Below are 132299 nucleotides of genomic sequence, written 5' to 3' on the forward strand. Positions count from 1 at the left end.
GAGATGGTGCTCTTCTGTTCCCTTATAACATGTCATGTATGTAATCTAGTCTCGGAAAAGACCTGTAGCTGTGTAATTCTTAGCAGATTTTGTTAGTTTTAGGATATACATTCTTTCATTAAATTAGATGTATTTGTCTTTACTACAGAACATATTAAGTTTACTACATTGTAGGAATTTTGAGTTCAGCACTCGACATCAATTTTTGATGATTACTGCAGACTGGAAAGATATGTAATAGGAAGGAAATTCTGCTCTTACATGTCCTCTATGTAAGACCAGAGAATAGAAAGGGCCGTCACAATTCTCCAGGTTTAATTCCCGACTTTTTTTCCATTCCTCCTCATGTTTCTTCCATGTTAATTTACGTAAAGGCATTGGGTTACACAATCTCATTGCCCTCTATTATGAATGGCATATTCTGTGAAAGATTGTCTGTCAAATCAATCCTCTTGTGTGTATCTCTTTACTTATGCTAATTGGATTAATTACATTGATGAATAAGATTTGGGTACTTAATTAGGCCATGTCATTGTGATGTGTAGCATATATGTAGCCTTTAAAACTGTTAAAAAAATTTTATATATTAAAATGTGGGATTATTTCTCCTAAATCTTTTTTCTTAAGAAAATTATATACTTTGATACTTGTGTGTTCATCAGTTTTAGTTCAATTCTGTAGGGCATTTTTAATTTCCTATTGATGTTTTAGAGTATCGATAGTCCCCGATTATTAATCTCCTAAGTGGCTTTATCTTGATGCTGTCTTATTTATGTATTGATATATGCTTAAATTCTCACTGGGCAGCTGTGTCCTATTTGGGTTATAAATCTTAAGCCATGTACATATAACATGCTACATTTTTTAAGTTTTTGTGAGCTGATGTGTAGCAAGATCTTTGTTCAGTGTGACCGTTAGTTTTAGTTGGGGTACTTCAGAAATGATTTAGAATATTCCTAGAAAAATTATTCTTAAGAACGAACTTAACTTGTCATATCATGTTGTTGTCAGATAAACTGCCATGTGTTAAATGTAAAACTTTTTATTGCAAATTTAGAGTGATGGAGCAGCGGCAGGAGCCTCATCAGCAAATTACTATGGGCCAACCTCTGTATCATAAAGGTAGGGATCTGAAGAAAGAGCGTCACATTTTAAATTTAGAGCTTGAGCTTTTGCCCTTACGCCTTTTAGTTTTTGTAATATGATCACTATTGAGCATTATCTTCATTGCCTAAGTTTGCTTCATATGCCAGTTTTTAAAATATATTATTGTTGGAGGCTCCTTACTTCCATAAGCTAATGCTTTTAAGTTCTCGTTGATTACTGAGAAGTGAAGCATGGATGAATTTTTGTGCTTAGTCTTTAAGCTAATTCAGATTCTCCCTTCCACAGGAAGCAGCATATTCCTATTCTATTGCTTAAAATATTGTGGTCATTATAGCAATAATTATAACAACAGACATCAGATTTATTATATATTATTTAGTTTGTTGATTGAAAGAAAGCAATTGGGTATAATGCACTTGTTTGGTATTTGATCTAATCTTTGGAACAAAGAGGTTTTGGGTTTATTGGCAAGGAAATTTTCTTTGTATGGATTTTCCAGGAAATTGGGCTTTAGTTGGAGAGACTGTGGGTAGTTTTCAAAAGGTAGAAGGAATGAAATTGTTTTTAAGTGGCAAGGTGGGCCGAAGTTAAATATTTTCAAGTGTCCCCTATATAGTAAGAGAATCTTAGGAATTACAAAAGGGATTTATTAAGTGTTTATGGTTGCAAGATGAAGGTATTCATTGCAAATCAGAGCCTAAATTTTATATTTGTTTTAACCCTCTTGAGTTTAGTAGGTTGGGGGGAAAGACATAGTGTAGAAGTCTGCTGGATATGATTTTTAACTCACGAAAATCCTACAGTATGGGAAGTCTTATTTGGATACAATACATAGAAACCAGATAGTGTCATAAAATCAACTTGAACAACATGTGTTATACACAATTATTTTATATTTCTTTGGAAATCATACACTTATATGTAAAGTACATTATAAACAGGTCAAGAAAAACAATTTTGACAAGCTTTGTTATTTCTATACCCGTCTGATGTTCATATTGCCTCCTCCAGAATATCGGTTTATTGATACTTACCCTTAAGATTAAAAAAAATCCCATTTTCTTTTCTATCAATAGACACATGCCTCTAGTGAAGTAATGAGACACAGTAGTGGTTAATGAAAAGAAGAATTTTCATATTGCTGAATCCCACATATTGATTTAGATGAAATATAAGATAAATTAAATTCTTGACTCAACTGGTCTAGATTAGTAGTAACAAATTATCTTTTAATTATGCGACAACAGATTATTTTTCCTAAATACCTATAGCCCAGTAATCTCAATAAGAAAACCAGGATTCTTGTAGATATTGTTCAGCGAACACCAACATGGTATTCTATTGAGCTGTCCCTTAAACTCCTAATATCATGAACCTTAACCTTTATGGCTTTTATAAGATATGGATCCAATCCTTTGTGAGTTTCTGGGACCAAATATTTAATTAGATATGACATTGTATTTTTGGACAAAGGACAGTTTGGAATTCAAATCCTACAGAAAATTAGAGACTGTTTCTAATGGTCATAGTCTGTCTAATAAATACTAATCCATTCTTGCCGTACAAAGAAATCTATTTTCTGATCAAATGTTTACAAACATTTCTAGAGAAGTGAAAAAATTGTGTCAGACTATCTTTAAATAATGTTTGCTCTGAAGAAAGGCAGAAAGAGATCAAATCATCTCATGCTCCCAAAGCTACTACTAATAGGAAAAGCATTTTAGCTATGATATCTGTAATTGAAAGATTTTTCAGCAGTTTAAAAGTTGAACCTTTTAAATATTGTAAAACTACATCTAAATGTCATGAAATAGACCTTACTACTTGGGGCATTTCAATACAAAAAGTCTTGAAATACATCTAATCCCAGATTTTTTGGAACAGAATACAGAATTGAAATTGAAATGGATTTTTTTTATATGAAAGGACAACATAAAAGAAATTAGTATCATAACTAGTGCTAGTCATTGATATAATTTTAGATTGGTCCTGTTAGAAATAAACATACCAGTACCTTTATAACAGTAGACTGTCTTTTAGAATCTATAAAAGAGAGAGTAGCCTGGTTTTGAGAATGCAATGGATATACCAGGTAGTTAGGTGAAGCAGAGATGGGTTTGGATGAATCCCCTTAGAAATTGGTTTCCTGAGCAAGTCGTTATAAATGCTAACCTTCATGGGCATTCAGAACTGGGCTATTAACCAATTTGATGTTTGAAGGAACCCTGAACTTCCTTCACACTTAAATCATGGCAAATGATGGGAATACATGAAGATCTAGATTTGTCCAGTATGGAACAGGACATCCACCTTCTGTGATAGGGATTCAGAACAACAAAACTCCATCTTTATTCTGTGGTGTTACAAAACCTAATTACATTTTGGTGACCCCACCATTTTGAAATTTCTAGACATACTGACAGATGTATCAACCATTTGTTTGAAAGAACTTGACTCTTGTGGCCTAGCTGAATTTTTCATTTATGTCAAGAACTTTTGTAATCTGCAAAATGACACAACCAATCAGCTTTAGCCAAAACATTATCTACATTAAAGGTTAAGAGAATCTAATTATAGGAAACCCCATTCACAAATGAAAGAGGTTGCTTAAGAGGACTTACTTTAGCAATGGGGTGTATATTAGGATCCAGACTACGAACTTGGTTTTTTGCATAGCAATCTAGTTTCATAAAATAGCAACTATGAATGTGGGAATACAAGGATTAGCAGACGAGGAATTTAAAGTAATTAAAAAATCTGAGGCTTTGCCAGAGGTTCTTGAGTGTGTAAGGTGCATCAAACATTCGTAACCCCTACTGAATGGAACCCTTTTACCACTACACTCTACCTAGGAAGTCAGGTTAGGGTTAGCAGCCGGGCAGGTTAGGTCAGATTTTCCGCATACAAGTGAAGACTTACTGGCATTCGCAGATTAAACAGTGTAGTGAGATTTGAAGCCTAATGCTATCAAAACTTGGCTGGTCAAGTTTCTTGTAGAGAATACTTACTTACTTACTTTAATGGCTGCTTTTCCGGTCCCATACAGCAGGGGAACCCCACTCTCTACGGGGCCTCCACTATCGTTTTACCTTATTCATTCAGAGTATTTAACGTTTCATGTCTCGTATTCTTCATTTACTGTTAAATCATCATTGTCAAAAGATTCATAAGTATTTTGGACGCCCGGTTCTGATAACTTGGTGGGTTATTGTACATATTTTAAATTCAATAGTGCTGGCATGTCATATTTGTCATAATTTTTGCTAAAAGAAACTATGTTAGTCTTGTCAGAATTATTCCCTGAACTGATCGCAAGTTTCATTAGCATTTGAACCAAAAAACACTTTCCCTATGAATAACAGTGAGGCAATCACACTCCTCAAGGCAATATGCTATCTCTTCCCTGTGCAGTATTGCTATCAAAACCAGAGTAAGAGATGTTAAAATGCAATGAAAATCTGAAAGGTGTATGTTGAATCAAAGCCACAGAAAATGATATAACAGGGCTGACGCTTTGCTTTTTACCATTAACTGCTAGTGTCTCATCACTTACAGAGGATTGTGTATTAGGAAAGAAAATTGGAAATTATTTTACATTTCCAGGGGTAAATGTTGATAAATAGCTTCTGGAGAAGAAGCAATTTAAAAACAGGGGAGGTTAATAGAAATAAGTTTATATATTTATAAAGTACATAAAAACTAGTAACACATCTTATGGATCTCAATTTGTAAAGAATATGCAATAGTGACAAATTAGAAAATTTATTATGTTGCAACTTTATTCTCTAATCTTGAGCCAAGCTTTTTCTTAATGTAATTTCATAAATTGGTTGAACTGTGTAGTTTTGATGACTAATAATTCAGCGACTTCTAGTTCTATTCACTTTATTGTATGTGGTAGTGGTTTTTCATATTGTGGATGTATTTTGATGATTTTGCAAGTAGGAGAGGATTATCTCTCTCTCTTTCTCTCTCTCTCTCTCTCTCTCCTTTTTTTATGATTTTAGTTTCTGGTTAATAATATTCTAATTTACCTTTTGTCGTCAGATGCCAAAAACAAAATGTACTTCTGAAGCACAAAATACACCGTGGGCAGCCAAGAAGAAGAACAGCCGCCAACCCTCCATACCATTACGCAGAACGACCAACCACAAACTGGCAAATGACAAAAAGCTACCCGAGAAAGGTAAGGAGAGCGATATGATATTTAATATGGAGGTTTTGTTTGTCAGATTATTAACAGCATGTCTGGATTGTTAGGGTGTTGGAGAAAGTTACAGGAGTCTAGTGAAGGAATAAATTGACTTAGCCCTGTATGCGTTCATTATGAAAACTTGTTCTCTTGTCTCCGTACTCCTCCTTGCAGGTGTGGTTCAAGCACAAAGTCAGGCTGAAGGTATGTTATCAATATAATGCCTGTAATCGTTTTTGTATGTGTTGAATGACACCGTCACAACTGGTACGTAATTAAATGTCCATGGTGCGTCTCTTAGTTAACCCAGCTGTCAATAGTTTTGTTTCAGGTGTTCTTGATTGCTTTGTTTGCCTAACATATGAAAGCAGGTTTGGACTGTGTGTTGCGTTGCATGGAAAATAACTGGTTTTGATATATTAGAATTTGAAAGGTTATTGAAATTTAAAAATAAAACAATTTAGTTTTTGCTTCCCAGAAAACTTTCATTAATTACAATAGATTTGTCATATTAATGTGGTAATGCTAGGCAATAGATATTTTTCATGTTTCCAATTGATTTGAACTGATTACAGTTTCACTTAGGACATATGATTAATGATGGTTTATTCTTTATATTGTCTATATTTATGAGTGGTGTTAAAGTAAAGGTAAATAAGTAATCCATGGTAGTTTGACAAAACTGAAAATGAAGAGTAGTTTTCATTAGTTACCAGTTAGGAAGTGGATGTGACGCTAAAGGGTTGTAATATTTTCCCTTATATGGTTTTCATAAACGTAATTCCTCCTGACAGTGATATAGCAACTTCTACGTGCAGGGCTTATATCTGGAGAGAGGAGGGTACACCTCGCACAGTATGCTATAGGTGTTAGTTAAGGGTCTTTACAGCGTTCCTTCGGCCTGTAGGTGCAATCACTTTTTAGCCTTTACTAGATCTGTTCCCATTTCTTTTTTTCCATTTTGCTATCTAAAGTCATGAATTTTACTTCATGGTGCAATGCAGTATTTTCCCCATTGCTTCTAGAACTGCTGGTCTCTTGGTATTACAGCGCCAGGCTATAAGGGTCAGAATGAATGGATCCAAATCCAGATGTTAGAAGTAGAAATAAAAATGTTTGCAGTTGCACTTTGAACATTGGATTTTTTACTGTAATGATTTCCAAGATTTTTTTTAGTGTTAATTTTTCCTCGTGTACTAGGGTATCTCAGAATGTACCCTCTTAAGAACAGCCACGCAAAATATTCAAGATAAATAAAAGTTTACAGCTATTGTGAATGAAAATTTCAAGTTGATAGAATTTTCAATATTAATGGTGAAACATATTGATATAATTACCATGGGAAGTACATTATAACTTGTGATCTTAATCAAGGTTTGGTTTTATGTATTTGTAAAATAGTTAATACATTTGAAACTGTTAATAATGCTGCTGATTTTATATGTCGGGTAACATTCCTTGAAATTTTAGTTCCATAGAATACAGGTAGAATTATGAGGTTTTTTTTTACTTGGAATTTTAAGCTTAACAGCTTCAGAAATGGCTGTTTTCAACTGAAATTATTTAGGAAGAATCAAGTACTCCATATCTGGTAAAGTACTATATTTCATGGATGTCTGTATTAACTTCCTGTAAATGTCACTTAAGTTAACAGTAAATGAATATTGAACATTTCAGAGTAATATCTAACTGGAGAAGTATTTGTGAAAAATTGTCAATTACAGTATTGAGTTCTGAAAAAAAGTTTCCTTAACGTGGAGTTGAGCAATTATAATTCATTAAGAATTTCATATATAATATTGTTTACAGAAATTTTAATAAGAGCTGAGAAGACATGTTTGATTACAACACATTTTTCTATCTTATGTTCATAATGTAATATTACATTATATTGGGGCATTATGGCAAGGATGGGCCCTTGAATATTTATTTTCTTCACTATTTTATTCATTCCTTTACGTGAAAGCTCTCTTTGCAACTTATTTCTTAATTTTTAAAGGAAGTCATGATGGTTCTTCTCAGTAATTTTTTTTTTTTTTTCTGAATTGGGGACTTGCAGTGGTGGTTTTAAACATGGTTGTTGGTTAATGACACCAAAACAATTTCAGATATTGGAATACAATTTTGTATGATAAAAAAAGCAAGACAACTCATTAAAGAGTTGTCTTGCTTTTCTAATTTCTGTAGGCTAAATAATTTTTTTTTTCAAAAGTATATCCTTCTTTTGCTTATGTTCTGTTTATTGGATCAGATTTGTATGGAAATTTTTTATTATTATTTTTTCACAGTAAACCCATTACTTGAAAGACTGAAATATTTAATTAGTATATTTCCCAAGAAACCCATAACAAGAAGTACTTTACCAGTTCAATGTTTCCAAAGGAAAAAGAAGGCTACTTGCAGTGGGAGATTGCCTTGTCATGCATGGAAGCTCTCTTGATTTCCTCATGTAACCTATCTTTGTGTTTCTGTAGGAGCATAGGGTTCTCCAGACTTTTGTGGCTTAAACTTTTTGTTGCATTCCCTTTCTATATTTTGATTTCTTTTGCTCCCTTTCATTTTATTTTATTTTTTTTATTAACTAGTAAATCAATTTTAGTTGGTATTAGTGATAACTTTTTGCTGGTAGCACAGTCTTTGTCCACAATGCCAAAAATATCAAAAGAACAAGTGTGTGTGTTTTTGCGAGGAGGGGACATTATCCAAGAAGAATTCAGGATGATCTTATCAACAGTTAGGGCCAGTTTGTTATTTGATGGGTTGTTGCCAATTTTCCAATGTTGTTTTGGTAATCATTGGATAGGTTTTTTTTGCAGGGTGGTTAGGTTTTGCTAATGCTGTATAATTTTTTATTTTAGGGTTATTGTGTAGTTTTGTTTGAAAAGTCTTATTCTTTATCATTATTCTTTTATTTTTGGCAACCAAAAAATTAATGCTATATTTTTCTTATGCCTTGTAAATCAAAGCCCCTTTTATTAAGGAATCATTTCATTGAAGACTTAATTTTTGTATATTAAGAACCAAGTGTGCCTGGAAAGAACTGGGTCACTCTACTTTTAAGAACCCAAGACTCCATTTTCAGGACCTGAGTTCCTGCAGTACATGGGAAAACAAGTCTGTTTCAGTATTAGGTAGATGAAGTATTCCAGGACCTTTCCATTAAGCCATTCAGGTACCGTATATTCCAACGGTCAAAACTTAATTCAAAATTATGTTTATCGCTAGGCTAGCCTCAGCCTTAGTGTGATAACCACTTACATACATGAAAAGATTCAAATTACGAATTAAATGGATAATGTAGGAAATAAAACCATTCTTACCTTGTATATAATGCATATTTGGCATAGCTATCTTCATGTTTAATAGTCTATTCGTGGAATAATTCCATATCAATGAAATCAACTTTTCAAACTTAGTCAAAACATCTTGTAATAAAAGTTTACTAATAGCTATTAGTATAAACGATTATCACTTCTGTGTGTAAGTGTTTGTTCGTTCATTTTTTACAGTGTAATTGGCAATGAAACAATAATGGGTTTCCATTTAGTCCATGTTTAAAAAAGACATGGTATAGAATTACCTTTATTTCATTTATTTTGAACTTCTAAGGATCATCATCATTATCCAGGACAATTATGGCATGCCATTCCTCTCTATTTCTGGCTTTCTGCCTCCTTATTTAAAGGTTGTGTTGTAGGTGGAAATATATGATACCATAGTTTCTGTTCTCCTTTTTCTTCAAGGATTTGAGTAGCTCCAGTTATATGCAGACACACTCCTTTTCTAATGATTTGGTGTACTAATGCCAAAAAGTTGAACTTTTTACTGGACTGCTTTTTTTTTGAAGTTTTTGTAAGAAATTGAATTTCATTGACTTTTCATATTTTTTGGCTTCCATAAACTACTCAGTGATTCAGATGCCATGGAAATCAGGAGGGCTTTGTCTTTTTTTCTGAGATCAGAGAGAGTCTTGATGTTTTCAAGTGAGCATCCCTCTTTTGCCCAAGTTCCAGGATCAAAACTCTACTAATTGACATTTGCCACTCTTGAAAAGAACCCATGGCTGACTAGGAGTATGTCTTGTTCTCTAATGCCTTTAAAAAAAAGTGTTAATTGCAGTTTTAGCTACTGTAACAAGCATCTATATCACCAGTCAAGACATATTATGTTTCTTAATCAGTCCGACCTATAACAGTACGATAATGCAGTAACCGGAAATGTTACATATTGCTTTGGGGATTATCTTTGAATTGACAACATATGTACCATTTGGATAAGTTTTCATCAGACTGTGACAAGCAAAACGAAAGTTAATTTTTTGGTAGCCCTATCTGGATTCCCTTCCCCTTACACCTTCGATAACAAGGATAACAAAAATCAGTCTGCTACGAGTATTTAATTTTCTTGATCACATTAGAAAATTCTGCATAAGGCACATGAAACTTAAGAACAAGCAATTTTCTCAGAGATGTGGGTAATAGGGCCCAGGGATAAGGAAAGAGCCCACAGTAAATGGCTGCGAGTGCATATGATTTTTTAGACTGCTGCATGTGCATAGTAATGCCGGACTGCTGTTCTCTTTAAACAGGGACTGAACTGTATAGGGTTGTTTGTGGCATGTGAAAGGGACTATTAAGTGATGGTGTTTGAGTGGAAACAAATGTATTCTTATTTTCACTGATGGTTACTGGATGAAAGGCCAAAAAAATAAGCTTGAATATGAAATAGATTGGTCTTGTATCTTAGAAACAATAACCCCTGATATAGAGAACAGTGGCAAATATGTACTATTTTCTTTTAATTTACTCTGTGTACTTAAGAAATTATAGCATACAAGTCAGCTATATATATATCAGCATGGGTAGATGGAAATGTAGCCTTCACCATAGTTTGCCAAACAAATGTAAATGTATTCCTTATATTCTTTCTATACCTTATCATAACTGCTGGAAGTTGGCACAAATATTTCCAGTCAAGTTTAGATTTGTGAGCTTATTCTACTAATTTATCAAAGCATAATATGAATTAATAGAATGATAGTAAAAATGAAGTTTACACAATACCAAAAAACTGAAGTATTGGTATCGGTTGATACAAGAAATGTAAACACTGACATCATTTGTGTTGAGCTTGTAGTTATAACTTATGCATTGGCATATTGTTAGCCCATTTGGTATATGCTACAACCTGTGCATTAGCATCCTGAGGGCTCATATGTTTTGATACATCATTACCAAGTGGTATCTGGCAATAAAAAAGTACGAAGGTATGTCATATGTGTAATTTCAGGATAGATTTTTATCTGTAAATTTACATGAATACAGGGATTATGAGTAATGGCACCCTTTAGCTTAGTGTCAGTAGTTTTGCTGATGGCCCCCTGTGGCTATTTATATTAAAGAAACAATTGTTGGTGAACACTAAAAGTAAAATAAAGTTATCAATATAACTAGGATAATGCTGAAGATTTTTATCAACTAATTTAAATACTGTACAGTAATCTGTTGTTGCTTGTGTTTGTGTTATAGCTCTACAATATGTATTATCTTACATGGAAGATGTTCTGGTTAATGTCTAACTTTATTGTAGGTTAAGTGGATTGTTCTTTTACGTTTTTGCCATTGGTTACGGCATCAGGTAGTCTATACATAATAGTTTTCACTTGTATACTATATGTTTGGGTATCAGGGAGGTGACATAAACACTAATTTATAGTAATCAAATTTAATCAAACCATTTTACTAGCATGTAGTCTCTTACATAATACCTTTTAACGTGGCTTGACACCAGTGCTGTTATAAAAAACCAATCTTGATACCACCGCATCAATTGATAATTCTTGGATTCACCCAGTTCACTTGTAATTATACAGGGAGACAATTTTACTAAAGTAACATGACATATGGAGTTGGTATATATATCCATTTTAGAATTTTAGAATGATTGGAGTATTGTCTATTGCTATATGTTACATAGTAATGGGATTCATTGTCTGAATACTGTTAAGAATGAAATGTTCTCTTTCCACACAGTAATGTCACTGAAAAATTGAGGCTTTTTTTTTCGGATATTGAGTGGGTAATTTAATATTTTTATGTGATGAACTTTCAGTATTTAGGTAGCATGAGAATTTGACACTGATATGGTCTGTGACAATTCTGTTTTATTGTGGGGTTGTGTATTTGGTCTGTCATTTGTTAGTTATATTTGTACTGATATTAAAAGTTTACTATTAGGATTAGCATTTATCGTTAATTGTACAGAGGGGAGAATTTTTTGTTTTGTGTTGAAGAGTAATTTCAGAAAAATTTTAAACAAATTAACATAGCTTAGGATTTGGTACTGGGAATGTGGCTTGGCTTATTTTATTTAACTAATAAAACTACATTTTTATTATAAAAATGTACCGTATCGTAAGTCGTTTTTTTCTGTAGTATGTGAATGAATGAAAGTACTCTACCATACAGTATGTTATTATTGAAGGCAAACTTTATAGAACAAATTTTAGAGTTTTAAACAAGGTGGGTTGCATTTATGTACAAAAAAAAGTGCTGTTGTAATCACATTTACGTGCTTGTGTGACTTTAAAGTGCTTCATTCCTCCATTATATGTACTGATTCAAATTATATTCCTAACTTACTGTGCCATTGTTGATGTTCAACAGCCATCTGTGATGAAAATGTCAAAATAACCAGTATGATTGACCACCATTGTACCAGCAATGTGTTTGTTAGTGTTGCTTGTTTTTTTCTTATCTTAAGGGGAGGTATACTTTTGCTCAGGGATTGTCATTATTACCCAGTGTTTATCATGGTGGTGTGTTTTCCGCTCCATTCTTTGACAGCTCTGTTGTGATTACGTCATCATTTAGATCGCTGGTTGTAAGGAGGCATGGGATCACAATGGATGGAGAGGTTAGTTGCATGTCTTGCAATTGCTTACTCATGCTTCTTTAAATGTCCTTTTCTTGTTTATGTAATGTAATTTGGGATAATTTTTTGCTTGGATACTGTAAATGCACTAAGTGTGTTTGGGTGGATTAGTGAGGCAGCGCTCCGTATGAAAATTGCTATGTTTCCCAGCACCGAAGACGCTCGTGTGGACACGCCACAATTTTTTCAATAAGAAAGGTTAAAGATAAATATAAAATAAAGTCTCGGCATTTTCACCTACCTTTTCAAAATGTTAATTTTGGTTTAGAAACACTTGGATCTTCAGGACCTTAAAGACCATGTGTAGTCTACCTTTTTTCCTTCGCAAATACATAGAATTCAGGACTCGGCAAGGGTTACACCTAAAATTTATACGTAGTTTACGGTAGGTACCAATGCTGGAGCTGCACTTTTGTTACGATACTCGAAAGTTCCACAATTTATTCTCTAACAATGAGTGTTTTATACCTTCACTGGAATATTTGCATCACTAAATGATTATAACAGTAATAATATCCATGTTTGGAATAAAAAGCATGATATTTATATAATTGGTGACACCATTACCAATAGTATGTAATACACACCCTGTTAGACCATAATAATTACAGCTTAATTAAGTTTTTAGCTTATTCATTTAAAAATACTGTGCTATATTTTGATATATATTTAACTGTTGGCATATTAATTGTAGTGAATTTAAAGGTTTTCAGTTCATTGATTTTATAAACCATTGCTTTTGTTTTTCCTAACTCGTTGACTTTAATTTTTCAAAATATTTTCTAAGATTAAACTCTTAGTGAGTGGAAGAACATTTAGCAAGTACATTTTGTCAGAAAATGCATTGGTAAACATTTTCTCAACTGCCTTTGAGTTAAGCTAAAACTTGTGCTTTATCTTTAGATTTTTATGGTAATTGATGTAGGCTTGAAACCTTTTAACAAATCCCCTTTTTTTTTCATGGATATTCATCCATGGTGTTAGTGTTTTTCCTACTTTTATTAAAAGTATGAGAGCAGTATGTATAAGGAGTGGCTACTTCTCTCATTGCTTGTAGAACACTCGATATGTGGTGAGAGCTGCTCTGTGACAATTTAATTCTTTACCTCATGTCTGGAAGACAAAATGGAGATTAAATCTTTCCAGATCCTCCCTTTATTCTTATGGTTAAATTTTTGAATTTTTACACCTAAAAATCATTGTTTAATTTTCTTTAGAAATTATTTTATTAAATTTCAAAACTTTGAAAATGCTTTGGAGTTTGCACAGGGCCTCAGTGATAGGATAATCATTCTATTTTAATTGTGTTACTAAACTATTTCCTTTCCTTGAAAATGAATTTGAAATAATGCAAGTACAGTAATTGGTTTTCTATCTTTAAGGAATATTTTTATTTCTTTATTACATTCGAGTGGAATATTTCAATATTAAACTGAGGCAATAATTGAATCTATCAGATAGATCAGCTGACAATCTATTGTTTATAAAAACTGCGCTCACCCATATAACTTCAGTTGCCTGTATACTGATGCATTAAATGATTTTTAACTGGTATTTCATATTTTGTACTGTGGTATTTATTATTTAGTCTATAGTATATACAATATTATAAACCTCAAGGAGAGGTTGTTCAGAGTACTGTGTACCATAGGTTACGTTCCTTTAGGTTGAATAATTTTATGGAAAAGTAACTCTCAACCAAGGGGAGGACCACTGGTTTCTTTGGTATATTGTCTTTAATGCCGTTGAAGATATCTTCCCCACTTGATAGATGGATGTGAATGTTTGTTCTTGAGTAGTTTTATGAAAGCCAATGCGGGATTACCAATAGTTCATCATGTAACATACATTACTGTAATTTCTAATAATATAATTGAATGCAAAGTACAATTCAGTAGAAGTTATGGGGAGTTTGTATGAAGCAGTTATGATTTGAATGTTTTTTGGTTTTCTATTCAGTTTTGCTTTCAGACGAAAGTAGTGAATGCTAGCAACGCCAATTAATGGTTAGGAATTTCAGTAATTATAGTTTATCTATTTTTTTTATTTCGAATTATTGATGTAAGAGTGATGATGCTTTTGGTGTTGTTTTTATTATTTTATTGCTATCTGTAGTAGAGGATTAGTACAATTACTTCTCTGTGGTTTTATGGGTAGTTAAATTGGTAAAATAACAGAAATAGATAGAAAGTTACAGGTATGAAAGCTTTGAAGATTGATGGTGCCCTTGTGAAAATAAAACCCTATAGGAAAGGAAGATAATTCCAGAATCCTAGTTTGTGAACGAAGAGATGTGACTCAAACCGTGAAAGTGTATCTAGTAATATGTGGTGTTAGCTCAGTACTCTTGTACTGGACAGTAAATATATGCAACTGACCGTTACAAAAAAAAAAAAAAAAAGGAAAACTACTAACATTTAGTGGTCAAAAAGATATCGCCTTTAGCATTACTTCAGGTGCTGTATTGGGAACAGTTAGAATAATAGATTTGTAATGATTTGTGGTATTGTTACGGAAAGTGATGCAGTTCTTTACTATTTTAAAGCTATGATTGGGATTAGTGCATTTTTTTCCTAGGGACCAATGGTAGTGATACATTACCAATTAATTGATGAATTTTAATTTACCTTTTGGCTAAAGAAACTCATAATTTGGAAAACTTGTGTATTAAAACTGCAGGAGTGAGAGGTGTGGTTCTGTTTCTCCCCTCATTTAAGACAAAAACGTGGCAATAATTATTGTTACAATAGTTTTTTTTTGTCTTGATATAATTTGCAAAAATCACTTGTCTTCAGATCTATATATTTTGAATAACCCTAGGATTTCTCAACTCTGTAGTTGCTTAATCAAAATGATTCTTAATAAACCATTTGAGATTCTTGGCAATCCCAAAATGTTTTTTATTCCGTAACCGAAATACAAACCACGCTATTTACATAGGGTATTACTTTCGGCGTAGTTGAAATGACGAGCCATTAGATTTTTAACGAGGGTTAACTACCCTCTCGCTGGTTAGTGAGGGGGTAGGGGAGGGTTAGCTAGCTACTCCTCCCCCCTCACACACCGGTGAACTGATTCACTTCACTTTTGGCTCGGGTGATGATCAGACCTGTCTGTCTCACCCTCGCATTTTTGACAGCCTTAATTTGTTTGCTTTTTCTCACAGCTTGTGTGCTTGGAAGTTGGCCTCTCTCCATCATGCGGAAGTGCCCTGGACTTCCCGACCGCCCTAGTGGAACGTTCATGTCGGCGGTCGAGACCGACCCTCACTCCTTATGTCCAGACTGCCGAGGTCAACGGTGTGATAGGGATAAAACTTGTAATGAGTGCAGGGAGTGGTCTACCTCCCAGTGGGAGAGGTTTTCCCGGCGTCGTAAGAAGAAGTCTAAGCGTGACCTTTCTCCTTCAAGGGCTGCCTTGAAAAAGGAAGGTTCCAAAGACTCTTCTTCCGTTGCCCGAAGCTCCCACTCGATCGGTCTCTCGCGAGGGGCCGTCGAGTGGTAGCGTAGGCCTTTATGTTGACCAACCTCGGGGTTCGGGAGAGGGAGTTGCCTCCCATAGCGAAGCAGCTCCTCCTCCTCCACCACCTCCGGGGGAGGATATTGATGTTGATGACTCTGTTTCTAACAATTATCTTATGCAGCTTTGGGCTTCCTTGGGGCTTAAGGGCTCGCCCTCCAGGGAAGCCCTGTTTGACCTGATCCAGTTGGGTGCAGCTGTCAAACAGTTGCCGGTAATAGCAGAGGTTGATCCTCTGTCTATTGTCGACGTTGTTGTGGCAGAGGCTTCCGACGGGTCGGGCCAAACCCCTGCTGTTGTTGCGGATGTTGCTGAAGGCTCAGTTCCCCCCTCCGAACATCCTTCGAGGGAGGAGCTGGGTCCAACGGTCTCTCCTGCGGGTGATTTTCCCCCTCGGGGGAGTTCACTGACGGAGACTCCTCTTCGGAGGACTGAGGATGGTGTTGCTGCCCCTCGAGGTCGTCTTTGCCGTAAGGCTCGCCCTCCTCTTCGCCTTAAGGCTCGCCCTCCTCTTAGCCGCCGTAGACGCCTTCCTTCCCCTTATAAGGGCGTTAGGAGGCGCCTCTTCGGTTTTTCGCCTTCGACGTCCCCTGCAGAGGAGCCCCCTCGACGTGAGCAGACCGTTGCAGCTGCATCGCTAGACCTCTCAGCTGATTGTTTGCGATCTCCCACGCCTGCCAGACCTGCTAGCCTTCCTTCTCCGTTCGCGGATGCAGATGGAGCAGACCGTTGCAGCTGCATCGCTAGACCTCTCAGCTGATCGTTCGTGATCTCCCACGCCTCCCAGACCTGCTAGCCTTCCTTGTCCGTTCGCGGACGCAGATGGGCAGTGGGCGCCAACGCACCCTGTTTTCCAATGGGCACCGGTCCCTTCTGGGCATAAGGGCTTATCTCCCAATGAGAGTAAGTCCCTTAAGCGGCAGGTGTTACCTGCGCGCCCACGTTCTCCTGCGAGCAAGCGCTCTCTTGCTGTGGACCCTTTGGACTCACGCATTCTCCTACAGCCACGTCTTCTCGCCGTAGATCTCTTGCTCGCCTGCGCGCCAGTGCTCACCTGCGCGTCAGCGCTCTCCTGCTCGTCAGGGATCTCCTGTGCACCAGCTCTCTCCTGCTCGCCAGCGCACATCTGCGCGCCCACGTACTCCTGAGCGCCCACGATCGCCTGCTCGCCAGCGCACATCTGCGCGTCCTGGTCCTGATGCGAGCCAACGTTCGTCCGCGCGCCCATGATCTCCTGATCTGGGTGCCGGCAAGGAGGCAGTTCCTTTGCCCCCTCGCCGTCGATCTCCTGCGCGCCCGCAGACCCCGCCCACGCGCCAGCCTTTGCCTGTGCGCCATCGCGCGCTCTCTCCTGTGTGCTCTTCTAGACCTGTTCGAGTCTATGCGCGCCTGCGCACCCACGAGAAGTCTCCGGTGCAAGCCCGCGAGCGTTCGCCTTTACGCGCCACTTTACTTTCGGGTCCTGCGTCCCAGCTGATAGCTCCTGACCACGCCACTACGCGCCAGCGATCTCCCGCACGCCCGCTCGATCTTTCGCCTGCGCGCAAGCGTTCTCCAACGCGCCTGCGCGCCCACGTGTCAGATCGCCGAAGGTCTCCTACGCGCCCACGTGCTAACTCGCCTGTGCGCAGTCGATCACCTTCTCGCCCTACGCGCCATCGCTCCCCTGCGCGCCATCGGCAACAAACTCCTCCCACCTCCTCGCGTACAACAGAGGAGGTACTGTACTTCGAGATCATGGGGGAGTCTTGTTTAGCTCTTCCTCTCCACCATTCTGTGGGAGAGCTCTCCAGGGGAATTTCTCTTGAGAAACTCTCCGCCCGGCAGGTGACATTCTCGGCTACAGAGATCTTGAGCCAGGAGAAAGTCGCAAAGTGTGCCATGCAGGCCACTTCGTGGCTGGATGTCTGGTTGGGGTCTCTGGGCATCCTGTTGTGATCCAAGGACTTGTCCAAGGAGAGCACCAGGAAGGCCATGGAGACTTTTCTCCTCTCGGGCATGCGCACCATCGAGTTTCTAGCTCACCAAGTTTCGAACTTGTGGGCAAACTCGATCTTGAAGCCTCGTGATGCGGTGACCGAGAGGTTCCATGCGAAGGTCTCAGCCGTGGATGTCTGCAAGCTCAGACACTCTTCCATCATTGGAAAGAGCCTGTTTGAGCCCAAGGATGTGGAACGGACAGCTGAGAGGTGGAGGAAATCGAATCACGATTCTCTCCTCCAAAGGGCTCTTACATCCAGACCCTACAAGCCTCGTCAGTCTAGGACATCGAAACCGGCTCCAGCAGCAAAGGCAAAGGTGTCCAAACAGCAGCCCTTTCCTGTCAAGGACAGGAAGGGTGGGAAGTCCTCCAAGGAAGGCAAGAATCCTAGAGGGAGCGGCCGAGGCCGCAAACACTAGGATTGGCAATCCCCCTGCGTGTCCACCAGTGGGGGGATGCCTGCAGAGTTGCGCGTTCAGGGGGCAGCAACTCGGGGCCGATTCCTGGACGATCTCTGTGATCAGCCAAGGATATCGCGTCCCGTTCATGACATCTCTTCCTCCCCTGACAGCGAATCCAGTGTCGTTGAGCTCCTATGCCATGGGATTGGCAAAGGGGCTAGCCCTTCGGGCAGAAGTCGAGACCATGCTCAAGAAGGATGCTCTCCAAGAGGTCGTCGACGGCTCACCAGGCTTCTTCAGTCGACTCTTTCATGTAAAGAAGACGTCTGGAGGCTGGAGACCCGTCATCGACCTCTCAGCCCTGAACAAGTTTGTCAAACAAACTCCGTTCAGTATGGAGACAGCAGAGACAGTCAGACTTGCAGTGAGACTGCAAGACTTCATGTGCACACTGGATCTAAAGAACGCGTACTTCCAGATCCCAATGCATCCATCTTCCAGGAAGTACATGAGATTCAGCCTAGACAACAAGATCTACCAGTTCAAGGTGCTGTGTTTCGGTCTCTCCACAGCACCAGAGGTGTTCACCAGAGTGTTCACCCTGATATCTTCGTGGGCACACAGGATCGGCATCCGTCTCCTTCGCTATCTGGACGACTGGCTGATCCTGGCAGACTCGGAGTCGACCCTTCTTCGACACCAAGACAAGCTTCTGGGACTTTGCCAAGATATAGGGATCATGGTAAATCTCGAGAAGTCTTCTCTGCTTCCATCTTAACGACTGGTATATCTAGGCATGATATTGGACACCAATCTCCACAAAGCCTTTCCATCAGACGACAGGATAGCAAGGCTGAGGAGGGTCGCAGAGCCTTTCCTCAGACGGGAAGAGCTTCCAGCCCAATCTAGGTTACGTCTTCTAGTCACCTGTCCTCCCTGGCCAGTCTAGTTCCAAACGGCCGCCTCAGGATGAGATCCCTGCAATGGCGGCTCAAGTCCCGGTGGAATCAAGGCTACGATTCCCCATACATTCTGGTCCCTATGGGGCCTGCGGAACGGACGGACCTTCAGTGGTGGTTGACCGACGGAAACCTTCGAAAGGGAGTGGATCTTCTCGTCCTCCCCCCGGATTTGATGCTGTTCTCGGACACGTCAAAAGAAGGGTGGGGGGCCCACGTTCTGAACCACAGGATCTCAGGCCGGTGGTCAGAATCAGAAAAGTACCTCCACATCAATCAGCTAGAAATGAAGGCCGTATATCTGGCCCTTCAACAGTTCCAACAGACCCTGGCGGGTCACTCTGTGGTGGTGATGAGCGACAACACCACAGTAGTGGCTTATATCAACAAGCAGGGAGGTACCTTTTCACAACAGCTATCCCATCTTGCTGTAGAGATTCTGAGATGGGCCGAAGTCCACTCTATACCATTATCAGCTCGCTTCATTCCGGGCAAAATGAATGTGCTTGCCGACAGTCTGAGCAGAGCATCGCAGATAGTGAGTACCGAGTGGTCTTTGGATCCTCTAGTAGCCAACAAAGTCCTGACTTTGTGGGGTTCCCCGACAGTGGACTTGTTCGCGGCAGCTTGAATGCTCCCCAGTCCCGGACCCCAAGGCACTCTGGCAAGATGCCTTCCAACAATGGTGAGGCAACATCGACGTCTATGCCTTCCCACCGTTCTGTCTGATGAGAAGGGTGCTCAACAAGACCAGACAATCGGTCAACCTGTCGATGACCTTGATAGCTCCGCTATGGCCATCATGCAGAGTGGTTCCTGGACCTTCTGCAGCTCCTGACGGAACTCCCGAGAGAACTCCCCCACGACACGAGCTACTCAGGCAACCACACTGCAACATCTTCCACAAAGCCATAGCTTCGCTTCGGCTTCACGCCTGGAGACTATCCAGCGTCTCCTCACAGAGAGAGGCTTTTCGCAACAAGTTGCGAAGAGGATGTCTCGACACCTGCGAAAGTCATCTGCAGGGGTCTACCAGGCGAAGTGGAGCGTCTTTTGTGGTTGGTGTCGTGGGAGGGGTATCTCTCCCCTCGATGCCACTATTCCAGCAGATGGCGGAGTTTCTTGTATATTTGCGGGAGGAAATGCGCCTTTCGGTCTCGGCGGTGAAAGGCTATCGCTCAGCCTTCAGGCTGAAAGGATTGGACATTTCTTCCTCGCTGGAACTTTCCTTGCTCATACGAAGCTACGAACTTACCTGCCCTCAGTCGGAAGTGAGACCTCCTCCATGGAACGTGGTTCGGGTTCTCAGGGCTCTTAAGAGACCTCCGTTCGAACCATTACGCCAGGCTTCTGATCGTCACCTGACTTGGAAGACGGTGTTCCTGCTCGCTCTGGCTTCAGCCCTAGCATGTCGGTGAACTTCATGGTCTCTCGTACGACGTCGCCCACTCAAGGGGATGGGGGGAGGTAACGTTCAGGTTCGTCCCAGAGTTTGTTGCTAAGACTCAAAATCCTGGAGTTGCGGACCCACGGTTCGACTCCTTCAGGGTTTCGAGTCTTCGTTCTGTAACAGATGACCCAGACCATCTCCTACTATGCCCAGTAAGGAGTCTGAGGCGTTATCTTAAAAAAATTGCTGCAGTCCGTCTTCGCGTGCAAGCCCTGTTTGTGAGCACGTGAAGGACGAAGAGGAGGGTCACCAAGAATACCATCTCAGCTTGGATTCGAAGGGTCATCCATCATGCCCTGAATCTAGACCCTCCTCCGTTACGTTGCCCTAGAGCACACGATGTCAGAGGCATCGCAACGTCCCTGGCATTCAAGAAAATTAATTGGTGACGCAGGTGCTACAAGCTGGGGTCTGGAAGCGTCAAACGACCTTCACAGCCCACTACCTGCAGGACGTGACCCACAGGAGCCTCGATACATTCTCTATCGGCCCTGTGGTGGCGGAACAACAGCTGGTCTAACCTCAGGCTCCTTAATGGACAGGTAGCAGAAGGTTGTGGGCATTGTTACCCGGTTTTAGACTGCATGAATGAAAAAGTATGTCTGGCCCTTACTCTTTTCTTCATCCTCCCCTCTCTTGGGGAAAGCAGCATCCTGGGTTCTCTGCATAGCTGACCTCAAACCACTGCAGGTAAACCATGCTTCCTTGTGTTCCTAGTACAGGTATTAATATAATACTGTTGCGTCCCCCATACCCTGACAAGGTGGTATTGGGAACGTCCTAACCTAGATTTCTATCTAAAGGACTTCAGGTCAACTTCCTAGGACGAGTCACACTTCTTTCCTTCACACACAAGCTTATGAAGGCCGCACGTCGAGCAAGGAATTTGCGAGGTGAAGGGACTCCTTTTCTCGAGTGCTGCTCACTCGGATTCTGAGTCCCCGTTCAAAGCCAAAGCCAGTAAGGCTTGGGACTTTCCACCCTACCCAAGGGTTAAGTCACCCCATGTAAATAGCGTGGTTTGTATTTCGGTTACGGAACAAATGACAAATTCGGAGATAATTTGTATTTTTCCTAACCATACAAACCTTAGCTATTTACACATATTTGCCCACCAGCCCTGTCCCCCAAGGCAAGTCCTACCTCTAAGCGAAGTGAATCAGTTCACCGGTGTGTGAGGGGGGAGAGGTAGCAAGCTACCCCTCCCCTACCCCCTCGCTAACTAGCGAGAGGGTAGTTAACCCTCGTTAAAAATCTAATGGCTCGTCATTTCAGCTACGCCGTAATACCCCATGTAAATAGCTAAGGTTTGTATGGTTAGGAAAAATACCAATTATCTCCGATTTTTTTTTTTTTTTTTTTTTTTTTTGTCAAATGCACAGATGATGATGTTGACATATTTCTTTTCTTGCTCAGTGTAAAAGTAAATCTGCAACCTTAGAAAAGCTAAATTTAGCAGGCTTTGTGGCCCCTTTAGGAAAAACTTGCTAGTATGAAGAAAAAATTGAAAGTCAAGAATAGACGTAGAAATAACAAAGAAACAACAAAGTAAGATAGATGAAAGTTTAAGAAATAGCAAAAAAAAAAAAAAATTAAATTAGGATAGATAATTATTTGAAATAACAGATACTAGACAAAACATGAAATAAGTCTTATTATAATTCTAGTCTTGGCACTAAGATGATTATTCTTGTAAAATGATTTGTATATATTGTGTATAAAACTTACAAAAAGTAACACATTAGGCAGTGGAAAATGAAAAGTTTTTTTTATATATATCTATATACTTTATCTCTGTTGCATAGCCTTTTTACTTTTACTGCTAATGTATTCAATTTGATCTTTTATTGATTGGCTATCCAACTTTTTTTTACAGATATTGGTTTTTGTTCCAAGGAAAATTTGTCTTCATCTTGATTTCTTAATTTGGAAACCTTCCTATATATTGTTGAAACTGATATTGAGTGATGATTTGTCAAGTTTTGATTTATATACAAAGTAATTCAGCTTAATTCTCTAAAATTTTATATGCTTTTTGTTGATTTACCCATGGAAGTGTATATGATCACAGCCCTTAAAGTATTCAAGTGATGGCTTCAAACAATTGAAAAGGTAAAAGTTGGGAAGCTGGGTTTTGGATTTTTATTTTATTCCTGGTAGAATTTGTTTGTCAAGGAACTACTAACTTGTGACTTGTGTGTCATGTACTGTATTAGATTTTAGATTGTTAGTTGGTCATCTTTGCTTTATAAGATAGTGCAAAAGGTAGATGAATTTTATTTTTTTTATTTTTGAAACTTTGTTTTATTTAAAACTTTGTTTTATTTAAAACAACTTTCATGAAGCTTGGAGGTAATGCTGAACTATTTCTTGAATCAATTGTCAGTTGTAGTTTTTGGGGTGTCAGTAATACTGTACTTGCACATTTACCATTTTGATATTCTCAATGTAAAATTCTTGATTTTTGCGAGAAAAGCAAGCACTGGTCGGACTTTGTTGTATAAAATAGGATACGGTTTTTGTGAATTTTTTAAATGTTACTCTTGTCTTGCTAGTAGATTGTTGGTGCCTTACTCTGATGTAAGAAAAGAATTGCCCAAGTGTTTAGAATAAAGAGGGACAGTTAATTTTCAGTAATTAGTAGACATTGTCCATCATTTTATAGATAATTTTGTGGATGATGAAATTGAAAGTTAGCATAATATTATTCATTAGATTGCATATCTTATTACAATCTGGATTTGCAAGAAAGGTAATTCTGAGAACAAGATGTAACTGCCTTTTATCCTGACACCAATTTTGTGTTTGGATATTAAAAAGGAAGGAACAGATTTATGCGTAAAGCTGGGGTATGGACACGTAATTGGCACTGTAGGGGACTAATGCCGTCTTTCTAATGTCCCGGACAGAACTCTGTGGAATAAACATCATTGTGTCAGTTAAATTGCGCTTTTAGTGACCCCATGTAGGCCATTTGAATACTGTATTCCATTTCTCATTTTATTTGAAACTGCTTTATGTTGTATTTTCCTGTGTAGAGCTAGCATTGTAATTCCTTAACATAGGTAAAATGAAGATATTTCTGTTTTAAAGCAATATTTGATTAGTCTACATGTGGCTACTCTAAGAACATTCTATCTGTTACTGATGTCTACTCCACTAAGTTCTGTCCGGGAACGTACCTTGTGGTCCACTGTAGGTACTGTAGTACTAAAAGTTATATACAGTTCCTTCACCCTCTAACTGTAGCTATTTTTATTCTATTCCCACCTCCTTTCCAAACTGTTATAATTTCTACTTTGTAATGCAAATTTTTCCCTTGGGGGTCCCCAGAGCTGTGCCACATGACGCAAATTCTATTCATATTTTATGGATTGTGTCCTAAGATATATTATTCTTATTTAGGGTTGTTGTGGCTTGATTGGTAACGTCTGTCTGGTGTTTGCCAGACGGGGGTTCGAGTCCCGCTCAGACTCGTTAGTGCCATTAGTGTCTGCAATCTTACCATCTTTGTGAGCTAAGGTTGGGGTGTTTGGGGGAGCCTATAGGTCTATCTGCTGAGTAATCAGCAGCCACTGCCTGGCCCTCCCTGGTCCTAGCTTGGGTGGAGAGGGGGCTTGGGCACTGATCATATGATATATGGTCAGTCTCCAGGACATTGTCCTGCTTGATAGGGCAATGTCACTGTCTCTTGCCTCTGCCATTCATGAGCGACCTTTAAACCTTTGATTGAATCTATGAACAAGCCATTTCTGTTTTAAATATGTATTTTAGCAAGAGTCCTTTGTCTTAAGAATTCACCCATAGCACTGTATTGTTATTTTCATAGCTTGGCCATATTTTTTCTTTTTCTGGGCAAAATAAAGTTAAACATTAAAAAAAAAATTTAGCGAAGTACTTTTTGCTGGTTTTCTCTGTACCGGTTGAAGTGTTACAAAATTTAATCAAGCCATACATTTTCTCATGTAAGATATGTGGGGAGGTATGGGTAGGCTACTTACTCTGCAATTATAGTCTAAGCAAAAATTTTACAGTGGAATTTGTAGACATCAATGAGTGACTTTCAAAACATAGGCTTGTAACCTTATGTTATTGTTATTAATAATTATTTGGGTGTGTGAAAAGGTTAGTCTGACTGATACTTGTAGCATCCATGGAACTCTTCTGAAAAGGTAGGGGCATAATGTTGAGGCCCATTGGTATTATCCAACCTGTGATTAAGGTCAGGACTTAGTAATGTGTTAACCTTAATTTTTTCTCAATTTTAAAACCCTGTAATTTTTGTACTGCACTGCTAGTGGTCTGGCTATGGTTACAGTATTAACATTTTTGAAGCTTTATATTAACTCAGTTTACTTCTGACATTGAATTATTTTTGTTCTTATTGATTATTCTATTTGCATGCTTAAGTCTGATATCTGTGTGTTTGTAAAGTATGTTTTTTTTTTCTTTAAATTTCCAGCGAATTTCCCTTGGCCATGAGCATTGAGGGTATTTAAAGTTTCGGTCTTTGGTCTTCTCTATCCTTTATGGGAATTTGATGGAACTTGCATTATGTGAAATCTAGCTTTTGTGAGCCATACAGTACATAAAATCAGTCATTTGGCAGAAAAAGAAGATTCCTTTTTCTTAATGAAACATTGTGATAGTATGAAATCACAGGAAATTAAGCGTTTTGCTCAACGACTTTCAACTGACCTTTAGAGAAAGGAATTCCATGATGAATTTTTTCAAGTGTTACACCGTCAGAAAAAATTACTTGCGTAGACATCTTTGGATTGCATAAAGAATTTTATTAAGCTGAAGTCACTACTGTGCTTTTGACTCTTACATTATTTCATTTAAATACAGTAATCAAACAACCTTATGGGTGTTTGTAGGCGATGGGCATTTTATTACTTATACCATATTGTTATTTACTTTGATTAAGTTCAGCTCTTTTTGGATTTTTACTTATTTATTTTAGTTCTAGGTTTCAATCTCTTGAAGACCTTCATTACTCCATTTTGTCAGTCTTTTATGTTTTTTTGATTTTAAATGCTGAATTGATAAGGATATTTTAAGGTGACAGCATAACAGTAGATGGATTGGGACCTTTCATTTAATGTGTGTACATCTGCTCGCAGATAATTCCTACATCCCAATGAGGTATAGTGGATTGATGCAAGCAGAGAGACGTCCTTCCAGTTTAAGCAGTGTAACCAATAAACGGCTGCGTAAGCAAATTGTCTTTGAGGTTTGTATGTTATGTTTTGTTTTATGCACAGTTTTCCTAAGTTTAGAGCGGGCTTTTTATGTCTTGTGTTATGCACTATGTAACTGCTTATTTTGTTTAAATTTTCTAATCACAGTTAGTGAGATCTTGAAAGTGGGACCTAAAGCAGTCACAGGTATGTTCCAAGTACTCTGCCTTTATATTTTTAGTACTGGTAATATGGTACTTATTAGTGACACTTCCACAAAGTAAAGTAAGTATTGTAAGGTATTACTAGTTGAGGTCTGCAAAGTCTATATCATAATCTTTATTAGTAATGATATTTTGGATGATTAAGAAGTGAAATATGTTTTGGTCAATATGTATCCATGGTAAGTTTATGATGAATAGTGAAATATCTCGAGACACACACTTATGTACTAACTGCTTATAAAGGTTATTTGAATTTTTTCAAACCTTAAATCTCTTTTCCATGGAGGAAGGTTGAAGAATTATTAGCTTATGAAAAGCAATGTAAAAACAACTCGTAGTATCCACTGGCATTATCCGTTTTGATATAATGTTTCCCCATTGAGGCATAACTGTAGTAGGGTTGGTTGAGGTATTATGTATGAGTCAAGAATGATATTAGAAAGCAGCAAATTTAAGGATATTCATAATTTGTTATACTCTTCATGTATACATTTTTTCAATTGCTTAACTAATTAATACAGTTTTATAATGTAAAAGTACATTTCTGGAGTTCAAAATGGTCTAATTATTGGGAAGGGAATGTCACAAGTCTTATACTTTATAAGTTTAACCATCCTCTTGACGTATTTTGTTTCAAAAGTAGCTAGAAATTATTTAATGTTTTTGCATTTACAATATACAATGATATTGGAGTTGAATTCAGTTATATGATAGTTTTACGTAGACAGCTAATGAAAAATCATAACTATCAAAATTTAGGATAGTGAATTTTCTGTCAAATTAAGAAAATAAGAATACATTTGATTAGGTGAATTAGATATCTACAATTTTGCGTGATTTTTATTCCTGAAATTACTGTATATTGAAGGGGGGTTGAAAAATCAGACCTTTATAGTTAAAACTTTGGATCATATTGGGAGGCTATTGAAAATTTCTCGGGTTTAAGCAAGTATAGTATGATATGATAACTAGAAAAACTTAACCCATTGTGCTAATATGATGCCTTTATCCCATACAGTCTACTATTCATATAATGAATAATTTATATTATTTGATTAGAGCATTTATGCAAGAAGGATTTTTCCTAACAACGTATAACATTATTACAGGTGTTGTGTGGCATCCCATCAGTCTGAAGTACCTTTGCTTTTTTTTTCTCTCTCTCCTACCCATTTGATTTCTTTCCACTCGGCTGTCCAGCTTAACCTTTTCTTGCTTCAACTTTTATCTCCTTTGTAAGACTTCCTACTGGTATTTTTTTTTATTATAAGAAGCTATAAATGTGACTTGCTCATGTCTTTCAAGTACAGTATAATACTGTACCAAAATATTTCCTGGATTAGGGCCTTTTTGTTATGGTATGGATAAGTTAATGGTGCTAATAACATTGAGCTTGGGTCTGCAGAAGGAATCGGAAATGAAACTTCTTGGGTCATTTAGGAGAGAGAATTTTAAATGAACATGGTTAACTTAGTTATTAAGTAAGTATCGTATCTCGATATGCTGTAATGGAATTGAGACATTATTGAAGTATTGTATCTTGTTACTGTATACTGGAATGTAATTAGATCTATAATCTGGAACTCCTTAGGGAAATAAACTAGAATTTAATTACTTGAATGTACAATATGCTATTAATAATTTTATACAAATCTAAAGTTGGATGTGATCTAGAAGGATTTTTGTTATGCTTTAGCGTAGTGTTGTGATAGTGAGCTTGGCAGTGAAAGTTTTTTGTATCTATAATGATATAGAGATAAACCAATCTAAATAATTATGATAGATAATTTATATTTGTGTACTGTAGGTTAAGAAGTAATAAAATGGCTAAATTGTTCTAATTACAAAAATAAAAGGCCACTTTGTACCAGGGGGGGGGTATACAACTTTGAATGGTTGCATGGTGGCATTATTGCAATCTTCATTGATATTAGGTAATGTAGAGGATATTGATTTTGGTTTCACCTTTATAGTATTTCTTTACTTTTAAAATTCCTTTTCCCTATCCTTCTGACTTTTAACTATTTTTCCACCAATGCATAGATGTGTTGAGATTAGTTTTGTGTTTTTGCTTATATTTGACATTTGTTCCTATGTATATAAAACTTTCCTCCTTTTTAGATAGGGATATATTTGTAGTGGCAATGGAATGGCCATTTAATCGTCAAGAAGGTAATTTTGAAACGACAGGTGACGCGAGGTGAAACCCCTCCCGCCCACCTGTTGTAGAATAGAAACTTTTGGTTTTGGCTGCAAGTGGGCACAGATGTACCATTGCGCTCTCTCAATTGAGATACTACAGCTAGATAGTTATTGAGTGTCTTTTCATTTGCCAGACAGTACTACATTGGATTTCTCTCTCTGGTTAGGGCTCATTTTGTCTTTGTTTGCACATACACCGAGTAGTGTGTCCTATTCTTTTCACATTCTCCTGTCCTCATACACCTAACAACACTGAGGTTACCAACAATTCTTTTTCGTTCAAGGGGTTAACTACTGCACTGTAATTGTTCAGTGGCTACTTTCCTCTTGGTAAGGGTAGAAAAGACTAAAGCTATGATAAGCAGCTCTTCTATGAGGAGGACACTCCAAAATCAAACCATTGTTCTTTGGTCTTTGGTAGTGCCATAGCCTCTGTACCATGGTCTTCCATTGTCTTAGAGTTCTCTTGCTTGAGGGTACATTCGCTAGGCTATTTTTCCCTGTTGCAGACCTTGGGCTTATAGCATCTTGCTTTTCCAATAAGGGTTATAACTTAGCTTGTACATACATACATATACCAAGGCACTTCCCCCAATTTTGAGGGGTAGCCGACATCAAACAAATTAAACAGAAAAGGGGACACTCCTCTCTGCGTTCCTCCCAGCCTGACAAGGGACTCAACCGAGTTCGGCTGGTAATAATTCGTTTGTGATAAAGCATTGTTTTTCTTGTTTTTATTTCATGAGCGCTCCTGCGTGTAAGCAAAAGTTCACCAAAAAGTAAGCATGTGATGATGTGAACTTTGTTCCTATTAGAATAGAAACCTGTAAAACCCTGTGTTGTGTATCTTTATGAAGGGGTGACTGTAAGCAGCCTTGAGTTATTCTTGCTCTTCTGATCAGTGTTACTCGTCTTGCTTTGTTGGTGCCTCGGGCGGAGGTTATACATTTCGGATTGAGTGTTACTTTACCTGCATGCCCGATAATGTAAATTCTTTGTCTGGTGGGTACTCCTAGTGCAGTTTTTTTCCAGAAGGTAATCCCTATGTAGTGCAGCGTGTGTTCCCAGTATAGTGGTTTGTGTTGCGGTACAGGAAGCTCTTGTAGCTTCCTCCTCGGAGGGACCATGACTTGTCTGTGAAGGCATAATGATTTGGATATTTTCTCCCTCTTTTACACCATTCGTTGCATATTTCTTCCTTGAGAAGATGTGAAAAATAAACTGTAGTCACGTGACGGCTTTTCGTTAAAAGTTTCTTAAGATGAAGTAATCGTTCTCCTTTGGGAAGAAGTGATTATACTTGCCTGTTAACTGGTACCTTCAGGGTCAGTTAAGTGAGCCTGAGCCGGTGTTATAATTACCATTGTGGCATGGGGCACTGGGAGCAGATTAGCAGCCCTACTTCCTGTTAAGACCAAACAGGAGCAATGGAGCCTAGTGGAGGTTGGGAATGAATATGCTAGCCATTCTCATTCATATTGAAATATGCAGAATTGTTTCTTACCCTGGTGTGGGCTCTTTGCCGTATGGAACTTGCCCATGGACCTGTACCTTCAGGGTCATGTAGTAATTGTGAGCCTAATGTTACAGCGTCTGCAGTTTTGAGAGTTGTAGCGAGATGCTCTAACCAAACCATACGGTAGGCTAGTAGGGATGTCATTCACTCTAACCCCTCCATTCAGATTTTGAGCTCGCACATCAGCCTGCACCTTCGCGATCTTTAGCGATCGGGATTCTGGTGTTACTGCCACTGTTGTTTCATCAGTTGGAGGTGATCTCCATCACCGTATGGTAGACTGATAGGGGTATCTTTTATACTACTCCTCTTGCCTTTGGGGAGCATAGCCAATGGAGGGCACAAGTCAACTGATAACTGTAGGGCTGGTTAACGATTGTGAGCTATGGGTAACAGTGACCGCTGTTCACCGTTGAGATGCTACAGAGTTTTCTCATTGACTGGTACCTTTTGAGGATGTTCAGCAAGGTGAGACCGGTGCAGGAGTAACTGCTGTTTACACCGATATCAGTCCAGGAAGGTCAGTCGTAACAAGTCCCATAGGTGTTAACAGCTCGCCTCTTTCGGGGTAGGTGGGCGGCTGGTACCGAGACCAGGATAGCTTGACTACCCCAATAGCCAGGCTGGCCAATATTGCAAGGCCCTGTGACTACTGCATATAGCAGCTCTGGTTGGCTGGCTTGACTAGCCTGGTAGCCAATCTGACAAGAGATCCACAGCCCTATGCTGGGGCCTTATTGGTTGGTTGTGTATACTTTCCATTGGACTAATGTTAAAGGAGCTTCGGTGCTATCTTTTACCTTTTATACCTGGTCGGATAAGAGCTGCACCCTTCACTTATGGATACTTGGTATCTTGAGTTAAGAAGATGGCACCTCTCGAGGATTTTGCTCGCTTGCTAGCCGTCACCGGCCATGAATCAGTGGTTAAGGACACCTCCATGATCAAGAGAAGGAAGGTTACATGGTACCTCTTTTCTTTCACTAAGTACTTCTGTAATTTCAAAAGAGAAGAAACCACTACTCGGTACCAATTCTGCCCACTGGCACACTTTGGACTTGGCTGAGCCGGTCAGTGACTGGTCCCACCTTTGGGCTTCCGTGCTGAGCCAATCACAGATTACTTGTTCACCAGAGAAAAGGTACACAGTTCTGCTCTTACTCTGGCACCAGGAATTGTTTCCTAGACATGGAATAAAGTGATTCATGCACCAATTCACTGCCTCCAGTTTATAAGAACCAAGTCCATTCGGATATGAGAGTTCGTATTTTGTGGCGATGAAACAAACCCAGAACAGATTCACTAGCACATAATTTCTGGCCTTGAGGTACCTTCAACTAATTAAATGGTCAAGCATGATAGCACCTTTTGGGCATACACAGTTGCTCTAAGGAGAGGATAGGTGCTGGATGTCTTGTCTACCTTCATAAGGGTGATACTGAGGTAGTGCTGGGAGTGGATGCTGTGTATCAATACTCCATTCATGGTTCAGTAGCCTTCAAGGGCTCGGGTCTTTTAAGACAGACCACAGCCAGCCTTGCCAATTGGTTTGAGAAATATCCTGGCCTTCTCCAAATCCCAGCAATGACCACCAGCAATTTCATACTCCAGAAAGGGTTGGACCCTTCTCTACCTACTGTTGCCCCTCCCAGTCTCAGTCCAGGAAAGGTGTTGGGAGAAAGGAGGGGGGGATGTATGTCTCCCTACTATCAGTAGAGGGATACTTTTCCTTGAGTTGGATGTGAGTGAACACTTAATTTTATTGGCCAGATGATGGTGAGCGTGCCATGAATAGGGGGAGTGTCTTTGCCCCGAAGATCTGCTCTCCATTAATAGGAGGGAGTAACGGAACTCTCCCTCTTAGCGATTCCTTTGGATTTCGTCTTGTGGAGTTTGAACCTGGTGTGAAAACTACCGCTTTCGCACCAGTTGCAAATGCCGGTCCCACACTCACTAATGACCAGCTCCATAGGCTAGGTAAGGGTAGAGTATATGCTTCCCTTATAGCTACCCTCTTCCTCTGTGAGGGAGTGACCACGTTCACTGGACTGTGAGCCCAGTATGGACAATACCTGTAACATACTGGTAGCAGGTAAGTCTCTCCAGGGATTGAGTACTCGCACCATCCAGGTAGCGGAACGTGTTCGTCCACCTTTGTGGTCCCTTCTGTGCGACACACTGGTGTGGCCCTAAGTCTAGTAGTGTCTTTTTTGCTAGCTGTAGGGTAGATCACGAGAAATTCTTTCACAATGAGGAATGTAGAGAAAGTCTCTCCAGCCAGAGCACGTTTCAGCTGATCTGAGTGTTTTGCTTGCCTCTACCAAAGATGCACCTCAGTAGAGTTTGGATCCCTTTTTCTTGAGGGAACAATCTGTGAGCAATGTCCAAGGAGGAGCTTCAAGCTGTCTTGCCTGTCATGGGGTGGAATAAGTCCTCATCCACTGGGCAGTGGTGCACATGCTTACTGCTAATGTGAGGAGAGCATCATAGGCATCATTTCCTCAACATTATCTCTCTTGTGTACATCAGCAAGAGAGTAGGAGAGTTTCAGGCTTTTTGTTAAGTCAAGATTGTCACCTTTGTCATCTCGGACTGAGGAAGACCTAATACCAGTCAGTGTTCGGAATCATGTCAATCCCATATCTCCGTGTAAGTTGACGTGAAGTTGAGTTGCCCGTTGTCACGGTGGGGCACTGCAGTGCCATTTGAGGAAGATTTGGCCCACGTGTGAGTGTCACTGCCTTCTCATTAGCCCCAGCGGGAACAAGAAGGAAATCCCAGGACACTGTTTCTACTGGCTTGGTGAGGTTGTTTGCTTGCAGATGTGACTTTGGTCATTGTGTACCTTTGCCGTCTTGTGTAAGAACTAGCTCGCCTAGCCTTGTGAGTAGCTGTCTGGTTTACTTGTTGGCGTACCTAGGGGTGAAGCTGTCATACGACCTTTGCCTCTTTTTATCATACAGACATTACCCACAGACCCTTGGACCCCTGTTCCTAGGGTCCTGAGGGGCTGCTCAATAGTTGTGTAGCACTCCCAACTCCCTCATTTAAATTAGTATGCATCCTGTCTAAGGTAATGAGTTCGACGTAAGTCTCGAGAAGTGGGGTAAATGGTTCTGGGGGACTTCCTCCCATCAATAAGTTTCTCCCTATTTTAAAGGAAGAAAGGTTTGCATATGCTTGGTAATAAATAACAAATATTAAAAGTAATTTGTATTTTACCTACCTATACAAACCTGATTCCTTTGAATTGGATTTCCTATCACAAATACCCTTCCCAGTCATAAGCCCAAGGGTAAAAGTGGCTGCTCTGTGACAAGTAGGTGTGCGGTGCTTCCCCTTTGCGCCACCTTTCATTAACTATCTATTCAGTGATTCAATAGCCTTTCCAGTGCTACTAAAGATATTTCCCTATTTTAAAGGTCTTGGGGATTGTATAGCTAGGAAAAGTAAAAGTTATTTTAAATTTTGTTATATTTCAGTGACAGGCTGAAAGCAGTGTTTTCAAGAATACTTATACATCATATCCTTCAGTGTTGTTACGGGCTGCATTGTACCTTTTATATGTGGATATGTATATCTCAAGTAACAGTTAGCTGCTGCTTGTTACAATATTATTTTTATTGCTACGCTACTAGCAATAACCCTAGTTGGAAAGACAGATTGCTACAAGCCCAAGAGCTCCATTAGGGAAAGCAGCCAAGTGGGTAAAGGAAATAGCAAATAAACTTCTGTATATATGAGTAATAAATAAAAATATATAAAATATTTTAAGATTAGTAACATTAAAACAGATCAGTCTTATATAAACTATAGAACAAGGCTTATGTTAACCTGTTCAACTAAATAGAATTTAACAAAAAGTTTGAACTAAAGTTCCACCGATTCCACTGCCAGATTGGGATCCTTCCCCAATTTGGTCACAGTTGTGAAAACACAATAAAATACTGTACAATAATTTGTCTTATGATGGAGAAGGCATAACTGTTAGAATTAACTGCATGCTCAGTACTGAATGATGGTAGCAGAGATTAATGTCCAGATCAGAAATATGGAATTTAATGGACTGTAAGTTTCTATCCAATAAATTGAGATAAGAGTTGACAGCTGAACACCAGACAGAAGAACATTACTCAAGGCTAGGTAGAATGAAAATTGAAACATTTATTGAGGTTAGACTGGTTACTAAAAACCCGAGACTTCTCAGTAACCCCACTTTTTTTTTTGTGATATTGAACAAGAAACTTGACAATGTGCTTTGCAAAAGTAAATGCAATCAAGAATCACACCTAAATTTTTTTGAATAAATAGTATATAGTTAAGGATTGTCAATGCCAATATCTGGGATCTGAATGTTGAGGAGCCAATGCCCTTGACCTACTTACAGTCATACTTTTAGTTATGTAAGGGTTTAACTTCATGCCCTATAATTTGCACCATGAACTAATTCTAGCTAGGTCTCTATTAAGGGAATCACCAACCATAAATCTACATTCATGAGTTGGAACTGATGTAAAAACAATAGTATCATCTGTGTTTGCAACAAGGCTGTTTTTTTAGATCAAACCACGTGTATGAAACAAAAATAATGGGCCGAGAACTACAATATCACCCGCGTTTTTCATTTCTTTGCTTAATCTTGTGTAAACAAAGGTTTTACCATTGAGTTAGTGGTATTCCTCTTAGATATTTTGTATAAGTATGGTATTCCTCTTAGATATTTTGTATAAGGTCCATACTTCAAACCTTTTTTGTATTTATTGTCATGAATAGTGTTGATGCAAGAAGTATAACTTGGTATACTTAGATTTGTATCGAGGTGTGGGATTGTTGTTTAGTCAACTGCAATTAGTACAAATAAAAAAAAAGATACAGCTTCTCAGCGTGGACAGAATATTCCAGGCTAAAAATACTGTAGGCTTGATTTCCAGTAGTGTTACTCCATATTCTAATTTCATTTGAGGAAGTTGTATGTGGAAATAATGAAAGCTAACAACTAATGAATTGTCACTTAAGAGTCATTTCTTTGCTTGAGTATCTGAGTCAAATAATCTTGCCTTTGAAAGAAGATTAAAAAAAAAATCACTGACTGTAGAAACATCCTTTTAGGTGCAGTACTATTATCATAACCCTTTCTCCGAAATAGGGGTTCTGGAAGCTGGAAGACATTGCGATGAAGAAATTACATCTTTTAGCAAAGTTGGCTTAGAAGTCTTTGCCTTTCATAATGCAATACCATAGAAGACAGAATTGCCTAATTGTACAATTCAGTCTCGTCAGGATAGAAACTTGAAGTTTTGGTAGTACATGTGCATCTTTTATGTTTCAATGGATCACAACTTATGGAATTATTTTCATTTTATGAAGATATTAAGTTTGTCTATTAACTTCTCTAGTAAGTATTTTCTTACTTTTTATGTACGGAAATTTTCCCCTTGTTAATTCCTTTTGTGCTAGCTTTATGGACTGCAGAATTTTAACCATATGGGTTAGTGATGTGTGTTGGTAAATAACAGAGCATGTAAATTTATTCTGAAGTTTGTGGTTGGTTGTTATTAGTCTTATCAGAAGATTTAAGGCATACCTAAAACCAAGTTTTATAAGGTATGGTGTAAATTGGCTAAAACACGTTTGATTTTCTAGGGAAGGAATTTATAGCTTTTAGTTCCTCGGTGATTCTAAGTTTTCTTCTAATCAGTCGGTAAATTATCTAGTAATTCTCCTAAGGATCTGGGAGGAAGCTAGGAGGAAAGTTAATGGCAGTCCAGATCAGTTAAAGGCACCAATACTGTAACAGTTGGCATATTGAGTACATTACTGAGAATGCAAATAATCTAGTTACCTCTTAAACAGTAAGGGGAGCAATGCATTAAGGGAAGTATGAATAGAGATTGCAGTGACAGGAAAAGCGAACTATATTTTTTGAGTACTGTTCATTCAAGTTAGTGTCAGATTCTCCTTTGTGAAAAACTTTCATTGAAAAGACATCTGATGCCATTGACATGCTGCAGTTTAAGTTGCTAAACATGTATTGACTAACAGGTGGAGAAGTGTCTGAGATAGAAATATCAAATTGATCTTTGCATAAAGATTTTTTTTTTTTAAATACAGGCAAGATTCCCTCATGTTTCTTTTTACTCTATAAGTCTTTGTGATAGTCCTTCACTTCAAGATTAATTACATTAGTAAAGGCATGTTGAAGATTATTATTATGTCTGCTGAATAATTTGTTGTTATGAGTTTAACACAGGCAGGTACCGATGAATAATTGTAAAACGTAATAAGTTAGTGGTGTTGTTTATGGATATGTATCCAACTTTCAGATGATTTTTGTATTCGATACTCAATCATTTCCTGTACACATTTGTATGACAAGCTGTGTGAACATATATGATTGTCTTCAGGTGTCTAAAAGAGGTTGATCCTTTAGTAGTCTTGGTCTCTTTGTAACAGTTAACAGTCTTTAAGCATTTTTCGTGTCAACATGCAGAATAACCTTTAAAATTCTTTTGCCTTATTTTCACTCTGCTTAACCAGTAATTAATTTGTAACCTGAAAATATCCCTTTTTGGCATTTAACTTACAAGTGTCATTGTTTGCTGATACTGTATTCTAACAGCTAAAAAATTCACTGTATGCTAGATATGTATTGGAATTATGAAAGTTGCCTTTTTTTTTTTCTTTTTCATTATTTGAAGTTCATCTTCAAGAGTTGATTTGTTTTAGTGAAAGGTAATGTATGCATTTTCGCAGTCATAATATCCAGCAATGATTATGTCCATAATTATTGATAACTTTATACTAATCATTTTCAGCCCAGTAGCTCAATAAGCTATTGAAAAACTTTCCTTTCTATGAAATTGAAATGAAGTTCAGTTTGGCTTAACCTATTAATCTTACAATTTTATTTCCATATAAAGGCTGCCATATATTTATATATTAATTATTTTTATGGGGTTACTAAGGTATCTATAACATTCACGAGTTGAATTCATCTTTACAGATTGGGAGTTCCTCTATGCATAATGTTTCATATATTATTCGCTACAGATGGATAGTCTCTCTTTACTTATATTTATCATTGATAGGCTACATAGATTGAGATAAAGAAAGCATAAGCCAGTTTTTTTTTTTTTCAATCATAACATATTGCTTGAGTAATCTTACAAAAGAAATTCTGGTACTATCCAAGATGCTGTATAGCAAAACACGGATGGAAATTCCTAAATCCATTCTATATAGGTAAGCGAGAAATTAATGTGTTATTCATTTGGAAATATGACAGATGGGATTATAATTGATATGCAATCAGGGAAATCAGAAGGAAAAAAATAGATTTTTTTTCTATGAGTTTATTTGCATTGGTTATGTTAGTATATGTAATAGATTTAGCTCCATGGGATAGTTATCAAGATATGATGTAAATAAGGAGTTATTTAGAGAATATCACTAAAAATTTGTTTTTAATATATATATATATATATATATATATATATATATATATATATATATATATATATATATATATATATATACATACACATACATACATACATACACACACACACACGTACGTACATATATATACATACCAAGGTACTTCCCGCAATTTTTTTTGGGGAGTAGCCAACATCAAACTCGCCATTTTTTATGTTTTGGTGTAAATGATCTATTATATTTGAACCTGGAGGCATTTGCAAGGGGTGGGATAAGAATTTCGTTTGGCTGTGGGAGGGAAGGTGGATAGTAAGTTCGTTTGTGCACCTTTTTAAGCTACTTTCTTAATTTTCTTCTCCCACTTAGTTATTTACTTTGGTATTATTTAGTTTGCCGCATATAAGTGAGGTTACGGATGGGGAATTTACAGATTAGGGGAGTGGCCTTTATTTCTACTCTTCAGTATCAGAAATGGATCTGGGTTGAACACCAACCTAAAGCAATTATAGTGTAATCTGTAGAGTAATGATTTCTCCAGAGAAATTTCATATTTAGAAGGAAAGTACACAAATGGGTAGGAAAACAGGAGGTAGATTTTAAGGTTTTGTTTTGTGGGTTATAAGATGGTTAAAAACCTTCTTGAATAAGCAAAGCATATCCTTGATACTTTACCTTGATAAAGATTTTGTCTCCTTCACACAAGTTTAGATTGATGAGCTGTTTGACATAGTGTAACCAGGGGACATGAATGGCTTTCTAGGGTTAAAACATCAAGTGTAAATTGCATAAGATATGCATTTTTGTTTACCAAAACACACACAAAATGCAAGTACACAAGTTGATGAAATGTATTTGCTGAAGGTTTTATTTGTGTGGCAACAAATTGCTGTATTATTAAATTCTCAATATCCAAGTAGGATTTATAATTGTTCTATAACATGCATCCATTTAATCTCATTTGGAGCTGATTTTACCCAACAAACTAACATGTAGCTTTACCTTTATATTACACCAAATTCAAGTTGATAGAATGAAGAACTTCCAGTGTTTATACTGATAGATTTTTTTGTCTTTACTATAAGCAAAGAATTCTATTTGTGCATTTTATATTTATTCTAATTAAATTTCTTTTACATAGAATTTTCTGGGACTGTTCTTTTTAAAAGTATTCTCTTTCCAGATTGGTGAGACTATACATTCTGGTCCAACACATCTAGTACAGAAAGATATCAAGAATGAAAAAGTAGGACCTGCAAGTAATTGTGTCCTCCCAGGTGACACTCTGGAAAGTGCTTGTGCCCTTCCCGAAAGCAATTGCCCAGCAGACATTCCCTCCACACGCTGCTCCTCCTCTCGGTTGTCGTCAACACCTGTTTACCGTAAAGGCTCGGTTCCTCGCAAGCCATCATCATCAGTGGGTGCTGCGGCTTTGCCTCGTTTGTCGCAGTCTAAATGTAAAGTTGGTGACACCGTTGAACCTAAAGCACCTCTGCTCACAGTCCAAGTACCTGAAGCTGTTGTGCCCAAAGCTAAAGTGTTTATTCATGATGCTCTGGCTGTTCCTCAAGCTTCAGTAAGTGAAGCTACTATTCCTGATGTCACAGTTAGTGAAGCTGCTCTGCCAGAAGTAACGTTGGATGAGGCTGCTTTACCCGATGTTCCTGTAACCAAAGCTGTCTCTAAAGCAACTTTTTTTAATGTAGCCACAAAAGTCAAGCAAGAAAAAGAAACACCATGTGCTTTTAAACCATTTATTAAACAAGAACCGCCTAATTTTGTCGAGTCTGTTATAGATGATTATTCGTTAGATGTGACTCTCTCTCCTGTAGTTGATCCAATTCAGGTGAAAAAAGAAAACATAGAAATGGTTAGACTTATTCAAGAAGTAGACAGTAGAATTGACTCCTTTTGTCACAAGAGGAGCAGTCGAACCTCCAAACGATTTGGTAGCTCAGAAATTGAAGAAATAGAAATCAAAACTGAACAAATGTCTAGAGCTAAACGGTGTACCAGAACTCGCAAAAGTAGTTGTCGCTCTGACAAATCTGAGTCTGAAACTTCAGATTCACGCAGTGTACTTGAAGATCCATTGTGTCTTGATATGGTTGATAAAACTGCAAAGCGTGGTAAGCCTAAAAATGGAGAACCTATTTTAGAGGAAGCAGCAGCTCACACAAATAAGTACAATGGTGATGTTAGTGTGGACTTAGTTAATGGAGCTCATAAAGTTAAAGGTCGAAGAGTTAGTCGGGCTAATAGTGACGAATCTGATTTGAGCTCTTGTTCGAAAACTAATGGTAATGTAGATCATAACAATGATAAAATTGACTTTAGTCTCCTCCTAGAAATATCGGAAGCAGACAGAGAAAAGTTTGAAACTAAGAAGGCAAAAATTAGAAGAAAAACAGCTGATTGGTTATTAATATCAGAAACTGAGCAGTATTATAATGAAAAGGAGGAAATAATGAGAAATAAGAATAAGCCCGATTCCGAGAGTGATAGTGACGAAAGTGACAGCGACTCTAAAAGTGACTGTTCTGATGATAATGAAAATGAAGATGCAAATCCGCCCAGGGGAAGGGGAAAGGGTAAGAGAAAACAGTCTGGCTGTGCAGGTGATGATGACCCTAAAGTTAGTGCAAAGAGGATAAAGGAAGATTTAGATTCTAGTAATGTCCGAGGGCGGCCTATTGGGAGTAGAACTCGAAAAACACGTTATGATTTAACAATGTTGAATGATGACGAAGATGACGATGATGAAAACTTCTTTGGTTTTCCTGTTAGTACAACTATTCCACCGTCAACCGAGAGCTGCTCCTTAACTAGTAGCTCCCTATGTCAATCAAGGAGCAAAGGGAAAGGAACAACAAAGGGCCCGGCAGAATCATCATCATCTAGCGGAAAGGCAGGAAAAAAACGTCTTTCAGATGCAGAGAGGTTTCTTAGGGATAATAGAGAGTATTATCATTTTCAAGAAACCAAGGAAAGATTGAGGAGGTCAACATCATCGTCATCTGGTGATAAAGAAAAAGTAGGTAATGGTGATGACACGAGTTGCCACGTAGAAAAGCGTTCGGAAAAGAAGGAGGAATCAAAAGTGAAAGAGACCAGTGTGGTGTCAAGGAAACGGCCTTCTCTTGACATGGCAAGGAGAGTGACTCGAAGAACAGGAGGAAGTTTAGATTTGGAATGTGAAGGGGATGTGAAAGGTGATAAGAAAGTTGTAATTAAAGAGGAAAAAGATTTAAAGATGGAGGGAAGAAATGCTACCAGAAGTGAGAGAAGAGATGGTTATAGGTTTGAGAGAAGGGTTGAAGTTAAAGCTGAAAGAATTGATGAACCAAGAAAAGAAGGGATGAGGTCTGAAAGGAGATGTGAAAAAATTTATTCGTGTTGTGATAAAAAGGATGCAACAAAAGTAGAAAAATGTGATAAGGAGAAATTGAAGGATGAGAAGGAAAAACTAAAAGAAAATAAGAAATCCAAAGAGGTGGTAATTGAAAAAGGTGTCAAAGAAGATCATAAAGGAAAAGTAGATGATAAAAAAGAAAAAGTAATTGATAGAAAAGAGAAAACTGATGACAAAAAGGAAAGGGTAGAAGATAAAAAGGAAAAAATAGAAGATAAAAAGGAAAAGGTTTTAGATAAAAAAGAAAAGGTAGTGGAAAAAACTGAAAAAGTAGAGGATAAAAGGGGAAAAGTGGAGGACAAAAGAGATAAAGTGGAGGACAAAAGAGATAAAGTGGAGGACAAAAGAGATAAAGTGGAGGACAAAAAAGATAAAGTGGAGGACAAAAAAGATAAAGTGGAGGACAAAAAAGATAAAGTAGAGGACAAAAGAGATAAAGTGGAGGATAAAAGAGATAAAGTGGAGGACAAAAGAGATAAAGTGGAGGACAAAAGAGATAAAGTGGAGGATAGAAAAGATAAAGTGGAGGATAGAAAAGATAAAGTAGAGGATAAAAAAGATAAAGTGGAGGACAAAAAAGATAAAGTGGACAACAAAAAGGAAAAAGTGGAGGACAAAAAGGAAAAAGTGGAGGACAAAAAGGAAAAGGTAGAGGACAAAACAGGAAAAGTAGATGGTAAAAAGGAAAATGTGGAGGACAAAAAAGAAAAAGTAGGGGACAAAAAAGAAAAAGTGGATGAGAAAAAGGAAAAAGTTGAGGGTAAAAAAGATAAAATAGACAGTAATAAAAAAATAGAAGATAAAATAGAGAAAGTTGAAGACAAAAGAGAAAAGCTGAAAGACAAAAAAGAAAGTGAAGAAAACGTGATAAGAGATGAGAGAAAAAAGGAAGTCACAGAGGAGGAAAAAGTTGAGGATGTTAATAAGAAAAAGGAATTAAAAGATGAAAATAAAAATGGATTAAAGGATAAAGAAATTGGTGAATTGCTAGACCAGAAACTGAGTGTGAAAAGTGATACTCAAATACTGAGGCGTGGGGTTGGGGTTGGGAAGTGCATTGTAAAAACTGAAAAAGACAGTATAAAAACTAGTGAAATTAGTGATAGTTTTGAATCCAGTTTAAACAATAAAGTGAAAAGTGATGATATAGAAAGTAGAGAGAAATTAGAAGTTAGGGAAAAGGTTACTAATGCAGGGTATGGTAATACTTTAGATGAACTCTATTTTTCTTTTGAAGGTGTACCTGAGAATGAGTGTTGGTATCAGACTTATCAGAGGTTTATTGATGGTATAGCTGTAAATGAGTTTGTTTATGATGAAGATCCTTTAAAGTTTATATTACCTTACGAAATGCCAAAGGAATATATACGAGACTTTATAAGCCTGAAAAAAGGGTTATTTTGTAAGAAAAAGAATGATCTCGCTGACCTCGTGAGAAAATCTCCGCGGTGTCATGCCTCTACCCTTGCGCTGTTTTCAGACATTATTCCTACTAGAAGAGGCAAGGGGTCAAAAGGCGTGAAATCTGTTCCTGTGAAAGTAGAAGAAATTTCTTCGGATGGCACAAGTACTCCGGGAGCAGACTCTATAAGAATGCCACCTCATGAGTGCTTTGAGTCTGTTGAAGAGTTAGCCATCCTTGCTTTGCACTTGGATCATGTCATTAAGACTGAGCTAGATGGGGAAGAGGCTTCCTTGTGTATTCCAGTGCTTAAGGACATGAAAGATACTGACGAAACAGACTTGCGAAAGACTCCACCAAAAAAGAGGGGGAAAAAGAGGCGGTTATTAGCCAGTTCAAAATCTAGTAAAGGTGTAGAAAATGTTGTGAAAGAGATGAAAATGTTTGAGAGTCCATTTGCTCATGAGGTAGACCCAGCTTTTATTGCAGGGTTAAGTGATGATGTTAGAGACTTGGTTCCTGAAAACATTCTATCTCGGGCAGCAGTGGAAGTCATAGAAGATTCCAACCAGTGTCTGTGTAACGATCGTCCCTCTTGTGAAGACTTCTCTAGTGCAGATGAAAATACTGAGGCTAGTTCTGAATGTGTATCTTTGTGTGATTCAGAAACTATTGATAGTTCTACTGCGAGTGAACCTAAACCAGTGCGTAGTAATAAGAAACGAAGAAAGAATTTGACTGGTTGGCCGAAGGCACAAAAAAAGAAGAAAGCTGTTGCCTCTCATACCTCTGACGATAATGATAGTGCGTTTGGGTATGATGATAGTGAACCAAAGAGAAGAGGGTGCAGAATAAAACAAGATTTCTGTTTCCTAGAGCAAACTACAGCTCAGAAACTTGCTGCCTTGGCTGCTAATGATCGAAGAGCCTCCCCGCGAAAAAAGGCTTCAGTGTTGTATATGGACACTTGGCCTGTTAGATTTCGAACACAAAAATAATGCTTAATTTACTGGTGAAAGTGCGTTGAGTGGTTTGCGTGTTGAAATGAAAGTGTTTATATATATTTATTTTGAAAAGATATGGTATGCTTGATAATTCTTTTTTTGATAAAAGGTCAAACCAGGGAGTCTCAGGACAGCTCTTCTTTAGAAGAATGACTAAAGTATTGTACAATATAAGTACAGCTTTTCATTCTATATATATATATATATATATATGCAGGTTAATGTAAGAATTATTGAAAAAGTTTATAAAACATACAGTATATTTTCAAAGTGCATTTTTTTAATGTATCATTTCCTTATGCAAAATCTTCTGTAGTGAACTTATTAGTTTGACTAATTTATTTTTTATGTAAATGCAGGGTCCGTTTTATTTTTCTCTACATTTTATAAATTATTCGGTAGAATTATCCCGTCTGTTATAAATTCATGATGATCTTTACAAGATTTATTTAATACAATCCACTCCCCAATTTAGGTCCAAAATATTTTTTTCTTTACTTGAAAAAATTTGTATGTTTGCCTTTATAGCTTGGAATGATTGTGTATTTAAGTGAGAAATTCTCACTGAACTTGTAGATTTAATATTGTATCAAAGGTTTATTTAATTTTTCATATGACAGACAGCATTTTTTCTAATGTCTGTTTTGTAGAGTGATCCTGGTAACGTATGTGGAAATATACATTTTGTAAATAAATCTTCTACTCAGAGTAATGGCCAATGATTCATAAATGTGAAATAAAGAAATGTTTGTATATACAACATTAATTTTCCTATACATCATATGTAAAGCTAAAATTAATAATTTCAATGAGTCCTCTCCAATATTTATATGCTTCAAATGTAAGTTTCTCAATAGATTTTTTTTTTTTAAGTTTCATACTAGCCCATCCAGATTTTGTACGTTTATTATATTTTGCCATTTATTTATTAATCTAGTCTGTTTCTGTTGCTCTCTGTAACAGCTCTTGAAATCATGAAACTTTGAATCAACATGTGTTATCAATCTATAAAAATTAGATTGTGTAAAACTGTCATGTGTGGTATAAAGCAAGACCTCTTGTGTGTATATTTGATTTACAGATGCAGAAATTGAAATTGCAAATTAATTTATGAAAAGGGCTATATAGACCAGCCCTGGGGCTTACGAGTGCCAAGATGTAACAAGGAAATCCAAGCCTTTACACTAAGAAGTTAAAATTAGAAGGGGATGGACAGGAAGAAATGAAGCAGAAGGTAGTAAAGAAAATGCTGCAAAGACCCTAAGTAATGCTTACATTACAGTGTGAGGTGGACTGTGATGGCATTATGTACCTTGCTATGAGGAAAATATTGAGGAATTTCTTGGTTTTTCAGATCATGTGATACTCTTTCTTGAGATGAGGATACAAAGAAAAAGCCTTTTAAGTCAGAAGCAGTTTCAGAGGCAGAGGAATCTTTTCTTGGCTACAACATTCTTGATGGTTTGGTGGTTGGGATGACTGTGCTTTGTAAGAAGGCAACTTTCCAGGTCAAAATGGTTAAGATGGGTGTTCAGTCTTGGAGGAATTTATTGCTGAGGGGGACTACAGCCTCCTGAGAGCCAAGGATGATGCCAGGACTGAAAAAGATTCTTTTACAGAGAAGTGGAAACAAGTCTTTTGCCACCAATTGGCAGCAAGCAGCATTCAAGGCATCCTACTGAGACTTGAACCTCAGAGGGCTCAATTGCAGCCCTCCTAGTCTGCCATCATTCTCCCTCAGGAAAGTGGAAGGTGGCAACAACAACCTTTTCAGGCGGACATGCCGGGTCTTTTGGTATTCCTTAAGAGGAAGGGAAAAGTAAGGATTAAGCCTAGGCGAGGCCAAGGTTCTCATCTTTTTAGCAAAGGCACGAATCCCAAAGAATAAATATCTTCAGGTTATGGTCACCTCTGTCGCCTTAGGCGGGGCCGGCCGACTAATGCCCTTTATTAAGAATAGGACTTTGACATTCATACCACTTAATAAGGTAACTTAGGACATCAAAATTCATAGGATTTTTCCCTCTAACCCTGGTTTTGTGACGTCAGGGCGTTTTATCTTGAAAATGAGTGTTTTTCAAATTCTATCTCTTCCCTTGATACTTAATATTAAGACCTGGGATTAATGCCCTATATAGACCTGATGTAGAGCACCAATCAAATAGTTTTTTTAAGTAATTTTTTTTTTTTTTTTTGTTGGTAGATATGAATTTTTTCATTATGGTGAAAAAGTTAACGCTATAATTTGGGGAGGGGGGGGGGCTTAATTTGATTGTTTTATAATGTCTTTCTAAGTTATATACCAAATTTCAATGCTGTATCTTTAAAACTAAGAGGGAGAAGATAGAATTTGAAGGTCAATAAGTACTGTATAGTTTTGAGATATCAGCATTTAAACTTTTTCTTTGTATGTTTACAAAGACAATATTAATAAATCATGGTTTTTGCTGATGTTACACCCCCTTTGACCCACACAGTTGTTCTAGGAAGTATGGACTCGATGCCTTGTGCTTTCCAATCTGACCCAGAACCTTCAAATTTGGATCATCCCATATCTATAGAAGTTTTATGAACTACCATCATTAATTGAGTGTCTGTTAAAGATATTTTTCCAATAGACAATACTAGTCAGTGTGAAAGGAATGGATGGCTTTCCTTAAGGACAGAACTTGTTGCCAGGTAACCCTGGACATCTGGGCTTCACTTCTCGTCCTCCTCTTAAAGGATAGGAAGGCTAAGCCATCAATATTTTTGACATACAAATCTGTTTTGACAGAGCCTCTCATAAAGGCTTTTGATAAAGATTTAGATTTGAACTGTATCCACAAAATTACTTGCTACTTTGCTTAACAATAGCTGTTTTTACCAGTTAACTAATCTTGTGTACTGGGCGGTCAATCAAGAGGGCTTGATTTCTCAACCAAATTGGAAAACTTGTCCTAAAAGAGCAGTTATATCCGCTTTAAGTTCATGAGCAACTAGGATAACTGGTAGCATTCTGCAGGGAGCAGTGGTTTCTCACCCTCACTCCTGATACTGACTTTGGGTCTTCTCTTTCTGCCTAAAAATGAAAAGCCCATTCAAATGCCAGGTCTTCTCTTTCTGGCCAAAAACAAAACCTATTCAGAAGCTGGAACCTCTTAATTTCGGCATTACAGCCTCATGGTAACTTAATCCCATTTGCAGTGTTCTACCTAATGGGAAAGTAGCTTTTCAGGATATCCAGGCCAACCAGCCCTTTTTCTAAAGATGCTATTCTTTGCCTCATTCGCCCTCCTTAAAAAGGCCAATCCACATTCCATTCCTAAAATGCTCGATAAAAATCACCATTTTCATTCTACTAATACAGGCTGCAGTTTCAAGATATTCAGAGCTTTAATGGTTATTGAGGGATCCTCCACCGGGTTCCTTGGCAGAGGTGACATAAAGAATGCATAACTTACTCAACAAATTTCCTCACCTAAAGGACTAACATAATAATTAAACAAGTTTTCCTCCGTTCGCTTCAAGTCATTAACCTACATAGAGATGAAAACTGCCAATAGCAGCAGGTATCAAAAGAATTACATCAACATATGAAACAATGAACATGGTGGTTATTACCTGCATTCGGGTCTGGTTAATGAGAGTACTCCCAGGTCCACTGCTTGGAGGATACAGATACAAGCCGACACGATCCACTTAAACCTTTACAATGAAGAGAATAACTGATGTCGTGACAAAGGGTTCGGTGTCCCGTAAGAGCAGGGATTAGATTAATTGCTGTGCTGCAACAATAGTTCCTAAGGAAAAAGTACCCTGATACCTATGGGTACAGTAACAGTTTTAAATAGTGATCGGCCTCTTTCAGACCCTTGCACTAAGAACCCCCTGATCACTGAATTGCTTCTTGCAAGATGGTAAAGCCACGAACATTGTACTCGAGGGAGTGTTCCTGGTGGCGCTTCACTTGAGGATTTATAAGGCCACAATAGTTTCCCACAACCCTTTTTGGAGCGACAACAGATTAGCATCATTAGGTCTAAAATGAGCTCTTCTCTTCAGATATTTCCTGAGTGCTCGTATGGGACAGAGTAACATTCCGATCATCAGTTACCTTCTTGAGACGAGATCGTGAAAGTTAAATCTGGTGTCCTTGGTAGCCAGGTTTTGGGTTTTAGCCCCAAACTAGGGATCAAAAGGATAATTCTCTCCACTCCTTGAAATGTTAAATAAGATGAGCCAAGCAACTCACTTGGCCAAGGCTAAGAGAAGGAGGAAGAGAGTTTTTCTTTAGATCTCTGTTCAGGCTTTTATGTAAAGGTTTGTAAGGAGCCATCTTGAGGAACCACCTTAACCACATTCCAAGACGGTGGTTAAGTTCCCAAGGAGGGCAGGTATGTTCATAGTAGTTTTGCAGTTGGTCTTGAAAAGCCTCTCTTTCAGAGATGCTGGATAGCCTCCAGCCGAGAAGACATAGGCAGTGGACCGCCTTGCGAAACTTTCGGACGTGCAGTTAACGCAGTAGGTCTGGCCATTCAGGAGGTTCTCTTGGAACTTTCACTAGATGATCCAGCAGGTCTGGATACAACTCGGCTTGTGGCCACTTTGGGGCGACTAGCATTACTCTTACTTCCCAGGACAGACAGATTCTGTTCAGTACCTGATAAGGTGGGCAAAATATTTTTAAGTTTGATGAATGTTCAGGGTAATAGGGAGGCAGATATAATTGCTGTTGCAGGTGTTGAGGTGCTGGTGATGGGAGATGAGAATGATAGATTACAAGAGATGAAGTGAGGAGAGCACTAGATGAAACGAGAGTAGGAAAAGCACCTGGTATGGATGGTGTGAGAGCTGAGATGTTGAAGAAAGGGGGTGTGACTGTACTTGAATGGTTGGTGAGATTATTTAATGTGTTTTGTGTTGTCAATGGTACCATTAGATTAGGTTTGTGCATGTATTGTACCACTATATAAGAGTAAGGGAGATGTGCATGTGTTGTAATTCGAGGGGTATTAGTCTGTTGAGTGGGTGGAAAAGTGTATGGTAGATTACTGATTAACAGGATTAAGGATAGAACAGAGAATGTAATCTTAGAAGTACAGGGTGGTTTTAGAAGAGGGTTAGGGATGTATGAATCAGAATTTTACAGTTAGGCAAATAAGCAAGAAATATTTAGCTAAAGGTAAGGAGGTGTATGTTACGTTTATGGATCTGGAGAAAGCGTATGATAGAGTTGATAGGGAATGAAGCGATGTGGAATGTGATGAGGTTATATGGAATTTGTGGAAGGTTGTTGCAAGCAGTGAAAAGTTTCTACAAAGGTAGTAAAGCGTGTTAGGATAGGAAATGAAGTGAGCGATTGGTTTCCGGTGAGATTGGGGCTGAGACAGGGATGTGTGATGTCGCCACGGATGTTGTATGTTGATGGAGTGGTGAGAGAGGTGAATGCTCGAGTGCTTGGACAAGGATTGAAACTGGTAGACGAGAATGATCATGAATAGGAGGTAAATCAGTTGTTGTTTGCGGATGATACTGTACTGGTTGCAGACGCGGAAGAGAGGCTTGGCCGATTAGTGACAGAATTTGGAAGTGTGTGTGAAAGAAGGAAGTTGAGAGTTAATGTGGATAAGAGTAAGGTTACGAGATGTACGAGAAGGGAAGGCGGGGAGAGGTTGAATGTCATGTTGAATGGAGAGCTTACTTGAGGAGGTGGATCAGTTTAAGCACTTGGGGTCTGTTGTTGCAGCAAATGGTGGAGCGGAAGCAGATGTACGTCAGAGAGTGAATGAAGGATGCAAAGTGTTGGGGGCAGTTAAGGGAGTGTTAAGAATAGAGGTTTGGCCATGAATGTAAAGAGTTCTGTATGAGAAAGTGATTGTACCAACTGTGATGTATGGATCGGAGTAGTGGAGAACGAAAGTGATGGAGATAGAAATTGAATGTATTAGAGATGAAGTGTCTAAGGAGTATGGCTGGTGTATCTCAAGTAGAGAGGGTTAGGAAGGAAATGGTGAGGGTGAGAACGGGTGTAAGAGATGAGTTAGCAGCTAGAGTGGATATGAATGTGTTGAGGTGGTTTGGCCATGTTGAGAGAATGGAAAATGGCTGTCTGATAAAGAAGGTGATGAATGCAAGAGTTGATGGGAGAAGTACAAGAGGAAGTTCTACAGGCTGATGACCATGTCCATGGATACCCGTATTTGATATGACAGTCTGGTCTCTGCTAAGGTTACATTAATCCTGAGATCGTAGTAAATTCAAAGAGATGTCTTGGAGGAGCTCGAGACTGTTAGAATCAGCTAGTTGTCCCAGCACCATTCCCTGACATGACAGGCTGAAGACGTATGTCGCGAAAGGGGACTAGAAGTATTAGTCCTAGTGGTCGATCTTGTACAGGAAGTCATGGGCTAACTGTTTGTATGATCGCAAGCCTTCGTACGCATGGCAGGATTTGAAGATCAAACTCTTCCAAGAGGATAGGCTAAAATTTGAGACTAATGTAAAAAGTGACCGAAGAAGCTAGGCGGTATCTTGAAGAACTGCGTCTTCCCACGAGACCGGATGTTTCGATCGCGAGGATAAAGCAAGACCACTTCCCACATCCTAAAGAGGATGGAAGAGACAAAATAGTGTCTCTTGTGGCTTGGATGTGGAGTATTTCTAGCTCGGAGAGGTTTTTCCATTACTGTTAAAACCTCACTCTTGGACGAGAAAGGAAAATATCCTTTCGGAAAACTCCGGCCGACGGGAAAGATCTGGTTACGGAAGAGAGTCATTGTTCGAGTTCACGAACAAAACTGAGTCTCGGGAAAGTGTTGGGCAAACATTTACCTCCAGGAAATCCTTTTACGGATGGAGGCTGAAGGTGCCCACACAAAGGTCCGAGGGTATATAGGCCTACGGAGACTGGGAGTACACAAGATGCCCACAACCTCTGGTGTCCTAGTAGTTCACTCATCCCAGGGTTGACCAGAATTCTAGTTGCCACAACTGTTGCGTTAGACAGCACTGAATTCAATTCTCTAAGAAAGAGGAGGGGGTTGTGCCTTCCAAATGTAGGGGAAGGAACAGATTCAAGGAATCTGCCTCCACAACCACGTCCGAGATCGGATTTGCTGCAGGAGACTGCATAACCAGCACAGTTCCTATCCATGCAAAGTCGGCTCGCAAGATAGTCCAATACTATACGTGAAACAAGGGAGGAGATAGCAGCCCGAGCAGCAACCTGGTCCTTGAGGCACATGGCCCATAAGCCATCCTGTAGTAGGAACGAAGTGTAGGTGAAGAACGTACATTCATGAGGGATAAATGTCCGCGAACTTGCTGGATTTGATGAAAAAGTCTGGCTACATAAATGCGGGATCTTCGAATTTTGCAAAAGGTGAGGGGTATTATGTGCCAAGGTTAGTCCTCGTGCATTACCCCAGTTGGCGATGGAGGGTGCTGGGTTAGGTTCCCAGAAGGAAATCTGCATTTAACTCCCAACGCTACGTGGGAGGGCTACCAAAGTAGAGTCGCCTAGATGACAGTACTCTCCAAAGAGAGAGACTCGGGAAGCCCGTGCTTCAATGAAGTGTGGGTCTTTGACAGAACAGATCGTTTTGGAAGTGCTTTACTGCAGAAGGCAAAGTATCCATGGCTAAACTGTTAGATGCTGGAAGTGGTTGGTAGTTCTAACAGCAATCTGGAGGAGAGCAGGCTTAGGGATGATCACGAGCCAGCGAACAGTGAACAAGCAAGCAAAAACAAAAAAAGTTGATGAACGGTGAGCTGTCGCGTGGCAAGACGACAATTGGCAAATGGCGCGACTGAAAAGAAGTTGGAGATCATCTAGCAATTAAATCGGCGATTGGCGAGCTAGCAAACAGTGAGCTGGCAAATTGGCAACCAGCGAGCAGGAGATCGGTGATGGCCGAGATCACTGAAAACGGCGAGCTGGTCTAGCTGTGAGCTGGAGATTGGCAAGCTGGCGATCGGAGATCGGTGAGTCAGCGAGCTTTGGATAGGTGATCAGTGAGCTGGAGAACAACGATCTGAGATTACGATCGGCGAGCTGGTAATCAACAGTCGTTGGAGCTGGAGAACAGCAGTATGGTTCGACGATCGGTGAGCTGGCGATCGGCAAAAGATGAGCAGGCAGTTGGCGATTGGGGCGCGACGAGTTGGAGTTCAGCGAGCTGACGATAGACATGTTTATAATCGTCGACTGACAAGCTGACGAGATGGCTATTGGTGATTTGACGATCGGCGAACAACGAGCTGTTTTAGCGATCCGAGAGTTGACGATCAGAGATCTGATGATCGGCAAACTGGAAATCTGTGATCAGTGAATGACGAGCTGGTGATTGGCAAGTTGGCGAGCTGACGGTTGGTGAAATGAAGATCAACAATCGGCAACCAGGAGATTGGCGAGTTGGTGATCAGCGAATGATAAGCTGGCGATCGACGAGGAGTTCAGCGAACTGAAGATCGGCGATCGGCGAGAAACAAGATGAGACAGCAGGAAGAGAAGAATCTAAATGAGGCGAGATGTAGGCGAGGTCTGCTACGAAGGTGAAGAGCAGGAAACGGACAAATCCAATTCACACTGACGGAATACCCTGTTAGGAAGATCGTAACAGGTGAAGGAAGTTTCCCCGCAGACAGGAAGGCAACCAACATCTGCTACCACCTTCTGCAATTTTCCCCGTTAGCATGAAGATTTTCTAACTGGCTGATGAAGGAACTTTCTCTGGGTAGTAGTTGCTTCCCTTCAACGAGTTCTATCTCAAATCGAAGATCAACTTCAATTCCTCCCTGAGAAAGAAGACGAAGTTCCCCCTAAGGGAGTTAACCGAAGACCGAACGTCATCGCTAAGGATGGGAATGGAAGAGGACGAATCCAATCCCCCGAAGGGGAAGACTGAAACAAGTAAAGGAAAACTCTCCTGCAGACGGGAAAGGTTACCAACATCTGCTGCCTCTTTAGGCAATTCTCCCCGCAAGCAGGATGATTGCCAAACAGCGGCTGGTAGAGGGACTCCAAGCAGCACTCTGCTTCCCTTCGACGAGCTCTATCTCAAATTGAAGGTCGACATAAAGTGTTGCCTGAGAAATGAACCCGAAGCTTGCAGAACTCTGAGGTGAAGAAGATCAAGGCAGGCAGGAACATCTGTCTACGCACTCCAATGTCGACTGTAAGCGCTGAGGAAAAAAGGAGAGAATTAAAAATTCTTCCCCTCGGGAGAAAACTTAACCCGCAGACAGGAGAAGTTACCCCCAGAGAGGCACAGTAATCCGAAGCGCTGACATTGGAGAGGAGCAAGACCGAAGTCCATCTCTGGGTAGGCCGCAAGAGGTCTTCCCTCCGAAGAACTCGCAGGGAGCAAGTAACGTCAACATCTGAACGAAGGAGAAAAGAAGACTCCCCTGAGCCAGAGGCCGTGTCGCGGTGCTCTGAAAAGCGGGGGAAGCCACTAGCCTACGGATGTCTGACACCAAAGGGAAAGAGACCGAAGACAAGGTTCTCCGTCCTATAGAACGCCGCACATGCTAACAATAAAAAAAAAAAAAACCAGCAACATGTCACTCTGTAATGAAAAGAAAAACTTTTTATAAACATTACAATAATGTTTAAATTCAGATCGAAACACAATTAAGAAAAAACAAACATGTCAAAGGAAAGCAAAAACAGTTGGGAGAGATAGAGAGAGAGAGCACGTCTACTCTCTCCGAGTCAAAAGAGAAAAGTGGTCAGAATACAAAGGTGTGTGTGTGTGAGAGGGGTGGCTGGTTACCCATCTACCATTCCTACCCTTTACTGCTAACTAGAGGTAGGGTAGTTCCATCTTGCTAAAAGTCTTATGGCTAGTTTCAGCTTCGCCGAAAGGATAGTCCATATTAAATAGCGTTAGGTTCGTTAGTGAAGGAGCAAAAGTCCTGTAAGAATATACCTTAAAATTGTCACTGCAAGAGGTTACAGAAGTAATCTTTCCCTTATCCAGGAAAGTGCCTAGTAATCTGGTGACTTGACGTGGAAGAAATGTCAAGTCATGTAATACAGTAAACATTTTCCATCTAAGGAAACTCCCTAAATGAATTTTATTTTACATAAAATGCATTTCTTCAACATATATAAACCTGAATTTCTTTACTTTATCCCTACCTCCAATCATTCCCAAAATTGTCCCTATTTTTTCGAAGAACATTCAAGTGAGTAATTGGTAACAACATCGCCTTTCTAACTGCTGCTACATAACTATTATCTTAACAAATTTAATGACCTAACCAGCTTGCAGCAAAGGTATATCTGAGCACAAATCTTAAGTGTAGAAAAGAGGCCAATTATCTTAAAAAATATCTGCTCTTATCAGAGCTGATACTGATCATCAATTTTACATTTAGTACTGTAGCTCCCCAATTGTCACTGGCTCGCACTTCTTGTACAAAAAACCGACAGTACAGAGGTTACCTACCAGATAGAAGTGTCTGTGAACATTTACACCAAAACTATACAGTACTTATTGACCTTCAAATTCTATACAAGTGATGGGTTTGTATGAAAAATATCTATCAAAACCTAAGCTAAACTTTCTTTTCAGAAATAGCATAGCTTATATTAATACAATTTATAATCTACTGTACATAATTACTCTAATAACAAAACCTCTAATGAAGGTTGGTAAATCATAAGCAAGAGTGAATGTGTTCAACAAAAAGTTTTATTTGCAGCTGTTTATCTTCCTCTATATTATAAGGAAGTTTTAGTCAAAATAAAGTAAAAATATCTCCTCTATCATGTCTGGCCTGAAATATTACCTTTTCTTATGAGTCCAGTAAGCAATCCTAAAATAATTTACACTATACACATTTATACAAGAAAAATTATTTAGATCATTCCACGGGTGACAACGCCATCTGGAGGCCCTTCTAGTGAGTTGAGCCCATTTTCAGACAACTTTGCTTTCGTAAGCATCGCAAGACCCTGAAAATGAGAAGCGCTAATCAAGTTTGTAAAAGTGGAAAAGTAATTCCCTTATTCATATAAACAAACCACTGACTTTTTTTAAATTTACACTCGAGCATTTACAGGAAACAAACCACCAAAAATATTTTCAGACAAAACCTGTGCTATGAAATGAAAATGGTCCTCAACTTGAGGTAAACATTTTCACCTCTTTCCTCCCTTCAATCCCCTAAAGAAATCCACATTAATGGCATATCCAATCTTTAACCACCTTACTCTACTGATAAAAAAAATATGCACACATACTGTAATAATACATACTGTATGTCAATCATTTAATTTTCATGTATGAATTTTGGCCTTGTGCTGGGACCTCAGTGACATTTAGTATACACACATGCAAATTATAAGGAGCAGTACCGTAATAATGCATAACAGTATAATAATAACAATATCCATTAATACGTTCATTTCCTTATTTTATAATTCAAAATTACAATCTTTCTTTTCAAATTAGAAGTTTTGGAAAGAAGTGGAGAGAGTAAAGAAGGCTGGTTCAAGAATTGAAGAGACAGTGAAAGATGGAAATGGAAGGTTGTTAAAAGGAGAGGAGGCAAGGAAAAGGTGGGCGGAATATTTTGAAAGTATACTGAATGTTGAGGATAATAGGGAGGCAGATATAATTGCTGTTGCAGGTGTTGAGGTGCCGGTGATGGGAGATGAGAATGAGAGAGAGATTACAAGAGAGCACTAGATGAAACGAGAGTAGGAAAAGCATCTGGTATGGATGGTGTGAGAGCTGAGATGTTGAAGGAAGGGGTGTGACTGTACTTAAATGGTTTGTGAGATTGTTTAATATGTGTTTTGTGTTGTCAATGGTACCAGTAAATTGGGTTTGTGCGTGTATTGTACCACTATATAAGGGTAAGGGAGATGTGCATGAGTGTTGTAATTCAAGGGGTATTAGTTTGTTGAGTGTAGTTGGAAAAGTGTATGGTAGAGTACTGATTAATAGGATTAAGGATAAAACAGAGAATGCAATCTTAGAAATACAGGGTGGTTTTAGAAGGGGTAGGGGTTGTATGAATCAGACTTTTACAGTTAGGCAGATATGCGAGAAATATTTAGCAAAAGGTAAGGAGGTGTATGTTGCGTTTATGGATCTGGAGAAAGCGTATGATAGAATTGATAGGGAAGCAATGTGGAATGTGATGAGGGTATATGGAGTTGGTGGAAGGTTGTTGCAAGCAATGAAAAGTTTCTACAAAGGTAGTAAAGCATGTGTTAGGATAGGAAATGAAGTGAGCGATTGGTTTCCAGTGAGAGTGGGGCTGAGACAGGGATGTGTGATTTCGCCGTGGTTGTTTAACTTGTATGTTGATGGAGTGGTGAGAAAGGTGAATGCTCGAGTGCTGGGACGAGGATTGAAACTGGTAGACGAGAAGAACCATGAATGGGAGGTAAATCAGTTGTTGTTTGCGGATGATACTGTACTGGTTGCGGACGCAGAAGAGAAGCTTGGCCGATTAGTGACAGAATTTGGAAGTGTGTGTGAAAGAAGGAAGTTGAGAGTTAATGAGGATAAGAGTAAGGTTATGAAATGTACGAGAAGGGAAGGTGGTGCGAGGTTGAATGTCATATTGAATGGAGAGTTACTTGAGGAGGTGGATCAGTTTAAGTACTTGGGGTCTGTTGTTGCAGCAAATGGTGGAGTGGAAGCAGATGTACGTCGGGGAGTGAATGAAGGATGCAAAGTGTTGAGGTCTGTTAAGGGAGTAGTAAACAATAGATGGTTGGGCATGAATGTAAAGAGAGTTCAGTATGAGAAAGTGATTGTACCAACTGTGATGTATGGATTGGAGTTGTGGGGAATGAAAGTGATGGAGAGACAAATTGAATGTGTTTGAGATGAAGTGTCTAAGGAGTATGGCTGGTGTATCTCGAGTAGATAGGGTTAGGAACCAAGTAGTGAGAGTGAGAACGGGTGTAAGAAATGAGTTATCAGCTAGAGTGGATATGAATGTGTTGAGGTGATTTGGCCATGTCGAGAGAATGGAAAATGGCTGTCTGCTAAAGAAGGTGATGAATGCAAGAGTTGATGGGAGAAGTACAAGAGGATGACCAAGGTTTGGGTGGATGGATGGAGTGAAGTAAGCTCTGGGTGATAGGAGGATAGATGTGAGAGAGGCAATAGAGCGTGCTAGAAATAGGAATGAATGGCGAGCGATTGTGACGCAGTTCTGGTAGGCCCTGCTGCTTCCTCCGGTGCCTTGGTTGACCGTGGAGGTAGCAGCAGTAGGGGATTTAGTGTTATGAAGCTTCATCTGTGGTGGATAATGGGGGAGGGTGGGTTGTGGCACCCTAGCAGTACCAGCCAAACTCGGTTGAGTCCCTTGTCAGGCTGGGAGAAACGTAGAGAGGAGAGGTCCCCTTTTTTGTTTCATTTGTTTGATGTCGGCTACCCCCTAAAATTGAGGGAAATGCCTTGGTATATGTAAGTACTTTCTCTACACATGAGGAATGTTCAAGCATTTCCTTGCATGTCTTAAAGAGTAACCAAATAATCTACCTCGAAGCATCAATATACTCATAGTACTTAGGAAATATTGGTTTTAAGGAGTCAACGAAATATTGATCTTTTGGCCTGGTGGGTTGGATCTGAAGTGAAACATACTGCACAGTCCTTAGTGGAGAGGCGCTTGATTGAAAAATGGAAGGCTAATAGTCTACCAATCTTTCATAAATGGATATGTATTCTCCATGAAGAGATGAAAAATTATTTTGACCTTGTCAATTATCAATTTAAATGTACAAAATTGCATGTAATGTGAATATTTCTTCCCAAGTAGGGGGCCCAGTGTGTAGTGAAAAGATCCTCTATGGATAACCATGATGGGTAAATTTGGAAGGAAAGAACAAATTCATGTTCCTTAGGAATACCAGTAAATTTCATGGCCATAATCTAGATGAAGATTTTCAGTGGTTTTTGAGGGGAAAATTGGAAGATTGACTTCTCAAAACCATTGAAGGAACTTTTGGAAAGATAGACAGCTCAATACTTGCCAGTAAAGATCTAACAAGTTACTAGAGGTCAAGAAGTTTCTCTGTTTCCTTCCCACACTGGGCTGTTTTCCCAATCGGGGCCCTTAAACTTGTGGCATTCCGTATTTTTAAGGTGAGTTGCAACTTGGCTTGTAATAATAATAATTCATTATAGTAATAATAGTTAATGATAATAAAGATTACAATAATTCAACCAAACCAACAATTTAAAGTCTTAACTCGCATATGAGCTTGCCTGAAGGGTTGATTGTTTTAAAATAGAATCAAATCACATTTTCTCAAATAATACCTTTTATAAAACTATACAGTACTATTATTAAAAATTTAAATGTTGAACATTTTGAAAGAATTTCTTTAAACATTGTAAAACATTGTATTCAAAACTTGCCATACTTCAGAGATAAAAAATCTAGCTGATCACAAAAATAATTTCTATCATCAAAGCTATATTCCATTCTCTGCAAACAGGATCTACGAATAGATCAAACTGTTTAAAGTCAATAGTTATATGATGATTCCAGTATTTCATATATTTGTAACCTAATCAAGATATGCAAAATAACACTTATTCTTAAAAATTTTTCATTTGATTGTCCAACTCTCAACCAAGACTTTATATTAGTCTTGAAAATAAATCCCTTACAAAAATCTTGTCAAGACACTCAATATCTTTCATTTATCTAAAGTTTTTATACTTTCTTATCTAGTGAATATGACTTTATCATATACTATACAGTAATTAAATAGTTCATCATTTCCATGGCCAATCCTTGTCCCATTTGGCATCAGAAATGACGGACTGAGGGCCAAGATGTTGCCAAAGTCAAGTGGGAAGCTACTGTTTGGTCAAGATTGCTTGTGCTACCTCCATGAGTCTGCTAATGGAAAGACTCGCACTGCTGCCTTGTTGATCACCATGCCCAGGTACTTTACCCTCTTATTGGGAATGACATCTAATTTCTCCACATGTATTACAATCCCCAGATTGTGATAAAAAGCAAGAAAACAATCTGGATCCTGAAGTGGTTACATTTCAGAAGCCAGGCCAACTAATTGTCAAGATACCCAGAGACATATCCCGTGGAAATGGTCCCAAGCCTGCCACCAAAGCGAACACACAAGAGAACAACTGAGGAGCAGTGAAGAGTCCAAAGCAAAGGGCCTTGAACTGGTGCATTACTCCTTCAAGGATGAAGTACTTTCGAGAGATCCGATACATGGGTATCTGAAAGTACATATCTTTCAGGTCCACCAAAAGCATATTTCTCCCACTGATGGAAGATAGTACTGTACTGTACAGAACTTAGTGTTTCCTTCTTGAAAGGGGTAGGGCAAACTAACCAAAACAACTTATCCACAAGGAAGAGAAGACTCTAAAAGGCCAAAGACTGAAGGCGCAGAGGACTTCTTCACTAGGAAAAGCAGACTGTAAATGCCAAGAGACTAATTGTCTCAGACTTCAAGCACATTGTTCAACAAATTCACTTCCAACTTCACCGACAGGACAAAAGCTTTCTGCAATTCTGGAATGAAGGTCCAAAAAATGATCAATTGGCAATCAAGGCAGTAAGAGACTGCCTCAAACGTCACACTACCCAAGGCTTGATTCTGTTGCCCAATGGTGTGACAGACATCACCTACTCGCAGAAGTTGGAGAGGGAAACTGCCCACTTTAGCGTCCCCTCCCTTTTTTCCTCTGCCTCTTTTCTTGGACTAAGCCAGAAGGGAGGGGATGAGGCGGAGCAGAGTCCACACTTTTCTGAAGGAAAAAGTTGCTGGGATCCTTGCTGGGATTTTCAGGAAGCTAAGGCATCCCTTAAACTCGAACAAGAAGCAATAGCCAATCCTGAAAGCTTGGGCATGGTCCTCTTTGAAAAGGTGGGGCATTTGAAGTATAGGATACCATTTTGTGCATTAGGGAGCACCAAATGTTAGTCCCCTACCTCTTAACTACTACATCAACGTCACTCTTCAGAAAGTGTTACAAGGAACCCAGCACCACGTTCCATAGCGCAAGTTCCACATCTGTGCCAACCTGTCAAGAGATGCATGACATTATTGCATCGTGTCTTTTCAGCACCCAGTTGGCTCACTAGTTAGCTGCGTGGTGAATTAGAAATGTGATGGGATTTTCTCTAGACAGCATATCCAAGTCTTGTCAAAGTGCAATACCAAACTCGATCACTGGTCGACTCATCCAACGATACTGCCTGGAGAGAGGCCATGGCTGATGACTTCAAGGCCAGAGATTCAGCAGCAGAGAAGCAACACATTTTGCCTTGACTAATCTGCAAACTGACGGATCAACCCGGTGCGTTGTCCTTTGGCCTGTAGTACCCCAGTCGTCAATCAATAGTGAAGGGGTGAAATCTTGCAAAACTGGCTAGATCTGAGTAAACTTTCAGACAGAGATCTGAATTTCTGCTCTGTTCAAGGCCATGTTAGCAATTTCCAACCATGATAATGCCTCTGAATGACCTAAGCCAAATTCATTGCACTCATGAATAAATGCAAGAAGCTAATAGAAACACTGACTTTGGGTTCCCAAACACTACCGGAGTCAAATCAGAGTCGGGTTCCTTCATGCTCTAAGACCCTTCATCCCTCAAAAGGGCTGATGGCTAGCAACCCACTCTTGATATTATTCCTTCTGCCTAGAGTACAATCACTCAGATCTGAGGAAGGAGCCAGGGACATACCACTGGGGAACAGACGATGGACTGGGCCACAAAAAGTAACTGTCCATGTTAGCAGTGAAACACTCTCTGGTACTGCCAGTTGATCCACAGACTGAGTGCATACCCTTCCCTGTGAAGTCCTTTAGTGGAGGTTGGCCCTGGCTGGCTCGGTACTTGGAAGCACAGAGGACTGGGAACCGGTGACTTACTGGTTTAACACTGCACTCACTCCTGCACTAGCTGGGAAAGGGGAGGGGGCATTGATAGGCCATTTCATCCTCACCTTTTGGGGAAAAGACCATAGCCATATACAGATGACGATATTCTCTTTGTATCAATTCCATCCCCTGAGTGTAGACTTGGAGTTGCTGAATCACTTCATTCAAGGGGTTAACTACTGTATTGTAATTGTTTAAGGCAGGGGTTCTTAACCTTTGGATGCTTCCAAACCCCCAATGGATTGCCCAATATGTTCCCATACATCATCATCATTTATTATTATTATGTAAGCTACAACTCTAGTTGGAAAGCAGAATGTTATAAGCCCAAGGGCTCCAACAGGGAAAAATAGCCCGGTGAGGAAAGGAAACAAGGAAATAAACTACAAGAGAAGTAATGAACAATCAAAATAAAATATTTCAAAAACAAAACATTATTATTATTACTATCCAAGCTACAACCCTAGTTGGAAAAGCAAGATGCTTTAAGCCCAAGGGCTCCAATAGGGAAAATTAGCCCCGTGAGGAAAGGAAATAAGGAAATAAATAAATGATGAGAACAAATTAACAATAAATCATTCTAAAAACAGTAACAACGTTAAAACATGTATAAACTATAAAAAGACTTATGTCACCCTGTTCAACATAAAAACATTGAAATAGATCTTTCATATATAAACTATAAAAAGTTAAAAAAACAAGAGGAAGAAAAATAAGATAGAACTGTGGGCCTTAGTGACCCTCAAGCATGAGAACTCTACCCAAACAGTGGAATAAAATTTTACAGAAGCTATGGCACTTACCAAGACTAGAGAACAATGGTTTGATTTTGGATTGTCCTTCTCTTGGAAGAGCTGCTTACCATAGGTAAAGTCTCTTCTACCCTTACCAAGAGGTGAGTAGCTACTGAACAATTACAGTGACGTACTGGTGTTAACCCTTCGAGCAAAAAAGAATTGTTTGGTAAAACTGTATCAGTGTTGTTGGGTTTCTGTTCTCAGAGGAGAATGTGAGAAAAAAAAGGGCAGACTATTTGGTGTATGTGTAGGCAAGGAAAAAATAAACCGTAACTAGAGAGAAATCCAATGTAGTACTATCTCGCCAGTAAAAGGACCCAACAACTCTCTTGAGGTAGTAATTCAATGGGTGGCTGGTGCCCCAGCCAACCTATTATTGTCATTGTTACTTGCTAAGCTACACCTCTAGTCGGAAAAGCAGGATGCTATAAGCCCACGGGCCCCAACAGGAAAAATAGCCCAGTGAGGAAAGGAAACAAGGATAAATAAAATATTTTAGGAAAGTATTTCCTATATATTAAAATATTTTCTATATAAACTATAAAAACTAATAATACAAAAGGAAGGGAAATTAGATAGAATAGTGTACCCGAGTGTACCCTCAAGCAAGAGAACTCTAAACCAAGACAGTGGAAGACCATGGTACAGAGGCTATGGCACTACCCAAAACTAGAGAATAATGGTTTGATTTTGTAATGTCCTTCTTCTAGAAGATCTGCTTACCAGAGCTAAAGAGTCTCTTCTACCCTTAGCAAGAGGAAAGTAGTCACTGAACAATTACAGTGCAGTAGTTAACCCTTGGGTGAAGAAGAATTGTTTAGTAATCTCAGTGTTGTCAGGTGTATGAGGACAGAGGAGAATCTGTAAAAAACAGGTCAGACTATTCGGTATATGTGTAAGCAAAGGGAAAGTGAACTGTAACCAGAGAGAAGGCTCCAATGCAGTACTGTCTGGCCAGTCAAAGGACCCCATAACTCTAGCAGTAGTATCTCAACAGGTGCCTGGTGCCCTGGCCAACCTACTACCTATGCCAACCTACTGCCTATATTAACCTATAATACAAGTTGGTAGGTAGTAGGTTGGTCAGGTCACCAGCTACCTGTTGAACTTCTACCACTAGAGAGTTATTGGGTCCTATGACTGGCCAGACAGTACTACTTGGATCCCTCTCTCTGTTTACAGCTCATTTTGTCTTTGCCTACACATACACCAAATAGTCTGGCCTAATCTTACCACATTCTCCTCTGTCTTTATACACTTGACAACACTGAGATTGCCAAAATTCTTCTTTGCTCAAGGGGTTAACTACTGCAATGTATTTGTTTAGTGGCTACTTTCCGGTAAGGGTAAAAGAGACTTTTTAGCAATGGTAAGCAGCTCTTCTAGGAGAAGGACACTCCAAAATCAAACCATTGTTCTCTAGTTTTGGGTGGTTCCATAGATCCTGTACCATGGCCTTCCACTGTCTTGGATTAGAGTTCTCTTGCTTGGGGGTACACTTGGGTATGCTGTTCTATCTTATTTCTCTTCCTCTTGTTTTTTTGAAGATTTTATAGTTTATATTTGAAGAATCCAATGTTATTGTTCTCAAAATATTTTATCTATATTGATTATTCTTCTCTTGTAGTTTATTTCCTTGTTTCCTTTCCTCACTGGGCTATTTTTCCCTGTTGTAGCCCTTGGGCTGGTAGCATCTTGCTTTTTTTCAACAAGGGTTATAGCCTAGCTTGTAATAATAATAATAATACAGTCATTTAGTTATTTCTTTATGAATACTGAATAAGATTTTTCATAATTCTGACCATCCTTTGCATTCAGATCTTCCTAGACTGTACTGCACATCCTGTACATAGTGCTAGGTATGCAGTCTATTCAAACAGTCTTGCCTTCTCTGTCATAAGGTTCAACAACACACAACATTCTATAAGTTTCCTTCCAGCTGTGACAAAATTGTGGAATGATCTTCCTAACGTCACTGTCGAATCAGTGGAACTTCAAAAGTTCAAACTTGTAGCATATTTTTCATGTTGAACAAGTTGACAGTCTTTCTTCATAAATTATATATGACAGATCGTATTTCAACAGTTACTGATACTAAAATATTTTATAATTTCAATTCATTACTTCTCATACATAGTTTATTCACTTCCTTATTCCCTTTCCTCACTGGGTTATTTTTATCTGTTGGAGCCCTAAGTCTTGTAGCATCTTGCTTTTCCAACTAGAGTTGTAGCTTTTCCAACTAGGGCTGTAGCTTAGCAAAAAATAATAATAATAATAGTCCTCGAAATCCAAGGAAGGGAAAGGTGGACATTCACATTCCACCCTCATTTGGGCAGGACCACTCACTGCTACGGCAGCCACCTTCAAAAGGGGCTCATACTCCCGTTGACCAACTCTGAAGTTACTGAACACAGGGTGAGATTCATCTGTTTCTTTCTCTCGGGAAAGAGGAGAAATCGCTTGAAATCAGCCTTTCGTCTAGACTTTTTACACAAAGAAGTGTCTGAATCAGAAAAAGGGGAAGAGGAGGAGCAAACTCACTTCATCTTCCCTTTAACAACTGTCCTTACTCATCCAGCATGCACTCCCAAAGGGAGAAAGAAACTATAAGCTTCTCCACCAGGGACCACAGCACTGAATGAGCACTGGAAACACCTACTCTCAGGGGCACTGTACCAACAGACTCTACTGGAGACACAGGCCTTAGAGTCACAGACACTGGGTTCAACCTGGCAGTACCCACTTAATGCCTCAACACACTAACATTGAGCATCATAGGAAGACCTAAGATGGGCAATGATCTCTCAATATCAAAGCCGTTGCCTGTAGACAAGGTTACTGACGAGTCTCAGGGCCAAGCCAGAGTAAATTCCTCACTTAGGAAAGTAGATACCTCTGCAACAGCCATGTACTCCCAAGGGACAGTTGGGACAGCAGTGTCTCCAGGTTGAGAAAGGGAAGTAAAGTACTAATAAGCTCCTATGGAATCAACTTTGGGGAAGTACCCTCAAAAGATGGCAGTAAAGTCTTTTCAAGTTTCTTCCTTTTCTTTCAAAACTTTGCCCACAACTGGAAATACTATGGCCAACAGCATGCACCAAACATGAGGTACAAAGTTACATGGAATCAACAGTTGCTTTAAATACCCATGTTTCTTTTAGACACCATTTCCACCAGTTCCCAACTTTTCTTCCACCAATGTTTCCATTTTCAGTGTTCATTTTAATGACATTGCCTTATTTTGATCTGGCCCAGGAATTATTTGCACTTCCCATCACCTGGAAGACTGCTGGGAACTGAAGTTAATTTTGATATGAGAATCAATTTCAAATTTTTGGAGCTGTTACCTTTTAGAAGTTCTATTTTGCCTTACATTAGGCATGAATTTGATAGAATAATTACTGAATCTCCAGTAGTTTGTTATTTCTTTCTTCTTAAATAGCTTGAAATATTAACAAGCAGTTCCTTTGTTCTCTATTCTATTCAAAATTATTCCTACAAAAAAGTTAAAATAAAATAACACAAAAACATGACAATAGGTTACAGTGATATTCTAATAATTTGCAAATCCTCCATTTAAAATATTAGGTTAATTAGATTATTATTAGATAACTTGACCAAACCACTGAGTAAAAGTTCATATCAATTATTACGCTGACCCGAGCGTATTAAAAATAATTGACAATAAAATATAAGGAATTAGCATACCCGAAAAGAACGAGGTTCAAAAATAGCCATATTCTGTAGAATTTTGCGATCCAAAGCTACACCAGCATCGTCCAGTACAGAATGCATCTGCTTGAAATCTACTCCAAATTCTTGGCAGCCAGCATTGAGTCTCGTTTTCCAAAGCTAAAAATGGAAAAATAAGACATTATTGCTGTACACACTTCTATTACACTTCATAACAAACAAACTGGTTTCTTTTAGATCAACTTACTATTTCTTATTGTCAAATCTTTTTTACACCCTGATAAAATGACAAATTTGGAAATAATTTGTATTTTTCCTAACTATAAAAACCTTGGGTTATTCACAGTGGGAGATATATTTTGGCTACAGTTGAAACCAGCCATAAGACTTCTCAGTAAGGTGCAACTACCCACTTCTAATTGTCGGGGGGTAGACCAGCCACTCAACTCACACTCACACTAGTAACTATAAGTTACTTTGAAATTGCAGGCAGGATTTCTTGGGGGAAGGTGATGGTAGGACCAGTAAGTGTTAATAGCTCAAGGTTTGTATAGTTAGGAAAAATACAAATTATTTCACAATTTGTTTTTTGTTCCGGCACTATATACAAACCCTTACGCTATTTACAATGAAGACTCACCTTTAGGTGGAAGGAAGTTCCAAACCAACTGGCTGGTAACTGTTCTGGGATGCTACTCTGTGCTTTGCAAGAGATGTTTAAAAGAACCCAGGACACCTCATAACTCTTGAATTTGTGAGAGAGCTTAACAGCCTGAGCAATTTGTACAAAGGTGTAAAAACTAAGCATTTTGACTTGACTAAGCATTGTGACTTGACCAGGTAAGATCAAGATCGGAGTTAAACTCCACACTTAAACCTAGTCATTGCCCAACTCCATCTCGCACGGAGACCGGGAACAACAAATATATATCACATATATCAGGTTACACAAAGGACAATTGCATCCACCTGCAGTCAGGAGGAGGTCAGCTTGCAGCGTTTTTTGGATGCTGAAGCCCCAAGAGAGGGGAGAATGAAGAAAGAAGAGGCCAATCATTCACACATTCATTCTAGTCTTACACTAGGTAACACCTGCCCTCAACAGACTGCTACTTGTCCTAAAAGGGAGCCTAGGTGTTTGTGACCACGTTTTGTGCAGCCACCACAGGACCTGTCGAGAATGTATCTAGGTTCTTATGGGTTACGTCTTGCAGGTAATGGGAGTGAACGTAGTTTGACATTTCCAGACGCCCGCTTGTAACACCAGCATCACAGAGAAGATTTTTATAAACGCCAGGGACATGTACTAACATCCCTAACATCATGGACTCGAGGTCTACGATTAGGAGGAGTGGGGTATGATTGAAGAACACGTTCAGTCACCTGTCTAATCCAAGAGATTGAATTTTTGATAATTCTCCTCTTGATTCTTCCCATACTTACGAAGAGTCTGTTGACCTGTGGATGAGCCCCAGCGATTCGTTTGAGATATTTCCTCAGCGGACTCACAGGGCATAGTAACATTTATTCTGGGTCATCAGTTACAGAAGGAGACTCTCCATCCAGAAGGGCTTGAATATAGGATCCGCTACATCCAGATTTTGAGTCTTGGCTACAAACTCAGGGACAAAGCTGTGTGTCACTAGCCTTGAAAAGGCGATATTCTACGACAGACTGTATAGCTCACTGACCATCTTTGCAGAGGCCAGGGCTAATAGGAAAACCATCTTCAACATCGCCATGGTCTGATGACTGATTGAACGGTTCGTAAGGAGCCTATTATTGCTCGAAGTACACAAACCACGTTCCAAGGAGGTCTGGCGCCTGGGGATCTGATACTGGGGAACAGTATGCCGAAAGTTTCCGGTAAAGGGATGTTGCAAACAGATTGATCATCGGCGAACCCCACAATGTCAAGATTTCGTTGGCTATCTGATGTTTCCAAGACCTCTAATAGAAAACTATCAGTCTTTCTGCTTAGATTGTCCGCCAGAATGTTTGTTTTGCCCGGTATGAAATGGGGCGAATAGGGCTACAAAGTTGTCTTCTGTCCATCTTAGTATTTCCACAGTTAGATGGCAGAGGGGCTGTGTAAAAGTACCTCCTTTTTTGTTTATATAAGATACTACCCTGGTGTTGTCATTCATCAGCACCACGGTGTGTCCTGAAAGGAGCTGATGGAATTACTTGAGGGATAGGAAGGCTGCCCTCATTTCCACGAGGCCGTGTGGGGTAACTGGTGAGCTGCCCACTCTTCTTTTAACACATCTGTGAAGAGCCTCAACTCCAGGGGAGGAGAGAGGTCCCCCCTGACCAACTCAGGTCTCTCTTTTGATCTGACACTTTCGAAACTCTGAGATTCGGAGAGTCTATGTGCTGAGAACAGAAAGTCTTCAACTGCCTCTATAGAAATGGAGTTGGTAAATAAATGTAGGGTACCAGTCTCTCCAAGGTGCACAGGTGTCCCAGCAGCTATTGCCACCGATGTGCTGGCGGCGTATCCTGTGACGCAAATGGGTGGGCAACCTGTTCCATCCTCTCTATTCTTTCTCTGGATGGAAAGACTTTGCCTAGTTTGTATCGATTTTCATACCAAGATAGACCACTTCCTTCAAAGGTTGCAGTGAAGACTTCTCGACATTTACCAAGATCCCCAGATGCTGGCAAAACTCAAGACGTCTGTCTCGATGGAGGAGAAGGGTCTCCCTTGAGTCTGCTTGAATCAGCCAACCAACTAGATACCGAAGGAGATGAATGCCGTTCTTCTGTGGTAAGGGGGACACCAGGGCAAACATGAGTGTGAACCCCTGAGGTGCTGTGGACAGGCCAAAAGCACAGCACCTTAAATTGGTATATCTTTTTGTTTAAGGTGAATCTCAGGTAATACTTTGACGATGAATGAATGGGGATCTGGAAGTATTCGTCTTTGAGATCCAGCATTATCATGAAGTCTTCCATTCTGATGGCCTGTATGACAGTTTGGACCGTCTCCATCCTGAACGGAGATAGTAAGACAAACTTGTTCAAGATTGAGATCTATGACCAGTCTCCAGCCTCTGGATGCCTTCCTTACAGGAAACAGTTGACTGCAGATGCCTGGGGATTTGTCTAAGACTTCTTGGAGAGCGTTCCTTCTCGGACATGGTCTGGACATTCACGGATCCCCTAGCGTAGGAATTCGACATCGATGGATGTCGGGTTAGAGGAGAGAGATAAGAGTGAATGGGACGTGGTACCCCACTTTGAAGTTGGGGAACCGACTAAGGTTCAGCCCCATGGAGCATCCATTACTGCCACTTGCTCTGTAGGTATCCCCCCAAGGTTGGACTGTCGAGGGGAAAGCCCCCAAGCAGGAAAAGCCACGATGCCCTCCCTTATTGGAGCCTCTGAATTGAAAGGGCTGCTTAGGATATTGGTTCTTGGCAGCTGCCTATTTAGAAGGTTGTGACCCCTTTCCTTCTTATGACCCTGGCTATTAATTGGGGACGATTGCTGCGGCGATTGTGCTAAGGAGTAGAGGCAAGAAGTTATTGCCACGTGTGGGAGGGAGTCCTGGCTCGCCTTTCTCCTGTCTGCAACTGCCTCGGCGTCCTCCACGTTGAAGAGGGAAGTGCCCTCCATCGAGGAGATACGAAGCTTCATAGCTTGTCTCCTAGGCACCTGCCTTTGGAATTTTGAGACTGCAGCACCTCATTGCCTTAAAACCCAGTTGATCCACTGGTTGACTATGTTGAGGGTCAAGAACTCCATCGTCCTGGCACTCGAGAGAAGGAAGGCAGACAGTGCCTCATTTCTCTGATCGCTGGGGAAATCCTCATTCTTAAAGAGGTACCTCACAGAACCTAACCATAAAACAGCTTGCATAGAACACTTCGCAACCCATTCCATGTTTGGAGCATTTGCCACTGAGAAAGCTACCAGCAAGGCAGCGAGTCTGCCCAATGACATATTCTGGGTCAGACCAAGAATGGCCGGCTCTAAAGGGAGTGAAGGATCGTTATCCACAATCTCATAATACTTCCTCTTACATATATACAGCAGTGGAAGTAACCGAGATGAGTTCACAGCTCTGAGGACTATAATGCTCCCTTGTGCATCAGTCCTGTTCTTGGCACCCTTAACACCCCCTTGGACCAAGGCAAGGCCACCTTAGTCTTGGTGGGCTTGGGGGTGTCGTAGAAGAGGTCAAGAAACCTGATCCAGATTCCCGAGGGAGTTGATCTTCCAAATACACGAAAGAACCGGCAGAAAGACATAGTTAGAATATTTCTGCTCTAAGGGGGAGATCTCGGGGCTGGCATACACAGGCAGCATGCCATCAAAATGTTCTGAGCTGTTATCAAAAGGATCTTCTTTCTCCGAGCTCACACCAATAGGAGCCCGGGGAGGGTTAGGAGCATCATCTGTCTTCCTAGCAGAGAATGAACCCTTGGAAGAAGATTGCTGTGCTCCGGTATTACAGAGACGAACATTAAAACTGACAGACCTTGCTTTTGACCAGGTTACTTGGACGTCAAGCCCCAATTCTTAGGAGCTTTTGAGCTGGTTACTGGGACGTCGAGCCCCAATTCTTGGGAAGGGTCTTCGTGTCCTTCCCATTCCGCGGACAGATGTTAAAGTAGTCTGCGAGAAGGAATTCTCCTTCTTCTCCAAATCCTTGGGCCTTATGCCCTCAGAGGGAGTGGGAAGAGGAGCTGGAGCCTCCTCCACTGAGGCGGCTGGTTCCTGACAGTCCAAATCTATAGGGAAGAGCTTATACTGAAGTTGTCTATAAATGGGACCTCGAACCTCTACTGGTCCTAGGGTGGATAAAATCCCGAGGAGAAGTGGCTACCTGATGACCCGGTTTCTTCTTGTGCGGATTGATGGAAATGCCCAGCCTTTCCCACTCAGGGTACCGACCAGTGTTGGATGCCTTAGTGGTCAGGTACTTCTGGTACCTGGGGAACTGTTGAAGGGATGGAAAGCAAGGCACCACCAAAGAAGGAACCTAATTAGCAAAACTGTTACGCCTAGGGTCAACTAGAGGACTACTATTCCCTGAGGAACTCAAAACCTCCAGTGGGATGGATGGAGTACCCGCAAGAGGTACTACTGGAGGATCGTAGTTCGCTCCTAAGACCGCTTGCCGTACTGCCTGCACCAGGTCAGCGAACCATGGTGCATCCCTCAAGAAGTTAACAGCACTCGATGAGGAGCCGCGAGAATATTTCCTAGGCTCAAGTGAAGTGCCTAGGAAAGGTACAGCACAAGCAAACGAACCATCATGCCCTTCTCCATGCTCCGTTTCCCTAGGGAACAGCCTACCGATCATGCGCATTGCACTGTCGCCACCTAACAGAGTAGAGTGGACTGGGATGGCAAATGCTGCTGAAGAAGCATTTCCCCGAGAGTGCGATCGCTGGCTCCCTTGACGGAGAAGAGCGCACCTGTGTCAGCGTATACAGTTAAGGTAGGATCTACAGTACATGTACCTGCTACTTCGCCACCTGCGCGTAACATGCTAGAAATTGAGCTACCGAGGTAGCACTCGCCTGAGGTGTGCATGAAGTCAAAACTTGTTGGTAAGTAAGGAATGGCAAATTCGATATAGTGCGCAAGGTGCATAGTTGAGTGAGCCCATAGATCCCCGTCAGGCAAGACTAGGATCTACGTCTCTATTCAAGAATGCTTTGGAGAATGGCTCTCCTGCTTGTCCTTTCTCATGAAGGAGATCGGCGAGTAGCTTTCTTTTCTATGCGTACAGATGTACGTGTGCCAGAGGGCGAAGAAGGCTTGGCCTCGCAAAAGATACAAGCAGACGCCTAACCCCATTGTTGTCTAGGTCCGAAAAGTTACGCTCCGAAGAGCTACAGCGAGGTATAGAAGACTCTAATACCCACTTGTGGTAACCCTGGGGGAGGATCATTATGGTGAAGGGCGTCTTTCCTGCGAATGGAAAGGTCACCCAGCACCTGGAGCTGGAGAAGGGAGCAGCTACCGTAAGCGGCAAGGTTACCCAACTGCAGTTGGCGTAAGGTGGCACTCTCACGAACGGGAAGGTTGCCCAACACCTAGAGGCGGACCTCCAGGCAGCACACTCTGCTTCCCTTTGGTCAGCTGGGCAAGCCCTAACAGAAGGTCAGCATCGTGTGCTACCAGCATAACATAGCCGAAACTAGTTCCTGGGTCCATCACGAAGGGATCCCACAACAAATGACCCCAAGGGGTACTTGTCCGCATCTGCATGTGTTCATCCACCGAAGCAGAACGAACTTAGAATGGGCAAGCAGCCGCCGAAGTCAGAACAGTAAGAGACACGAGTGAGTCTTTCAGTACAAGACCAGCAGTCTAGAGGGGGGAGATCAAAATCAACCAGTGGGGAGCTATGCGCTCTTGGTGCGTCCCTAACCAAAGGACCTCAAGCAGCCATTCCTTGCACGGGGAACTGACAAGCCCCAAGGAAAGCCAGAGTCCGCAGAGAGAAACTACCCACGGGCAAAGTTGACCCTGCTTCTTTAGGGGAAGCAACGGAGGCCCCCTGAACGCAAGGTTGTCCTAGGGGGCCAAAAGGCCATCACTCATACTCGATAGATCCCCAGGGGAAACCAATCGAGCAGAATTAGAGTGGAGGGCACGAGACGACAGAGTCAGACGGCAAGGCTTCTTCACCTTCGAGAATGAACTCGAAGGGGAAGAATACCTCTTTGCCTTCTTACGTCTCCTACCATACCGGTGCCACTGGGAGGGTGACCACTCCTACACTCATCAAAAGGAGATGTCTGCGCACAGGAGTGACCCCTGGACCTAGGACAAAGACCATGAGGATCGTTCTCCTAGGCTGACATGAAGGTATCGCAACGGCACCCTTCGATGCCAGGACAACCCCAAATAGTCAATACTCACTAGCACACACTCTGAAAAGAAAGAGGGAAAGTCTTTAAAGTTCTTGGGCCAGTTACTTTATTCGTGAACCAAGTAAAGGGATGCGGGAGAGAACAACACTGCATCTGTTCTCTACTGAGCTGAAATAAAAAGTGGCGTACCATCACTAGTGCAGATGTGAGTGTGTTGGCCGGTGAATACCCACGCAAACTAGCAGTGAGTAGTTAAATCTTGCTTAAAAATGTTATTTTCATTAGTAAAATAAATTTTTGAATATACTTACCCGATGATCATGTAGCTGTCAACTCTGTTGCCCGACAGAAATCTACGGTCGGGATACGCCAGCGATCGCTATACAGGTGGGGGTGTACACAACAGCGCCATCTGTGAGTAGGTACTCAAGTACTTCTTGTCAACAAGAACTCAATTTTCTCCTCGGTCCACTGGTTCTCTATGGGGAGGAAGGGCGGGTCCTTAAATTCATGATCATCGGGTAAGTATATTCAAAAATTTATTTTACTAATGAAAATAACATTTTTCAATATTAATCTTACCCGATGATCATGTAGCTGATTCACACCCAGGGTGGTGGGTGGAGACCAGCATACATGTTAACAAAGAAGCTAAGTATCCCGTATCTTATTTTAGCCGTTATTCAAAATAACAAACATAAAATAAATAAGTACCTGGTAAGGAAGTCGACTTGAACCATTACTCTGCCTTTTTAAGTACGTCTTCCTTACTGAGCCTAGCGATCCTCTTAGGATGCTGAGCGACTCCTAGGTGCTGAAGTATGAAGGGCTGCAACCCATACTAAAGGACCTCATCACAACCTCTAATCTAGGCGCTTCTCAAGAAAGAATTTGACCACCCGCCAAATCAACCAGGATGCGGAAGGCTTCTTAGCCTTCCGGACAACCCAGAAATATTTCAAGAGAAAGATTAAAAAGGTTCTGGAATTAGGGAATTGTAGTGGTGGAGCCCCCACCACTACTGCACTCGTTGCTACGAATGGTCCCAGAGTGTAGCAGTTCTCGTAAAGAGACTGGACATTCTTAAGATAAAAGACGCGAACACTGATTAGCTTTTCCAAAAGGTTGCGTCGAAAATATTTTGCAGAGATCTATTTTATTAAAAGGTCACGGAAGTTGTGATAGCTCTAACTTCGTGTGTCCTTACCTTCAGCCAAGCTTGGTCTTCCTCATTCAGAAGGGAATGAGCTTCTCGTATTAACAGTCTGAAAATAATAGGATAAAGAATTCTCTGACATAGGCAAAGATGAATTCTTAACTGAACACTATAAAGCTTCAGACGGGCCTCGTAAAGGTTTTTAAAATAGAACTTAAGAGCTCTACAGGACATAATACTCTTTCTAGTTCATTTCCAACCATATCGATAAGTTTGGAATAACGAACGATATTGGTCAAGGCCGAGAAGGCAGCTCGTGTTTGGCTAGAAAACCAAGATGTAGAACATGTAGCCGTTTCGGATGAAAATCCGATGTTCTTGCTGAAGGCATGAATCTCACTGACTCTTTTAGCTGGTAAAGCATATCAGGAAAAGAGTCTTAAAGGTGAGATCTTTCAGGGAGGCTGATTGAAGTGGTTCGAACCTGTCTAACATAAGGAATCTTAGAACCACGTCTAAATTCCAACCAGGTGTAACCAAACGACGCTCCTTCGTGGTCTCAAAAGACTTAAGGAGGTCCTGTAGATCTTTATTGTTAAAAAGATCTAAGCCTCTGTGACGGAAGACTGATGCCAACATGCTTCTGTAACCCTTGAAAGTGGGAGCTGAAAGAGATCGCTCTTTTCTCAGATATAAGAGGAAGTCAGCTATTTGAGTTACAGAGGTACTGGTCGAGGATACGGATACTGACTTGCACCAGTTTAGGAAGATTCCCCACTTCGATTGGTAGACTCTAAGGGTGGATGTTCTCCTTGCTCTAACAATCGCTCTGGTTGCCTCCTTCGAAAAACCTCTAGTTCTCGAGAGTCTTTCGATACTCTGAAGGCAGTGAGACGAAGAGCGTGGAGGCCTTGGAGTACCTTCTTACGCGTGGCAGACGTAGCAGGTCCACCCTTAGGGGAAGAGTTCTGGGAACGTCTACTAGCCATCGAAGTACCTCGGTAAGTTATTCTCTCGCGGGCCAGAGGGAAGCAACTAGAGTCAACTTTGTCCCAACGTGAGAGGCGAACTTCTGCAGTACCTTGTTGACAATCTAGAACGGAGGGAATGCATATAGATCTAGATGAGACTAATCTAGTAGAAAGGCATCTAAAAGAACCACTGCTGGGTCCGGGAAAGGTGAGCAAAGTATTGAGAGCCTCTTGGACATCGAGGTTGCGAAGAGATCTATGGTTGGCTGGCCCCAGGTGACCCAAAGTCTCTTGCATACATCTCTGTGGAGGGTCCAATATGTTGGAATTATTGTCCCTTCCTACTGAGACAAACTGCTAAGACATTCAAGTTGCCTTGGAAGAAATTTGTTACTAGTGAAAAGTCTAGACCTGTTGAACAGGAGAGGAGGTCACTAGCGAACTCGCACCATGTCAGAGAGTAGGTCTCTCCTTGCTAGGAGATGAACATCAAAGCAGGGAGTTGTCCGTGTTGACCTCCATTACTTTGTCTTGAAGGAGAGACCTGAAGCTTTTCCAGGTCAGACGTACTGCCAGAAGCTTCTTGCAGTTAAAATGCATTGTCCTTTAACGCGAGTTCCATAATCCCGAGCATTCCCTACCGCCTAAGGTCGCACCCCAGCCTACGTCCGATGCGTCTGAGAAGAGAACGTGGTTGGGAGTCTGAACAGTCAGGGGAAGACCCTATAAAAGGTTGATAAAGTCCTTTCCTCAGGTTAGACCAGACTTATCTTCCGGAAACCGGGATCGAGACCGCTTCTAGCGTCTTGTCCTTTTCCAGTGAAGAGCTAGATGAAACCGAAGAGGATGGAGGTGTAGTCTTCCAAGTGACACCAATTGCACCACGGATGAGTGTCCTAACCAGACTCATCCACAGCCTGACAGGGCCGTATTCCTTCTTCAGCATCTTCTGGATGGATAGCAGGGCTGGGGATTGATCTTCTTGTTCAGCCATGGCCTCATCAGAGGGTTCCTCATCCGAAACTGATGAGGAAACGGCAACGGAGTGGGCAACGTCTGACTCGCTGAATCCGGTCGCACTGGTGGATGCGTGACGGAGCCGGACACAAGATCATGGTACTGCTGCACAGTCTGTGAACTGTCAACCATGGGGAAGCGAGGAAGTACAGCGACAACCCGAAACTGTCTAGACTGTCTGGGTAGTACAGACAACCCCTTATCGGGTTGCTGAGGTTGCCGCACTGCGTCACAACAAGTCACCTCTGCTGGTTGTTGAACGTCTTCCCAGTGACACACTGAACATCCACAACCACCTCCGAGAGTAGCATAACATCAACGTGCGACTGGCAACCCACACTGGGTCGCACCGGTGGAGGAACCATCTCAACTGGCGGACGTGAGTAGGATACCTCAGCGTCAACAGGGCGTACAACCAACCGGTAGGAAGGTCGTTGGCAAGAAGGGTCTTCTCCGTAAAAAATCCTCTATCAAGGACTAAGCTTGGACTGCATGTCTTGCAACAAAGCCCAAGGTCTATGGGAGTAGGTGTGGCAACAGACGGGGTTAGCGACTGAAGCGGAACCATTTACCCTCCCTGGAAGCATGTTATGCTTAAATAAAAGTCCATAGGAGGCTAAGCAGCTTAAGGCTCCTCTCCAAATGACAGAGTCCTCAAGGGAATATCAGAAGGAGGGAGAACAGCACTTTCGCATCTACAGGAACCATATCCGAGAAAAGCTAGGTTCTCTCAGTGAGGGTTTCACTGGTGCAAAAGCAGCAGACCAGAAGGCAACGTTATGAAACTGCTTGACAGTCTGTGAACTGTCAAAAACTGAACTGTCAACCACAACAGGAGCGTGAGGACATACAGCACTGGTGTATAAGTAGCAGACCAGAAGGCAACGTCATGTAACTGTTTGACAGTCTGTGAGTTGGCAACAACCAAAGTTGTGTGGGGAAGCCTCAACTCCTGACTGACTAGTTTGCTGCGGGCGAGTGGCGGTAACCACAGTGTGTTGCGGAGGCTGACACACCGTGTCAAAACACAGCAGCTTGTGGTAGCTCACGCACGGCAACGGAGTGCTCTGTGTGTGGGAGTCATCATACATCTGGCAGGGTTGACTGTGCATGGGTGGAGGAGCTCTCACAACAAGAGTGTGAGAGCAGGAAGCCATGCCGGGCGCACAACCGTGGGAGGTGTAGGCCCACGGGTGCATCGTCAACCTTCTCCGCAGTCGGAGTGTGGGAGCTGGCAACAACAAAAGCAGAGTGCTGGTGCGTGGGAGGGGCTGCGGTGGGTTGAGGAGCATGCGGTATGGTATGCGGAGCATGCTGTAAGGTATGCGGCTCATGCTGCATGGTATGCGGAGCATGCTGTAAGGTATGCAGAGCATGCTGCATGGGCTGCGGAGAATGCCGCATAGTGCTGGAACCCGGCAGCTCTACAGAACCTTCCCACTGCTGATGCGGTAGCTCACGCATGTTAGCAGATGGTGCAGCAAGAACATGCGTCTGGCAGGGTGGACTGCGCATCGGTGGAGGAGCTCTCACAGGTGGAGTGTGGGAGCAGGCAGCCGCAGTATCTGCTGAGCGCACAACCTCGGCGAGTTGTAGGTTAACAGGTGCATTGTCAACCTTCCAGCACGATACTCCTGCATGAAGGAGCAAGCTGAGACTGTATAGTCTGCATGGACCACTAGGGTCTATGAAAGACAACAACAAACGGAGCTACTGTCCGTTGTGACTGAGGGTCTAAAACAGCTGGTGCGGCAACAGACGGAGTTACTGCCTGTTGCGGTACCACCTTGCCTCTCTTGGGAGGTGTGCAGTTGTCGTACTGCAACGAGTCCGAACTGACCCAGTGGCTACACCTAGGCCGTTGGACTTGCGCGGAAGGGACCGACTTGCACTTAAAAGCTGCAAGATTTGGTCCATGGTTTCTGCGAGAAACCTCTTCCGCAGACGAGGAATAAATGGGCTCTCTCGTCTTTGTGTGGGTGGGGTGATCACGTCGGCAACGTGTGTAGATACACCCGAAACCACGGAGGGAAACGTTTGTTCGTCGATCAAGACCTGTGGAACCCATAAGTCCTTCGACATTACTTCTCCCCTGGGCTTGGGAGCTTGTAAGAGGTATCGGACAAGGTGAACAACTGGCACGAACAAACGAACCCTCGAACGCAACACTGTAACACTTTGCGCATATCACTTTATCACTTTTGATTTTCTGTTTGCACTTATTTCACTGAACTCGAAACTTTAAGTGGTTTGTACCTGAAACACGCAATCCTATCCTTCATTAAAAGGTAGTAATTGCGAAAACAGTTTTACAATGTAACAGAAAAACATAATGAAAGATAAAGAATTCCGTGGCTGGAAAAGAGACTAAACACTAGATCAAATAAACTACGTTTAAAATCTCTCACCGCATAAAGCCTGGGAACAAGAATAAAACTCTAGAAACGTTTTACCTTCTTCCCCTATAGCGACTAGGGAGAAGAGTAAAAAAAAAAAAACGAGAACAACGTTACCCGCTTGAACGAAACGTTTATCCTCCTCTCTCTCCCTCCGTCTCTATCTCTCTCTCTCTCTCTCTCTTGACTTAGAACCTGAGAGATGAGCCCAATTATATATCGTTAAAACATATTATTTGTTAAAGGAAAAAAACTGAAAGGTTTCCCAAATAAAAAGTTCCTTTATTAGAATTAAAACCATTTAAGCTAAGAAAGAATGAACGAAACGCTAGAATCGGTTTACTCTTACTGCAACGTGAAACCGTGAAATACTCTCTCTCTATCGTAACGATAGAGCGCAAGTTGAACGTTCTGAACGTCAACAACTGCGGAGACTAAACTAAACGTTAGTTCAACTTTGAAAACAGTACGAGACTATCAAAGAAATTCTTTCAAAAACATTAAAATTAAAATAGCATAAATTCTTAACAGGAAAAACGATATGACGGGCTCAATGTTAATTAACTTCGGTTCCAAGTAACGACCGCCTACTATTAGGAAAGGTCGCATATAAACAAACATAAAAATTAATTTTTATAAGTTTATAATAAATGGAAAGTTAATCGAAGAGGCCTATTTAAGCAAAATTACCAAAAACCTAAACACACTTCCGTCTAAGGGAAGGGTGGGTCATTAAAAGTGAAAGAGAGTCTATACTCTCTTCGACACCAACACTTCCGTCTAAGGGAAGGGTCGGCCATTTAAAAGTGAAAGAGAGTCCATACTCTCTTCGTCACCATAATAAAATCTATCCAAAACGAGTTCAAGTTTTGAAATGAAGATAAAACCCCTGCATAGCGAAAGCTCAAAACTGGAATAGTGTACTTCACCAAAAAGTTGTGAAAACAAATCCAGTTAGGGACGGCGTATTAGTAGGTCTTGCCGGTGGCACGACAGAGGAAAAATTGAGTTCTTGTTGACAAGAAGTACTTGAGTACCTACTCACAGATGGCGCTGTTGTGTACACCCCCACCTGTATAGCGATCGCTGGCGTATCCCGACCGTAGATTTCTGTCGGGCAACAGAGTTGACAGCTACATGATCATCGGGTAAGATTAATATTGAAAATGATATTTTCATAATAAAATAAATTTTTGAACATATTTACCCGGTGGTTATATAAATATAGCTTTAGTCTCTGATGTCCCGGCAGAAATTCAAAACTCGCGGTAATCGCAGATTGAGTAGCCAGGTGTAGCACCAGCGCCCTCTGTTGCGAGGTACTTAGAAGCATTCCATGATTAATCAGATTTTCCATGCCCCTAGGCTGTCTCTCTAGAGGGGAGGAGGGAGGGAATCAAATTTATATAACCACCGGGTAAGTATGTTCAAATTTTATTTTATTATGAAAATATCATTTCTGGGGCGGCCTGTGACGGCCGGTACACTGAGCAAAACACTTATCAACTTAGCGGGCAAGTCCAAAACAGAAGGAAGTCCTAGAGGGCGATCGTGGTAGGTGTCGGTGGGGTAGTCCAACTGTGTTCTCTAGGGCCTGTCAGGGCCCTTCCCATTGATGAAGGGATTATCTAAATGGAAGACAGCCTGTGAATAGTGGTTTTCACACGCCCTTGTTAAAATACACGACACCCACAAGGTGATCGCGCGAGGGTTGTAACCTCTCCATTCCATGCTTTTATCTTTCTCTAGTATATTTGGAAGATTTATATTAGAAAAGTGTAAAGAAGGACCTTTCACCGGGCGTCACAGGCCTCTTCCCAGAAATAGATTTTTCCTTCGTCAAAATCCCTTTTTTAAACATAAGACTTACCCGGTGGTTATATAAATATAGCTGATTGACACCCTTGGTGGAGGGTCAGAGACAGCCAACATTGTTGGAATTTTACTTAATAGTTAATAAACCTTAAGGGTTCGTACCTGATAAGGAAGCTGACTTCAATGAATACTTTCATTATGTCCGCTTTCCTTATGAGATCCAGGGATCCACCCAGGGGGCTGAAGACCTCTAGGAGCTGTCAAACCGGTGTAAATACTTCTATGTTGAAAGGACCTCCTCCAATACCCTTGTTCCGGGTGCTCTCAAGGAACAAATTGACCACCTGACTAAAATCAATGATTGTGGAAGACTGTCGCAATCTCCACGAACAACCATAAAAATACAAAAGTTCCAATAGAAGAAAAGGGCATTAGGATTATGGGAACATAGTGGTGGATCCTTCCCCCACTACTGCACTCGCTGCTACGAATGGTCCCAGAGTGAAGCAGTCCTCATAAAGAGTCTGGAAACGTTTCAAAATAATGTGAAGTGAACACAGATTTACTCCTCCAAAAGGTTGTGTCCTTAATGCTTTGCAACGATCTATTCTGCTTGAAGGCCACTGAAGTTGTTACAGCTCTAACTTCATGCGTTTTTGCTTTTTAAAAACTTGAGGTCTGTCTCACTGCAATGTGCATAAGCCTCTCTTATTAAGAGCCTGATAAAGAATGAAAGTGCATTCTTCGACATCTGTAACAAGGACTTGTAGACCGAACACCAAAGAGCTTCCGAATTGCCTCGGAACTCTTCCGTACAGTCTAGATAGAACTTCAGGGCTCTTACTGGGCACAGGACTCTCTCCAACTCCTCGCCAAACACATCCGAAAGGTTCGGAATCTCAAAAGCCTTGGGCTAAGGTTGAGAAGGGCATTCGTTCTTGGCGAGAAAGCCTAACTGCAATGAGCAGACAGCTTTGTTATCTTGACAAAACCAACGTTTTAGCTAAAAGCATGAATCCCACTGACTCTTTGAGCTGTTGCCAGACTGACCAAATATAGAGTCTTTATCGTGAGGTCCTTAAACGAAGCTGAATGCAAGGGCTCAAACCTGTCACTCATAATGAACTTCAGCACAATATTCAAATTCCAAGCTGGTGAATCCTGGAGCTGTTGCTTTGATGTTTCAAACGATTTGAGAAGTTTCTGTAGGTCTTTAACATTAGAAAGGTCCAAGTTTTTGTGCCATGAATATGGTTGCTAACATACTCTTGTATCCTTTGATGGTAGAGGATGACAAAAATTGCGTTTCCTTTGAAGATATAACAGGAAGTCAGCAATCTGAGTTATAGAAGTACTGGACAAGGAAAGAGTTGACTCTGCACCACTCTCTAAAAACCTCATACTTGGATAGGTAAACCTTGATGGCAGAAGTCCTCCTTGCTCTTGCAATAGCTCTAGCTGCTTCCTTCGAAAAAACCTCTAGTTCTTGTGAGTTTTTCAATAATCTGAAGACAGTTAGATGAAGAGCTTGGAGATTTTGATGGTACCTTTCTAAGTGGGGTTGTTTGAGTAGATCTACTCTTAATGAAAGACTTCTTGGAGTGTCTACCATCCATTCCAGTACCTCTGTGAGCCACTCTCTGAGGGCCAAAAGAAGGCCACTAGAGTCAATCCGTCCTTTCGTGTGACACAAACTTTTGCATCACTTTGTAATGAATTTGAACGGTGGAAATGCGTACATGTCCATGTCACGAGCTGTTTGACACTCAACGTCGCGTTCTGCTTGATGCTTGACGTCTTGTCACGTTAGATGCTCGACGTCACGTCTTGCTGGACGCTCGACGTCACATCTTGCTGGACGCTCGACATCACGTCTTGCTGGATGCTCGACGTCACGTCCTGTAGAATGCTCGATGTCACATTAGCTGGACGCTCGACGTCACGTTCTGCTGGACGCTCGACGTCACGTTAGGTGGACGTTCGACGTCACTTCTGTCTGCTTGAGTCCTTGGGTTAAAGTGGCTAAAACACGACATTTAACGGGGGAGTTGTAAAGACGTTCGTCAACAAGAACCCCTCGAATAGTAGCCTTACGACGCTTGGCGTCCAGGTGTGAAGTTACCTGACGCTCAGGGTCCAGGCCTGTTACTCTCTTGTTGTTCGCCGGTTGATAAACCTGCATGAGCAAAGAGAAAGATTCTGTTGCATATCTTGCAGCATATTAAAAATAGGGTCAACCTGCTGTGGTACAAGAGACGTCACGTCTACCACAAGCTCTCTTTCTACACCGTTTAAAGAACACGCAGAGCGTCCAGAGGACGATAACAAGTCTGATGGTGGAGGACGAGCATGAACCGAGGTCATGTCAGGCTCAGACAGCTGTCCTGCAACTGGGTGAGTTGAACGTTTCTTGACAGTTGTCGACATCCTAAAAGGATGTTCGGTAGGAGAGATTTCTTCGGTAGAATGAAAAAATGCTCAGGACTGCTCCAAAGACTACAACCAGAAGCTTGTGGTGTCATGATAGGACGCTGATTGACCGTGTCCACCTTCCTCTTCAGAGGTCTGGAAGCTTGACGCCAGCCTCGTCTGGGCGCTGCGTCATCCGAAGATGACGAAAAAACTTTTACCTCACCTTTCCTATGATGAAGGTGAGCGTCCTGGGAAGCGTCAAAAGGTATGCTCGAGGAGGCGTCTGCTCGGGAGCTAAAGCCTCTCGTTTCCTTTTGTCGTTCGACATTCCTTCTCCCAGAAGAGGTCTATGATCGACATTCCTTGGAAGAGGTCTATGGTTAGAACATTCGACATTCCTTCTCCCAGGGTTTATAGAGCTTGGAAGAGGTCTATGGTTAGAAGAACGACAGGTCCTAGCAGACGCACCACCTATTTGAGGGGTGGTGCTTAGGCCGAAACAAAGAGCCCAAAACTGAAGTTCGGATGGATGAGGATGTGAAAGTAAGCATCCTGAAGGTCTAAAGAGACCATCCAGTGGACCTTTCCTACTGCTGTAAGGACTGATTTCGATGTCTCCACGGAGAACTTTGACTTCTGAACGAAGGCGTTGAGAGCAGTTACATCCAGGACCGGACAATAGCCTCCCTCTCCAAAAAGAGAGACAATTGATGTTGCATAGCCTGTCCCTTTGGCTCCTCTCTGTATTTGGTAGAGAGGTCTATCAGAGTAACTAATAAAGGAGGTTTCATTAGGAAAAAGATTTCGCATCCATCCTTTAGTAATAGCACGGATCAAAGGTCTGCTCCTCTCCTCTCCCATGCTCGCCAGAAGTAGTTAAGTCTGGCTCCTACCGTTGTCTGTGCGGTTTAGAGAAAAAGTATGCAGAAACTTTCTTACTGATTTAGACACCAAAACCTGTGTCTTTGACCAACTCTTGAGGGAGGGGAGAGGAAGAAAAAAATTGTGGTGCGTACCTCAATTCTGACTTCTGATTCAAAGTTATCCTGCCTCATTGCCTGCATTCCTTGAGACTCAGCGATCCACCCAGGGGGCTGTAAAAGTCTCTGTGGGGCTGCCACAAGGTCCTCGACTTTAACTTGGCTAGACCACCACCCTTGCTATCCAGGCATACCTGATAAGGAAGCTGGCTTCATAGGTTTTTATGCCTCATTTAACTGCATTCCTTGAGAGACTCAGCGATCCACCCAGGGGGCTGTAAAAGTCTCTGTGGGGCTCCCACAAGGTCCTCGACCTTAACGTAGCTAGACTTCCACCCTTGCTATCCTGGCATAACTGATAAGGAAACTGGCTTCATAGGTTTTTATGCCTCATTTAACTGCATTCCTTGAGAGACTCAGCGATCCACCCAGTGGGCTGTAAAAGTCTCTGTGGGGCTGACACAAGGTTCTCACCTTAACGTGGCTAGACCTCCACCCTTGTTATCCTGGAATACTTGGATTGCATCCAGTCTCCCATCATCCTCAAAGCTCTATTAGATGATCGAGACAGCACCATCTTAGTAAACAGAGACTCCTTCGACGCCTTCCTTAGTAAAAACTCTGAAGGCGGGACAAGGAGCAGTAGGCAAAAAAAAAAGTGGAAACTCTTCAGAAAAAACTCTCATGAGTTTCTTAAAGTCAACTAAAGGAAGAAGGATCTTGGGAACCTCTCCTAAGAGAATTCCTCTAAAAGAAAAATAGGAGAAAAGAGGTCGTCAATCCCTTCCTCCTACAAGTCTCTAACCGAGGTGACCTTAGATGTCAGGATGCCTGAAAACTTTAAATCAATCAATCAATCTCTAACCAAGGTAGAGATGTCTTGTTTCCTAGGAGTCAACTCCTTAAGGTCCAGAATTCTGGCCTCAAATGTCTTTTAGGGGTTTAATTCTCGCCCTCCAACAGACACCAAGAGTTAGTTCAAGCGGGCCTTGGTCTGAGAAAATAATATCTTTCCAGTTAATATTTATTTCTGTATCTTTTAATATAGCGCCTGGCGTAACTATATTTTAACGCCAGCCGCTCACAGTCATTACGATCGGAACTAAGACGTTCGCTATCTCGACATTTGGCCCAACTGGTGTAACCACGACATCCGAGTCTTGATGCTTGACGTCACGTCTAACTGCTTGACGCTCGGCGTCACGTCTAACTGCTTGATGCTCGGCGTCATGCTTGACACTCGACGTCAAGTCCAACTGCTGGACTCGACGCCATGCAACTGTGCGACGCTCGGCGTCACGTCTAACTGCCTGACACTCAACGTCAAGTCCAAATGCTGGACGCTAGACGTCATGCAACTGCTTGACGCTCTGTGTCACGTGACTCTTGGAACAATGCCGTTCACGATTTAGACGCTCGCGATCTAGACGCTCGGAGCTATGCTTGACACTTGGCATCACGTCCAACTGCTTGATGCTCGACGTCACGTAACTGCTTGACGCTCGGCGTCATGTCTAACTGCTTGACACTCGACGTCAAGTCCAACTGCTGGATGCTTGACGTCATGCAACTGCTTGACGCTCGGCGCCACGTGACTTTCGGAACAATGACGCTCACGATTAAAAACGCTAGCAATTCAGACGCTCGGAACTACTGTATGCCGTTCGCGTCTAGAACGTTCGCCCATCAAACAAAAGACACAAAGAAGTTGCACTCAGTTACAAACATCGTGTCAAACTCTTACAGCAGCGTTAGTAGCTTGCTGTCCAAAGCTCTGACGCTCGGCTTTAGATAACACTTTTACCTCGCCTTACCCACGGCGAGGGCGAGCGTTCTGGAAAGCGTCAACAGGAACGCTCGAGGGGACGCCTGCTCGAGCGCTAACGCCTCTCGTTTCCTTTCACCGATCGACATTCCTTCTCCCAAGGGTTGGGGAGCTTGGAAGAGGTCTAAGGCTAGGATAACGACAGGTTCGCGCAGACGCACAGTCCACTGACTGATTAAATTCACTGCACTAATTTAGCACTGAAAATTGCACTTTTTAATACTCTTTCACATAAGACCAAAGGAAAAACATGTAAGCCTTTTACCTTGTAAAAAGAAAGTACATAAAATGTAATATATTAATTAAACCTGCCCGCTGCGAGAGATATTAATCTTCCGCCAAGGGCTTGAATGAGAATTCAATAGGTAATTTGATTAATATTAGAAATCCCAATATCTAAAACAAAAATAAATAACGATGCAAAGTAATTTTTGATACTGCATCGATTGTGTGAGAACAACGTAGCGTAATTTTAACTGTACGCTATTTTTATTTGAACTCTGAAAATAGATCGATGATTCTCTAAATAAAGTATACTAATAGGACAAATATATTCTTAAAAATAATATATTCCTTTTACATTATAAGAACTTCAATACTTTGGTTTTCAAGTAGAATATTACTTTTCATAAATAACGATACAAAGAAATTTGTAATACTATATCGATTGACTGAGAACTGCGTAGCGTAACTTTAACTGTACGCTAGCTTATTTAAACTCTAAAAATAGATCGATGATTATCTAAATAAAGAACATTAATAGGACAAATATATTCTTAAAAATAATATATTCCTTTTAAATTATAAAAACTTAACTACATTTAGTTTGTAAGTAGAGTTTTACTTTCCATTCTCTGCATCGAAAAAGAAATGAAAAAGCAAGTCATACTACGTAGTAACTACGTAGATTACGTCATATGACTGTGACGTCATAGTGTTGGCGGAGTTCCTTCCGCCATTGTTTTCAAAAATAGGTTCGTTAGTTTTACAGTAGGTTGAAAAAACTTCTAATCCTACCTTTTAAGCTATGAACATAGCGATCAAATACCAAAGAAAATCAAAATAAGCGAATGCCAATAACCAATTTAGTAGTACATCACCAAGATAACTGACAAAATTCAGGTTAATAACGAGTGAATATCCAACGATGTTGCCGGCGTGAGCGGCAGAATAAATCTGAGGAATCATGGAATGCTTCTAAGTACCTCGCGACAGAGGGCGCTGGTGTTACACCTGGCTACTCAATCTGCGATTGCCGCGAGTTTTGAACTTCTGAGACTAAAGCTATATTTATATAACCACCGGGTAAGTCTTATGTTTAAAAAGTCCTATGGCTAGTTTCAGCTGTCACCAAAGTATATTTCCACTGTAAATCAAATCAAACAATGATATCAGTGGGACCCAAACTATTTTTTTTACAGAAGTTTTAAATAAAATGCAGTGAAATACTTACACTTTTTATTTCCCTTTTTCTAAGTGTTCTTGCTCTAGTGCCATATCTCAAAGCTCGGTGAACATACTTAATGGCAATGCTGTAACAATTTTGTTTCCGTCCAAAGAAATGCTGAAAAAAAAAGAAAAACAGTTAACCTCATGAGAAAAGATAAATTTCAGAAATAAAAGATAATTTTATATCATAGGATTAATACCACTTGCAGAATATGTACGGCAAGCAAATAAAAGTACAGTACATTAGTACAATATGATATTTTGATTATAAAATAAATTTTTGAATATACTTACCCGGTGAATATATAATAGCTGACGTCTCCGACGGCTCGACAGATTCCAAAAACTCGCGAGCGATCACCGTGAAGGTTGCGGGTGTGACCACCAGCGCCGACTATCGGCCAGATACCGCATATACTTGTAAACATCTCCAGTTCTTCTCAGTCCCCTAGGTCTCTATCGGGGAGGAAGGGAGGGCCTTTAATTTATATATTCACCGGGTAAGTATATTCAAAAATTTATTTTATAATCAAAATATCATTTTTAAATATTAAACTTAGCCGGTGAATATATAATAGCTGATTCACACCCATGGTGGTGGGTAGAGACCAGTATTAATACAATAAAGGCGTATATGCTCAAGAGTTTTTGACAATTATTCAAAAAACAGACTTAAGTATAGGTACCTGGTAAGGAAGCAAACTCTGATTATTACTCTGCCTCATTAGTCCGCTATTCTCATGAAGCCCAGCGATCCTCTTAGGATGCCGAAAGACTACCAGGATCTGCTATAACCAGGGTGAACACCCCTATAACAGGACCTCATCAATACCCTTAATCTGGGCGCTCTCAAGAAACAATATTTTGACCACCCGCCAAATCAAAAAGATTGCAAAAGACTTCTTAGTCTCCCGTACAACCCAAAATAAGATTAAAAATTTCAAGAGTAGATTAAAAGGATATTGGGATTAAGGGAATGTAGTGGTAGAGCCTTCACCCACTACTGCACTCGCTTCTACGAATGGTCCCAGTGTGTAGCAGTCCTCATAAAGAGTCTGGACATCTTTCAAGTAATATAAAGCGAAAACCGACTTGCCTCTCCAAAAGGTCGCGTCCATAATACTTTTAATGGGTCTATTTTGCTTAAACGCTACAGAAGTTGCTATCGCTCTAACTTCATGAGCCTTGACTTTAAGTAAATTATGATCCTTCTCACTTAATTGAAAGTGTGCCTCCCGAATCAAAAGTCTAATAAAATAAGACCACGCATTCTTAGACATAGGCAAAGAGGGCTTTTTAACGGAGCACCATAAAGCCTCTGAACAACCTCGTCGCGGTTTAGTTCTGGATAAACAAAAATTAAGAGCTCTAACGGGGCACAGCACTCTTTCAACTTCATTCCCCACAATCTCAGAAAGACTGGGGATTTCAAATGATTTAGGCCAAGGACGAGACGGAAGTTCATTCTTGGCCAAAAAAACCAAGTTGAAGAGCGCATACTGCTTTATTAGCGGAGAAACCGATGTTCTTGCTAAAAGCATGTATCTCACTAACCCTTCTAGCCGAAGCCAAGCTCACCAAAAAAAAGTGTCTTGAGGGTAAGATCCTTCAGGGAGGCTGAATTTAATGGTTCAAACCTGTCTGACATAAGGAACTGTAGGACCACGTCCAAGTTCCAAGCAGGAGTCGAAATATGACGCTCCTTGGAAGTCTCGAAAGACTTAAGCAGGTCTTGGAGATCTTTGTTATTAGAAAGATCCAAACCCTTATGCCTGAAAACAGAAGCTAACATGCTTCTGTAGCCTTTAATGGTGGATGCAGAGAGGGAGCGACCGTTTCTCAGATAAGGCAGAAAATTCACAATCTGCGCTACAGAGGCACTTGGAAGAGGAAATAGAGGAGGACTTGCACCAGTCTCTAAATACCTCCCATTTCGACTGATAGATCCTGATGGTAGAGGATCTTCTAGCCCTCGCGATCGCTCTAGCTGCCTCCTTCGAAAACCCTCGAGCTCAAGAGAGTCTTTCGATAGTCTGAAGGCAGTTAGACGAAGCGTGGGGAGGCTTTGATAAAATCTCTTTACGTGAGGCTGTCGCAAGAGATCCATCCGTAACGGCAGACTTCTTGGAACGTCTACCAGCCATAGAAGTACCTCTGTGAACCACCTCTCGCGGGCCAGAGTGGAGCAACCAATGTCAACCTGGTCCCTTCGTGAGAGGTGAACTTCTGCAGCACCTTGTTTAGGATCTTGAAAGGTGGAAAGGCATAAACGTCCAGGTGAGACCAGTCCAGCAGGAAAGCGTCTATGTGGGCTGCCTCTGGATCTGGAACTGGAAAGCAGTAAGTCGAGAGCCTCTTTGTCAGAGAAGTCGCAAAAAGATCTATGGTGGGTTGACCCCATGTCATCCATAGTTTCTCGCACACAGTCTTATGCAACGTCCACTCCATGGAGATGACTTGTCCTCTTCTGCTGAGGCAGTCCGCCAAGACATTCATTTTTCCTTGCACAAATCTCGCCAAAGGAGAGATGTTACTTGCCTTAAATGGAGTTCCTTCTGATCCGTGGATCAAAGACCCGAGCATTCCAGACTGTCCAGTGGAGCTCCCTAACCCAAATCCGATGCATCTGAATACAACACATGGTGTGGGTTCTTGATCGCAAGAGAAAGACCTTCTCGAAGTCTGATGTTGCTGTCCCACCAAGTCAGACATGTCTAGACTGAGTTGGAGATTGGGAAAGAGATACTCTCTAAGCCCTTCTCCTTGTTCCAATGGTTTAGGTGAAATTGGAGAGGGCATAGGTTGAGTCTCCCCAGAGAGATAAACTACTCCAGCAATGAAAGAGTTCCCACGAGGCTAGTTCAAACTCTTACAGAGCAACTGTTTTTCTCTTGCAAGTGAAGGACTTTTAACAGAGCTTGTTCCATTCTTGTTGGAGACGAAAAGGCCCGAAAAATCAGACACTGTATCTCCATTCCCAAATAAAGAATAGTCTGGGATGGGGTACTGTAAGTTACGACTTCTCTACGTTCACTATGAGACCTAGCTCCTTGGTTAGGTATAATGTCCATTAGAGGCTCTCCAGACAGCGATATAATGACGACACCCTGATTAGCCAGTCGTCAAAATAAAGGGAGGCTCTGAATCCTCAAAAAATGTAGAAAGCTTGCTACATTTTGCAAGGGCCTTGTGAAAACAAGAGGAGCAGGAATGAGGCCGAAGTACAGTGCTCGACATTGGTACATTACTTTCCCGTCCACAAACCTGAGATGTTGTTGAAAGTTTGGATGAATCGGGATGTGGAAGTATGCATCCTGAAGGTCGAGAGAGACCATCCAGTAGCCTTCCCTTACTGCTGCCAAGACAGATTTGGTAGTCTTCATCGTGAAGTTTGTCTTGACAATGAACACATTGAGCGCACTTACATCTTAAGTACTCCTGCAGTGAACGTGGCTGCCAGATCATTGGAGCCATCCCTGATAGCCTTGTTCCTGCAGTGAACGTGGCTGTCAGATCATTGGAGCCATCCCTGATAGCCTTGTTCATGCATGACATAATTGTACAGCAATACATTGACAGCTGGAGAGACCTTCTTACTTAAGGCTCCCAGGGACCAATCCAACAAATAAAAACTTCAAACGCTCGAAAAACTCCTAACAGGAGATGGTCTAGCTCTGAAGCCGACCATAAAATCTTGGAGCGTCTCATGGCCAGGCGACGGGGAGAGTCTATGAGGCTTGAGAAGTCTCCCTGGGCAGAGGCAGGAACTCCCAAGCCGAGAACTTCTCCCGTGTCATACCAGACGCTCGCTCTAGAAGCCAGTTTAAAAGGAGGGAAAGCAAAGGCTGTCTCCCCCAAACTCCTCCTGGTGATCAACCAGTCGCCTAGCAAACGTAAAGCTCTAGCGTAAACTCTGACGAAGGCGAACGAGGAGCAGCAGTTACAAAATGGTCCGGAAAAAGATCCTTAAAAATCAGCATGATTTTTTTAAAGTCCATAGAGGGCTGAGCAGCTTTAGGCTCCTCTCCGTCTGACAAAGTCCCCAAAGGAATATCAGTAGGAGGAGGATCAGCAACTTCCTCATCTGAAGGAACCTCGTCCGACAATTGCCGAGTCTCATGAAAAGGAGAGACCTGTCGCGGCGGCAACGCTTGACAGGCAATGTCAACAAGCAAAGGAGCAGCAGTAGCAGTAGAGGAAGCGACGTAACGCCGCTGCTGAAAGGACTGAAATCCTTGTGACTGACCAACAACAACAACTGAAGTTGATTGACGCTCGACGTCACGTCGGAACTGCCTTGACTGCATAGACTGAGCAGGCAAAACAACCTTCGACTGCGGTGATTGACGCACAACGTCAAGTCGAGGCAACTGAGCCGGTCGGCGAACGTCAGGTCGGGGCTGCGGCGGCAGCGGCTGAACGTCAACACGAGACTGTGGCAGCGGCTGAACGTCAACACGAGACTGCGGCAGCGGCTGAAAGTCAACACGAGACTGCAGCGAGGGAGGATCCATGTCACGTGACTGACGTGAAAAACTACTGACATCACGTTTCAAAGTACAAGAAACGTCAGCACTAACGTCAAACGGACGAGTAAATGCTCGTTTGGGCGGCTGACGGCCAGAGTCTCGTTTAGCGTAACGGCGACTCGAAAGCGAAGGTTCATCGTGAACCTGCTCAACGTCATACTTCTCCATAAGGGAGGCAAGCTTAGTCTGCATGTCCTGCAGGACAACCCATTTAGGATCAACGGGAGTCGGAACGGGCCGAGACGACGGTAACGTCTGTGTTGGCAAAACATTGCCTTTACCGCGACCCTCGGACCCCGTGTTACGCTTGCGTTTAATAGGCGAACAGTCTTCCGACGACTGCAAAGGGTCAGAGCTGTCCCAATGGCTACAGCCAGGACGCTGGACCTGTCCTGAAGGGACTGACTTTCGCTTCAAGGGTCTAGAAACCTTGCGCCAAGGTTTCTTTTGCAAAAAGTCTTCGGATGACGAGGAGAACACAGTCTCACCCGTCTTATGGTAAGGGCGATCTTGACGAGAAACGTCCGATACCAAAGAGGGAACGTCTGTACGTTGGTTAAAGCCTCTCGTCCCCTTAAGTCCTACGACATTACTTCTCCCTGGTGCAGGGGAGCCTGAAAGAGGTCTCGGACTAGGGGAGCGACAAGCACGAACAAACGAACCCTCCGCAACACAGAACATGTTTTTTGCACTTACTTCACTGATATCGTATTTTTCAATAATTTCACATTAGGCATAAATAAAACTGATATCTACCTGAAGCACGCAATTCTCCCTTACAACAAAAGGTAATAATTGCGAAATGAGTCGTATAATGTAAGCACATAGTACAAAATGAAACACACATGCAAAAATCAATAAACATATACATATATATCGAATAAAACGGAAATATATAAAGTTAAAAAGGATCAGTGACTGGGGAGGAGACTAAACACTAGTTCACTAAAGACTACGTTTTCAATCTCTCACCGTACAGTGCCTTGGGACGAGAATAAAAACTAAAAACGTTTTATCCTCTCTCCCCGTACAGAGACTTGAGACGAGAGTAAAAAACTGAATCAAGAACAACGTTACTCGCTCCCAAACTCCTTGTACAGAGACTTGGGACGAGAATAAAGATCGGATCGTTCTCTCTTTCTCTTTCTCTCTCTCTCTTGTCACACACAAGAGAATTGCCCACTCACCCTTCGTCAATAAACAGGTTATTTGACCAAAGGAAAAAACTGAAAGGACTAAGAAATTGAAAATTAACAAGTTCCTTTAAATTAGTATCTAAAACACTTCAGTTTGCAAGAAGAATGAACAAAACGTCAAAATCGATTTACTCTTTCTGCAAAGTGAAACCGTGATTCTCTCTTTCTCTATCGTAACGATAGAGCGCAAACTGCGTAGCATAAATAAACCAAACGTTAGTTCATCTTTGAAAAAAAAAGCACGAAGACTATTCAAAGAATATATTTCTTAAAATATTTTCTAAAAAATATTCATTTCAAACTCTTACAGAGCAATTGATTTAAACTTAACAAAAATAAAAGTTGAATGGGCTCAACGTTGTTTAACTTCGTTTTCCAAGTTAGGACCGCCTACAAGGAATAGGTAAAGGCCGCATATAAACAAAACATAAAATTTATCTTGATGTTTAGTATAAATGGAAAGCTAATCGAAGAGGCCTAATAAAGGCGGGTGAGATATAAAAAATATAGAGGAAAATCTATAAATATCAACAATAATTTATAACGTGATAAAATAATTACTAAAAGCCATAAACACACTTCCGTACACTGAGGGAAGAGTTGGCCATCTTTACTCCATGGAAAAACCAGAGATAAAAGCAAGGGCAAAACACTTTTCCTCTCCTTTCAAAAGCATTTCTTTTGAAGATAGTATTGAATAATCCAACACGGCGAAAGCAATAAAACCAAAACCAAGTACTTCACCAATTCGGTAGAAAACTCGAGGTCATAAAGCGAGTGGAACCAACTTGTCGACAAGACCGACAGAGAAGAACTGGAGATGTTTACAAGTATATGCGGTATCTGGCCGATAGTCGGCGCTGGTGGTCACACCCGCAACCTTCACGGCGATCGCTCGCGAGTTTTTGGAATCTGTCGAGCCGTCGGAGACGTCAGCTATTATATATTCACCGGCTAAGTTTAATATTTAAAAATAATGATTAAATGCCAAATTAACACTATTAACAGCTTACAACTTTTATAAAATATTTCATAGATACAAATTCATCAGGGCAACACATTCGCGTGCCTAGGCCTGACTTATACCCAATCTCAGGCGCGAAACCTCCCGATAACGTAGCTTTTTCAACCGGCACAGGTGTCATTTTACAAGCCTTAACAGTCCTTATAGGCAGGGGGGTTACAACAGGGACACCCTTGAGGTCACTAACACTGCTGGTATAGCCACGCCTTTCACCACTGGCACCACAATACTGATTTTTAAATGGATATTGAAATGATAAATTTAGAAATTTTTTGTGTGCATTTTGGCAATTTCATTTAGTGTAAAGTTTGATAGACATCAGTCAATGGACTGTCTCGTGACCTTGTCCTTTTATTCTAGATTTGTGTTCCACCCTACACTCAATAGGGAACTACAGTGAACCAGTTGGCAAACAAGTGCTTTCAACACAATCAATGAGGAACCAAAACCAGGATAACAAAAGCCACTAACACAAATCCTGCTCAATGGCATGGCTCTGAGTACTCAAGCAATTGATTGAAATGCTACCTGTTTTTTCCATGAAATCAGGAACTTCTGTATATGTGCATTGTGTGATTGAAGTTCCAAAAACAATTGCCTTATGAAAGTACCCTTTCTACTCTTTGGTAGGTAGTAGTTTGCTAAGGCCATCAGCCACCCGCTGAGATACTACCGCTAGAGTGTTATTGGGTCCTTTGACTGGCTAGACAGTATTACATTGGATCCTTCGCTCTGGTTACGGCTCATTTTCCCTTTGCCAACACATACACCGAATAGTCTGGCTCATTCTTTATATATTCTCCTCTGTCCTCATATACCTGACATCACTGAGATTACCAAACAATTCTTTTTCACTCAACGGGTTAACTACTGCCTTGTAATTGTTCAGTGGCTACTTTACTCTGGGTAAAGGTAGAAGAGACTCTTTAGCTATGGCAAGCAGCTCTTCTAGGAGGACGCTCCAAAATCAAACCATTATTCTTGTCTTGGGTAGTGTCATAGCCTCTGTACATTGATCTTCCACTGTCCTGGGGTAGAGTTCTCTTGCTTGAAGGTACACTTGGGTACAGTAATCTATCTTATTTCTCTTCCTGTTTTTATAGTTTATATATGAAAGATTTATTTCAATGTTGTTACTGTTATAAAAAATATTTTATTTTAATTGCTCATTACTTCTTTTGTAGTTTATTTACTTTCTTATTTCCTTTCCTCACTGGGGTACTGCTCTGTTGGAGCCCTAAGGCTTATAGCATCCTGCTTTTTCAACTAGGGTTGTAGCTCAGCAAGTAATAATAATAATAATAATAATAATAATAATAATAATGATAACTGCAGTGCCAAACTGTAAAAACCCAAACTGAAGACAATTCTCATATCTCCTTTTTAAGGGCACTGTGAAAGGGAGATGTTGACTGTGGAAACATTAACAGTTTGTGAAATTGATTCATGGTGGGTTATTGCACTGTACTGAGAGCTTGTTTGAGGAGTGCATACTACACAAACTGGGTATATTGTAATTCCTGGTGTCTCTTTTGCAAAAGCATATACTATTGTAATTTTTAAATATTTCACTATATAACTCATTTGGTTATAGTCTGTGTTTAATGGTCTGTAGTTTCATTGCAAAATGTATGGGGTTTTATAATTTGCATGTCTATTGTATCTGGTTTAATGGGATTCTGTTCTTTTCAACCTTGATATTTTGTCACTTTTGTTAATGATATACTGCTAGTTAGTAGGATATTAGATTTTGTTATTTTTTGCATTACAAAATGACAAATTTGAAAATAATTTGTATTTTCTAACTATACAAAACTGGAGCTCTTTACAAAACAGATATATTCGGAAGATAGCTGAAACTAGCCGTTACGTTTTTTGCAAGGTGTAATTACCCTCTGCTACTTAGCAGAGGGGGGGAGAGGGGGTAGACCATCAACCCTGCTCACACCTGCACTAGTAACAGACTGTCACTGTAATTGCGGCAGGACTTCCAAAGGAAGATGATGGCGGGACCAGTAGGTGTAAAGCGCTCCAGGTTTGTATAGTTAAGGAAAATACAAATTATTTCCAAATTTGACATTTACTCTAACACTACAGTACTACATATACAAACCATTTCGCTCTTTACAGTGGAGACTCACTCCATGGTGGGTGGAAGTCCAAGCACCAACTGGCTGGTGACTGACCAGGAATGTTACTCTGTGCTTTGCACGAGCTGTTTTAGAGGCACCCTGACACCTCGTTGACTCTCGTGGGTTAACAGCTTGAGGAATCCATGCTAGGTGTATGAATTTAGCAATGTGACTTAACCAGGTAAGCCTGAAATCGGAGCTAAATTCCACACTTAACCTAACATTGCCCAACTTCAAATCGCTTGGAGATCAGGGACATAACAAATATATACACATATATCAGGTTACACAAGGGACAATGATACCCACCAACAGTTTGAGGTCAGCTTGTAGAGTTCCTCGGATAATGGACCACAAGAGAGGGGAGAATGAATTGGACAATTCCTCGGATACTGGACCCAAGAGAGGGAAGAATGAATTGGACACTTCCTCGGATACTGACCCCAAGAGAGGGGAGAATGAATTGGAGAGTTCCTCGGATACTGGACCCCAAGAGAGGGGAGAATGAAACAGAAGGGCCCTGTCACTCACACATTTATTCTAGTCTTATTCATGGGCACTGAATGCAGTTTGCCATTTCCACATGCCTGCTTGTAGTTCTTGCATCACAGAGAAATTCTTTTTGAATGCCATTGATGTACAGTACTGACACCCATGACGACATGAGCTAGGGGTCTCGACAACCAGGTGAGGAGCCTAGTTGTATGACTCCCTCAATCACTTGCCTAATCCAGGAAGAGATGGGTTCTTCATGACCTTCCTTTCAACCCTTCCTGTGCTCACATACAGCCTGGTGATCTGAGGGATGGCTGTAAAAGTTCTTTTGAGATATTTCCTCAGTGCCCTTACAGGGCAGAGTAACAGCTGATCAGAGTCACCTGTTACAAAACAAAGACTCTCAATTTGCAAGAACACTAATCTAGGATCCACTACAGCCGGATTTTGAGCCTTAACCACAAACTCAGGGACAAAACCAAGTGTAACTTGCCCCCTTCCTCTTGAATGTCCGATGACGTAGGATAGACCATGTAGCTCCCTGATTCTCTTTGAAGTGGCTAGGGTTAACAAAAAAAACCGTCCTCCGTCCATTGAGGTGTTGCGTAACCTCATCACCTCTTTCCTAAGCACCTGACGATGGAATTTTAAAATGAAAGCATCACGCCTTCTCATAATCCAGTTGATCCACTGGTTGGCAATGTTTTGCGTCAGGAACTCCAGTGTCCTAGCTCCTGAGAGGAGGAAAGCTGACATACCCTACCTCTTCTGGGTAGTGGAGAAATCTTCGTTCTTCACGAGATAGCCCACTGACCCCAACCAGTAGTCAAGCCATGAAACGGATTGCAGAGTGCACTTCGCAACCCATGACATGTTGGCAGCATCCGCTGCAGAGAAGTTCACTGGCAACGTCGCTAATCAAGCATGCGAACCAGAATAGCCGGATCCAAGGGTAGCACAGAGGGATCGTCCTCCACTATCCTTATTACTTCCTCTGACGCACGTACGGCGAAGGAAGTAAAAGAGACAAATTCACAGACTAGAGGCACTGTGATGCTCCCGCCACCTGGGCATAAGCCCTCTTCTTTCTGCCTTGACCCCCTTGACTAAGGTAAAGCTACCCTAGTCTTGGTGGGTCTCAGAGTGTCATAGAAGAGGTCTAGGACAGTGTTCTTGCCCTCCGCTGGAACTTGATCTGGTTCCCACAAGGAATTAATCGTCCTCATGCAAGAGAGGACTTGCAGAAAGAAAGACATGATCAGCATCTTTCTGTTCCAAGGGGGAGACCTTGGGGCTGGTGGACACAGGCAGCACCCAATCAGTGCTCCGGTCCATTGTCAGAGGGTTCTTCCTCCTACTAGCTCGACCCATAGCAGTCCGGGGAGGGTACAGATCATCAACCAAGGTCCTTCTTACAGAGAAATGAGCCCTTGGAGGGAGGCCACTGTATTCCGGTCTTTGAGAAACGGACACTGAAGCCACCTGGCCTTCCCCTTGAACTTCTTGCTCAGCCCTAGTGCCAGCTCTTGGGAATGGTCTTAGTGTCCTTCCTTTCACACGGACGGACGTTGAAGTCTGCGAAAAGGGAGGAACTCTCTTTCCTCTCTGCCCCCTTCAGAGGAAGTGGGAGGAGCAGGCTCTGCTGCTGCAGCAGAATTCTCTGGTTGGGCTACCTCTATAGGCGATAGCCTATAGTTGTCTGAGAACGATACATCCCTGGAAGACCTAAATCCCATGCTGGTTCTTGGATGAACCAAATTCCAAGGACTGGAAGTCCCTTCCCTATGACAGCTTTTCCTCTTCTGTGGGAATATGGGAATCCGCCTCCCCAGCTTCTCCCAGATCGGATCCTAGCCAATGGAAGAGGCCTTGTTAGTCAGATACCTCTCATACCTGGAGGATTTCTGAGGAGGAGGAGGTTTTGGGGCACCAAGAGGAGGAACCTGCCTACTAGAGCTGTTCGCCTAGGCCTCCAATCCCCTTGAAGGAACTCAAAACCTCCAGTGGGATGGTTGGAGTGTCCGGAGGTGGAAAAGTTGGGAGGAAGATTGGACGATCCGGCAACCGCCTGCTTCACTGCCTGAACTAGGTCCAGGAAGTTCAGGAACCATGGTGTGTCCTTCGAGAACGGTACTGCTCCTGAATGAGCAGCATGAGCGTGTTTCCTTGACTTTGGTGGAGTGTCAAGGAACAGTAGAGCTAGAGAGGATGACATCTTATGCTCTTCCCTAAACTCAGTACCCTAGGGAAGAGAGTGCCGTCAGTGTGACTACTTGGCCAAAAAGAAGGAGGAGGCAAAGCCCCCTTACCGTGTGAGGGAACTTGGTTTTCAACTTGGAAGGAATACCAATGGCGAGGTGAAGCTTAATGAGCTCTAGCGAATGCACCCTCATCAGTGCCCACAGATAAGGTGTTGTTTACCAGTGGTTGGCTAGCTAACAGTGTGTAGTAAGCTGAGGCACTAGCGAGGCAAAGGCCATCTCTCTTGCAGGCGAAAGAATGATCAACACCTGTGGCCGCTGTTGGAAGCTCCCCCCCCCAAAGCGGAAAGATTGCTGAACAGTGGCCAGTGGAGGGTAACTCTCCCTCGGAAAAGGAAGTTGTCTAGCCCTTGGAGGCAGACCTCCGGACAGCTCACTTAGCTTCCCAACCCCCCGCTAATCAAGCCCAGACAGAAGATCCACATCATGAACTGTCTTTGGAACATAACCAAAGCTAGTCCCAGAGTTCATACCTGAGGGAGCCGCCAAACAAGTAACTTTGAGAAATACTTGTCAGCAACTGCTTACGCCCACCCGCCAAAGCAGAACGAACATTAGGGCGAACAGGTGCTGAGGTCGAGATGGTCGGGCACGCAAGAGACTCTTTTGGCGTGAGACCTAAGGAGTGTCGAGGGGGATGATGGAAATCAACCCCTTGGGAGGTTGTACGCTCCCGCTGAGTACCCAACCAAAAGACCTTGAGAAGCCTTTCCTTACATGGAGACCCTGTAAGCCCCAACACCGCGTCAGTGAAAAGAGAGTCCCTTACGACGGCGGCCGGCGCTGCTTCACTAGGAGAAGTAACAGAGGCCACCGGACCACAGGGCTGTCTTGGAGGCAGATGGGCATCACTCATACTCAACCAACTCCCAGGGGAAGCCAACCAAGCAGTCAGAATGGCAAGGTCTAGCCGACAGAGTCCGATGGCAAGGTTTCTTCCCTTTCAAGGATTAATCCGAAGGGGAAGAATCCCCCTTCTCCTTCTTCCGTGGCCTACTAAACCTCGTCTATTGGAAGGGGGACCACTCCCTACACTCGTCACAAGAAGACTCCTGCAAGCAGGAGTGACCTCTACATGCAAGACAGAGACCATGAGGATCGGTCTCAATTGCCGAAATAAAGATGCCACAACAGCACCCTTCGATGACGGACAAGCCCACATGGTTTTGATCTCCATGGACAGACACACCTGTAAAAGAAAAAGTAAGGAAAGTTTTTAGCTTTTGTGCTAGCTCTTTCATTGTATTTGAATGATTAAGGTTTTTACGGAAGAGAAAACTTAATGGCTAGTTTCAGCTATTGATAAAATAAATCTCTACGGTAAAGAGCGTAATGGTTTGTATATAGTGTCAGAATAAATTAATACTTTTTCATTATTTTCATTAATTTTATTCTTACAGGAACTGACCCAGATTCCTCAATAATTTTTCAAGTCAGTGAACTACAATTTTGTAATTCAATGCCCGAAAGAAATCTAACCTGAAATTTATATAACTTGTTGGGTGCTCTTGCCTAGAACCAAAACAAGGAGTAGTGCACAGTATCATAAAGTACAGGTATAGTATTTCCTGGAGCCATGGAGTTAGATGTGGGTTGGTCGTGCTCATTAACCAGTTAGTAAATCTGCATGCTATATCTGGCTGCAGCCTGTTAACCTATTACAGCGTCACCACAGCAGACACTGGACCTGGAACTGGGAATTTTGGGTGAGAGATAGCCTAGTTATTAGCTCCTACAACAAAGTAATGGAAGGCCTACCTGAAAGACCTAAAAAGAATCCTTCCTTGGGTCAAACTCATCATTAGCGGTCTGCATAGACACAATTGAAGATTCTCCAACTTCCAGTGGTGTATGGCTAACACTGGGAGAACCCCACACACCATCAAAACCTGAATAGCCTACCGATGTAGATGTGAGGGTTCCTTGCTCCTGATGCATACTCCCTGGAGACCAAGCCAGGGGCATATGCAAAGGGTCTACTGTGTCTTCTAGGGTGTTGCCAAGACAGACCCCAGAGAAGGCTTAGCTCTCTTCTTCCCTTTCAGGGCATATGTTTTCCAATGCACAGGAAGCCACAACTTACACTTGGCACATGAATATGATTTCAAACAATTATGCTCCCACCAAGATGCACAGAGAGAATGTGGATCTAGTCAGTTTACTCATTAACCAGTTGCAATGTTCATCCTTTCCCTGGAAAGTAAAAATCTCTAGCTTCACATCCATTACAGCCATTAACAATTAGCATTAACTTCCTGTAAGATAATAAAAAAGTTGGGATAAGTGCTCAATGATATGTCTGTACTCGTTGCAGCCAAAATTCAAAGTGAGGCTCTTCTGACAGGTAGTGGGGCAGGATTTCTCCCTGATGTCGTTCCAGCATATGCCAAAATCATTTCCCCTCTTTAAAAGATGAAAGATTTGTATACACATAGGAACAAATATTTTACAAAACCATTTGTAGATTACATATTCATAATGCAGTTATTACAGGTCAATTCATATATAAATTACAATTGGGGATACTTATCTCCTAATGAATAAAGAACAGTCCTTTGAGATTATCTAATAACAAAAGTGACAACAAATGAAATACTCACAGCAGAAAGAGCAAGGATCCTTCTTCTCTTCCAAAATCTGTCAGGTCCTCTTGCTCGAGCAAACAAAGTTGGGGACACAATAACCATTCTGTTTAGGTGACTTTAACTCTAAATCCTCAAACAAGAGAGTATGTACACAGTAAGGATCACAGATGATAAATTGAGATTAGTCTGTAATAAAAAATTCAAGTCAAAACATGAAAAATAGAATTACAGTACAGTTTATGGAACAATAAATTATCTAAAATGCCCTTTCCCGAATAAATTTATCTAATGGTTACACCATTGTTGAAAATTCAAAAGCTTCAACATATTTTAACCATACCAGAGAAGGTTTTATACATCCTTATCCACAACTACAATTAGAAAAAGTCATGTCAAAACAGTAATGTAATAACTTATTACCAACATATCTACATATACTGTATGTACATTGCTTAGTGTTAGTTGGTGGGGATAGCTTTCAATAGCTTTATAAAATGCCTATCCCTTATGATAGGAGAGAGGCTTATATTACTGTATACAGCAACACTGTTTCATTGACCCTGTAATAACAAATGCACGACTACAATACTCAACTCAAATAGTTTGCCATTGGGCAAGTCAGTTTACAGCACAGTATTTTGACCCAGCATGTCCTGGACTATTTTTGTTTGTCTGTCGCTTACTGTGTCAACATCAGCTCTGGGTCTGGATTACTGACTGATTCTATGTCTTGTGACCTCATACTATAGTTTTGACAAGGTCACCGAGAAGAATTGGCCACATACACCTTATGACGTCATGACATGCTTCTACCAATCACGAGTTTCCGCTTAGTGCAAGCACAACTTATGTTGTTCAACAAAAATTCCAGTAGATTTTGGCTTTTAACTTATTTCTTAATGCTTTTAATAATTCCTACAATTATCTATCACAGAAATATAACACTGGTATCTATAACTAAAGTGAAAATCTATCAAAAATACACAATTATTTCCAGAATTCAGTCTGACGGAAGCAAAACAAATGTCCTCCTCCTCAGTCCTCATCAGCTCTTCTGTCTCTTTGCAACTCTCGCTGCAGTCAGATACCTAGCAGAGGCTCTCTCAAATCCTTCTTACCTTCTGCCACCGGGCTATTCACGTTCCCTTTTTTATCACCAATTCTCTGCATACAGTATTCTCTTAAATACTCTCTCGTTCACACATTTATATTATTCTTTTTATCATATTCTTCTTCTTCTTTGTCTACATCTTTTCCCACTTCTATGTGGGGTCGATGTTTCTGGTCTGCTTTCTCCATCTACCTCTGTTCCACACTTCATCACCATTTAATCCCTTTGATCGAAGGTCATCCTTAATACAGTTCATCCACAACTTCTGTTTCATAATACTTCGACCTCTCTTTTCTATGCTTCACACTTTGCTCCTTGCATTCCCGTAATTCATCGTTCACTTCATTTATCTCTCACCTCAGCTCCTTGCCGCCTACTCTTCCCACATTCTTGCCATTTGTACTTCTTTTCCCCTTTCATGTTTTCCCCGATTCCTTTCATTGCCTTTTCCTCTTTACCTTGTAATTTTCCTTACCAAATCTGCTTTTCCAAGGACACCCTTCTTGTTTCAAAGCCTATTGTTCTCGTATCTCGTAAATCATAACCTTCGTAACACCTGCCATCGCCCTTTCATCCTCCCCTCCAGGTACTCCAGACCACCTACCCCTCCACCCATCATGTCTCGATCGCTGCATTCAAATCCAACTGTTTTGTTCTTTTTATTTCTTTCACTTTTCTCTCTGGTTTTTATTACTTCGTTCCTTCAACTTATCAGCTCTCTTTTACTTAGCTAATATGTTATTTTCACTAGTAAAATAAATTTTTGAATATACTTACCCGATAATCATGTAGCTGTCAACTCCGTTGCCCGACAGAATTCTACGGGAGGGATACGCCAGCTATCACTATACTAGAAGGGGGTGTACTCACCAGCGCCACCTGTGGCCAGGTACTGCAGTACTTCTTGTTGACACCACCTCACTTTTTCCTCGGTCCACTGGTTCTCTATGGGGAGGAAGGGCGGGTCAATTAAATCATGATTATCGGGTAAGTATATTCAAAAATTTATTTTACTAATGAAAATAACATTTTTCAATATTAAACTTACCCGATAATCATGTAGCTGATTCACACCCAGGGGGGTGGGTGAAAACCAGTGTACATGACTAAAGGATAGCTAAGTATCCCGTATTTCATATAATCAGTTATTTCAGAATAACAATGAAATAATAAGTACCTGGTAAGGAAGTCGACTTGAACCGTTACTCTGCCTTTATTAAGTTCGTCTTCCTTACTGAGCGCAGCGTTCCTCTTAGGAGGCTGAATCAACTCTAAGGTGCTAAAGTATATAGGGCTGCAACCCCTACTAAAGGACCTCTACACAACCTCTAACCCAGGCGCTTCTCAAGAATGAATTGACCACCCGCCAAATCAAAAGGATGCGGAAGGCTTCTTAGCCTACCGTAACAACCATAAAAACAACAATAAAAGCATTCAAGAGAAAGGTTAAAAAAGGTTATGGGATTAAGGGAATGTAGTGGCTGAGCCCTCACCTACTACTGCACTCGCTGCTACGAATGGTCCCAGGGTGTAGCAGTTCTCGTAAAGAGACTGGACATCTTTAAGATAAAATGATGCAAACACTGACTTGCTCCTCCAATAAGTTGCATCCATTATGCTCTGCAGAGAACGGTTCTTATTAAAGGCCATCGAAGTGGCTACGGCTCTCACTTCGTGGGTCCTTACCTTCAGCAAAGCAAGGTCTTCCTCCTTCATATGAGAATGGGCTTCTCTAATCAGAAGCCTTATATAATACGAAAGTCCGTTTTTGGACATGGGCATCGAAGGTTTCTTGATTGCACACCATAAGGCTTCTGACTGTCCTCGTATAGGTTTTGACCTATTAAGATAATATTTCAGAGCTCTGACAGGGCAAAGAACTCTTTCTAGCTCGTTACCTACCATGTTGGAAAGGCTAGGAATTTCAAACGATCTAGGCCAAGGACGTGAAGGAAGTTCATTCTTAGCTAAAAATCCGAGCTGTAAAGAACATGTTGCAGATTCGGATGTGAACCCAATGTTCTTGCTGAAGGCATGAACCTCACTGACTCTTTTAGCTGTTGCAAGGCAGACGAGGAAAAGAGTCTTGAGGGTAAGGTCCTTGAAGGAAGCTGACTGGAGAGGTTCGAACCTAGGCGACATAAGGAACCTTAAGACTACGTCTAAATTCCAGCCTGGAGTGGGTAAACGACGTTCTTTAGCAGTCTCAAAAGACTTAAGGATGTCTTGAAGGTCCTTGTTGGAAGAAAGGTCCAAACCTCTGTGGCGGAGAACTGAAGCCAACATACTCCTGTACCCTTTAATCGTAGAAGCCGAAAGGGATCTCTCATTCCTTAGATGTAATAGGAAGTCAGCTATTTGGGTTACAGAGGTATTGGTGGATGAAACTGCATTGGCTCTACACCAGCTCCGGAAGACTTCCCACTTGGATTGGTAGACTCTACGAGTGGATACCCTCCTTGCTCTGGCAATCGCACTGGCTGCCTCCTTCGAAAAGCCTCTAGCTCTAGCGAATCTTTCGACAGTCTGAAGGCAGTCAGCCGAAGAGCGTGGAGGTTTGGGTGCAACTTGTCTACGTGAGGTTGACGTAGAAGGTCCACTCTTAGAGGAAGAGTCCTGGGGATGTCGACCAGCCATTGTAGTACCTCTGTGAACCATTCTCTTGCAGGCCAAAGGGGAGCAACCAGCGTCAGCCGTGTCCCTTCGTGCGAGATGAACTTTTGAATGACTCTGTTGATGATCTTGAACGGTGGGAATGCGTAAAGGTCGAGATGGGACCAATTCAGCAGAAAAGCATCCACATGAACTGCTGCTGGGTCTGGAACTGGGGAACAGTACAAAGGAAGTCTCTTGGTCATGGAGGTGGCAAACAGATCTATTGTAGGCTGACCCCACAAGGTCCAAATTCTGTTGCACACGCTCTTGTGAAGGGTCCATTCCGTGGGGATGACCTGATCTTTTCTGCTTAGGCGATCTGCTGAGACGTTCATGTTGCCCTGAATGAACCTCGTTACTAGGGTGAGGTTTAGACTTCTTGACCAAATGAGGAGGTCCCTTGCGATCTCGTACAGGTTCCTCGAATGGGTCCCTCCCTGCTTGGAGATGTAAGCTAAGGCTGTGGTGTTGTCGGAGTTCACCTCCACCACCTTGCCTAGCAGGAGGGACTTGAAGTTCAATAGGGCCAAATGAACTGCCAGGAGCTCCTTGCAGTTGATGTGGAGCGTTACCTGTTCCTTGTTCCACGTTCCCGAGCATTCCTGTCCGTTCAAGGTCGCGCCCCAGCCCGAGTCTGATGCATCCGAGAAGAGATGAAGATTGGGGGTCTGAATCGCTAACGATAGGCCCTCTTTGAGAAGGAGGTTGGTCTTCCACCACAAGAGAGTGGTCTTCATCTCTTTGGTGACCGGGATAGAGACTTCTTCGAGCGTCAAATCCTTGTCCCAATGAGCTGCTAGATGGAATTGAAGAGGGCGAAGGTGGAGTCTCCCTAACTCGACGAACAGGGCTAACGATGACAGGGTCCCTGTGAGACTCATCCACTGTCTCACCGAGCAACTGCTCCTCTTCAGCATGCTCAGGATGCAATCTAGGGCTTGGCTTATCCTTGGGGCCGATGGAAAAGCCCGAAAATCCTGACTCCGAATCTCCATTCCCAGGTAAACAATGGATTGGGAGGGAATGAGCTGGGACTTTTCGAAGTTGACTAACAGACCCAGTTCCTTGATCAAGTCCAAAGTCCAGTTGAGACTCTCCAGACAGCGACGACTCGTGGAGGCTCTCAACAGCCAGTCGTCTAAGTAAAGGGAGGCTCTGATGTCGGATAAGTGGAGGAATTTTGCAATATTCCTCATCAGAAGCGTAAACACCATAGGAGCTGTGCTTAGGCCAAAACACAGGGCTTGGAATTGGTACACAACCTTTCCAAAAACGAATCTCAGGAAAGGTTGGGAGTCTGGATGAATAGGAACGTGAAAGTATGCGTCTTTCAGATCCAACGAGACCATCCAGTCCTCCTGCCTGACCGCTGCTAGGACCGACTTCGTCGTCTCCATAGTGAACGTCTGCTTGGTGACATAAGCATTGAGCGCGCTGACGTCCAGCACCGGTCTCCAACCTCCTGTCTTCTTGGCCACCAGAAAGAGACGGTTGTAGAAGCCCGGGGATTGATGGTCCCGGACTATAACCACTGCCTTCTTCTGTAACAGGAGCGACACCTCCTGGTGCAACGCTAGCCTCTTGTCCTTTTCCTTGTAGTTGGGAGAGAGGTTGATGGGAGAAGTGGTCAGAGGGGGTTTGCGGCAGAATGGTATCCTGTAACCCTCCCTCAGCCACCTGACAGACTGGGCGTCTGCACCTCTCTTTTCCCAAGCTTGCCAGAAGATCTTGAGTCTGGCTCCTACTGCTGTCTGGAGAGGAGGAGAGTCAGTGTTTGCCTTGAGAAGTCTTGGAACCTTTCCTAGACTTGCTCCTGGAAGAGTCTGGACGGGAGCTTCCTCGGCTGGGGGCTCTACCACGAAAGGGCGGAATAAACCTCGTAGCAGGCGTATCAGCAACTGGGGTGCGGTAAGTCCTGGGGACTGAGGGAGCAACCTTAGTCTTACGAGCTGAAGAGGCCACAAGATCATGAGTGTCTTTCTGAATCATTGCCGCAGACAAGTCCTTGATAAGTTCTTCGGGAAACAAGAACTTAGAAAGCGGAGCGAAAAGGAGTTGAGACCTTTGACAAGGTGTGATGCTGGAAGAAAGGAAGGTACAAAGTTGTTCCCTTTTCTTAAGAACTCCTGACACAAAAATTGAAGCAAGCTCGCCAGATCCATCCCTAATAGCTTTATCCATGCAGGACATTAAAAGCATGGCCGAGTCTTTGTCCGCAGGGGAGGTCTTCTTGCTAAGGGCCCCCAGGCACCAGTCTAGAAAATTGAACATCTCAAAGGCACGAAATACACCCTTTAGTAAGTGGTCTAGATCGGAGAAGGTCCAGCAAACCTTAGAGCGCCTCATTGCTGTTCTACGAGGAGAGTCGACCAAACTCGAGAAGTCAGCCTGGGCAGAGGCAGGTACTCCCAAGCCTGGTTCCTCTCCTGTGGCATACCATACGCCCGCTTTAGAAGTGAGCTTAGTCGGTGGGAACATAAAGGAAGTCTTCCCTAGTTGCTGCTTAGACTGCAACCACACCCCTAAAATTCTTAAAGCTCTCTTAGAGGACCTTGCAAAGACGAGCTTAGTATATGTTGACTTGACAGGCTGCATGCCCAGCGAAAACTCAGATGGCGGAGAGCGGGGGGTAGCAGAGACAAAATGGTCCGGGTATACCTCTCTGAAAAGAGCCAGGACCTTACGAAAGTCAATAGGTGGAGGAGAAGACTTGGATTCTTCCACGTCTGATGAGGGATCCAGGTGCGCAGCTTCCTCATCAGAAACCTCATCACCAGAGTGTAGCGAAGTGAGAGGTAATGGAACAGTGGTATGCTGAACAGCAGAATCTGAACAAGCGGGTGCAACAACGCTTGTGGTTTCATCCTCAAGTCTCTGTTGATGAGATAAAACCTGAGGTTCAGGCTGCAAAGGCTGGTCAAAAAGAGTAGCGGAAGGTAGGCGCATGGGTTGAGGAGGCTGACTCCTGGCATGAGTGTCTTGACTCAAGAGTTGCGCTTGCTGTAAGGGTTGCGGATGCGCAGTAGCAGGTTCCTGAGGAACGAGTTGAGGTTCCTGAGGTGTGAGCTGCGAGAGTTGAGGTAGCGGCTGCGCAGAACGCAGTTCTTGTCTCGCGAGTTGAGGTTCCTGAGGCGCAAGGCTAAGGTGTTGAGGCTCTCGCCTTGAGGAGGGTTGAGGTCGCTGCAGCGAGTGCTGAGGTGGCTGCCTCATGGATGGAAGAGGTTGTCGTACCTCAACAGATTGTTGCCTCGCTGGTGGAACCGCAAGCGGAAGCGGAGGAAGAAAGGCATAAGCTTCCTGCTCCCATTGCTGAGGTTGCCTTAAGGAAGGCGGAGGTAGCTGCACACCGCTGGAAACTGGCAACTCAGTACGCAGTAAGGTATCCTGAGGAGCCTCAACTTCATACGCCTGGCAGACTGGACTGCGGTTAGGCGGAGCGAACGCAGGAGGAGGCGTAACCTTCTCAGCCTGACACTCACGCATTAAGACTGCAAGCTGTGACTGCATGGACTGCAGCACAGTCAACTTGGGGTCGACAGACGCTAAGGTCTGCTGAGGCAAAGCCTTAACAGAAGATGAGGTCTGTTGCGGCATCACCTTACCCCTCTTAGGAGGAGTGCAGTCACCTGATGACTGCGGAGAGTCAGAGCTAATCCAATGACTGCAACCAGGTTGAGCTCTTGAGGTCTGGACTTTGCGTTTGAGAGGTCTTGAGACCTGAGTCCAGCGTTTTCTCCCTGACAATTCTTCAGCAGACGAGTAAAAGACGGGCTCAATCGTCTGCGGGTGGGAGTGACGGTCTTTGTAAGACACGCCCGCAACCACCGAGGATACTTCTGTGCGCCGATCAAGGCCTGCCGAACCCTTTTGCCCTTCGACATTGCTTCTCCCCTGGGCTTGGGAGTTTGCAAGAGGTCCCAGACTGGGAGGACGACTGGCACGCACAGAAGTACCCTCACGCACCACACTGACACTGACACTAGCACTTGGCACTGCACTGACACTAGCACTTGTCACAGCACTGGCACTATTACCTCCCACTGCACTTTTGACCTTAAGTTCCTTGACTTCGGCCATAAGAGACTTATGATCACTAACCACCGATTCTACTTTGTCACCTAAAGCCTGAATGGCACGCAAAACAACAGACATATCAGGTTGAGGGCAAATAGTAGGTTCGGGGGTAGCCACTACAGGGGGAGGAAAAGGTAGGGGATCATGAGGTGAGGAAAAAAGTGAAGAGCGAGAAGAACTCCTCCTAACTCTCTCTCTCTCTAACTTGGTTGAATATTTCAAGAATCGGACAAATTCAAGTTCCGAAAGTCCGGCGCATTCCTCACATCGATCTTCCAACTGACAGGGTCTTTCCCTACAGTCAGAACAAGCGGTGTGAGGATCTACCGAGGCCTTCGGAATACGCCTATTACAAGACCTACATCGTCTATGGGGTGGGGCTTGTGAAATGTCAGACATCTTGAATCAAAGAGTTAGCCAAGGGGGATTCCAAATCAAGCAAAAAGATCGTTAACCATTAATCAGAACTAAATAAAAGCTATCTAAGCTAATATAGAAGTTTTCCAGTATAGCGACAGTCGAAATCTGAGAGAAATACTTCACCAAAAGCCGTGAACAATACTCCAAGATCATAAGCGTATCCCATGAATGTCTTGCCGGAAGCACGACAGAGGAAAAAGTGAGGTGGTGTCAACAAGAAGTACTGCAGTACCTGGCCACAGGTGGCGCTGGTGAGTACACCCCCTTCTAGTATAGTGATAGCTGGCGTATCCCTCCCGTAGAATTCTGTCGGGCAACGGAGTTGACAGCTACATGATTATCGGGTAAGTTTAATATTGAAAAATTTTAATCTATTACTATTCCTATTGCTCAATCTTTTACTTGCAGGCCTAATATTGTAGGCATTTGCCGTTTTACAGACTTTGGGATTTCATACGAAGGGTAGACACATGTTGACAGTTAAACCAAGCTGCAACTGTATAAGCAAACAGTTAAAGAAATAGCCTAGCTTAAGGCTTTACAGTACTGTAATGTAATTAAAATCTTGATATTTTGTACCTGCCACACTGCAGACCAAAATAATATTAGAACAGCCTTTATGGATCTAATTTTAATCATTGTTAAGGCCTTTCTCAACCCTAAGCTGCATATCTGGGTAGCGTAATATATTGCAGGCAATATTACTGAATGCGATTGCAAAAACACATTGGTTTAGGCAAATATCGATTTTGATTACAGCTGGGCAGCAGTTCATGTTTCGTGTAGGATCTCGAAGAGAATGCCAGCAGAAGGTGGCTGAGCTACCTGAAAGGGAGTTGTTGGCGAAAGGCGACAGGGTCTGCCATGCTGTGTAGAATGGACTGTGGGGTCCATTGTATCCCCATCTCCCTGTGTGCGTGTTGAGTGTTGAAGCTCCAAAATGGAAATAACCACCCATTAGGAAGGTTCCTAATGAAGACCTCTCCACTCAAGAACATTCAAACTAAAACTTTTTTCAAATTATCGGCGTAGGAGGCCGAACTAGCATTTGTATATAAGCAAGAAGGACATTGGTTAAAAATGTCATGTGATTATGAAAACATATGAGATTGGAGATTGAAAATGATTACCAGTACTTATGATACAGAAGATAAGAAATCAAAATCTGGACAGGCATACCACATGTCGGAAATTTCATAAACTGTGTCCAGGATCGTATTATGGCAGTAATGCAGATCAAAACAAAACTTAGTCAAATACAGAACAGAGTCAATATATGATACATTAATTTTCAGCGAAACTGGAATTCGCTATAAAAAGATGGATGAGTGCTGGCTACATTTTTAACATTTTTCTCTTTATGATTAATGGGGGCTGGGGCATAATACCTTACAAATCAATCGATTAAAATATGAACACTATTTCAGAGATCATAGTGATGATAATTTCGGAGTCCATTTCAGAAACAGATGGTGAGTTATTGTGAATACTTTGGTTTCAATTGCTTTTGGGAGCTTTGTGTTTTTGCAATGACATAATCATCAGCTGCATTTTTTATAACCAATTTACAGCTTTCGAATATTTATCCACAAGTTCCTGAATACTGTTCTATAACAGCCATTGTTTTTTCCAGCCTTTCCTTCAGTTCCAGCATAACTACTGTCATAAGAAGACGTCTCCAAAATTCATCTATTTCTGTAATTATGTTGAAAATGCTCCCCATTCAGTGATTAGCTATTGTAATGATCCTTTAATTTCCAGCAACTTACATGGACCATATATTTTTCCAACTATAGTAGTTATCTTGTGTTTATTATGCATTTCTGACTGCTATTATTCCTTCAAATCACTCAATTTTAGTTTTTCCACGATCAAAACCCTGGTTACACACTGTGATCCCCGATAAAATTTTTAATAAGTGGGGTAGGAAAACTCATGAATAGGTGGTTTCCTCTATATTCATGGTTAGAAATGAATAGAATAAAAATAGCGAGTAGGAAAAATATTTAGTTCATGTATTTGGCTAGATATTACAATATCATACATTTACCCAGAAAGGTATGAGTAAAAAGAGAATTTTTAACGGAAATAATTATCTCGGTTACTAGTGGATGCCAACTATAGATTATGGGGATCAAAACAGTAAGTTTGATGAGATCTATAAAGTGTACTACTCTATACTGTACTAGAACTGTTTATAGAACAGTGGACACATCCAACAACTAGTCCTAGTAGAAGTACTGTAATTAGTTGTTGCCTAGGGGCTTTATGCCCTTGTAGGGATATGCAGATTTTAGCAATTTTGTGTAGGGATATTTTAAGTTAAAGATGTCTCGTTTCCATTACAATTTAATTAGAAGAAATACTTCCCATAACATCAGCCAGTCAAGCTAAATCGCAACAGTAATTTCCGAAATACAGCAAACACTTTAAACTTAGGGTGGGACTCAAGCTGATGTCCATGCAAGGCTAGCTTGTTACCACTAAATCTCTTTGCACTCGTGAAATGAGACAGATCATCCCTTTTTTGGTAAAAATGTTATTTTTATTAATAAAATAAATTTTTGAATATACTTACCCGATAATCATGTAGCTGTCAACTCCGTTGCCCGACAGAATTCTATGGAGGGATACGCCAGCTATCACAATACTAGAAGGGGGTGTATTTACCAGCGCCACCTGTGGCCAGGTACTCAAGTACTTCTTGTTGACACCTCCTCAATTATTCCTCGGTCCACTGGTTCTCTATGGGGAGGAAGGGAGGGTCGATTAAATCATGATTATCGGGTAAGTATATTCAAAAACTTATTTTATTAATAAAAATAACATTTTTCAATATTAAACTTACCCGATAATCATGTAGCTGATTCACACCCAGGGGGGTGGGTGAAAACCAGTGTACAAGATTAAAGGATAGCTAAGTATCCCATATTTCATATAATCAGTTATCCACAATAACAATGAAATAATAAGTACCTGGTAAGGAAGTCGACTTGAACCGTTACTCTGCCTTTAATAAGATCGTCTTCCTTACTGAGCGCAGCGTTCCTCTTGGGAGGCTGAATCAACTCAAAGGTGCTAAAGTATACAGGGCTGCAACCCATACTAAAGGACCTCATCACAACCTTTAACCTTGGCGCTTCTCAAGAAAGAATTGACCACCCGCCAAATCAACAAGGATGTGGAAGGCTTCTTAGCCGACCGCACAACCCATAAAAAGTATTCAAGAGAAAGGTTAAAAAGTTATGGGATTATGGGAATGTAGTGGCTGAGCCCTCGCCTACTACTGCATTCGTTGCTACGAATGGACCCAGGGTGTAGCAGTACTCGTAAAGAGACTGGACATCTTTGAGATAGAATGATGCGAACACTGACTTGTTTCTCCAATAGGTTGCATCCATAACACTCTGCAGAGAACGGTTCTGTTTGAAGGCCACTGAAGTAGCCACAGCTCTCACTTCATGTGTCCTTACCTTCAGCAAAGCAAGGTCTTCTTCCTTCAGATGAGAATTTGCTTCTCTAATCAGAAGCCTGATGTAGTAAGAAACTGAGTTCTTAGACATTGGTAGAGAAGGCTTCTTGATAGCACACCATAAGGCTTCTGATTGTCCTCGTAATGGTTTTGACCTTCTTAGATAGTACTTAAGAGCTCTAACTGGGCAAAGTACTCTCTCCAGTTCGTTCCCCACCATGTTGGACAGGCTTGGGATCTCGAACGACTTAGGCCAAGGACGGGAAGGAAGCTCGTTTTTAGCCAAAAAACCGAGCTGCAAGGAACATGTAGCCGTTTCAGATGTGAAACCTATGTTCCTGCTGAAGGCGTGGATCTCACTTACTCTTTTACCTGTTGCTAAGCAGACGAGGAAAAGAGTTTTTAATGTGAGGTCCTTAAAAGAGGCTGATTGGAGCGGTTCAAATCCTGATGACATTAGGAACCTTAGGACCACGTCTAGATTCCAGCCTGGAGTGGACAACCGACGTTCCTTTGAGGTCTCAAAAGACCTAAGGAGGTCCTGTAGATCTTTGTTGGAGGAAAGATCCAAGCCTCTGTGGCGGAAAACCGCTGCCAACATACTTCTGTAACCCTTGATCGTAGGAGCTGATAGGGATCTTACGTTCCTTAGATGTAACAGGAAGTCAGCAATCTGGGTTACATTGGTACTGGTTGAGGAAAACTGCATTGGCCTTGCACCAGCTTCGGAAGACTTCCCATTAAGACTGATAGACTCTGAGAGTGGATGTCGTCCTTGCTCTGGCAATCGCTCTGGCTGCCTCCTTCGAAAAGCCTCTAGCTCTTGAGAGTCTTTCGATAGTCTGAAGGCAGTCAGACGAAGAGCGTGGAGGTTGGGTGTACCTTCTTTACGTGAGGTTGACGCAGAAGGTCCACTCTAGGAGGAAGAGTCCTGGGAACGTCGACCAGCCATTGCAGTACCTCAGTGAACCATTCTCTCGCGGGCCAGAGGGGAGCAACCAACGTCAGCCGTGTCCCTTTGTGAAAGGCGAACTTCTGAAGAACCCTGTTGACAATCTTGAACGGCGGGAATGCATACAGGTTGAGATGGGACCAATCCAGCAGAAAGGCATCCACGCGAACTGCTGCTGGGTCTGGAATCGGAGAACAATACAAGAGGAGCCTCTTGGTCATCGAGGTAGCGAATAGATCTATGGTTGGCTGACCCCACAGGGCCCAAAGTCTGCTGCAAACATTCTTGTGAAGGGTCCACTCTGTGGGGAAGACCTGACCCTTCCGGCTGAGGCGATCTGCCATGACATTCATATCGCCCTGAATGAGCCTCGTTACCAGCGTGAGCTTTCGATCTTTGACCAAATGAGGAGGTCCCTTGCGATCTCGAACAACTTCCTCGAATGAGTCCCTCCCTGCTTGGAGATGTAAGCCAAGGCTGTGGTGTAGTCGGAGTTCACCTCCACCACCTTGTTAAGCTGGAGGGACTTGAAGTTTATCAAGGCCAAATGAACTGCCAACAACTCCTTGCAATAGATGTGAAGTGTCCTTTGCTCCTGATTCCATGTTCCCGAGCATTCCTGTCCGTCCAGTGTCGCACCCCAGCCCGTGTCCGATGCGTCCGAGAAGAGACGGTGGTCGGAGGTCTGAACAGCCAAAGGTAGACCTTCCTTGAGAAGAATGCTGTTCTTCCACCACGTTAGAGTAGACCTCATCTCTTCGGAAACAGGAACTGAGCCCGTCTCTAGCGTCATGTCCTTTATCCAGTGAGCAGCTAGATGATACTGAAGGGGGCGGAGGTGGAGTCTCCCTAACTCGATGAACAGGGCCAGCGATGAAAGTGTCCCTGTTAGACTCATCCACTGCCTGACTAAGCATCGGTTCCTTCTCAGCATGCTCTGGATGCATTCTAGGGCTTGGAAGATCCTTGGGGCCGACGGACAAGTCCGAAAAGCTCGACTCTGAAGATCCATACCCAAGGAGACAATGGTCTGTGATGGAACGAGCTGAGACTCCTCAAAATTGACCAGGAGGCCCAGTTCCTTGGTCAGATCCATAGTCCATTTGAAAATCTCCAGACAGCGACGACTTGAGGGAGCTCTTAAAAGCCAGTCGTCTGACGGAGCCGGACACAAGATCATGATACTGCTGCACAGTCTGTAAACTGTCAATCATGGGCAAGCGAGGAAGTACAGTGACAACCCGAATCTGTCTAGACTGTCTGGGTCGTACAGACAACTCCTTAACGGGTTGCTGAGGTTGCCGCACTGCATCACAACAAGTCCCTTCTGTTGGTTGTTGAACGTCTTCCCCGTGACACATTGACTTCGTAAACAAAAAATCCTCTAACAAGGACTAAGCTTGGACTGCATGTCATGCAACACAGCTCAAGGTCTATGGGAGCAGGTGTGGTAACAGACGGGATTAGCGGCTGAAGTGTAACCATTACCTTCCCTGTAAGCATGTTATGCTTAAATAAAAGTCCATAAGAGGTTATGCAGCTAAAGGCTCCCTCCAAATGACAGAGTCCTCAAGGGAATATCAGAAGGAGGGAGAAAAGAACTTTCTCATCTACAGGGACCTTATCCTAGAAAAGCTAAGTTCTCTGAGTGAGAGTTCACTGGTGCAAAGCAGCAGACTAGAAGGCAACGTTATGAAACTGCTTGAGAGTCTAGTGAGTTGGCAACAACCCAAGATGTGTTGAGAAGCATGCGGTAAGGTATGCAGAGCATGATGTATGCAGAGTATGCTGTATGCAGAGCATGCTGTATGTAGAGCATGTTGTATGCAGAGCATGCTGAATGCAGAGCATGCTGTATGCAGAGCATGTTGTATGCAGAGCATGCTGAATGCAGAGCATGCTGAATGCTGAGCATGTAGTAAGCAGAGCCTGCTGAAAGGAAAGCAGAGCGTGTGCATGGCGTTTAACATTTCTCAGAAATTCCATGACCAGTGCTAGAGTGCTTTATGCATGCTTGCATGGGGTTTAAACCATGGTATGCTGAACAGCAGAGTCAGAACGAGCTGGAACAACAATAGTGTGGTTTCCTCTTCAAAACTCCGATGAGGGAACACCTGAGGCTCAGTCTGCAAAGGCTGAATAAAAGACAAGCAGAAGGAAGGCGCATGGGTGGAGGAGGCTGACTCCTAGCATGAGTGGTTGAACCCAAGGGTTGCGCTTGCTGAGCGGTTGGCGGAAGCGGAGTAGCAAGTTCCAGTTCCTGTGGTGTGAGCGGAGCGCGATGAGGAAGAGGCTGCGCAGAACAAGGTAAATGTCTCGCAAGCTGAGGCTCCTGAGGCGCAAGGCTAAGGTGTTGTGGTGCTTGCCTTATGGAGGGTTGAGCTCGCTGCAGCAAGAGCTGAGGAAACTGACTCATGGACGGGAGAGGTTGTTGTACCTCAACCGAGTGTTGCATCACTGGTGGAGCAGCAAGTGGAGGCGGAGGAAGAGAGGTATAATCCTCCTGATCCCAATGTAAAGGTTGCCTTAAGAAAGGCGGAGGCTGAACACCACAGGGAACAGCAAACTCAGCACGTGTCTCAACATCGTACGCCTGGCAGGTGGAACTGCTGGCAGGTGGTACTGCGATCAGGCGGAGCGAGTGTAGGTGGAGGGAGTGTAGGCGGAGGCGGAGGAGCAACACTCTCAGCCCGACACTCACGCATCAAGTCCGAAAGCTGTGCTTGCATGGACTGTAGTAGAGTCCACAACATCATACGCCTGGCAGATGGTACTGTGATCAGGCGGAGCGAGTGTAGGAGGAGGGAGTGTAGGCGGAGGCGGAGGAGCAACACTCTCAGCCCGACACTCACTCATCAAGTCCGAAAGCTGTGCTTGCATGGACTGTAGTAGAGTCCACAACATCGTACGCCTGGCAGATGGTACTGTGATCAGGCGGAGCGAGTGTAGGAGGAGGGAGTGTAGGCGGAGGCGGAGGAGCAACACTCTCAGCCCGACACTCACTCATCAAGTCCGAAAACTGTGCTTGCATGGACTGTAGTAGAGTTCACAACATCGTACGCCTGGCAGATGGTGCTGCGACCAGGCGGAGCAGGTGCAGGCTGGGCGAGCACAGGCGGAGCAGGTGCAGGCTGGGCGAGCACAGGCGGAGCGAGAACAGGTGGAGGGAGTGTAGGCGGAGGAGGAGGTGCAACACTCTCAGCCCGACACTCACGCATCAAGACCGAAAGTTGTGACTGTAACTGAGGAGAGTCAGAGCTAACCCAATGACTGCATTCGGGTTGTGAACTTTAACTTCGTACGTCTGGCATAGGTCTGGACTTAACGTTTAAGAAGTCTTGAGACCTGAGACCAGCGTTATTCTGCCTTTATTTTCTCCCCTAATCTCTTCTGCAGACGAGCAAAATAAGGGCTCAATCGTCTGCGGGTGGGAGTGACGGTCTCGGTAAGACACGCCCACAACCACCGAGAATACTTCTGTGCGCCGATCAAGGCCTGCTGAACCCTTATGCCCTTCGACATTGCTTCTCCCCTGGGCTTGGGAGCTTGCAAGAGGTCCCGGACTGGGAGGACGACTGGCGCGCACAAAAGTACCCTCACGCACTAATCACTTATCACTTTGATTTCTGTTTGCACTTATTTCACTGAACTCGAAACTTTAAGTGGTTTGTACCTGAAATACGCAATTCTATCCTTTCTCCAAGTTAGTAATTGCGAAAACAGAATTACAATGTAACAGAAAAATCTAATGAAAGATAATTCAGTGGTAGGAAAGAGACTAAACACTAGATCACTCTAGAAACGTTAAGTTTCTTCCCCTAAAGAGACTAGGGAGAAGAGCAAAAAACGATAACGACGTTACTCGTACGCCTGGCAGGCTTGAATGAAACGTTTATCCTCTTTCTCCCTCCGTCTCTATCTCTCTCTCTCTCTCTCTCTCTCTTGACTTAGTAACCTGAGAGAAGAGCCCAATCATATATATCGTTAAAACATATTATTGTTAAAGGAAAAAAACTGAAAAGTTCCTTTATTAGGATCAAAACCATTAAGTTAAGAAAGAATGAACAAAACGCTAGACACGGTTACTCTTACTGCAACGTGAAACCGTGAACATTCTTTCTCTATCGTAACGATAGAGTGCAAGTTGAACGTTCTGAACGTCAACAACTGCAGAGACAAAACAAAACGTTAGTTCAGCTTTGAAAACAGTACGAGACTGTCAAAGAAAATCTTTCAAACTCTGTGGCGGAAATAGCATAATATGTTAACAGGTAAAACCGAAATGACGGGCTCAAAGTTTATTAACTTCGGTAAAAGACCGCCTACTATTAGGAAGGTCGAATATAAACAAATATAAAAATTAATTTTAATGAGTTTATAATAAAAGGAAGTTAATCGAAGAGGCCTATAAGAGGCGGAGAGATATAAAATAAATCTATAACTTTTATTAAGCAAAATTAAGAAAGAGAGTCTATACTCTCTTAGACACCAACACTTCCGTCTAAGGGAAGGGTCGGCCATTGAAAAGTGAACGAGAGTTCATACTCTCTCGTCACCAAAATTAATCAAATTAATTCCAAAAGCTAACTAAGCTAATATAGAAGTTTCCAGTAAAGCGACAGCCGAAATCAAAGAGAAATACTTCACCAAAGTCGTGAAAATACTCCAAGAACATAAGCGTATCCCAGAACGTCTTGCCGGAAGCACGACAGAGGAATAATTGAGGAGGTGTCAACAAGAAGTACTTGAGTACCTGGCCACAGGTGGCGCTGGTAAATACACCCCCTTCTAGTATTGTGATAGCTGGCGTATCCCTCCATAGAATTCTGTCGGGCAACGGAGTTCACAGCTACATGATTATCGGGTAAGTTTAATATTGAAAATTAACGAATAGTGCAACACAGTTTGTAGAAAATAAGTCATCAGCTCTTGTATTTAGAATGTCTTTGATAATGATTTCTGGCAGAAATCCATAGTTTTTGAGTAATGGTGGGTCGACTACATAAATGAAAAGCCATTGCTTTGCGCTAGGAATGGTCATCAATTACGTTTAAAATACCTTAAAATATACTGAGTACCAATCTAATTTCATGACATTTAAATAAGCTTTTTTTAAACTTTGCTGTTACAGCCAGTCATCATCATAAAAAAGCAGTCATTGTAATAAAAAAAACATAATCAAAACCCAGGAATAGTAATGAAAACGGTCAAAACACTGGAGCTTTCATTTATCAGGACTTCCAGACCATAGAAATGTGATTTTGTATTACAAATAATGTACTTACTTAATTGTGCTAATCATTTATTAGTTTTTCTTCTGTCTTAACTCGCTTCCCTCGCAGATAAACATTATTTCATTGTACTTATGTCCTGGCAAACGTAACATATTTTGCAATGCGCATTATCCCCGTGGGCTAGTATTTGGAAGTTATTTTACTCACCTAATTTATCATTTAGTTCAAGAGCCTTTTCCTCTGCCGTAGGTCACTCCACAATTTAAAATTATGGTAAATGTGTAGGAGAGCTCCGCGGAAGATCTTGAAGAATTTAAACACCTACAATTCACTATTATATCATATAGAACGCTTATATAATAGTCAATATATGAGCAGCTTCTATTTAACGAAGATATTCGTGTGTATAGTTATGTTTCACTTGGATTTTTTCTAAGTGTTTGTTTTTGTTTACTGTGTGATGTCTTGGCTAAAATGAGCTGTTTCACCGCCTTACTGCGTATGGCAAACTAGTTCTCAATGCTATTCTAACCAATAACAGGTGTTTTCTTGACGTCACACTGTTTGAAAACCAATCATGGCGGTTTTTACAAATCTAGCCAATGCTGACACTTATTACTTCACTTATCCCTGCTATTTTTCCACCAGTTACCACAGTTTACGTGAAGTTCCGCGGAGGAATATTTTTGCACGTCTCGGATCTCCCTTCAAACTGAAAAGCTCATTTTGCCGTGAAGTATGGAGCAATTAGCAGGACCTTCATCCCGTTCCAACTGTGTCACTTGTGACAATTGCTTTATTTCTTATGGAGATTTTTGTGTACATTATTCAGGGAAAGTTGATTTGCTAATTGCATTTGCTCAACGTCATGGTTTGATTTTGGCAGAGAAAAAGTGCCCTAATTGTGAAAATGTGTGCCGTATAGATTACAACAAATTAGCATTCCGGTGTGATCGTAGTGTGGTTACTCATGGGAAAAGGAAGAGGAGGTGCAATTTTTTCGTGTCTTGTTTCAAAGGTAAGTTAGATATTGAGACTAATTTGAAGTTTGTGTTCCTTTTTTTGCAAAAGGCGTTTTCATTTGAATTTGTTTCGTTTGAACTGAAACTCAATGTGGCTTTAAGGGGGGGTCGCAGGGGGGGGCGGAGCCCCCCCCCCCCCCCCGGTAGGCCTAGGTAGGGGTACAGGGCCCCATAGGCTAGGTTAGGTGGGTGTCTTAGGTTCGGTGGTGCCCTGAAAATTACTGTGGCCTTAAGGGGGGGTCGCAGGGGGGGCGGAGCCCCCCCCCGGTAGGCCTAGGTAGGGGTACATGGCCCCCAGGGTAGGGTAGGTAGTTGTATTAGGTTCGGTAGTGCCCCGAAAAATCACTTTTCTCCTCCTCCCCCCACCCAAAAACCCCGCTTCCCACTGGGGTCCCCCATAATTGTAGTAGTAGGTTTATGCTTACATTTTCTGTGTAAGAGTTAGGTGGTTGTAGGAGGATTATCTCACAGTTTCAAGGTAACTGTAGCTCTAATTTACTGTTTTCTTTCGTTTTCTACTTTTAGAAACTTTTAAATCGAGCGCGGAGCTCTCCTACACATTTACCAAAATTATCTCTCCATTCCTATATTCTGGCAAGTGGAACATGTTTCACTATGCAAATTAGCCACGTGGGCTACAATTTCAGCTTTTTTTTTTCTATCTAATTCATGTCCTAGCTCAATTATACCAACTTAAGCAAAAAGGTGAATACACACTTAACAAATGGGCGAGTTGTAACTTCTCGGTCCAGTCTCTGTTCAAACATGGACTTGGCATCCATTTCCCATTATCAGACTAAATATATAAAACACACGTTTCTACCATAACCTTTCATTATTAACATGAAAATAAGAGCTGTAATTATATTGTGTAATCACGCATTAGGTTTTATTATAGTTACGGACAGAAAAAGCTTTTCTTCTTTTTAGGTGTTTCCTATAGAAAAATGTTAATTTCTAAAAAAACAAATGACTTATTTTCACTACAAATAAAAACTTAGTTATCTGAGAAATAATAATCAATGGGGTTACCGTGCACAGCTCAGCATGTACCGCTTGCCAGTGCACAGGAGCTTGATGTTTTTCTTTTTCCACGAGCAAAGCGAGAACACGGCAGAGCAAAAACCATTAGATTACTAATAAATATTCCCGTTCTTGGACAGTCTAATGGGTTTTCAGTTTATTTGCTGATGAAATTAATGTCAAATTCAGTGAAAGAGCATTATTTACTACTGGAAAAACTATTATAACTGTTCAAAATGTTATTCCATCCGTAATTACCAAATATTGAAAACAAATAACCAAGAGGTTTCTAGTGTGAAAGGTTCCGCCCTTTAGTCTGTTCGAACGAGTATGTTACGACAGAAGCATCACCTATCAGTTTTAATATGAACTACCAGGTGGGAGGATGCACCTGTAGCCTGTACCGACTACAAAATTAGCAAAACTAGAATTTTTCATTAAACCTGTAACTTCATTAATAGAGGTTTTCACCAGTAGTATATTAGATTCAAAATAGTGTATTTGCAAAGATCTATTCAATTAAGCAAGCTCCAATGTCCAAGCTAATATTTCACACCTCTAACCCCTTTTCTATGCCTAGACCACCCTGTGTCCGCCGATCTACAAACACTCCTAGCCTTATGAGGGCAAATTAATTAAACCGTGCTATTCTACCGTTAGGCAGCCTTAAGTACCTGACCTGGAATGATAAGGCATACCTATGGTAGTTACCGACTCAATTGTGCTACTCTGATGATTGTTATTTTGCGGTAGGCTTCACAACCACTCTGGCGTTATACTATTTTCTTTGAAATATAGTTAAGTTGACAAACTAAAAACTTACTGGTCTGCAAATGGTTCGTCCTCCGGTATGGTTGGGTATGCGTCTAAAAGTAATAATAATTATATTTGTAAAACAACTTGGAACCAATGAAACGACTTGCAATATAACAAGTAATTGAGTCAAGTCGTGCACTGCAGTGCAGTCTGCTACGAGACGACTGGATGATCATAAAATAGTGTTAAAAGACTAACTCTTTGCAACGGCACCTCTTAACCTTTTCAGAGATTACTCTTCATCATCATCTCCCATGTCTATTGACGCAAAGAGCCTCGGTTAGATTTCGCCAGCTTTTAAATCATTACTTCTCCATTCAGTATCTGCTTCACATTTCATAGTCCTTAGTCATGTAGACCTGGATCTTCCAACTTTTCTAGTGCCTCATGGAGCCCAGTTGACTTTGGTGAACTAATCTCTCTTGGGGAGTGTGAAGAGCATGCCGAAATTATCTCCATTTTCCCCTCACCATGATATTATCCACATATAGCACTCGAGTAATCTCTCTTATAGTTCCATGTCTAATCTTGACCTGCCATTTAACTCCCAATATTCTTCTGGGGGCTTTGTTCTCAAATCTCCAAAATCTGTTGGATAGTATTTCATTGTTATACCACGACACACGTCCATACAGTAACACCGATCTCACTACAACTGATATGTAGCCTGATTTCTATAAAAACAATTTCAGACGATTTTATTTCCAAATTTTACTTAACCTGGTCATTGTCTGATGTTTTTTTTCAATCTTTTATTAAATTCAAATTCTAAAGATCCTGTATTGGACATCGCATTTCCTAAATATTTAAATGATTCTGCCTCATTAATCCTTTCTCCTTCCAATGGTATTTCATCTTCCATTGCATATTCTGTTCTCACCATCTCTGTCGTTCTTCTATTTATCTTGAACTTAACCTCGTGTGATATTTCATGCATTCTGGTAAGCAAGCTGTTGTTGTTGGGGTATTAAAGCCAACACTTGTTGTTGGCACGGGCCTTTCCCTTGGTTGGCCCGTAGGCTCGTAAGCAAGCTTTGCAAGTTCTGTGGTGTTCTGCTAATTAGGACGTCATCGTCATGCTCTAGGTCAGCTAATTTTCTGTTACCAATCCTTCTCCACCATCCCCAACTATTCTACGCATTACAAAATCCATGAGGAGGATAAACAACATAGGTGACAACACATTCCCTTGGAGTACTCCACTGTTCACTGGAAATTCGTTTGATAAGACTCCACTAGCATTAACTTTGCACTTACTCTTCTCATGAACAGATTTAATCAAATTTACATACTCGAGAGGAACTCCATAATAATGCAGGATTCTCCACAAAATTGGCCGGTGCACACAGTCAAAGGCTTTTTCATAATCCACGAATGTCATGAAAATAGATTTTTATATTCTACTCATTGCTGTACCTTTTCGAAATCCTGCGTGTTCATCTCTCAGCTTTTTTTTTATCAACCTTTCTCTCTAATCTCTTTAGAATGATCATACTATATATTTGCATGACAAATGACGTTAATTAGTCAGATCTCCTTTGTTTTGCCATTTTCGCCAACTTTTCTAGCCCCCATTCATTAGGTTTTGCCCCTTCACGCAACATTCTAGAAAATAGTCTAGGAGTCATTTCATTTTCGGCCAATATGATCTTAACAGTTATTCCATCGTATCCAGAGCTTTTCATCTCTTCAGTTTTTTTTTTTTTTTTTTTTTTTTTTTTTTTTTTTTTTTTTTTTTAATGATAGATTCGACTTCAAACACACTGAATTAATTTATGGACACACCAAAGACTTCCTCAGCTTTAGATATATCTATCAAATTATTCCCTTCACTTTTGTTTAACTTTTATCAGTTCTTTTCAACCCATTAGTCTCCTTTTTATCTGTGAGTATTTATTATATCTTCTTATTTTGCTGTTACTCTTCTTTTGCATGCTTTCCCTAATTCCTTTCCTTAGATTTTGCCCAATAGCCAAAGACAACCTTTATTGTTTTGCTTCATATCAAGCTTTGTGAATTAAAAATAATAATTATTTAATCTATCTTACTTACTATTAGATTGAAATGTTTAATTCCGCTTTTAAATCCATTGTTTATCTCATATTAATTCATCTAATCTGGGTGTGAGTCTAGGCCTAATTTTCCTTTTGGTGTTGGTTACCCTTATGCTCTATTTCTGATTGTTTTTGCTCTGTGGGGTCTTTGAGTATTTTCTATTCTTTCTATATTAATACATCCATATTTCTTTCCGTATTCCCATAGTTTTGCATAATCATAGTTAGTCTTGATTTGGTCGCTCTTATTATCAGCTTTATCTTGACTCTTTAGCTATGGTAAGCAGCTCTTCTAAGAGAAGGACACTCCAAACTCAAACCATTGTTCTCTTGTATTGGATAGTTCCATAGTCTCTGTACCATAAACTTTCACTGTCTTGGGGTAGAGTTCTCTTGCTTGAGGGTGCACTCGGACACACTATTCTATCTTATTTCTCTTCCTCTTGTTTTTGAAAGTTTTAAAGTTTGTATATAAAAGATTCATTTTAATATTATTACTGTTCTTAAAATATTTCTTATTAATTACTTCTCTTTTAGTTTTCTTATTTCCTTTTCTTACTGGGCTATATTCCGCGTTGGAGCCCTTTTTGCTTATAGCAGTCTGCTCTTCCAACTAGGGTTGTAGCTTAGCAAGTAATAATAATAATAATAATAATAATAATAATAATAATAATAATAATAATAATAATAATAATAATAATAATAATAAGATATTTCATATGACGTTGAAGGCTTTCTTGTTTTCGAAGTGTTTCGATAATGTGGGTTTGACTATTAACCCAGGTTACGCTGTAATACTCTAAATACTTAAGAATGTATACGACAAACAAATATTGTAGGTCCTATAGGGCACAGGTTTTTTCCGTATGTGACAGGACCAGGAAATTCGTAAGTAAATTTAATTCAATTTGCTTAACTTTTAGTTCAACTAGCAGCTGTATTGGCAAATGCTCTTCTCATTAATTTATTAGGTTAAAGATACAGATTACTTGGCTCTTAAAATGTGTTTCCCGTTCTTATCGAAATCATGTTCATCTCCTTTTAACTTCGTACCATATCGTTGTAAAACTATGATTAGCTTTCGGGCTTTTTTTAACACTGTTTAATTAGCTTTGCATATCATTTCATGTCATGATTTGTAAAATTTTCTTAATGAATGCCTGGTTTCTAGTCGTTTGTGCAAATTTCTAAGAGTTCAACATTAAAAGATATCTATTACATAGACAGCATAGCATGCCAATGGTTAATTTTCATTTCCTTAAGATCTGTAGCAGTAGCCTTACTGTACCAACAACCCTCTGGCGCAGCATTGTTGATTTCTAATGGTAGGCTATTCTAAATAGTATGTTTATTTCTCGGTAGGAATTTCATTACTATTTATTATATACATACAATTTTCTTTCTTTGTACTGCCAAAATATAAACTAAATTCTAACCCATTATTTCTTACCCTGGTCCATTAAAATTGAGTCCTGATTTTTCTATCCTTCCACCGTAATTCTAGAAAAATATTTTAAACTTAGACTAAAACCTTACACATGAAAACACCACTAGTGCATTTAATTCTTCAGTTAAACTTTAAAGCTATATAAACATGCATCTCCCATATTCTCTTTTAAACGTGACACACAAAACAGGTTTTATTCATTTGAAAATAACAGAGTCAAGGTTTCCTTCCACTGAAACGGGCGAATGTTCCAGCTCTCACCCAATGTCACTTAAGCGCCAACGTCAGTCAGGTGTTCTATTCTTCTCCTTAAATTGATCTTGACCTAGATCAAAGGGACGTTTTTCTTCTTAAGACTTTCCAAAGATAGTTTTCATTCTTTCCATTGTAGTAATGCCTTTTCTTTACATTGTTTATTATTAGAATTTTTTGAGGGAGAATTTCAGATAAAAGACATCAGTCATAGTCCACGTGAAGAATGTAACGTGTTTTAGGACAGGACAAAATGTATGAAGGGATTGTTACCTACAATCTCATTTTACACTTCGAAATACAAGAAAGAATTTCATTAAGTGTATGAAACACCAAAAATAAATCAACAATAAAACTCACTATGGGATAATGTAAACAGTATTAGTGAATGAAATGTAAATCAATAGAATTCTGACACAATAAAATAGATTTTAAAAATTCATTCCAAAATCAATGTTATCTAAAGGAATTGTGGTTATCAAACAAATGAAAAAAAAAGGAAAACCCAAAAACTGCATGAATTAATTATTCAAGAAGCCTTTATGACAGGAAAAATCATGTTAAGGCGTCATACACAGTCACGTGCTTTGAATAGTTCTATTATGTAGAAAGAATTGAGGATGACAATATAGTGGATCCATAAAAGACTATGATACAGTAGTTGATATAGCGTGGTGGTTTTTTTTCTATTGAGCCTTTCCTCGGTGGTGTAGATTGGCCATCATCAAGGAGGACCACGGGCTCTTGCGTTGGCAACCCCCGAGTGGTAGCAGAAGCTGGTAATATTTTGCAAAAAAAAATTAGGTCCTACTGTACTGCAGGATCGGCACAGGATAAGGATGATGACGATGAAATGACTCCGAAGCTGGAGTTAGTGGGCACCGCAAAGCAACTCGCTGTCTTCCCTAAAACCGTTCCGGTCTTGGATAAAATAATTCTCTCTCTCTCTCTCTCTCTCTCTCTCTCTCTCTCTCTCTCTCTCTCTCTCTCTCTCTCTCTCTCTCTCTCTCTCTCTCTCTCTCTCTCTCTCTCTCTCTATATATATATATATATATATATATATATATATACATACATATATGTATACATATATACACACACACACACACACACACACACACACACACACACATATATATATATATATATATATATATATATATATATATATATATATATATATATATATATATATATATATATATATATATATATGTGAGTGTACGCAACCCGTCAAAAATGGCGGCTAAAAATTTAGACAGCTATAAACATAAAAGCACAGATTCATCCCTTCCAACCCCTCTCTTTTCTTAATTACATCAGTTATGTAATTAGGTACCCCCTCTCACCGGGGTATGACTAATCCTGTCCCCCATATCCGAGGGGCGGGAAGAGACCTAGTTGTTATACTCCTTACAATTGTTACTCGGCGTTACCGGAAAGAAATGTTTATAAATATTGCCAGGCACTTGCTCTTTATTAGGGAGACACGTGTCTCCATTTTTTTTTTTCATGCTTATCAGTCCTACTATATAACAGGGTCGGTCACTCGAGTCAACTTTCTCCACCTATTTCTATTCTTTGCATCGTATTTCTTCAATCACACCCACCCACATTCCTTCTCACCACTCCATCCACCTTTATCCGTTGACGACCCACACTGCATCTAATTACTGTCATGTTCTTAGCTCTCTTAAAACTGTCTTCTAAATCTTTATTCTGAGTTTTAATGACGCTTTCTTGCCTAAAACGCCACATTTAGTTCTCATATGGGATGCGTGACGCCATGTTAACCGTATGATATATTTCATATGAATGCATTGACTGCAGTGTTTGGACGACAAAGTTGAGGTCAGAAAACTGTCTGATATCTCATCGGATACTGAGAGTGTCTTTAAGTTTTAACGTTTTTCAGAAGCACTTGTTTTATTGAGAGGATTTGAATTTCTTATTATAGCAGTTTTTATCTAAAAAATTTCATCAAGCAGATTTACTATTGTTTATAATAATATTCATATAATTCCTTCCTGAATTTATTCGGGCTGTCTTTGTAAGAGTCGTGTTTTAACTTATTGGGTTGAATAATCTCTCTTTTTTTGATAATAATAATAATAATAATAATAATAATAATAATAATAATAATAATAATAATAATAATAATAATAATAATAATAATAATAATAACGAAAAAACGATACCTAGGAACATTCTGACATTTTAAGTAAACTCGTGGAAATTCAATCAAATGATGGCGTGAAATGCCAGTGGGATGAGCTCAAATTCAGAAAAAAAATATTTGTAAGCAAAATTTGTGAACTAGTAAAATAAAAAAGTAAAATAAAATCAAGAAAAGGGCCATAATCTTAATTCATAAAGTTTTTTTTTCGGGAACGAAACAATTAGTTTTCAATTGATTATTTACATCGCAGTTGTTGTGATTGTGAATTTGTGAATGGCTAAACTATTTAAATACGTGAACGATATGTTTGTAAAGCCCCTGATAAGCGTGTCTCTTGTGTCATACTGTAATCCATGCGCGTTATCCTTTTAGATCGACAATAGTGAAAAAAAAAAGTTTTAAATTAACGCCCCAAGGGTAATTGAATATTGATTACTCCCCAAGACTATCAGAACACCTGGCAAGGTAAGTTTTGTAATTTAATTACTGTATTTTACACTATGGTGTTTAGGTGGCCCGAATTCCGATATGCTAATTGTTTTTCAAGGTTTCTAGGAATCCTATGTAGCCTACGTGACGTCTACTAGGTCCATATTTTATTCATATGCTGTATAGGTTTAGCTACCTGTTTAAAACGGAACCGATTATTAAGAGACTTGTCTACCATTATTCTTACATACAAGGGTTGCAAGGTTTCCTCCAATTATGCCTAATCAGTTTAGGTTATGCAGGTTGAGGATGCACATAACGCAGGAGGGTAAAGGAAGCGGAAATAAGGGAAGTTTTGCCACCCAGCGGCCTTTGGTTAGGTTAGGTTAGGTTATGACGTAGGCCCATCAACTTTAAGGCATCATGTTTTGAATAATCATAAACAACTCTTGTAGCAACATGTAATAATCATTGAAAATTTTCATGTGCGTAGTCTTAACTTTTAGTCATGTTTTTTTTTTTTTTTTTTTTGTGAAGGGGGGGGGGAAGATTTGTGGGTAAGCAATCTGTCATTAGTAACTCATTTGGCCTAAAATTTCAACAACCTGAAAAACGTATACTTTGAACCATGACCCACCAGATGAACTCGGTAAAATTGTAATTCGATTGGTAAAAACAAAGGGGGTTGGGTTTATGCGTAGGATTGCGGCATTTATGACCAGAAGATCTAAAACTGGTATGTACATACGAACAAATGGGAGTGAATACAACCGACCTGTAGAATGTCAACAAATAAATTAGAAATATACCGTTAATATAGGTAATAGATAATTTGTGCAGTTTTCAGTGGATTTATTATACTTCCAAGAACATAATGTATATAGAAGAAAAGGTTTGTTATACCATTGTATAACATTTCCCCAGTATGTTTTCCCCACCCAAAACCCCGAGTTCCCACTGGGGGTCCCACATTATTGACGGATATATATAGGTTTATACATATATATACATATATATATATGTATATAATATATATATATATATATATATATATATATATATATATATATATATATATATATATATATATATATATATATACATATATACATACATGTATATGCATATATATATATATATATATATATATATATATATATATATATATATATATATATATATATATATATATATATATATATATATATACATACATATATATATATATATATATATATATATATATATATATACATGTATATGCATATATATATATATATATATATATATATATATATATATATATATATATATATATATATATATATATATATATATGTGTGTGTGTATGTATGTATGTATGTATATTTATATATATATATATACATAAATATATGTATATATATATATGCATAAATATATGTGTATATATATATCTATATATATATGTGTGTATATATGTAATATGTATATATGTGTATATACAGTATATATATATATATATATATATATATATATATATATATATATATATATATATATATATATTTGTATATATATGTATATATATAATATGTATATATATGTATATATATATAAATTATATGTATATAATATATGTATATATATAAATATATGTATATAATATATGTATATAATATATCAATATATATGTATGTAATATATATACATATATATATATATTGTAAGGACACCGATCCCTTCGTCGTCCAGAAAATCGACAAACTACTTATTTATTTAAATTCTCTCTTCGCCACACTGTGGTGTCCTATGTATATATATTCCGCTCTACCAGTCTACCAGAGCTACATTTTGATATATGTATCGTTTCATAACATGTTTTTGTTAACCCATAATTCATATATTTGTAAGTGTAAGAAAACACATATATTTTGGCGGGCACTTCAATCTGACTTGGCGCCAACGTCATCCTACGTTTCCGTCCGCACCTTGTAATGTATTTCCGTGCGCATTCAAATAAAGTATCAATTAATCTTGGTGACGCTTGTCTCACTGTCCTTACAACTGGTGACCCCGGAGTTGAAAGTAGCATCAGCGGTTTTGGCTTTGCCATTAACGGACTTATTACGGCCGTGCTACCTTCTACATACTCCGTTACCTTAGGCACGAACCTGCCTTTGGTTCTCCCACACTTCGGTGAACGTAAGGCAGTAGGATGAGCTTAACCGACATATCAACTTCTCACCTCTTCGCCGACTCGTCGTCTGGCCACGATGCAGGAAGCAACACGCCCATTGCACCCAACGGCCTCGCCTCCACGCCCAAAGTCAAACTGCCGCCCTTTTCTCAACACAACACCGCTTCCTGGTTCCTGAGAGCGGACGTACTCTTCCGCGTCGCTAGACTCGGCGACTCCTGCGCCAAGGCTGACATCGTTCTCACCTCCATACCTGAAGAAGTATTCGACAAGATTTCCCCATGGCTCGACGCCCAGGCCGGCCAAGTTTCATACGACGACCTGAGAACGAAACTCATCGGTATCTACTCCCTCTCCGTCTCGGCAAGGGCACAGAAAGTACTGGACCTCGCCGGCAAGCCCTTGGGTGACACCTCTCCTGTTGAGGCGTGGGACGAGCTAACCGGCCTGCTCATGCTCCCCGAAACAGACAGCAACGGCCGACGACGTGAGATTAGCTTATCTCGCGAGATCTTTCTTCGACGCCTACCACAGGACGTACGGGCCCAATTGACAGACGCCGACACGCTCCCGATGAACGAACTCCTGTCGAAGGCTCAGAAGCTCCACGAGGCCTCCAAAGCATCTCGCCTCGGAGCATCATCGTCAACGCCGCCTCCGTTCTCCTCCTTCAGCAGCTGCTCTTCCATAGACTCCTCGGCAATGGCCCTCGAGGACGACGAGATCAACATTCTATCAAGAAAGAAACCACCGCAACCGACGAGACCAAACCCTAGGCCTAACCCAGCATGGTGCTTCTACCACCAACAGTTCGGCAGTGACGCCAAGAAATGTAGAGCACCATGCAGTTTCCCTAGAAGATGACGCCAGAAGCATCCACCTGCCACCATCGCGGCCGCAGTTAACCATAACAAGATTGGTTTCTGTATCCTCGATACCATTTCCAACCGTAGACTCATGGTGGACACCGGCGCAATGCAGTCAACGTTCCCTCCTTCGAAGTCCGACCTAGACCGTGGTCCCGACAAAAACGCTCCCTCATTCATCGCCGCCAACGGATCTCCCATATGGTGCTATGGAATCAAGACCCTCAAGATATCTATCATGAGCCGTTCGTATTCTTGGCCCTTCGCTATCGCCGACGTCAATCGCCCCCTCCTCGGTGCGGATTTCCTCCCCCACCATGGACTCCTCGTCGATGTCGCTAACAGACGTCTCATCGACACGGGAACCTGCCAGTCTCGCGCCCTAGAACGCGGCCCTGCAACAATGTCCGTATCCGCCGTAACAACGCACCCCTACGCCGACCTCCTACGAGAGTTTCCCGAGGTTTTCAAGCCCGAGCTCCGACACTCGCCAGGTTCCCCGTCCAAGCATGGTATCTACCACCACATCACAACGACAGGACCTCCCACTCACGCCAAATTCCGCCGCCTCCCGCCTCAGAAACTGAAGGATGCCAAACGCGCCTTCGAGGACATGGAACGCATGGGTATCTGTAAGAAAGCATCGAGCCCCTGGGCATCACCCCTGCACATGGTTAAAAAGCCGGACGGGTCCTGGAGACCTTGCGGCGACTACAGGCGCCTCAACCTCATCACAACGCCCGATCATTACCCACTGCCCAACATGCAGGACCTAACGAACGCGTTGCACGGCGCAAAGTTTTTTACCAAGATGGACCTTCTCAAGTCTTACTTCCAGGTCCCCGTATTCCCGGAAGATATCCCGAAAACTGCCATTGTAACGCCGTTCGGATCCTACACCTTCGCATACTCAACCTTCGGTCTACGCAACGCCGGGGCAACCTTCCAACGACTAATGGATAGCATTCTGAGTGACCTACCTTTCTGCGTCTGCTACGTCGACGACATCCTGATATTCTCGAAAACCAAGGAGGAACACCGGGGACACGTCCGCACCGTCCTAAAGCGCCTACAGGAGAACGGCCTAGTCGTACGCTTCGACAAATGTACGTTCGGTGCGGAGGGAGTGGATTTCCTTGGTCACCGTGTATCCTCGCGCGGGGTAAAACCCATGACAACCAAAGTCGACGCCATCAGGAAGTTCCCAATGCCTACGACCATCCGCCAACTTCAGGAGTTCTTGGGAATGGTCAATTACTACAGGCGCTTCATCCCCAACATCGCACAAACCCTGTCACCCCTCGACGACGTCCTGAAAGGAAAAGCAAAAAAACTCGAGTGGGGCTTGCCCCAGCAACAGGCATTCGCTCGGACGAAGGATGCCCTTGCGAATGCCACCACCCTGGCTCATTTCGACGACAACGTGCCACTGCGACTAACGACCGACGCCAGCAACGTCGCCTGCGGGGCTGTGCTTGAGCAACTCGTCGATGGTTCTCCTCGACTGCTGGCATTCTTCAGCAAGAAATTGAAACCCGCCGAAACAAGATACAGCACCTTCGATAGGGAACTCCTCGCCGTCTACGTCGCCGTCCGCCACTTCAGGCACATCTTGGAGGGTACCCCCTTCACGATTGCAACAGATCATCAACCCCTCGTCCACGCCTTCACGAAATCAACGGACGCTTGGTCATCCTGACAACAACGTCATCTCGCATCAATCGCCGAATTCGGGTGCACCATACGTTACGTCCCAGGAAAGAAAAACCCAGTCGCGGACGCCCTTTCAAGGATTGAAATTGACGCGATCCACCTGGGAATCGACTACGCCAATCTCGCAACCGAACAACGCACCGACCGAGAAGCACAGGTTCACCTGACGGAGCCATCCGCGCTCAAGATAAGTGCGGTTCCCCTCGGACCAGCAGGAGTAACTATTCTTTGCGACACCAGCACGGGCCGCCCTCGTCCCTGGGTACCAGCCTCCTGCAGAAGGAAAATATTCGATATCATCCATGGACTTTCGCACCCCTCAGGACGCACCACCGCTCGCCTTCTGTCTGAAAAGTTTGTCTGGCCAGGGATAAAAAAGGACGCCCGGGAATGGGCGAGGTTATGCATCAACTGCCAGTCAAGCAAGGTCAGCCGTCACACCGAATCGGGGGTGGGCGATTTTCCCCAGCCAAAAAGACGTTTCGGACATATACACATCGACGTCGTGGGACCATTGCCCCCTTCTGGATCCGCTCGCTACCTACTTACGATCATCGATCGCTCCACGAGGTGGTTGGAGGCATCGCCGATGACCGAAGCTAAGACTCAAGCATGTGCCGAAGCCCTCCTGTCAAGCTGGGTGAGCAGGTTTGGCGTTCCTGACGACATCACGACTGACAGAGGCCCCACTTTCCTCTCAGAAATATGGCTTGCCTTGGCGAACCTGATGGGGACGACGCTCCACAGCACCACGGCATACAACCCCGCGGCAAACGGCATGGTCGAAAGAACGCACCGCGCCCTCAAGGCGTCCCTGATGGCGAGCTGCACCGACGGGGACTAAAAATCACGACTTCCTTGGGTACTCCTCGGCCTTCGCACCGCCCCTCGCGCAGACGGCGAACCTTCGCCCGCCGAAAAAGTTTACGGGGAAGCGCTCGCAGTTCCTGGCGAATTCTTTCCCTCATCAACCGACGACACGCAGCTGGATCACCTAAGGGACATCGCCAGGAAGTTCAGGCCG

The 132299-nt window shown here is 41.5% G+C and overlaps 3 protein-coding genes across 6 annotated transcripts in view; 2 read left to right on the forward strand and 1 right to left on the reverse strand.

The window, feature by feature from the left end:
• LOC137624229 (uncharacterized protein PF3D7_1120000-like) overlaps positions 1-43672 on the forward strand; it is a 147872-nt gene extending 104200 nt beyond the window's left edge. For 2 of the 4 annotated variants that reach the window (XM_068354735.1, XM_068354734.1), the window contains exons 7-9: positions 5155-5293; positions 25669-25778; positions 38285-43672. In XM_068354735.1, coding sequence (XP_068210836.1) covers positions 5155-5293; positions 25669-25778; positions 38285-42913 — 4878 coding nt within the window. In that variant the 3' untranslated portion in view covers positions 42914-43672. Of the gene's footprint in view, positions 1-1057; positions 1123-5154; positions 5294-12144; positions 12215-25668; positions 25779-38284 lie in introns of those variants that run through there. The other 2 variants (XM_068354736.1, XM_068354737.1) reach the window with 2 other exon arrangements.
• Positions 43673-53579: 9907 nt separating this feature from the next.
• Positions 53580-120327, reverse strand: mRpL20 (mitochondrial ribosomal protein L20). Its single transcript, XM_068354738.1, has 5 exons — positions 120164-120327; positions 99393-99563; positions 85160-85270; positions 64314-64457; positions 53580-53864 (listed from the first exon to the last, which is right to left on the reverse strand). The coding sequence occupies exons 2-5, from the start codon at positions 99477-99479 to the stop codon at positions 53769-53771; spliced, it is 438 nt and encodes a 145-aa protein (XP_068210839.1). The 5' UTR covers positions 99480-99563; positions 120164-120327; the 3' UTR covers positions 53580-53768.
• Positions 120328-126369: 6042 nt separating this feature from the next.
• The window catches only part of LOC137624232 (uncharacterized), a 421277-nt gene continuing 415347 nt past the window's right edge, over positions 126370-132299 (forward strand). The window contains exon 1 of the mRNA XM_068354740.1: positions 126370-126553. The gene's annotated coding sequence lies outside the window, so the exon portion shown is untranslated. The remainder of the gene's footprint in view (positions 126554-132299) is intronic.

This window comes from Palaemon carinicauda, chromosome 31 (genome assembly GCF_036898095.1).
Source record: "Palaemon carinicauda isolate YSFRI2023 chromosome 31, ASM3689809v2, whole genome shotgun sequence".
Lineage (NCBI taxonomy): Eukaryota > Metazoa > Arthropoda > Malacostraca > Decapoda > Palaemonidae > Palaemon > Palaemon carinicauda.

Bases quoted from the DNA above. Each gene is read 5' to 3' on its own strand.
- mRpL20 (XM_068354738.1), bottom strand. From the start codon at position 99,479: ATGGTTATTGTGTCCCCAACTTTGTTTGCTCGAGCAAGAGGACCTGAC. The intron at 85,271-99,392 runs GTGAGTATTTCA...TTTTTTTTTCAG, and splicing joins GGATCCTTGCTCTTTCTGCT to CATTTCTTTGGACGGAAACA. The intron at 64,458-85,159 runs GTAAGTATTTCA...TTCCATTTTTAG, and splicing joins GAAAAAGGGAAATAAAAAGT to CTTTGGAAAACGAGACTCAA.